This window comes from Delphinus delphis, chromosome 13, assembly GCF_949987515.2.
Source record: "Delphinus delphis chromosome 13, mDelDel1.2, whole genome shotgun sequence".
In the NCBI taxonomy this organism is placed as follows: Eukaryota; Metazoa; Chordata; class Mammalia; order Artiodactyla; family Delphinidae; genus Delphinus; species Delphinus delphis.
This window is the reverse complement of record NC_082695.1, coordinates 56,071,823-56,216,001: the sequence shown is the minus strand read 5'-3', so window position 1 is coordinate 56,216,001 and position 144,179 is coordinate 56,071,823.

Sequence of the window (144,179 nt, the reverse complement as noted above, 5' to 3'; positions counted from 1 at the left end):
AAAATAAACCCCTCCCTAGAAATAGGGATGTAGCGAGCTCCTTTAATGTCACTCCAGGTGCCCCCAAGTCTTCGCACCCAAACTCCAGTGAAAACATCATTTCAACCATCCTGCAGTTTTAGGAATATATGCATAAGAAGAACAAAAGGTGGCAGTTGGTGAGGCTTTATGGTACATAAGAAGCATCCTGTGGGATGAGCTGGGGCAATAGTAATTTTGAAGTTAGGTGCCCTGGCCATATTTTCTCTTTGTTGGTTTTCAAGCCCTTCTACCACTGTTAGGCTCCTTTGGTTAGGATTTGTGTGAGCAGGCAAATTTGACAGGTGTTCATCATCTGGGTTCCAGAAAGAGAGCACATGAAAGGGTTTGCTATAATGACAAGAAATTACAGAGCAGCAATATTCAGTGTAATGCAGCACAAAATCCTCTCCGTGAGAGCTGAAACTGTGTCTCAAGCCAAGCAGTGTCAGTCTGTGCAGAGCGGTCACTGGTTACTTTAGTGATAACGTTGCTAGGATATGAAACTCCAAACGTACTGTTAGTGTGAAAATGAGATTTCATATTGGGTGGGGGGGAAGAAAAAGAAAAAAAAAAAGAAGAAAGAAAGAAAAGAAAAGTCAGGAAGACAGTCAGTCCCTAGTGCTTTTCCAGGGCATTGGAGGCACTGAGATGACATCACCAGCAGCCTATCAGAGCTCTCCAGCTTTGTTCAGGTTCCGAAGCCATGTCATCATCGCCGATGTAGCCCAGAAATGAAAATAGAACCATCTCTAAATATACAACAAGGAGAGTCCAGCACTGCTTTTAAAAGGACGAGAGAACCAAGAAAAACTCCTTAAATCAGCGTCTTCCTTTCATGAAGTACACATAAATCTAGAATTTGGCTCCTGGAGCCACTAACTTTGGTATTGAATATAGTCTGCTTAAGACTTTACAAACTGGCAGTCAGAGTTAATTAATACACAACTGAGACCACCGCCCAGTCACTCCAGCTTGCTCCTGGATGTGGGACACAGGCAGACTGGCTCTTCCCTAAAAGGCAGGAGTGGGGTCATAGCTGCAGTGTCAAGGGGACAGTCTGCCTGGTTGGGGACCGACATGGGGATATAGGACTCCCCAGCAAGGTGCGTTAGTGGCTGTCATTGTCAATACGTTTCACTTAGCTAAAAGCACGGTTTACAGTTGTTGAAGTTTGATTGATCTGTTGATAAACACTAATGTTTTCCAGTTGACAATTTCTCCATGTTAATTTCTTTAATGCTGGCAGACCTGCCTGGCAAGGCCCTATAAATAGCATCAGTGTCATCATCCTTTTTAAGTTATTAATGAGCCATGGTGTTTCAAGGGGCTGGGGTCTGGGGACAGGTTGTGCTTGACTGCAGTTTCTGACATTGATACCTTAGCATTTGCAACTTGCTTGAGATGAGGACATGTTTCGTAAAAAAAATTACAGCCCTGACCAAATGCATCCATAATAAAAGAGAGTTGTTTATAATTAGTGACTAATTAAACTTTGGAGAGAGGAATAAACTGCCAAGGCCATACATGCAGCATGTCCTTGATTTGGGAGCATTAGTACTGTCCCCACCTCTGCTTTCTTTTCTACTTCTCCCTACACATACCCTGTTATCACTGAGATGAATGAATGCCTGACTCTGGAAATCAGCTTTGGCCCAGACTGTTCTGTCTGCCAACTGGTGACAGGGGGCCAAAGCAGACTTCTCCAATTAGCAGAGTTCCCCATCAGGCAGCTGGACACACTGTGTTTATGTTTGTGGACAGCACACTGCAGCAGCAGAGCCTCTGGCTGAGGTCTCCTGGACTGAGAAATATGATTCTAAAAGCAAGACAGACAAATAGACAAGGTAGCATGATATCGTTTGAGGACATTTTCTCAATTCAGCTCTTCTTACTCCTTTGAGGTGATTCAAATGAACACCAAAGGTATTACACAATAATGATGATAGATCTCTACCATGGTAGATTTGCATCATGGCGGCAGGACCACTGGGTAGTTGGATTGCTTCCTAATGGACATCAATATGAATGGGACATGTGACCAAGCTGGGCTGGTTATTATAACAACTCAAGTATTTCTCTAGTCTTAAGTTCTTGCATTATACAGAAATGACCCTAAAATCCTTTGCTGGGCCAGGATTTTCTATTTAAATGCTTGTCTCCAAATCTTCCTTGTAATTATTCAATTATTTCCTTCACTTTGAAAAACTAATTTATAATTACATTTTTCTATTTTATTCAGAGTTCATTTTGGATTACTAACTCATTAGTAAATACATTACTATTCTGGTTTCAAAAGCTTCTCTATGTGTTTTCAAAATATTGGGTTGGCCAAAAAGTTCTTTCTGGTGTTTCTGTAAGATGTTATGGAAAACTCTGAATGAATTTTCTGGCCAAACCAATAATTTAATGAATTTGTTTCCACCCAACATACTACATTCAGAAGATCCTTCTTAGGTATCCTAATATCAAGAAATGCAGGGGCTGATACTCTGGTGTCTCAATTTCAATATATGTGACCTGACAGCCTGGGAGCATGGAAATATAGAGAAGAATGTACCCATTTTGTCCACTAAGGAGATTTAGCTCAACTGAACAAAAATGGCAACAATCTTTCAGTTTCTCTGCTGAGTCTACGTACTTCTCACTCCTTAGCAAGAGAACTCAGCAAAAATAACTTAGAAACAAAGGCAAAGCTGAGAAAATAATTTTTGTAATAATCTAATTATCTGCCATCTAAAGAATATTATGGAAAATTTGGGTTGGTAATTTTCTGTAAACCAACAACTTCCAGTATAAAATTATTAGCTATAAACTGGCACCAAAGAAACAAATATCTGAGTTCACCAATTTTAATTATATCTAGAAGCACTGTAATTTTTTTTTTTTTTTTTTTTTGTGGTATGTGGACCTCTTACGGCTGTGGCCTCTCCCGTTGCGGAGCACAGGCTCTGGACGCACAGACTCAGCGGCCATGGCTCACGGGCCCAGCCGCTCTGTGGCATGTGGGATCCTCCCGGACCGGGGCACGAATCCGTGTCCCCTGCATCAGCAAGTGGACTCTCAACCACTGCACCACCAGGGAAGTCCGAAGCACTGTAATATTTTTGAAAATAAAGGTTACTAATCTGTTTGCAGTAATAATAAGAAATGGTTTCATAATACTGAGATTTGCTTTTTTATATATAGGGAGATAATTTGAGATATTTAAGGAATAAATTTAAATTATTAAAAATTAGTAGATCTAAAGTTCATATAACAGGAGGCTTAAGTTGAGGTATGATTATTAAACAATAGTAGTTAGAAGGAGAAGAATTAGAGAAGAAACAATTCTGCTCATTTTTTCTTGAGTGGATTCTGAGGTGGATGTCAAGGTAACTCCACAATAAGAATTGCCAGAAGATTTGAGTGGTGTCAGCCTTACTGGGGCAACTCTATGTCCCCACCAGAAAACTAATGTGAAGAGAATATACGACCCCCTCACCTTGTTTAAAAGAAAAATAAAAATATTCTCAGATAGTCGCTGTCCATTCCTTAAGCGTCACTACCAGAAAATTGTCCAAAGCAATCATTGGGAGCTGAAAGGCAATGGTGTGGTGGTGACAGAAGAAACTGTAGAAAAATAAAGAGGAGCGAAGTGGTTATACTCTCTTGATCCAAAAAAACTCTAACGACGTGGTTGCTATATAGGAATTCCATAAAATCACAGAAAAGGTGAGAAAAGAAATGGTATGTTGCCATAATTCAGAATAACAAAGAGCAATGAGGATATTAGACAAAGCATGTGACTGAAAATCCTGTTGACTTGCAAAAGTCAAATTTTCTGGACTTTCTTGTTGCTCATCTTCAAAATATGAAGTGTATGTAGATGATCTCTATTAGGATTGATGGCTTTGATATTGTATTATTTTGTGTTTAAGTGTGTGTGTGTGTCTGTGTATACATCTGTGTGTATATGTATATTTAATTTTGTATATAACCACCTAAATTATACCATATGTATACATACATACACAAATATGTAATATATGCATATATATTCATGTGTGCACATATGTATAAAGAAATGCACAGCAAATCTGGTAGAAAATTCACTCTCTGAAATCAAAGTACAGCTAATCAGTCATAGCAATCATCTTCCTATTTCTCTCTTACTTTCTTTCTTTCTTTCTTTCTTTCTTTCTTTCTTTCTTTCTTTCTTTCTTTCTTTCTTTTTTCATCTTCCTCTGTAGAGCAATAGTTTTAATATGTCTTATGGCAATCTCCAAAGGAAGTCAGTATTTTTACATTACAGAATACATTTCTCCACTCCCAAATTCTTTTCAGATTTGATTAAACTGTCTTTTCTCAGATGTAGAACAATTTAAAACAATTGAAACAAGTAAGGAAAAACCAGTTTAAGGGTGCTTTATTTCATCATCTCAGGTTTTGTGACTCAAAGTAACATTATAGGTGAAGCAGGATTTATGTGGGGTTTTGGGGGGAAGGGAGGAGGTGTACTGTCAGTAGTAATCTCTCTTGGCCCTGCTCTAAGGCTCCCTTATGCTCAACAGGACCTCAGATAGTGTTGTTGGGAGGTCCAGCGTTTTCCTTTCTCCTCACTGAAGCACTCCCCAGCAACTTTAAGTCAACAGTAATCATATTCCTGGTACTGTAGAAAGAAACCTCAATTATATTTTTTTCCCTAATAGTTCAATTTTAGGATAAGAAGGGACAAGTTACAAAGAAGGAAATATCATTAGGGATTTAAACTTTGTTAAACACACATTTTGGCTGTAGGCTTTGGTCATTACTTTTTCAGACTATTATCTACGCCAGATTTTTGGAAAGGAATGTCATACATATGTGTGACATAACAAACATGTGTGTTGACTGATGCCCACACTGTCTGCTGTCACAGTGTCCTCCTCTCACCGAGCATGATAGCCTCCCACTTGCTACATTTCTGGGAAAGCTGGACAATGGACTCCAACATAGGCTTCCGGGTCCATGAATGCAGGCATGAGCCCTGTCCCCTCCTTGCAGTGGGTGTACCATTCACAGATCCCTCCTCACCTGGTAAAGACAGTGCATTATCATCTCCACCCGTCCTCGCCTAAAACTCCTCTCACAGGTAAACATTTCCCTTCAGATATTACCTATTCTCTGTACCATCAACTTTTAAGTTGACAATGACTAATTGTAGCTTTGATGCAAAGAATGAACCAATGGTTGCATCATCTTCAAACAGATTCTAGGTCTAGAAACTAGGTCTAGAAACTAATTCAAACAGAAATAGGTCTTAGCAGAGGGCTTAGAATAGTTGTTCAACATATATACATACATACATATATATATTCATATATATGGGACTTCATATATATATTCATATATATATATATATATATATATATAGAGAGAGAGAGAGAGAGAGAGAGAGAGGGAGAGAGAGAGAGGGAGAGTTAATTGTAGAGAGTGAATACTTTCCAATGAAAAACTGAAAGGGAGGGAAAGAGAATTTCAGTTTAAATTTTATTGTTCAGAAATTTAGTAAATCTCATTTAATCCAGGTTTTAGAGTATTTGCTATTTAATTTCAATCCAAATTAATTTTTCTGTATTATCATCATTATAAATAAATACTTGTTAAGTATTTATCAGATAAGTGTTTTGGAAGCTATAAATTTTGACAAGACGCTGTGTTTACAGTTCTGGTGGTATTCTATTACGTAGTGAAGAGAAAGTCTCCAGATATGTTACCTAAATCTAGTAAAAGATTCATGGTGAATTTAGAACAATTAGCTAATTCCAATTGCTTGTTTTAGCTATAAAGTCCTCCACACAGACTTTAGAGGTGTTCTAACAAATATGCTGACGGGATGTCAGTGTAATGAAATTTGTATTAAAACCTTATAAAGAAGGGTTTCCCTGGTGGCGCAGTGGTTGAGAGTCTGCCTGCTGATGCAGGGGACACGGGTTCGTGCCCTGGTCTGGGAAGATCCCACATGCTGCAGAGCGGCTAGGCCTGTGAGCCATGGCCGCTGAGCCTGTGCATCCGGAGCCTGTGCTCCACAGCAGGAGAGGCCACAACAGTGAGAGGCGTACCGCTAAAAAAAAAAAAAAACCTTATAAGGAGATGGATGGGCACTACCACTTGGTCTTATTATGTGTATAGAAGGACACATAATAGAAGAGAAAGGTCTTCTGATTTCTCATCTAGTAATTTTTTTTTATGTGACTGTGGTGCATTACCTCACACGGATGTCAGTTGTGAAACTCCACAAAATCTAACAATGTGGACTTTGTGTATTGTGTGAAATGGATGGCTAGTAGACACTGTTGTGTGTTATTGCCTTTTCCATCCTATGAGTGGCATATATTTAAAGAAATACTGCCAGTGCCTCAGGATAAACACAGCCTTAAAACTTTCCACTCCAAGATATAAACTGCATGTTCCCTCAAGCTAAGGCCTTCCTGGAATACTCCATGTTTTGTTGATGTCCCTCTTCTCTGAGCTCGCAAAGTTCTTAAAGTCTTAAAGTCAGTGAGTCTCACCTCACTGAGCATGCTTCTTATACCATCTTTTACTATTAACTGTTTCATATTATTGGCCTTGTTCAATGTGATTGTTAGTACCTCTTGTGTAAGAACTTTTCTTCCTCTTTTTCCTACCCATCACCAAGAAAATCCTAGGAATGTAATTTACACAAATAATCCATTGAACTACTGGTTAATTGATAAAAATACACAAATTTACACATTATATCTTAAATTTGGGGTATGCTTCTGGCTTGGGTGGGAGTTTGGTAGGAGAATGATATAATGAAGGGTCAGGAGGCAGGAATTAAAATATTACCTCAAATGTTGGTCAGCTGTCAGGTGGTCTATTCCCAAAGAATACAAAATTGTTATTTAAAAAAATGACTTTGCCTTCCCAGGGAAAATTTTGAGAACATGAACATAGTTAGAAAAATAATATTAAGATAAGAAAATTGCTATTGAAGAAAATTAAGGATTTCAACCCAAGATACTAGGTTCAGTGTTTACCTCCAAAAAAACCTGTGTGTCCAACTCTTCCATCTTAAGTGGGATAGCATCTTTATCCTTAACCAGACCCATAAATGAGTGTTTGTTGTTCTGCTTTAGAAGCATAATGTTATACATGATAGGTTATGCAAGCATGAGGAGCCAATGGTGGGAGGAACATTAACAAGGAACTCAAGGGAAGAGAGTTGAATTAAGGAAGTGCTTATAGAAGTCCAGCTGGGGTTAAGGGGACAAACAAGGCAGGTTAAAGCATGCGGGGACTAACAATTGCTGGAAGCTGATACCATTTCTAGGCTTGGAGAATCACAGGGAGGAAACAGTGTTACTGGAACCATGGAGAATGAGTCACCCGGAACGGACTGCAGTCATGGAGTGAGGCAGCCACTGCCAGTGATATAGTTTCAAGGAAGGAAGAGAGAAGGAATCTGTCCCTCTTCCTGCTTTTTGTTTTCCTATTTGTGTCTCCCATTAACTTAAATAGAAACCAGTTCTGATCACATTTAATTAGCCAAAGTAAGTCACATGACCAAGCTTGATGTAAATAGGGCAGGAAAGCATAATCCTAACCCAGGGCTGGACAATTAATATTAGTGAATGATAACATAATCCACCAAGCTCACTGAGTCCAAAGTTGCTGGGATTGGAAGCAAGTTCATGAGTTATCTGGCTAGTGGGGGTAATGATACAATGTATTGTTTGTTTGTTTAAGGGCAGTATCATGGCCTATAGGAAAGCATCTTGACCTTGCAAAGTGCTGTGTCCCAGATGGCTCTCCGACCTTCCTAAGCATATAGGTGGCTAAGAGGTAGCTTGCTTGTTTCCCCTCCTCCTGTAATGCCTTTTCCCTATTTGACCTTCAACATCCATCTTCTGACCTTCTTTCCGTTGTTTTTGGCCCAGAAGGCTGACTTCTATGACTTGCTTTGTCTTGCTCCCTTCTGTTTGGATTAAACCAATGGGAAGCACTAGGAGAAAATCAGAGGGCAAGATCAGAAAGAGAATTGGAGCTATTTTTTTCCAAGCTTTCTTTCCCCCTTTGACTTCTGGCAGTGGCTGAATTCTTCCCAAAGTGATGGAAAGCCCTTTCTGTGTAATGTCTGTGCCATATGCACCTTCTACCACTTCTAATAACTATATACATCCTGATGGTAGTGTTTCTGGTTAATCCAAATTGGTGAAGTTTATAGATGACTGCTGCAAACTTGCCTATAGAAACTTGTTTTCCTGCAGAAGTTAGAAAAGTGATTTTATGTTTTTAGGGAAGTATATTTCCATATTCACAAAATGCATAGGATTTTTTTTTTATCATCTACTGTCTATTGATATATTAAACTTTTATTCCGTGAACATTCATATCTATATGTGATGGGACACCCAGGGGTAGAACTTTGGCTCTTCTTCCTTTGAAAAACCACATACATGCTTACACCACCCAATAAATAAAATCTCACTCTGCCTTCCACTGATCATAGCAGTATACAAGTAGTCTTGTTCTATTAGTCAGTCAGGAAAATCAATGCATATGATTCAGGACATCTTGCTCTTAGGTAGATTCATCATATTTCTTTATTTTGGTATATCTAACCTTTTAATTTTGTTTATTACCTAAGTGAAAGACTAAATATTCTCTTTATTTTAATCTTATAATATCAAATACTTTATTTCTTGCAAAATATTTGTTATGAGGTATGTTTGCTTTAAAGTCTCCTTAAAAAAGCAGTCATCACCTTAGGGATTTTGAAGAAAACTTATGAGTCTTTTTATTTTTTAATTTAATTTATTAAATACAGCAGGTTCTAATTAGTTATCTATTTTACACATATTAGTGTATATATGTCAATCCCAATCTCCCAATTCATCCCACCCCCATCTTCCCCACCCCCACTTTCCCCCCTTGGTGTCCATATGTTTGTCCTCTACATCTGCATCTCTATTTCTGCCTTGCAAACCAGTTAATCTGTACCATTTTTCGAGATTCCACATATATGCATTAATATAAGATATTTGTTTTTCTCTTTCTGACTTACTTCACTCTGTATGACAGTCTCTAAGTCCATCCACGTCTCTAAAAATGACCCAGTTTCGTTCCTTTGATGGTTGAGTAATATTCATTGTATACATGAACCACATCTTCTTTATCCATATATCTGTCAGTGGTCATTTAGGTTGCTTCCATGAGCTGGCTATTTTCAATAGTGTTGTAATGAACATTGAGGTGCATGTGACTTTTTGAATTATGGTTTTCTCCGGGTATATGCCCAGTAGTGAGATTGCTGGGTCATATGGTAACTCTATTTCTAGGTTTTTAAGGGAGCTCCATACTGTTCTCCATAGTGGCTCTATCAATATACATTCCCACCAACAGTGCAAGAGGGCTCCCTTTTCTCCACACCCTCTGCAGCATTTGTTATTTGTAGATTTTCTGATGATGCACATTTTAACCGGTGTGAAGTGATACCGCATGGTAGTTTTGATTTGCATTTCTCTAATAATTAGTGATGTCGAGCAGCTTTTCATGTGCTTCTTGGCCAACTGTATGCCTTCTTTGGAGAAATGTGTATTTAGATCTTCTGCCCATTTTTGGATTGTGTTGTTTTAATATTGAGCTGCATGAGCTGTTTTATATATTTTGACAATTAATCGTTTGTCAATTGATTCATTTGCAAGTATTTTCTCCCATTGTGAGAGTTGTCTTTTCATCTTGTTTATAGTTTGTTTTTGTTTTTGCTGTGCAAAAGCTTTTAAGTTTCATTAGGTCCCATTTGTTTATTTTGTTTTTATTACCATTACTCTAAGAGGTAGGTCAAAAAAGATCTTGCTGTGATTTTTGTCAAAGAGTCTTCTTCCTATGTTTTCCTCTAAGAGCTTTACAGTGTCTGGACTTACATTTAGGTCTTTTAACCAATTTGAGTTTATTTTTGTGTATGGTATTAGGGAGTGTTCTAATTTCATTCTTTTACATGTAGCTGTCCAGTTTTCCCAGAACCACTTATTGAAGATACTGTCTTTTCTCCATTGTATATCCTTGCCTCCTTTGTCATAGATTAGTTGACCATAGGTGCGTGCATTTATCTCGGGGCTCGCTCTCCTCTTCCATTGATCTATATTTATGTTTTTAGGCAAGTACCATATGGTCTTTATTACTGTAGCTTTGTAGTATAGTCTGAGGTCAGGGAGTCTGCTTCCTCCAGCTCTGTTTTTTTTCCCTCAAGATTACTTTGGCTATGCGGGATCTTTTGTGTCTCCATACAAAGTTTAAGATTTTTGGTTCTAGTTCTGTAAGAAAATGCCATTGGTAATTTGATAGAGGTTGAACTGAATCTGTAGATTGTTTTTGGTAGTAGAGTCATTTTCACAATATTGATTCTTCCAATACAAGAACATGGTATATCTCTCCATCTGTTTGTGTCTTCTTTGAATTCTTTCATCAGTGTCTTATAGTTTTCTGCATACAGGTCTTTTGTCTCCCTAGGTAGGTTTATTCCTAGGTATTTTATTCTTTTTGTTGCAATGGTAAATCAGAGTGTTTCCTTAATTTCTCTTTCAGATTTTTCATCACTAGTGTATAGGCATGCAAGAGATTTCTGTGCATGAATTTTGTATCCTGCAGCTTTTCCAAATTAATTGATTAGCTCTAGTAGTTTTCTGGTTGCATCTTTAGGATTTTCTATGTATAGTATCATGTCATCTGCAAACAGTGACAGTTTTATTTCTTCTTTTCCAATTTGGATTCCTTTTATTTCTTTTCCTTCTCTGATTGCTGTGGTTAGGACTTCCAAAACTATGTTGAATAATACTGGTGAGAGTAGACATCCTTGTCTTGTTCCTGATCTGAGAGGAAATGCTTTCAGTTTTTCACCATTGAGAATGATGTTGGCTGTGGGTTTGTCATATATGGCCTTTGTCATGTTGAGGTAGGTTCCCTCTACTCCCACTTTCTGGAGAGATTTTATCATAAATCAGCGTTGAATTTTGTCAAAGGTTTTTTCTGCAACTATTGAGTTGATCATATAGTTTTTATTCTTCAGTTTGTTAACATGGTGTATCACATTGATTGATTTGCATATATTGAAGAATCCTTGCATCCTTGGGATAAATCCCACTTGATCATGGTGTGTGATCCTTTTAATGTCTTGTTGATTTGTTTTTGCTAGTATTTTGTTGAGGATTTTTGCAACTATATTCATCAGTGGTATTGGTCTGTAATTTTCTTTTTTTGTAGTATCTCTGTCTGGTTTTGGTATCAGGGTGATGGTGGCCTCAAAGAATGAGTTTGAGAGTGCTCCTTCCTCTGCAATTTTTTGGAAGAGTTTGACAAGGATGGGTGTTAGCTCTTCTCTTAATGTTTGATGGAATTCACCTGTTAAGCCATCTGGTCCTGGACTTTTGTTTATTGGAAGATTTTTAATCACAGTTTCAATTTCATTACTTGTGATTGATCTGTTCATATTTTCTATTTCTTCCTGGTTCAGTCTTGGAAGGTTATACCTTTCTAAGAATTTGTCCATTTCTTCCAGGTTGTCCATTTTTTGCCATAGATTTGCTTGTAGTTGTCTCTTATGGTGCTTTGTATTTCTGCGGTGTCCACTGTAACTTCTTTTTCACTTGTAATTTTATTGATTTGAGTCCTCTCCCTCTTTTTCTTGATGAGTCTGGCTAAAGACTTATCAATTTTGTTTATCTTTTAAAGAACAACCTTTTAGTTTTATTTATCTTTGCTATGGTTTTCTTTGTTTCTATTTCATTTATTTCTGCTCTGATCTTTATGATCTCTTTCCTTCTACTAACTTTCGGTTTTCTTTGTTTTTCTTTCTCTAGTTCCTTTAGGTGTAATGTTAGATTGTTTATTTGAGATTTTTCTTGTTTCTTGAGGTATTATTGTATTGCTATAAACTTCCCTCTTACAACTGCTGTTCTGCATCCCATAGGTTTTGGATCATCCTGTTTTTGTTGTCATTTGTCTCTAGTATTTTTTTAATTTACTCTTTGATTTCTTCAGTGATCTCTTTGTTAAATAGTAATGTATTGTTTAGCCTCATGTGTTTGTGTTTTTTTACATTTTTTCCCCTGTAATTGGCTTCTAATCTCATAGCATTTTGGTCGGAAAGCATGTTTGATATGATTTCAATTTTTTTAAATTTTCGGAGGCTTGATTTGTGACCCAAGATGTGATCTATCCTGGGAATGTCCCCTGTTCACTTGAGAGGAAAGTGTAAACTGCTGTTTTTGGATGGAATGTCCTATAAATATCAATTAAATCTATCTGGTCTACTGTGTCATTTAAAGCTTCTGTTTCCTTATTAATTTTCTGTCTGGATGATCTGTCCATTAGTGTAACTGAGTTGTTAAATTCTCCCACTATTACTGTGTTACTGTCTATTTCCTCTTTTATAGCTGTTAGCATTTGCCTTATATATTGAGGTGCTCCTATGTTGGGTGCATATATATTTATAATTGTTATATCTTCTTCTTGGATTGATCCCTTGATCATTATGTAGCGTCCTTCCTTGTCTCTTATAATATTCTTTATTTTAAAGTCTATTTTATCTGATATGAGCATTGCTGCTCCAGGTTTCTTTTGATTTCCATTTTCATAGAATATCATTTTCCATCCCCTCACTTCCAGTTGGTATGTCCCTAGGTCTGAAGTGTGTCTCTTGTGGACAGCCTATATATGGGACTTGTTTTTGTATCCATTCAGTGAGCTTGTGTCTTTTGGTTGGAGCATTTAATCTGTTCACCTTTAAGGTAATTATTGATATGTATGCCCCTATTACCATTTTCTTAATTGTTTTGTGTTTGTTTTTGTAGGTGCTTTTCTTCTCTTGTGTTTCCCACTTAAAGAAGTTCCTTTAGCATTTGTTGTAGAGCTGGTTTGGTGGTGCTGAATTCTCTTAGCTTTTGCTTGTCTGTAAATGTTTTAATTTTTCCATCGAATCTGAATGAGATCCTTGTCAGCTAGAGTAATCTTGGTTGAAGGTTCTTCTCTTTTATCACTTTAAATATATCGTGTCACTCCCTTCTGGCTTGTAGAGTTTCTGCTGAGAAATCACATGTTAACCTTATGGGAGTTCCCTTGTCTGTTATTGGTCATTTTTTCCTTGTTGGTGTTAATAATTTTTCTTGGTCTTTGATTTTTGCCAATTTGATTACTCTGTGTCTCAGCATGTTTCTCCTTGGGTTTATCCTGTATGGGATTCTTTGCACTTCCTGGACTTGGGTGGCTCTTTCTTTTCCCATGTTAGGGAAGTTTTCGACTATAATCTCTTCAAATATTTTCTCCAGTCCTTTCTCTCTCTCTTCTCCTTCTGGTACCCCTATAATGCAAATTTTGGTGCATTTAATGTTGTCCCAGAGCCCTCTTAACTTGTCTTCATTTCTTTTCATTTTTTTATTCTGTTCTGTGGCTGTGAATTACACCATTTTGTCTTCCAGGTCACTTATCCATTCTTCTGCCTCAGTTATTCCGCTATTGATTCCTTCTAGAGTATTTTTCTTTGCAATTATTGTTTTGTTCATCTCTGTTTGTTAATTATTCTAGGTGTTTATTCTTTACATCTTCTAGGTCTTTGTTAATCATTTCTTGCATCTTCTTGATCTTTGCCCTCATTCTTTTTGCAAGGTCCTGGATCATCTTCACTATCATTATTCTGAATCCTTTTTCTGGATGGTTGCCTGTCTCCACTTCATTTAATTGTTTTTCTGGGGTTTTATCTCGTTCCTTAATCTGTACATAGCCCTCTGCCTTTTCATTTTTTCTATCTTTCTGTGAATGTGGTTTACCTTCCACATGCTGCAGGATTGTAGTTCTTCTTGCTTCTGTTGTCTGCCTTCTGGTGGATGAGTCTATCTATCTAAGAGACTAGTGCAAGCTTCCTGATGGGAGGGACTGGTGGTGGGTAGAACTGGATGTTGTTCTGGTGGCAGACCTCAGTAAAACTTTAGTCTGCTTGTCTGCTGATGGGTGGGGCTGAGTTCCCTCCCTGTTTATTTTTTTGGCCTGAGGTGATCCAGCACTGGAGGCTACAGTCTCTTTTTTGGGGCTAATGGCAAACTTCAGGAGGGCTCATGCCAAGGAGTACTTCCCAGAACTTCTGCTGCCAGTGTCTTGTCCCCACAGTGAACCACAGCTACCTCCCCACCTCTGCAGGAGACCCTCCAACAGTAGCAGGTAGGTCTGGTTCAGTCTTCTATGGGGTCACTGCTTTTTCCCCCAGGTGCTGATGCACACACTACTTTGTGTGTGCCCTCCACAAGTGGAGTCTCTGTTTCTCCCTGTCCTTTCAAAGCCCTGCAATCAAATCCCACTAGCCTTCAAAGGCTGATTCTCTGGAAATTCCTCCTCTTGTTGCCAGACCCCCAGGTTGGGAAACCTGACATGGGGCTCAGAACCTTCACTCCAGTGGGTGGACTTCTGTGGTATAATTATTCTCCAGTTTGTGAGTCACCCACCCAGTGGTTATGGGATTTGATTTTATTGTGATTGTACCCCTCCTACCATCTCATTGCAGCGTCTCCTTTGTCTTCGAATGTGGGGTATCTTTTTGTGAGTTCCAGTGTCTTCCTGTAGATGATTGTCCAGCAGTTAGTTGTGATTCCACTGCTCTTGCACAAGGGAGTGAGTACATGTCCTTCTATTCTGACATCTTGAACAAATCTGATGAATCTTTTTAGAGTTTGGAAAAGTCAAACCTATTTCTCTTATGACTTACCACCAGAATTAAGTTAATTTTATATGAAACAAATATTATTTAAGGGAATAGGACTATAATAGTTTCTCAGGAAGGAGGTAGATTGAATCAGGTATTTGATAAGGAAAAGCAAAATAATATAAGAGCTGTAGGAGGAGCTAGGACCTGCTGGCCACCATGCTACTTTGTTGACATGGTCCTAATTAGAAATCTCTGATGTCTCGGTAGTATTATTTACCTACAGAGGAGAACCCTCAAAATTCCTAAAGACACTCATCTTTGTGAAAGAAGAAGACAGATTTGAGCAGCATTTCTAAATCTTTTATAAGCAAGTCTGAAGCCTCTAAACATGTATTGCTTTCTCCCTCGATGTCCTCTGCACTTGCCTACCAGAATTCTTCCCTTCTGCCTCCCCACCTTTAACAATTCTCACCACTTTTCAAGACCTAGTCATGTACTACCCTTTCCAATTCACCTCTATCTTGATTAATCTCTCCTCTAAACTGTAAGACTTACTGCTTTAAGGACTCTCTGGCTAATTAATCATATACTACTTGCATTGCTCATACTGTTTCCTTGTATTATTATTTAACTTTTCATGTCTACATATTATCTTTCCACCTAGAAAGGTGTTCAGAAAGTAATTTTATAAGGCCAATTCAATTTAGTGCACTGAAGTCTATACAATTCTTATGTTGGTAATATACTATTTGGTTCAGTAAATGTGACAGCATCACCTGTAAATAGAATTGCTTGTAACTCTTTGTGATTGGGAGTATCTTTGGCCTTGTAATTTGATTTTTAAATGTGGAAAATGTTTCTGATTTTCCCTATTTACTGAGATTGATGGAGAAAAAGAGAATGATTTTTATCTAACAAAGAATTTCAAAATTATGAGTGGAGATTTAGCAATATTACATAAATTAGGAGATCCAGCCAGGACCCAGTATTTTGAAGAAAGCTGGGGTCAAGAAGGGATGAGGCCTAAATAATGTGCAATGCTCAATGTGAATTTCTAGGGGTTTATAGATCAACCATGGTACTTTAAAGGGATTTGTTTGCCAGTCTTTCTGTGCAGAACCATTTAGGGAGCAGAACAAGTTATAGACTTGGAAAGAGCTAAGGTTTCTGGTTCAAAGACATTTATCAAATGGCATCTAGTTATAAAGGCTATATAGCATGTAGGAATTAGTATGAAGAGTAAAACAGTGAGAAAATACACTGCAATGCAGAGAGGTATGAGGCAGTTTGGGACAAGTCCCAGGAATATGATTTCTGATTGACAGGTAAGCCCTAATGGAAGAATTATTACAGAAAAAACACACAAATAAATCAAGGTTCTTGAATTATTTAATCATTAACAAATATTTTCCCTGCATAGGACACATATGAATAAATTGGTAAATAATTTAGAAGAAGTACAATAATGTGCTTTAATATTTATAATGATTATTCACCCTATGATAAGATCTGTTCCTTAAGCACACATTATAAATGTGCTTTGCTTCAGCCCTTAATGGTTGCTGTAAGCCTTCATTCTCACATCAGGGCCACACACTGGGCATCACATAAAAGGAGCACTCTCTCTTGCTGTTAACAGCCTTAGTTCTGAACAGTTGGTCTTGACCCATTTTTTTGTGCTGCATTGCAGCCTGCCTTTGATCATCTCAGCCCTCACTGCTCATTCTCTTCTTTCTAGCATCACCTTGCCTCACCCTTTATTCTTGATGTGTTTCACTAACATTCCCAGTTCTCGCCCGAGTGACGCTAACTCCACTGCCATGAGTAAATGCTCCTCCTTTTATGATCAGGTCCTGGAACCCCTGGATCAGTGTTGTTCCCTTCAGTCTCCTCTAGCCTCTCCTTCTCCCTTCAGGTAGCACACCCTCTTGGTTCATCTAAGCTTCAAAATAGACACTAGAAATATTGTTAAATAGCATGCATCTCTTCATTTACCTGTGATGAAGGACATGCCCTATTTTTACTTGTATCTACCACAGTACATATCAAAAAGTTGAACACATGTTAAGAGCCTGAGACATGTTTTGTAACTTATTCTTAGATGAAACAAACCTCAGGAACACAGGGGCAAATGGAGTTGAGCAATGGAAAGTGAGTGAAAATGTAAACTTCTGATTTTGCAGTTTTGCATCACTGTAGGCTGTTTCTTAGTTGTTAGTAAGCTGGATTTTAGATGTGAGAATGAATCAATGACAGTAGACAATGAAGTGGAGAAGCTGTAGTAAATTACCCAAAGTCCAACATGTTCTGAGGTAGGCTGGGACGGTGGTCTTGCTCTGACCTTGAGTATCTCTCCTCCCCTCACCTGCAGTGATGGAGTCACATTCAGGCATCACAGCCTGTTTGCTCAGCTCAGCTCTTGCCTCACTGAACCAACCTACTTACTGAGCCAATACAGAAGAGACCCTGTTAGTTCCTTAGTACTAGTTGGTTGTTCTAAGCATAGTTTTTTTCAGCAGCTAGGTTAGATGGGAAATTATCAGTTACTCTACAATTGTATTTTTTTTTTCTCAAACTGAGATACGATTTCAACTCTTATAACATTCTTCATAGTCAACCTCTTCAACATTGCTTCATATTTAAGCCAGTAAGGGGAAGAGAGAAAGTCACAAAACTTCTTTATGACATGGAAATTTGGGCAGGGTAAAGTTAAAGACCCAGACATATTGACATGAATACTAAGCTGTCAAGAGCAGCATTAAAGCTTGACACCTGTAGAGATTTTGGGTATACTCAGGTAACTGGTGTGATCTTAATCCACAAAAACAGCAGTATGAAAATAGTACATTTTTTTTCCCCTGAAATTCAACCTGTGAGAATTCCAAGCCACCATTTTGTCATGCTGATACGAATTTAACCTCAGTCGTTCTGGGAGCTTTTTCCCCTATGAACCCATTACATGTTACACATTACACAGATAACTTCTGATATTTGGCTATCTGTCCACTCAAGTTCTTACCTCAGTCCCAATGTCACATTAAATCAGGAAAGGACATCTAGAAATAAGTAACTTAAGGTGAAGAAGAATATGTTGCCAGATGTATTGCAGTCATTTTGGCAACACTGTATTCAAATATATCCTAGCTTAGTATATATGACCTTATCATGCCCTACCTTTTCCAAAAGGTGTAAAGACTTTAAGAAAATACTTATAGTCAGAAATAGAACTATTGACACTTTCTAAATCCTGTGATTTTGTTTTCTTTGTTAAACAGGGTAAAATAGTCATTAATCAAGAAACTCCAGCCATTGAAGGTGTGGTTATAAATCAACATAATATCTGTGTTTATATGTAGTTCAAGTATTTGCTAAAATTGAGTTTAGGACACCCATATCGTTGGAAGTAATTTTGACTCTTCTGAGAAGTACACACATTGGCCATTTTTTACATAGTTTCTTTTCTCTAAAAGAAGAGAATAGAGTGATAACTCTGAGGAGATAATTCACCATGTCTAAAGATTTTGGAATTCCTTAGATATCTTAGAACTGAGCCATAGTATGGGGTCAATAAATATTTAAGAAATAAATTGAGGTCAAAAACATTGTTTGGGGGCTTCGCTGGTGGCGCAGTGGTTGAGAGTCCGCCTGCTGATGCAGGGGACACGGGTTCGTGCCCCGGTCCAGAAAGATCCCACATGCCGCGGAGAGGCTGGGCCCGTGAGCCATGGCCACTGAGCCTGCACGTCCGGAGCCTGTGCCCCGCAACGGGAGAGGCCACAACAGTGAGAGGCCCATGTGCCGCAAAAAAAAAAAAAAAAAATTGTTTGTATGGAATGTGTTTCGGTCAGTTTTATTATTTTATCACAACTCATATTCAGCTTGCATATATTTACCCTAATTCAAATAAATCCAATGAGAACACATTTGTAACCCAATGGTATTATTTCACCATAGATATTTTACTTTATCTTCTTCCTTAAGTGTAAACTTGCCCATATTTTAAATGACTCCATATCTTCAGGTGTAGAAAAATGCATGTTAGGGGGAAAATGGCTGCAAATCCCACAAACCATAAATCGCCTAGATGGGTCCTAGAGTCTCTGCCAGGGTCTGATGGGGAGAGGTAAATAGGGCTGGAGGATGCAAATAGGAATAGTGCTTGATTTGAAGTTAGCTGACCTGTAACTCTCATAGATTAATGCAAGTACTCATCCTCCCAGATACTGTCTTTTCTCTAAAACACATCATTCTTACCCACAGGATTTGATAAAGGTAGCTCTGCATCATAGTTTTACATAACAGCAGAGAGTGACTGGAGAACTTAGAATGCTCAGACTGGGGGTCTGGGGAGCCCTCAGCCTGTTGATCCCCTAAGAGAACTGTATATATTTGACCACTGGACCCAGAACAGTACACTCTACTGTAATGTTCTCCTGTGTCCTCGGTGTTCTTGATATTGTTAAAGTCAGTCTTTCATGAGATCTAAAGCTCTCAGACTTAGAAGCAGTTTGAGGTCTTAAGAACTAGAGGTAAAATGAGGACTGGATATGAATAAGGATGAGTACACCTCCAATCTAAGTTTAACAGGATGCATTTTGCAAACTTTGTTTCTACATCCATGTTTTGTAGTCTAAAGCTGTGTTCCACATTCACTGATCCTCATAGGAGAAGTTCACGTTTTTAAAAGCCTTGTGGAAGAGCATTCCTGAGAACTAGGATATGCCCCTCTAAGAGGAAAGAGAGATAACACTATATTAGCATAATGCATCCACTCCCTCCCCCATCCTAGACCCTTGGAAAATCAGTGCTAACCTAGAGGGAAGCCAAGTAAAGGATGAACATCAGAAGTGTGAGAAAAGGGCAATTTTGTACTGCGTTAGCCCAGGTGGATAGGAGCAGAATGAGAACTGTAGTCTAGGGGAAAATCAGAAATGAAGTTTTCTTTTCCTAAAACAGGAAGGGAAGACAATTACTGTGGACCTGGTTGTCAGGCTTGCTTTGAGATACTAATTTACAATGAGCCTCACTCCTCACCCTGAAGGGTTGGTGGGGAAACAGGATTGTTGCTAGAGGGGAAATCAGGGCCCTGTTTCCTTAATCCTCCCTAGGGCCACTGCCTGTGGAACTTTTTAATTCTGGATTTGCTTTAGGCATTCCACCCTACCAGTACACAGCCTGGGGCACAGTTCTACTGATAAGCTTTGGGCAGTGGACTGGAGTGGGATGAAGATTCCCCATAGGAAGGAGGGGAGCCAGCAAATACGAACTTCTCTGCCTAGGCCACTATAGAAACTCATTTTAAGAGACCTGGATGCGCATTCTCTGATACAACAGCTTAAATTCACTAAGAAATAAGGGTAGAGTTTGGAAGAAATTCTTCCCAATCTACTTCTCTCTTTGTTAACTCCCCCACCCATCTATGCAATCAATGGTTGGCTTTGGCAGTACCTTTCCAGATTCAGTTTGGAGGTTCCTAATCTTCTAGGAGGACATAGACTCTTTTGAGAATATGTTTAAAGCTGTGAATTCTTGTGGGTGGGGAAGCAAAAGATAAGAGACAGAATTAAAAGTACAGAAAATTTTGTATTCAATTTTAATGCATTAATAATATCTTTGAAACCTATTCTTCAAAATCATAAAGAATCTTGAATGTGAGGTTATGACCCTGCTCTAGACGTACACAAGCCAACTGATAGTGCATAACTGTTTAAAATAGACTCAATCAACATGCAGTGATTATGGAGCAGAATAGTCTAATGGTTAAGTGTATAGAGCCAGCCTGCAAAGAAAGTGCTTTACAAAGTTTTGCGGTCACACTTTATTGCACACTGATAAGTGTGTAGCATCTTTGTGCCTGTAATCTGCCCATCTTTGTGAGACCTGTGAAAAACGACAAAAGATTATTCTGCTACATGGTTTCTGACCTCAAAGAATTTGCAGGTAAAGTGAAGGAGGCAATACCAATGGACAAATTAGACATATAGTATAATAAAACAGTAAGTGACTAAGTACTGAAGATAGCACAAAACATATGTGCAGAGAAAGGACACCTCGACTAAGCAGGGAAGACTGAGACTTCAACAGTGCCCTAGGGGTAAATAGGATTTTAAGAGAAGAGACAAGAACATGAAAATCAGAGGGAAAAAATGTGAAAAAATTCTAAGCTGGGAATAAAGCAGCCTGCAGAATAATCCTAACTAAATTAATTAGTAGGCATTGTAGGACAGTGGCAAATAACTTGACAAAGGAGATATATTTCTGAGAAATTCTTATTGTTTGGTTGAACAGATTGTATAGAACCCGGAAAGTTAGCCTGAGAATCTTGAACTGTATCTAAAGGATACGGGATAACTATTTCAGGTTTCCTAAAAAGACCAGCCTACAGTTTAATCTACTATAGAGCTCATTACCAGTGAACGATCACAAATCTAGGCCAAGGGAAATTAAAAAAAAAAAAGAAACCTACCAATCAGGAATGAAACCATGTATCATTTAAGTCAGGAGCCATAGATACTTGGAAAGTTCAAACAAGGGTATTCAACATATTTCTTGTGCTTAAAATGATTAATTGGTAATGATATTAATAAGTAAGGTTGTCACTCTAAAAGCAGAACTCCCACTGGTATGGAAGCTACATCCTGTGGCCTCACAATTGGGATGAAAATTGAACTCAGTAATAGCAGAGGAAAGGAGAAATTAAATGTTATAAGCCTGAGAGAAATGAGAGGGCATAGGCAATGAGAGTTGAAGAGCAAAAGGAAATTTAATAAGGGTAATGTAATAAACTCTCTTGTCTGGCAGACACTGAAGGAGATGACTCTCCCACCCAAAGGAGAAAGGATGACAGGAGTGTCTAGAGAGGCTGATTATTCAAGGGAAGTTCAGAATATATCCTGGATGAGCTAGCTACAGTGACAAAAGTTAGTGATGACTCTTACTGATACAACTCGCCCAGCATCCACTCCACCTGCACTGCATCTGTGCCTCTTGTTACATATTTTTAATATCAACTCTGATGAGCAGCCTGGTCCTTACCTTTGTTCCACCAACATCACTGCTCAATAAAATAATTACCTTAGCTCTTTGCACATGTTTATCACTGTATACTTTGGGGAAAAACATTTTTATTCAATGCTTTTGCTCTTTAAAATAACTCTTAAGTTGTTAAATGAGGAATTATTATCTACATTATAGAGATGTGGAAATTGAAGTGTCAATACAATATAGTAAGTGGGTTTTCCAAGGTTAATTGTGATGCTGGAACTTGAGTCTCCTCGTTCAGAGTTCTGCTTTCACATCTCTCTGTTTTCACTAAGAGTAGCAAGGGGAGCAATAAGTATTCTTTTCCCTCATGTTCTCAATACAGGTCAGAGAGCAGAGCTCTGTGCTGCTGGCGATGTAGAATAAAGTGCTGTCGTCATAAAATCTGATTCTGGTATACAGCTTTACAGAGAGACATTTTGCATAACAAAGTCATTCTTGTATCCCAGGGGGAATGGTCTACATAATAGCATTTTGTTGGTCTTGTCACAACAAATAATCTACAATTAATACCACCATATAATAAATGCTTTCTATCTTGACTGTTCATAAAACAAGTTGTCTCTAAAGCAAATTTGTTGGTTTATTGCTCAATTATTGTTTAATTATTGCTTTTTTAAAAAGCAACCAATGGAGGAGTGTATTTTGTTAGAACTGTAGGTGAGAAGGCGAAATCTCCAGCTCTGTACTGGCCCAGCTCTTCCAAATTTAGCTTCTGTTCTCAAGCATTACACTACTCAACTCTTCTAATCTTTCCCAGATTCCACCTATCACCATTCAACTGTCACTCTACCAGAAAAATAAAATGCTATACAAACCCTAGTTATAACAAACAAATGATCTTGGAGGTGGGAAGGACATGTGGAGTTAACTATGTCAAATGACATCTTTTCATTTCTGAGGTCACTTGAGAACATGAGTACTCCATAAATGTTTGATGGATTTTGTTTTGCTTTATTAGCTCTAGCTCATGCCAAGTGTGAATATGGTTTACAGATTTTAAAAAAGTCATTATGTGACTAAATAATTTGAACGTTTTGCATTATTTGCTGTATAATGAAGTATAATCGGTATCTCTTTGCATGGTATTCAGATTTGGAAAATATTTACTCAGAATTTGAAAATAGGCAGTTAATCCTAACCTTTTGCATACTTAGGAAATTTTTGAGAACAATGCATATTAATTTTCCTTTTTAATCACCTTTCTCCAAAGTGCTCCACTTCTTTGATCTTCGTCTGTTTTGTGTAACTATATATAATATGTAAATGTATGTATATATGTGTGTGTATATATACATATACACACACATATCTGCATATGTACATATTCATACATATATATTTTTGGGGGGAGGGTGGATAATGTATTTGGATTGAAATAATGACCAAAAAAAAACTGGATGAGGGAAGGGCAGATTATAAAATGCAGTCACCTTTCATTCGGTGGGAAGTTTCTAAATTGGTCTTGATCGGGCTGCAAAAGCAGCACTGTCAAAGCCTCCACGTGGACTTGGAAATCCCAAACTCAAAATTAGAACAATCATGATACTGAAGGCTACGCTCACCAAAAACACCCAACCTGTGCCAAACCCTGAGCTAAATGACTGGTATGTATTACCTTATTAACTCTTCTTAACATTCCTATGCAGTCGGTGCTATTATATCACTGTGTAGATTTAAATGAAATACAGGCTGAAAGAGGTCAATTGCATTGTATAAGAGTATATGACTAGAACTTAATTAACTTGGGAGTAAATGCACATTTCTTCTCTAGCCTCTGTTTTTAAACACAGAAAAACTTAAGGGAAAACTTAGTAGAGATGGGTTAAGAACAATCAAGCTACTGCATGATGGAGGGGGTTTTCCAAGATACTACACTCTTTTTCTGAATGAAATTTTAGACTGTTTCTCAATCTTTTTTCATTATCTACCTACCCCTCCATGGATCCTTTTTAGGAAAAATTTTCCTAATTGTCTTCCCATGAAATGTTCATTCCACAATATACTATATTTCTGAGTATGTTTTGTACTTATTTCTGCACTTTATACAAAAGAAGAGTAAATTTTTTTTTTCATTCCCAAGAACCAATTTACATCTCTGTTGAGAATGCAAGCTTTAGAGTAAGTAATCTAGGTGGTGATAGAAAATAATCTTATAATTTATATGTATACAGCCCAGAGTAATACAAATATTTAATCTTTACATTTTTCATTCTCCTTTTAACTGTAACTGAATATTTTTCTGGTATTTATAAAAAGTAAACAAAATTTAACCAATATACAGACTTTAGCTTAATTAATTTTAAACATATTTAATTGACAGTTTGTTACTTTGTTTCATTATAAGCATGTTAAATAAAATACTCATTAGTACTAAATTGACTTAAGTAGATGTTACTGTTCAACTCTGACAGTTACCTGAAGTGAAGGCATACTCTTTTTATTAGCAGAATTTCAAGTATTAGCAGAAAAGAAAAAAGGAAAAATAAGTCTTAAGCGTAAAACAATCATGACTAGCTTAGCAAAGTTTACGTGCAAAAATAAATCACTTGCATGCGTTCAACTTTTGCAATATGAAAGCATAAACTATTTAATAATGGCTTACCTGAAATTCATACATTTTCTTTTCATGTGTTTATTGCTATTGCTTTGCTGGTTTTGGCCCCTAAAAGTTTACATTATGTCTCTTTTTATTACTTTCTTAAATTTATTCCTCAATTGCATTATCTTCACTTCCCTAATACTCTTAAAATCCTCAGAAATCATTATTATTTTCTATTCTCAGAATTTAAAATATATTTTTTTACATCTTTTAGGTATAACTTCATTGTTTATTTGATCCCTTACTCTCTTGATCCCATGACAAGCATGTGATCTGAAGTTGCTATTTATTCATCTATGTACATATTGTGTACCCACAGCCTGGCAAATGCATGAGTCAGGCATGGCCCCTGAATGTAGGGAATGGATAGTAGACTTGGGGAATCCCAATTGCTGACACTCTTTGATGACTTAATATCTATTTAACCTCTCTCCACCTCAGTCTCCTATTATGATAAATATTTCTACTTCTACTACTGTCATTAATAATAATGGTTAATAATAATAATAGCAGCTAACATTTATGAGATATTTGCTACCTACCAGGTGCTGTATTCATTGAATCAACCCAGGAATTCCTGAGATGAATACTATGATTATCTGCATTTTACAGATGGGACCAAAGCAAAGAAAATATAATCCTCTTGAAAGGGATGGAAGAGCTAGGAGATAACAGGGTGAGATTTGAACACAGTCTTGAGTCAAGAGCCCAGTGAATACATGGAGTGTAAGGGCAATAGGACAGGACCACAGGACCACAGGGAGGTCACACAGTGGCTACTTTTTAAAGTCTTTTTTTATTCCTTCTACTTTCCTAACATTTCTCATGTTATTAACACAAAGTTGATTGGTCATTAACCAAACCAAAAATTGGGAGGGGAAAAAAGAGAGAGAAATAACCACTAAGACAGCAGAAATTCACAGAGACAAAAAAACTATTGTAAAGAGAAGAACCCACTAAAAGGGATACAAAATAAGGAAGCAACTCCTGTATTTCTATGGATAAAAATTTAGAAGGATATTTATTTTGGGCAGATATTAAAAGTCTTGGTGGATTTCGTTACTTATAAGCATGTATGTTCCTCATCATATCTAACTCATCACTGAAAAATTAAACTAATAATTTGAATAACCCCAAAGTCTAAAGTTCTCCCTTACTGGCTTCCAAAATTTTATATAAATAGATCTGTGACCTTTTTCTGAATGAACTTGATTCTACTACTTGATTTGATATCAGGAAGACTCCATGGTCTCTGTCTTCTCAGTACCCCTGGTCTAAAATATATTACCTTGATATAAGAGTATCATAAACGGGCATAAAGCATCTTCTCTGTGCCTATAAAAGGAGCTCAACATTAGTAAATTAATAAAGTAGATTTGTTGAGTGGCTACCATATTCCCTGCTTTATGCAGAATGAAATATCAAGACTTTTTTGGGGGATCCTGTAAAGCATTCTTTTCCTTTGGAGGAATCCTGCTCTCCTTTTGGCAAAGTTTACTTTTTGCATATGGCGTGTCTCCAAAGGTGTAGGCTGTACCCTTTGTACTAACCTGGGACAAAGCCAGAACACAACACATTTGGGTCTGTGTAAACTTCTTTGCTCTTGCTTCTTCACTGAGGAGGGAGAGCCTCACTGGAATGAGCTACTCTAATTCCCAGCCCTTCAAACTAACCATAGACGATAACCACTCACAACAGATATTGACTTTCCAAGCATAAGGATTCATTTTATGTGCAAAACATTTCATAGCGTTCCAGTCACAGCTCACTGGTTGTTATTCCAGAAAGCATCTGTCTGAACCACTTGCAGGCTCAGCGGCCATGGCTCATGGGCCCAGCCGCTCCGCGGCATGTGGGATCTTCCTGGACCGGGGCACGAACACACGTCCCCTGCATCGGCAGGCGGACTCCCAACCACTGCGCCACCAGGGAAGCCCATAATCGGGGTTTCTTAAACAAACCACATTATGTGTCTCTTCCTGGGTTTTGCAAATTTCTTAAAAAAGAAATACAAGATTTGAAATGCTTGTGTATCATTATCAACAATATCAACAAATATATAAGACAGTAAGACCTATGCTAGGGACCTATTTTCTTCTGAGATTGATAGAGATTTCACGGAGGGACATAAGTTTCTCAAAAGGTGTTCTTTTGAATACCTAGAAAATGATCTTTGGTTAAATAAGTTTGGGAAATGATATACACTTCATATCTCTCTTAGAAATTTACAAACAAGCCAGCATATAAAATGTTTCAAAGAATACTGTAGTAAGAATTTTCTCAGCTAATTTTAATTCTTCTTCTTCCTTTTTTTTTTTTTTTTTTTTTCCTTTCTTGTGACATGTAATACCACCTAAGAGAATTAGTGTTTCATAGAACACTGGGACATGAGGACATCATGGGAACAAGTGGGGTTGGGGGTTATGAGACCAGCTCATGCTCTAAAATCAGCTCTGGGACCTCAGGCTCAATTTTACCTCTTAGACTTTGCTTACTTATCTGCCAAATTCAGGTAAAAGTATTTACCATGTCAGATAAGATATGGAATTTTCAGAAAGAGCAATTATTAAATAGCTGTGAAAGCACAGCACATTAAAGTTTAACAGCAATGTATACATGTGAATTACTTTTATAGCTCCTGATCCTGGCTTCAGCATAATTCTAAATATATCACTGAAGTTTCTCTCCTGTTGTTTGTAACCTTCATCTTCACAACAAAACATTTACAAAAACAACGGTTTACAGCTGGTTAGGTCCTGTAGACTGTATTTAAGTAAGTTAGCCAGGATATTTTCTGCTTTTGCAAAATTTAGACTGCTCTTGATGTAAATAAATCCAGAAGTATAAATACATTTCATTTAAACATGATACAAGATTTACCCCCAGGTGGTGGTGATTGAGTACAAAGTCATTACTTTATGATGCTGATCTTGGTAATAGGATTTACTCCCTTTAATTATGTAACCATCTTACATATGACTTTTACAGTATTCACTTCTGATAGTTAGAGGAAGAGAACATGTTTTTGGCAAATCAAGATTTGTGACATAACAGGCATCTATATTGAATCAATTGACACATAAAAGAAAAATAGTAACACATTCCCTTGTTTTCTTAAGATATTTCCCTTAAACATGTGTAATGATTCATGTTACCTGATAGATTGGGGTTGTAAGGCCTGAATGCCAAATTACCATGCTTGTTATTGGGTAAGTTATCAACTGGTTGACAGAATTGCTTGATTATAGTCAAATACCTTGGATTCCCACAAGTCAATCAACTCACAGAGTTAATAACAAACAATTTTAGTTAGCCGATCTTTCCTTCAATCAAACAACAACAGTAATAAATCTAGTTTTAGCTACAAAGTGTAAACATTTGCTAGACAATGTGTTAATACAAATAATAAACACCTAAATTATTGTGTGTATTTTTGTATGTTCTATTTTCTCACTAATCATGAACAATCCTCAAATACTACTTAATCTGACTAATTAAATTACCTTCCTTAGAATCTGTAAAATTTCTATGGTTCCCCTGTGATTTTACGATACCCAGGCCATTGGAGAGCCCAATTTAGAAACCTCATTTTTTTCAGATTAAAAAAACAACAACAATGTCTCTAAAAGTAACTAAGGTACCTCTTGGAGTCTAGGTCTTTTAAAACAGAGCTGGTTAGAGAACTTTTTGGTCCTGAGCAATCTTTCTTTTGGAGGACCCGCCACTCATCTTACCAAACATCCACAACAAACACCACATTTATTCCAGTCCAGATATAGCTGATGAGTGGAAGTTATATGCTATGTTTTATAGATGTCGTGAAATATTTATAATTCAAATTTTTGTACTTCCTTTTTTTGAATTTTGGATCTATATTTATCGTTTTAGTTCTCAAGTGTCATTTTTATAGGTCCTTAGAAATTTCATGGGTTTTAGACATTGTACCTAGAGAACCTGAAACATAAGATCAATTGTTTTAGCCACATACTCACATTTTCCATGTCACCACAGCCATCCTTCTCTCTGCCCTGCTCTCCTACCCTCAGCCAATATGTCTAGCAAAATCCAACTGTTTTTAGGGCCAAACTCAAGCCCCATTCTTAAAGCCATTCTTATTGATTTCTTCCATCTCTGTACTTCACATCTGAGGACATGCCACTGAATTTTAATCTAGTATCACAACTTTCCATAGTTGTTTTCTAGGTGGTACTCTTATTTCTTCCATTAGCCTATCAATGAAATTTTCATTTCATTTTCTCTTTCTTCCTGCATAGATGGACACATGCTCCAGCATATGGTGAACAGAAGCTTAGGGTGCTGTTTTGGACTGAAACATCTCTTGTGATGTGTACTAGAAGAGCAGTGAGTGCAGTGTATGTCCCAGGAATGTGCGGGGTCATGCTGGTCACCACTGTCCCTAGAGTGCCCTCCTTCCTGCCACACAATCGGGACAACTGATCATAGAAATGCTGCATAAGGCTCCATGTCTTGCTTAGTTTTCCATATTTTTCCCTCCTCTAATCTAGTGGGTGTAGGAACTAGGACACAACAGTTCACTGATTACAATTGTTTCTCATCTGACTGGAATCACAACAGCTCTGTTGGTAAAAACTTAGCCTCCTCTTTCCAGCTTCCAGTGGCCCAAAGTTGGCCTGGAGATGTTTTGCTACCATGCAGGTTAGAGAACATGTACCTGCCAAAGGCCTCACACACCCTCTGCAGCATTTTAGGAGGGCTGGTGATAATGCCATGACTAGGCAGCACAGCCCCCATTTTATTCTTCCTAGAGCATTCTGTTTTGACCGCTGCCAAACTATTAGAAAGCAAAAGAGTTAGGTTTATTCTGAAGCTAGCAATCTCTGGGTTTTGCAATGTGCCATCTCTGGGATTCCCCCAGGAGTTGGAATGAAATTGGATGATATTTCCAGATAACAATTCCTGACTTCCAGCCTATGTGTATCTTTCAGCATCATACTTTCTCATACCCCGTACCACACACACATGCATACATGTGTGTATGTACCCATACACATCACATATTTACACCATACACCAAAAACATGCATACATGCCACATACATCATACAAACACATGCTATGTAGACTACACAAGCCAACACATGAGAAGAACATGCACTCATCACATATATACACACGCACGCGCGCACACACACACACACACACACACACACACACACACAGAATAACACAGCTTCTGCTTCAGTATCAGATCAGGAATACCAAGGATGTTGCTGTGAGGGCTGCAGAGAGTAAGCAATGTGCAGGGGTTTAACCTGAATGTTGGACATATAAAAAACAGCCCCAAATCCCATTTCTTTGCATTGGTATATCACTTTAGAGCTTGTAAAGTCATGTATACTATATCATGTAAAGCTTGAACACTACTCTGTAAGAGATCATCTCCAATTAATAGACAAAAAAAAAAAGAAAATTCAGGCATGGTTAGTGACTTGTCCCAGCTCTAGATGAAATGAATTAGATAACCAGATTTCCAAATTACATCTCCTGCACCTATTTCAGTGCTATTCCCAGTACTTGTCATTTTGCCTTTAGTAATAATACGAAGTTGGCAAATACAGAGCATTTGTGCTCCCAGTCTGCCCTGACTTTGCTGTCTTCCTCTACCTTCCACAGGGACCATTTTCTCAGGGCGCTCTCAAGATCTCTCACTCTGAAGGCCAGGGAAAGTGGTTAAACTCATCATGTGGAAGGACAAGGAAATGACAAACAGTAGTGCGTTTCTAGTCCCAAGAGTTCCAACCACATGGACTCTTATGTGGTTTCCGTAAAACGCTGAAAGACAGTAAGCTTTCACCAATGCTCTTCTTCGCCTCCATCACTTCCTATGTTTCCTGTGCATGTTTACTACTCTGCTTTTTGGGCTCAGCTCAAATTTCACTTCCTCAAATGAGCTTTCCTTCACCCCACAACCCAAGTTAGATATGCTAGTTACTCCCCTTATAGCACTGTAGGGATTTTCTTCTTAGTTTTAAGGACGCTTCAGCATTCTGTGTTTACGTGTTTTCTAGAGGTCTGGTCCCACTGGTATGCATACTCACCTGGTTATGGACCACACCTGGTTTTGGTGGTTATTGTTACATCATCTTCTAGAACAATGTCAGGTAAATTGTAAGATTTCAATGAAGATTTTTGAATGAATTAGTGGATCAATAAAAGAGTGCCTGTTCTTCACTGGCTCAAGCTCCTTTCTCTATTTTCCATTAACATGTGCTTGTCAGGCACTGCTCCTAGGAGAGGTATTTTTTTCATGGGTTTCAGCAAATTTAATGATGTCTGGCCCAAGCCTTCATGTAAAACATCTAAATCACTTTTATGGGTTAAACATGTCTATAAATGGCAGTTGAAATTCCAGGTGGACAGTATATCAGGGATTTTAGGAGGGGGAAAGATTATATATATTGGGTGACTCAAGAGAGACTATGAAGAAGAGAGCAGAAGATGTCCCAATAATTGAGCTCCTTCCTCCACCATACAACCATTTTCTTGGACAGACTGTCTCTCTACAAGCTTAATTGTGTGATTCTGATAGGATTTAAACCTCATGGCTCTTGCATTCACTTTTGCCCTATGATCCATGCCCAGCCATTCATGGTGTCCTATTCAGTTATCAGCCTAGGTTTTTTTTTTTTTTTTTTTTTTTTTTGGTCTGCAGGCATCTCACTGTTGTGGCCTTTCCCATTGTGGAGCACAGGCTCTGAACGCACAGGATCAGCGGCAATGGCTCATGGGCCTAGCCGCTCCACGGCATGTGAGACCTTCCCGGACCGGGGCATGAACCCATGTCCCCTGCATTGGCCGACAGACTCTCAACCACTGCACCACCAGGGAAGCCCTTCAGTTATCAGGCTAGGCTTTTTATGGATATTTTCAAAATTTAGAACTGGAAGATCAGAGACCTTACCTTGAGGGTAAGGTGGTGAAGTCTGAGCTATCTGCTGTACTGGACCCTATTATTTCCTATAATAAGAGATAATTAACTAGGTAGGTATAAGATGGGTGAGGGGGTGGATCAGAGAGAGTGAAAGAATGATAATGGGAGATGACCTTCAAGATGGCAGAGGAGTAGGACATGGAGATCACCCTTCTCCCCACAAATACATCAAAAATACATCTACATGTGGAAAGACTCCTACAGAACACCTACTGAACACTGGCAGAAAACCTCAGACTTCCCAAAAGGCAGGAAACTCCCTGGGTACTTGGGTAGGGTAAAAGAAAAAAGAAAAAACAGAGACAAAAAAATAGGGACAAGACCTGCACATCAGGGAGGGAGCTGTGAAAGAGGAAAAGTTTCCACACACTAGGAAGCCCCTTCACTGGCAGAGACAGTGCGTGGGTTGGGGGGAAGCTTCGGAGCCATGGAAGAGAGCACAGCAACAGGGGTGCAGAGGGCAGAGTGGAGAGATTCCCTCACAGAGGATCTATGCCAACCAGCACTCAGCAGCCTGAGAGGCTTGTCTGCTAACCCACCAGGGTGGGTAGGGACTGGGAGTCGACGCTTGGGCTTCAGAGGTCAGATCCCAAGGACAGGACTGGTGTTGGCTCTGTGAACAGAGCCTGAAAGCATCTAGTGCACCACAGCTAAACAGGAGGAAGTCTGGGAAAGGGTCTGGACCTGCCTAAGAGTCAAAGGACCATTGTTTTGGGGTGTGCGAGGAGAGGAGATTCAGAACACCACCTAAATGAGCTCCAGAGATGGATGCAAGCCATGGCTATCAGTGCAGACACCAGAGATGGACATGAAACATTAATGCTGCTTCTGCAGCCACCCAGAAGCCTATGTGGAAGCACAGGTCACTATCCACACCTCCCCTCCTGGAGCTTGTGCAGGTTTCCAATGCCAGGGTCCTGTGATCCAGAAACAACTTCCCTGGGAGAACACAAAGCATGCCTCAGGCTGTTGCAAGGTCATGCCGGCCTCTGCCACCACAGGAACACCCTGCATTCCATACCACTCCCTCCCCACATCCTGAGTGAACAAGAGTCCCCTAATCAGCTGCTCCTTTAACCTCCTCATGTCTGGGTGAAGAACAGATACCAGAGGGCAACCTACACTCAGAAGCAGGGACAAATCCAGAGCTGAAACACAGGAGCTGTGCAAACAAAGAAGAGAAAGGGAAATTTCTACCAGCAGCCTCAGGAGCAGCGGATTAAATCTCCACAATCAACTTGATGTACCCTATATATGAGGAATAACTGAATAGACAGTGAATTATCCCAAAATTGGAGTGGTGAATGTTGGGAGCAACTGTAGGCTTAGGGTTTTCTGTATGCGACCAAACAGATCCTGATTTTTATGTTTATCTCAGTTTAGTTTTAAGTGCTTACTATCGTTGGTGAATTTGTTTATTGGTTTGGTTGCTCTCTTCTTTCTTTTTATGTTTTTATTACATTTTAATTTTTTTTATTTTAATAAATTAAAAAAATAATTTTAATAACTTTATTTTATTTATTTTTCTTTCTTCTTCTTTTTTCTCCCTTTTCTTCTGAGCTGTGTGGCTGACAGGGTCTTGGTGCTCTGTCTGGGTCACAGGCCTGAGCATCTGAGGTGGGAGTGCTAAGTTCAAAAATTGACCCACCAGATACCTCCCAGCCCCATATAATATCAATTGGTGAGAGCTCTCGCAGAGATCTCAGCCCCAACACTAAGACCTAGCTCTACTCAATGACCAGTGCTCCAGTGCTGGACACCCCATGCCAAACAACAAGCAAGACTGGAATACAACCCCATCCATTAGCAGAGAGGCTGTGTACAATCATAATAGGTACACAGACACCCCAAAACACACCAATGGATGCAGTCCTGCCCAACAGAAAAAATTATATCCAGTCTCATCCACCACAAAACAAGCACCAATTCCCTCCACCAGGAAGCCTACACAACCCACTGAACCAACTTTACCACAGGGGGCAGACACCAAAACAACAGGAACTATGAACATCACCCTGTAAAAAGGAGACCCCAAACACAGAAAGTTAAGCAAAATGAGAAGACAGAGAAATATACAACAGATGAAGAAGCAAGGTAAAAACCCATCAGACAAAACAAATGAGGAGGAAAAAGGCAGTCTACCTGAAAAAAAATTCAGAGTAATGATAGTAAAGATGATTGAATATCTTGGAAATAGAATGAAGAAAATACAAGAAACAATTAACAAGGACCTAGAAGAACTAAAAAGCAAACAAACAATGATGAACAACACAATAAATGAAATTTAAAATTCTCTAGAAGGGATCAATAGCAGAATAATTGAGGCAGAAGAATGGATAAGTGACCTGGAAGGTAAAATAGTGGAAATAACTACTGCAGATCAGAATAAACAAAAAAGAATGAAAAGAATTGAGGATAGTCTCAAAGACTTCTCGGACAACATTAAACGCACCAACATTCAAATTATAAGGGTCTCAGAAGAAGAAGAGAAAAAGAAAGGGACTGAGAAAATATTTGAAGAGATTATAGTTGAAAACTTCCCTAATATGGGAAAGGAAATAGTTAATCAAGTCCAGGAAGTACAGAGAGTCCCATACAGGATAAATCCAAGGAGAAACATGCCAAGACACATATTAATCAAACTATCAAAAATTAAATACAAAGAAAACATATTAAAAGCAGCAAGGGAAAAGCAATAAAAACATACAAGAGAATCCCCATAGGTTAACAGCTGACTTTTCAGCAGAAACTCTGCAACCAGAAAGGAGTGGCAGGACATATTTAAAGTGATGAAAGGGAAAAACCTACAGCGAAGATTACTCTACCCAGCAAGGATCTCATTCAGAGTCAATGGAGAAATTAAAAACTTTACAGACAAGCAAAAGCTAAGAGAATTCAGCACCACCAAAAGAGCTTTACAAAAAATGCTAAAAAACTTCTCTAGGCAGGAAACACAATAAAAGGAAAGACCTAAAAAAAATAAACTCAAAACAATTAAGAAAATTGTAATAGGAACATACATATTGATAACTACCTTAAATGTAAATAGGTTAAATGCTCCAACCAAAAGACACAGACTGGCTGAATGGATAAAAAAAATGAGACTGGTATATATGCTGTCTAAAAGAGACCCACTTCAGACCTAGGGACACATACAGACTGAAAGTGAGGGGAGGGAAAAAAATATTCCATGCGAATGGAGATCAAAAGAAAGCTGGAGTAGCAATACTTAGGTAAAATAGATTTTAAAATAAAAACTATTACAAAGGACAAAGAAGGACACTAGATAATGATCAAGGAATCAATAAAAGAAGAAGATATAGCAATTGTAAATATTTTTGCATCCAACATAGGAGCAACTCAATACATAGGCAAATGCTAACAGCCATAAAAGGGGAAATCAAAAATAACACAATAATAGTAGGGGACATTAACACCCCACTTTCACCAATGGACAGATCATCCAAAATGAAAATAAATAGGGAGACACAAGCTTTAAATGATATATTAAACAAGATGGACTTAATTGATATTTATAGGACATTCCATCCAAAAACAACAGAATACACTTTCTTCTCAAATGCTCATGGAATATTCTTCAGGATAGATCGTATCTTGGGTCACAAATCAAGTCTTGGTAAATCTAAGAAAATTTAAATCATATCATGTATCTTTTCCAACCACAAGGCTATGAGACTAGATTTCAATTACAGGAAAAAAAAATTATGTAAAAAATACAACCACATGGAGGCTAATCCACACACTACTAAATAACCAAGAGATCACTGAAGAAATCAAAGAGGAAATCAAAAAACACCTAGAAACAAATGAGAAGGAAAACACCACAACCCAAAACCTGTGGGATGCAGCAAAGCAGTTCTAAGAAGGAAGTTTATAGCAATACAACCCTACCTCAAGAGACAAAAAAAATCTCGAATAAACAACCTAACCTTACACCTAAAACAATTAGAGAAAGAAGAACCAAAAAACCCAGGTTAGCAGAAGAAAGAAATCATAAATATCAGATCAGAAATAAATGAAAAAGAAATGAAGGAAACGAAAGCAAACATCAATAAAACTAAAAGCTGGTTCTTTGAGAAGATAAACATGATTGAAAAACCACTAGCCAGACTCATGAAGAAAAAAAGGGAGAAGACTCAAATCAACAGAAATAGAAATGAAAAAGGAGAGTAACTACTGACTCTTCAGAAATACAAAGGATCATGAGAGATTACTACAAGCAACTATATGACAGTAAAATGGACAACCTGGAAGAAATGGACAAATTCTTAGAAAAGCACCACCTTCTGAGACTGAACCAGGAAGAAATGGAAAATATTAACAGACCAATCACAAGCACTGAAGTTGAAATTGTGATTAAAAATCTTCCAACAAACAAAAGCTCAGGACCAGATGGAATCATAGTCGCATTCTATCAAACATTTAGAGAAGAGTTAACACCTATCCTTCTCAAACTCTCCCAAAATTTAACGGAGGGAAGAACACTCCCAAATTCATTCTACGAGGCCACCATCACCTTGATACCAAAACCAGGCAACAATGTCACAAAAACGGAAAACTACAGGTCAATATCTCTGATGAACATACATGCAAAAATCCTCAACAAAATACTAGCAAACAGAATCCAACAGCATATTAAAAGGATCATACACTGTGATCAAGTGGGGCTAATCCCAAGGATACAAGGATTCTTCAATATATGCAAATCAATCAGTGTAATGCACCATATCAACAAATTGAAGTATAAAAACCATATTTTCATCTCAATAAATGCAGAACAATCTTTTGACAAAGTACCTCAACATAATAAAGGCCATATATGACAAAGCCACAGTAAACATTGTTCTCAATGGTGAAAAACTGAAACCATTTCCACTATGATCAGGAACATGATAACACTAACCATTCTCAACACTATTATTCAACATTGTTTTAGAAGTTTTAATTACAGCAATTAGAGACAAAAAAGAAATAAAAGGAATCCAAATTGGAAAAGGAGTAAAACTGTCACTGTTTGCAGATAACATGATACTATACATAGAAAATACTAAAATCCTACCAGAAAACTACTAATCAATGAATTTGGTTAGTAGCAGGATACAAAATGAATGCACAGAAATCTCTTGCATTCTTATACAGTAATGATGAAAAATCTGAAAGAGAAATTAAGTAAACACTCTCATTTACCATTGCAAGAAAAATAATAAAATACCTAGGAATAAATCTACCTAAGTAGACAAAAGACTTGTATACAGAAAACTATAAGACACTGATGAAAGAAATTAAAGGTGATACAAACAGTTGGAGTGATATACCATGTTCTTGGATTGGAAGAATCAACATTGTGAAAGTGACTCTAGTACCAAGGTAATCTACAGATTCAATGCAATCCTTATCAAACTACCAATGGCATTTTTCATAGAACTAGAACAAAAAAATTCCCAATATGTATGGAAACACAAAAGACCCTGAAAAACCAGAACAATATTGGGAAAGAAATACAGAGTTGGAGGTATCAGGCTCCCTGACTTCAGACTATACTACAAAACTACAGTAATCAAGACAGTATGGTACTGGGACAAAAACAGAAATATAGATCAATGGAACAGGATAGAAAGCCCAGAGAGAAACCCATGCACATATGTTCACCTTATCTTTGAAAAAGATATATACAGTGGCAAGAATATACAGTGGAGAAAAGACAGCCTCTTCAATAAGTGGTGCTGGGAAAATTGGACAGCCACATGTAAAAGAATGAAATTAGAACACTTCCTAACACCATACACAAATATGAACTTCAAAATGGATTAAAGACCTAAATGTAAGGCCAGACACTATGAAACTCTTAGAGGAAAACATAGGACGAACACTCTATGACATAAATCATAGCAAGATCCATTTTGACCCACCACCCAGAGAAATGGAAATAAAAACAAAAATAAACAAATGGGACCTAATGAAACTTAAAAACTTTTGCATAGAAAAGGAAACCATAAACAAGACAAAAAGACAACCCTCAGAATGGAAGAAAATATTTTCCAATGAAGCAACTGATAAAGGAATAATCTACAAAATATACAAGCAGCTCATGCTGCTCAATATCAAAAAATAAGCAAAAACAAACAATAAAAAAATGGGCAGAAGACCTAAACAGACATTTCTCCAAAGAGATATACAGACTGCCAACAAACACATGAAAGGATGCTCAGCATTGGTAATCATTAAAGAAATGCAAATCAAAACAACAATGAGGTTTAACCTCACACTGGTCAGGATGGCCATCATCAAAAAATCTACAAACAATAAATGATGGAGAGGGTGTGAAGAAAAGGGAACCCTCCTACACTGTTGGTAGGAATGAAAATTGATACAGCCACTATGGAGAACAGTATGGAGGTTCCTTAAAAAAACTAAAAATAGAACTCCAATATGACCCAGCAATCCCACTACTGGGCATATACCCAAAGAAAACCATAACTCAAAAAAAGTCATATACCACAATGTTCATTGCAGCACTATTTATAATAACCAGGACATGGAAGCAACCTAAGTTTCCATTGACAAATGAATGGATATAGAAGATGTGGCTCATATATATAATGGAATATTACTCTGCCTTAAAAGAAACAAAATTGAGTTATTTGTAGTCAGGTGCATGGACCTGGAGTCTGTCATACAGAGTGAAGTAAGTCAGAAAGAGAGAAACAAACACCATGTGCTAACACACACACACACACACATATATATATATATATATATATATATATATATATATATATATATATATATATATATATATATATATATATATATGGAATCTATAAACAAAAGGGTTCTGAAGAACCTATGAGCCAGACAGGACGTAGCAATGGACTTAAGGACAGAGGGAGAGGAAGGGTAAGCTGGGACAAAGTGGGAGAGTGGTATAGACATATATACCAAATGTAAAATAGATAGGTAGTGAGAAGCAGCCACATAGCACAGGGAGATTAGCTCAGTGCTTTGTGACCACCTAAAGGGGTGGAATAGGAAGGGTGGGAGGGAGACACAAGAGAGAGGGGATATGGGGATATATTTATATGTATAGCTGATTCACTTTTTTATACAGCAGAAACTAACACAACAATGTAAAGCAATTATGCTCCATTAAAGATGTTAAAAAAAAAAAAAAAGAATGATCATGAGAGTGACAGGATGTGATGGTACCATATGAGTTGGTGGACCCAGTGAGCCAGAGACTAATTCAAACTCTCCTTGTAGTTATGGACAGACATAACTAAATGTCCTTTGTTGTTTGTTTGCCTTCATTGAAGCTAGTTTCAGTAGTGTTTCTATTACTTATATCTGAGTAATAAAGCTGTTGAGGTATTTATCAATTGGATAATTAGATGATAGTCCTATAGGCAGGATAAAAGAAGCAAAGGCACTGAAGTAAAAAAATACAAAACAAAACAAACAAAAAACATGGAGTGTGTACAGGAAATAGAATCAAGATCAAGATCACAGTCCCCAAGGAGTACCAAGGAGTAGTTCCACTTCTCTGATCATCTAATTGTAATTATTATCCTCCAGGTCTGTGTCTTTCACTTGTGTCTCACTAGCACTTGGAAAAATGTCTTGAGTGTCTGAAGAACTTACTATATGACTGCTGAATGGATGGATTCTGGAAATAAGTAATGTAATAATTAGTAAATATTGCTTTATAAAGCAATTTTCACATTCTGGTTTCTGAGAGCTAGGATGGAAAAAGTAACAACAACAAAAATACAAGCCTTTATAATTAAACAGATATGAATTTATAGACTGCCCCCTTAATTCACTGGTTTTATGAACTCATACAGTTTCATTTGCCTCTTCTATAAAGTGAGCACAAAAAAAAAATCTAGACTCAAAGGGTTGAGTCTAGTGTTGGTTTTATGAGATAATCTATATAAAAATGCTTCTAGAAATGTCTAGTTCAAAGTAAGTATTCAAGAAAAGTCAGTTGAAGTTCTAGAATTCTTGAGGAGTGATCTTCACAATCCATTTGGAAAAATAGGAATCCTCCTTATCAGATCTCTGTTAGATGGTTACCATGCCTCTGCTTAAATATATTCAGTACTGGGTAGACCCCTGCTTCCTGTTTCATGCTTGGACCACCAGAGGTGCCTTGTCCTATCTTCATTAAAATGACTTTTGGTCCTTTTAACTTTTACTCATTGCTTCTACTTCAACTGTAAAGCTACATGGCTATCAGTCAGGATAACTGGAATGAACATTTCTGAGGATAGTTTTAGGGTTCAATTTTTCCTAACGTCAAAAGATTAAAAATATGTTAAATATTTTATTTCAATTTGGATGCAGAGTATAAGTTTTTGAAATGTTTCTGTCGTACATCAGAAGGAAAAAATACCATATATATTTTCATTTAGTTCCGTCAATCCTCTGCAAATTGGTATTTTTTTTTGAAGTTTTATTCATAATTTGGATTTATAGACTGAGATTAAGCAAATTTTCTGAAAAAAATTCAAAATTCCTACAATGACCTATGAAAGAGCTGCGGGATCCGAAACCTCTGTTCTCTCTCTCTCACCGCACTCTGCCTTGCTCCAGCCCCACTGGCCTCTTTCTGCTTCTCTTCTTAAATCTCAGCTTTCCAGTTAATGTTCTCTTGACAATCCTTTAATATGTAAACTGTAGCCTTATCTCTTTCTTCCTGTTCATTATTTCCATCTGTATATCATTGAATGGTTCAATTCCACATGCTATATAGATCCTTCAGTAAGTTTATTGTTAACAATCTGTTTCCCTTTGCTAGAATATCAACTCTTCAGGGGTGGAACTCTTGATCTTTTTTGTTCACCAATGTATCCCAAGAATCTAAGATAGTGCCTGCTTATAGGAGGTTCTTAATAAGTGCTCATTGAGTGAATGACTGAATGCACACATGAAAGGAGAAAGAAGAAAGAGATACTCAATGCTCTACCCCAGGAGCAGTTCATGCCCCTCTGTTAAGGGATGATCTCTCTGTCCATGCGGGAAGGCCACAGAACCACCAAAAGAGAGAACAGAATGGAATACTTCAGAAAACGTTCTGGAGGCTCGAGCAGTAGGAGAATCAGGATTGGACTTGTTAGGCAGGAGGAAAGGAATGGTCAGCAGGAAGGAATGCTTTTTTTCAAGGTTTTCCCCATGAAAGTGTCAACAATGCCTCCACTCCCAAAACTGGTCACTCCAGGTTAAAACCACCAACCACAGGAATCAACGTGGGTACATCCTTTGCTGCTTTGGAACTGACACATTTAGATAAGAACTTTGTCTGGATTGATATCTTTAGATATGTCCAAGGAAAATAACTAGATGATATTTGTTGAAAAGACAAATGATACCAGACTTTGCAGTCTGACTACTCCACTTACTTGTCCAAAATTCTTCAGTGCTATATAGCATTTACTTTGGTCTCATGTGTGCTACTCAGGTTGCTCTAATAAGAGTTTACTCTGGAAGTTGCTGAGGACTATTTTATTCTTCTCTTTTCTCCACTAGATATCCTAGCATTTTGTTGAGGGTATAGAAGCATCTTCAAGGATAGAGCTGGCCAGTTAACAATAATTGATATTTTGTAAAAGAAAGATTGATTTATCATATTTATTACATAGTGTTTATTTGGAAAGTCACCTAATATATGAACACTTTACAGAAATAAATATTGCTAGGGCACAATTGGGCAAAAAAGCCCAATGAGCATTCCACAAAGGGAGCAAGATTATGCATCTTACCCTCCTCTGTATAAAGGAGGCACATGGCGTAGGGTGGGGATCCCCAGCCTGTAAACCAAACCTGCCTTCCTGTTCTCTGACAGCAGCCAATCTCTGCTGGGCAGTAAGGACAATCCACAGCTGCTCTTTCTGTGTTCTTTATTGCTCTGTTCTTCACATTAAAAGAAAAAAAATAACCTAACCATTTAAGCGTTTTGTACCTTGTGGTTGGTACTGAGTGAAACTTAGAAGGGCTATGGCAGCAGTCAGATTAATTGACCTGTGTTGACCAAAAAGTATTTTAAAAGAATATCTGCCACTCTTTTCAGTTTTATCCTCAACCAACGTTGAAGCTTCAAACCATCCACTTAAAAAAAACTGCTGGGTACCTTAAAAAAAAAAAACATAAATGCAGGAGGTGAATATATCACTTACCATTTCCCATGACTAATTATACAGAAATCTCTAGTAATGTCATTCATATTTGTTTAAGAGCCATGTGCTGTTTCAGGCTTCCCAGTTCAGAGGCTGACTGAGTGGGAAAGTGCCCTTGTTCTCTGCTGCTTCTTTTCTCAGGTTGTCTCTCTTCTTCTTTTTAAATTTCATTTCCTCTTTTATGTATTATGACTTTTTACCACATGGTCCTCATTTTTTTCCCTAAAATACTTGTGTGTGTGTGTGTGTGTGTGCACGTGTGTGTGTGTGTGTGTGTGTGTGTGTGTGTGTGTGTGTGCATGTCTGGATCCTGCAATAACTGAGCAATTTCAGTTTAATAGAATTTCAAACTTGCCTTTGGAGATAGGAGCAGTTTTCCTGGGCAAAGAGGAAGAAATATAGCCTTAAGGAAGCAGTGAGATAGTGCCAGTGAGGAATAAGATGGCTCAATTTACAAATTTTCTTTTATATATATATCTCCAAAATTTGTCCCCAAATTTGTTTTCATAAATGCCACATAACCTCATCATTGACAAAACAAAAACAAAACAGAGAAAAATTTCCCAAAATAACAAACAAAGAGATTGGAATATTTCTCAGGTTGGAGTTTCATTTTATTCATATGAAGCATTAATATGGATTTTCAACAAAGAGAAATGGGCTGATGTTAATCCATTTTTACAACCGTCTTTATAAGGGTTTCAGTTTAACAGCTGTTTAAAGAAACCAGTGTTTTGATGCAAGAACAAAGGTAAGATTGCTGTGGGGAAGAGAAAAAGCGGAAATGTAAAGATCCATTATAAAGGCCCTCATAAAAAATAAGCTGCAGTGTTTAGAGATATTATAATGTATGTTTGGCCCCAGCACATAGCAGGCATTTAGTGAATATTTGTTGATTAAATTGAAGGAAGAGAAGAGGAAAGAAAGGAATAAAGGAAGGAAGGGAGGAGGGAGGGAGGAAAGAAGGAAGGAAGGAAAGAAAGAAGGAAGGAAGGAGGAAGGCAGGAAGGAAGGCAGGAGGAAGGAAGGGAAGGAAGGAGGGAGGGAGGGGGAAGGAGGGAGGAAAGAAGGAAGGAAGAAAAGGAAAAGGAGGAAGGAAGGGAGAGGAAGAGAGAGGAAGGGAGGGAAAAACCCTGTTTTCAGTTCCTGTGAGCTGTTTCCTATGTGAAGTAAAGTACTATGTTGCTTCTGGGAAAAATAACCTTCAAGAATAGTTTTTCAGTAAGAGAATCCTGAAACTCCAGACTGCTGTAATCTTCCAGAGTCCTTTATCATGTCTCAAACACCTCAGCATTTGACCCACTAGTTGTAAAATTAGGCCCCCAAGCTGGAGACTAAGCAAGGGGTCAGAGGTGAGGTTCAGTATGTTACAGAAGGATCTGGAATAAGATCTGTACACATTTCTTTCCCATTGGAGGACTCCCATGGTCCTGTGGGCAAGGAAGAGTACATTGGAAGAACACTGACCTTGGAGTTCACTGAGTTTGAATTCAAAATTTGTTAGTGGCATACTTCCACATCCTTGGCCTCATTTCCATGTTCTCTGAGAGTAACTTTGCTGTCTTCTCCCATACATATCACTCTGTGTTCTCCAAGGAATGTGTGTGTCACTTATCTGTCTGGTGGACACAAGCCTTGTCTGGGTGCACTCACCTCAGGGAGTTCTTTGTTATTCTCAGGTCCACTTGCCCTCGGAGGGTGTTCCCTGTTCTGCTCTCAAACATAAGCTGGGAAGAGGGGCTTTGGGCGTCCACCTGTGCCAGCCACTGGGTGGGTCAAACCAACATCCCATTAGTAGAGTCCATTTTGACTTCAAATCCAAAAGATACTCTCTAATCTCACTTTTATGGTCTTCACTGTAATTTATTGCTAAGGCCTTGGGTAAATTACTCATTTCTTCTAAAAAAAAAAAAGGATTTTAAACGATAAAAAGTTATGAAGAAAAAATGACAATGGTTTTAAAATGCCTAATTCAATGTCTAATACATCATATATCCTTTATAAGTGGCAGCTGAACCTTCTTTGTAGTTCCAACCATGACTCTTTTGTAGTAAGTATCCGATAAATATGCATGAATTCACTACTGTCAAGTATGGAGCCCAAGAATAAATCAGGTAGAAAAGCAAGATTTTTAAAACTGTCCTTCTAATCTTAAATACTTTTCCATATAACTTACTCCCCACTAACCCCACAAACCTGAAGCAATACAGGAAAAGCAAAGTGTTAATTAGGCAGTTTTTGGTGAAGTTGATTAATGAAGAAAGATATTACTCATTAATTACAGACAGAAACCCCTCATTTGAACTCAATAACAGTTTTAATTAAAATTCTTAGTCTCCCAAAGTATGGCTCCTTTAACCTGGTTTAATTATTTTCTAGGTCTTGCCTATGACCTTGCATTAATTTGCATGGTGCTAAACATGATTCTCTATTTGTCTGGCTATGTGTTATTATAGGAGAATTTCACATTTTAGCTAAAATCAATATTAGCCAAAGATGCCAGCTGATTAATTGGGTTTAGAGATGTATCACACATGCACTTAAAATGCAAATAAACGGTGGGGTTTAATGGAGAATATTTTATAATAAGGAAGATTTCATCTTGTTCATAATTTTCATTAAATGTGAATTTGTTAACTATATACCACTTAATTATTCATTATCAGAAGGTAGTCTTCTTTTAAGAATGTTGCAGCCTGTGTTATTTCAATATAGTATACAAATCAAATATCATTTCTACATCAAAATTTAAAGTGAGCAGACCTCAATTTAAAATTTAAAATGAATTACAAACATATAAGCAATGTTTACTTGCTTAAACTTACTCTAGGAATTTAAATTCCTAGAATTGGAATTTACAAACATATAAGCAATGTTTACTTGCCTAAACTTACTCTAGGAATTTACTCTACAGATACATAAATATATGTACAAGAAGGTTTCACACAGAATTATTTGTAATAAAGAAACCTGAAAATTACCTGAATGTCTATCAGTAGTATGCATCTCTACAACAAGGCAAACATATACATACATTCATGAAACCATGTTCATGGTTCACTGAGCAGCATTGCAAACGTGTTGCAGAGCTGAGAAAAGAGACGATACTTGCTATAAGGATGTAATCTATTTACCCATGGATGCAGGACTTAAGGAACGTGATTCAGTAGCACAGGGAAGGAGTGGGCACAGTCTGCCTTGGTGCAGTTTGCCCCTTGCTCTGGGTTCCCTACAAGGAAAGCCATTCTGATGATGATGCGGAAGCTGAATTTTTGCTTTGTCACTGATTTTGTATACCCTAGTTTCTGTTCTTATTCCAGAAGAACTTAGATTCATAATCTATATCTACTGTTTAGGGTAATGTTTACAACATTGGTCTAAGGTCAGCACTATCAAGACCACCTCCTCATCAAAGAAACCAAAATAGGACTGGGGCCCAGATGCTCTCATTCAATATTCCTGCTTCTAACTCTCTGGGGTCCCAGAAGACCTGTCTTTCTTAAAATTATTTTAAAAATAAAAATGAAGAGAGAAAGACATAAGCAAATGATAAATCAGTATTGACAGTATAAACTCGTTAGTCTTATGTTCATCACAGAAAGAGTAGAACAACATATACAAAAGCACCAGCAAAGTTAGACTTCGGAATGTGATTTCATACTAAATTATGTTTTCTTTCTTTATTTTTCTGTATATTCCAAATGTTTTTTTTTTAAATTATAGTAAGTCCTGTACAGAAGAATTAGTTCCATTCTGAGAGCACATTTCTAAGTCCAATTTGTTCGTAAGTCCAACAAAGTTAGCCTAGGTACCCAACTAACACAATCAGCTGTATAGTACTGTACTGTAATAGGTTTATAACACTTTTCACACAAATAATACATAAAACTCAAACACAAAAACTAAAGAAAACATTTTTAATCTTTCAGTGCAGTACTTTGAAAAGTACAGTAGTATAGTACAACAGCTGGCATACAGGGGCTAGTACTGAATGAACAGGTAAGAAGAGTTATTGACTGGAGGAGAGAGAAGAGGTGGGAAATGGTAGAGCTGAAGGATCATCAGCAATAGGAGATGGAGGGAAAGCTGCAATTTCACTCATGCCAGAAGTTGATGGAACGCATGTTCAAATCCTTGAAAGTTCACAACTTGAAGGTTCGTATGCAGGGGACTTACTGTACATATATATATCTTATTAGTGGAATCCTGTATTAGTTAAAGCTAACACACTTGGCCAGAGTCAATCTAGTCCTTAACAAGTTATCATGCAATAGAGCCAAAAATATTAAAACCACTGCTTTCTGTGAAAAAAGTAAAAAAAAAAAAAAGCAATTAATGTCATTCACCTAATTAGTATAATAGCTACCTAATTGTTTTAAAGATAAGGCAGCTGAAATTGAGCAAAGAAGTTGAATATTACCAGTATGTCTCTTTCCATCTCACTTGCTCTTGTAAACATATCTACTCATACAATCTATGTACACCCACAGTAGAGCAAAGAAAACATATATAGTAAATGAATATCAAAATAAAAATTAGTTAATTTAAAATTAGACTTTTTCTACCTGTGAAATGGCATAGTACATTTCAGACTTTTTTAATATTTTTAAGACAAAATCCTGTCACAATGAAGACATGATTTAATTCCCTATAATCTATCTGAACACATATTAAAGGAAACATTCTCAAAAACAATGCAATGAATGCTTTCAGATATCATCTGCCCTCTGAACCAGCATAACACATTTTAGGTAAAAGTAAATGAGAGGTGGTTTAAAATATCCTAAAGAAGACAAAACAGTGGGCAATTTCATAGCACATCTGCCCCACTCACTGCCCATGCTTTACAATTATTCTAAAATATGGAGTTTTCATGTGAGATATATTAGAAGAAAACAAAAACTTCCATTAGCATTGCTTAAAAATTTGTAAACTAAACTATTTAGAACTATTACATTATACATTAATAAAATTATGAATTAAACATAAGTTTAGCTTTATTACTTTATGCACAGATGAAACAGGTGTCGCTTTTAAAAAAAAAAATTAGAATTCCTTGGAATATGAACATTTGGTTCTTGGTCATCTTAAAAAAGAAAATTAAAAAAAGCTATGAATCTGTTTTGCTCTGTCATATTCTTCCATGCTTTACCTGTAGCTCAGTCTTCTCCAAGCATGTCATAGGTCCTATCACAAATGCCTTGTTAAAGAATGCAATGTCTTCAGAGAGAACTCAACTGGTTTCTTATAATCATTACTTTTTTTTCTATGTCTTTTTATACTATCTTTTAATAATCTCCCTTAGACATCCAGGTATTTCAAAACTATCAGTGAGCAGAATGAAAAATACTAAGCTCTGGAAAAAAATTATTTAATGGAATATTTTCCCATTTCTACTTTCACCATCCTTATTAATTATCTGTGATTCCCCCACTACCACCACCAATTACTAATCTTGATTATTTACAGATTCTTTTGTTTCTCTATGATGTAATCCACTTGGTCTTGGAACTTTGAAATTATTTAAACAAGCATCCATGACTCTCTTCCAAAGTTTCTGAGGTTTCAATTTCCTCTTAATCAAGTCTATCCTACCCTTTTTTTAATTAAAAAATAAATAAATAAACATCTTTATTGGAATATAATTGCTTTATCATGGTGTGTTAGTTTCTGCTTTATGACAAAGTGAATCACCTATACATATACATATGTCTCCATATCTCCTCCCTCTTGCATCTCCCTCCCACCCTCCTTATCCCACCCCTCTAGGTGGTCACAAAGCACCGAGCTGATCTTCCTGTGCTATGTGTGAAGATCATTCTTTCTGTTGCCAATAATAGAAGCAAAATAGAGGTTATTTGCTTCTGCCTTCTCTGTGCAAAATGTCTCATAGTGCCAGCTCATCCAAAGGCTATAAAAACTCATAGTCATGCATTAAAAATATCCAAGTCTTAATCCTAAACTTGTGATTTAATTAATCAGTCATTAATAATCTCTATTATCAATAACTACAATATATTTGCAAACTTGTGAATTGGAACCAAAATAAGAATCAGGAAAACTCAGATCTCATAGGGCAGTGGTCCCAAACATTTTTGGCACAAGGGACGGGTTTCGTGGAAAACAATTTTTCCATGGACAGGGCAGGGTGGTGGTTCAGGCAGTAATGCAAGTGATAGGGAGCAATGAGGAGCAATGGGGAGTGGCAGAGGAAGCTTCACTTGCTTGGTTGCTGCTCACTTCCTGTTCTGTGGCCCAGTTCCTAACAGACTGTGGACTGGTACTAGTTTGCAGCCCAGGGGCTGGGGACCCCTGTTATAGGGTACTATTGAAAACCTTTATAGAACAAGTATAGAATCAAGGTAGCTCAGAGGTCAATTCAGTGAAGTAGGAGCAGACAGATTTTAATTCTTACCCTTTTCGTGCTGAAAACAAATCATATCATCCAGCGAGCCTGGGATTCTTCATCCATAAATCAATGTAGTGAACACTGTACTTTACCTAACACTGTTCTCAATTCTCTTCTCCTTTGCTTATCTTTACCAGAGAGAGTTTAATATTTGCTTTCCTGGCTTCCTCTTAATTTAGTAGTCGTTCCATGTCACTGTGCTGACCAATAGAACCTAAGTGAAACTCTAATGGAGAGGTTCTTGGGTAAATGTTAGGTTTCCTGAGAAAAAGAAGCAGATGCCATGCTTTCCCCTCCTTTTTCCTGTCTTTAATGATGACTCCATGTCTGTATTGAAGTAGCCATATTGTGATAACATGTGAGTCAAAGTGTATGGGCAAAAAAGTCACTAGCTTAGGATAGGGGAATGGAAAGGTTACATGTACCTGGGTCCCTGATGACACTTCTTTACTATGGGACCAATGTCAATGGCCATCTACTTCCAGACTCCTTGGATAAGAAAAATAAATGCTTTGGGGACTGAGCTTTTGTCAGTTAGCTATTCCGTTGCTTACAACCAAATATGTTCTTCAATCACTGTTTCTCAGATTGGACTATTCACAGAGTAGTTGTACAAAAGACAATTTTCTGGGTCTCTACTTCATTGTAGCAGTTTGTCATGAGAGCCAGCATCTGTGTTTTTAACAAATAATCCAGGTGATCCTTAGGTCGGTGCCTCTCAAACTTACATGATAGAATATATTTAGTAACCGAAACATTGTCAATTATCTAGAAACTTGGCTCTTATTCTACACTTAATGTTTGTCAATTAAGCCATAAGATTACCAGTAAAAATAAAGAGCAAAGGATTTTTCACAGGTGCTTCTCATTACCTTCCCTCTTCTGATGCCTGGGTCCCCGCCACCTTGACTCACTCTCTCCCACCACCATCCATCACCTTTCCCATTTTTTTCCCTGCAGTCTTTCCTCTTGCCTGCTGGAATTCTCTCATGTGTCATTTTCTCACTTTACAATTCTCCTTCAATCCTTCTGTTCCTCTTTATTCTATGATTGACTCTCCCTGAGAAGCCATTTGCAATCCCCTATTATGAAGAATTCCCTATAAAAATAAATTATACTGTGCTGTGTTTAGGAGATAAACTTGATGGGGTAAACAGCTGTACACAGCAGCTCTGTGCAAACAAGTTTAAAGCAAAATCCAGCCAACTGCTCAGCATGAACCTTCTGAGAGCTAAGATCAGCTGTTGTACTATCCAATCATTGTCCTACAGAAAGCCAGGCTTGCTGGGACAGAAATGAAAGAACAGTATCACCAGGTGATCCAAGCAGGGGTAGCAAGTGAAATGTATACTGTCCAAAAAAAGATGCTACATTGATAATCTTTCACATTGACACATTTCATCAGGAGCAAACCAAAATGACTTTAGGAATATTTTGTTTAAAAAGGACATTGATATCAGCTATGCTGAGGCATTTTGATACATACATATCTTCCCTTTTAGTATAAAACACGAGAGGTTGATGATAGAGAGTAAAATCACTTCCATACTGGGAGATCATAGGCATATACATTTCTGATAAAACATCTTCAAATTCAAGTTGGAGATTTCTGAGGTTTCACTTTCTTCCTGTAAAGGTTTCTGTTTGTTTGTTTTGTTTTGAAGATGAATATTAACCTATATTTGATGAAAAAATCACAAATAGCTAAGATTGGTTTGGACCTTAATTGTTTTCTAGTCCCACCTTTTCAATGATTTTTTCAGCACTTCTAAATGTTCAAACCCCATCTGCCATTTACTCAGTAACCTCTAGGGAAAGAAAAACCCTGTCTCCAAATGCAGCCCATCTGATAAGAGTATCTTTGACAGTTTTCCTTGTGTGGAGCTAAAATCAACCTTTTTAAAAAGTCCATCAGGCTTCCTGTGGTCAAACATAATAAGAGAATCTTTGTCAGTTGTTTGAAGGAAACTAATCTTCACACCGTATTACACTCAGTCTTCCTTTTTCCAAGTGAATCTTTGCCAATTCCTTTACTTGAATATCCCGTCATGAGTTCAATTCCTTCCAGCATCCATCATTTGAACAAGTTCCAGCTTATCCCTCCTAAAATTTAGGGCTCAGAATTATGTGAAATATGCAAGTTGAAGTCTGACAAGTAAAGAATAAAATGAGATAATTATTATCCTTTATTTGATGTTGTATGGCTAGTATCCCAACATTTACTGTTTTATGATTTTGGAGATGTTTTATTATATTGCTGACATATTTATAGTTTTAAATATTCTTAATAAATACTTAATAAATATTATCAATATCTCATATTAATCCACCATATCCCTAACTATACCTAGATTCTTGTAGCTGGATATTGGCTCAAAGTTTTAGGTGTTAATATTAGACCTGTTAAATTTTGCATCATTATATTTAGCTCATATATTCAGGTTCCTATGGATCCCGATTCTGCCCTCCAATATACTTTCTATACTTCCATATTCAAGCCATCAAAAAATTGCAGAATCATTGCTTTCTATCAATTCTTACAATAAATTTTCAGCCTTTTATTAAACTAGGTTATCACCATAGAAATACATATCAAAATTCACTTTATCCTCCCCTTGCCTCATCCCATGCACCCCACACAAGGACTTCCCAAAGTTACTTTGTAAAGATGTAATTTAACCACATCTCTCTGGCCTTCATTGGTAAAGAGATACCTACATTTTGATGCCTTACTGATTGTACATTTTGTAACACCAGGAGCTTGCCTGTGTTTTTACTTCTGTATTCTCAGTACCCCCAAATAGCCTCTGGCAGATAATGGGTGCTCAATAAATACATGCTGAAAGAAGTAATAAATCAGAGTTTTGACTTTACCAAAAAACTTCAAGTTAACCTTACTCAAAATATATAACATTTACATATTGCTCACTTTTTCTATATAGCAGAAAAAGAAGCAAGAGTGTCCAATTATCCAGTTATGATGATGAATGTACAGAGTCAAATAAAACGGCTCAGTTAAAAATGATGTTAGTGCTTTCAGCATCATTATGTGTTCTGGTTAATATATGTGAATAATGTTTTACAACTTTCAAAATTCCTTCCCATTAATCAACTCATTTGAATCTAACATTAACATGATAAAATAGCCAGAGTGATATTATAATCTTGATTTTTCAGATGAAAAACAAACAAAAATGTCAAGCAATAATTGGAAAAGTTAAATTATTTGCCAAGAGTATCCCATTGTCTAGATCAGCATTTTGTATATTTTCACTTATTCCAAGAAAATCCAGACATCTCCATCTTAAATGTGATTAAGGTGTTAAACTATCTATGTGACTTGGGCAAGTCAACATTATTCACTGAGCTTCAATTTAATTATTTATAAAAACTGATATTAAAAGGCCATCCTTACCAAATTTCTTAAGATTATGAGCTCACTTATCATATAAGAAAATTAATGTGATATCTCTTGGACAAATTTTTAAAAAAAACTGTAGAATCACATAATTTCAGAGGTAGAAGAAACCTTACCAATTCATATATAAAGCTTCTTATTATTCATAAAAGGGAACTGAAGTCCAGAATTGTTGAGTTGGCAAGGGACACTGAGTCACTCTGGGGAGAAAATGCGACAAAACTCTGGACACTGAATTCTTGGGAATGGGCTTCTCCCACCACATCATCTTGATTTTTACTCAATCAGATGTCTAACATCACATTAACATGAAAGACACATTCCTTTTACTTTGAGGATAGATATTCCTTATAATAATATTTTAATGTAATAAACATAAATAAATATTACATGAGAACGGTGGATTCCAGATTATCACAATGTTGGTAGCCTTAGTTCATATTTGCTCTATAGAACAAGTTCAATAGTCTCTAAATTAAGAACCACTGATTATTTCTGTATAGATGGAGGGAATTTGGAGACACCAAAAAGTAAACATCAAATAAAATTAAGCTACTCCCATACTGAAGAATTAAAATTGTAACAAGATGGCATTAATACACATGTTAGAAAGAAAGGGATCTAAACACAAAAAACTCAGTTTGAAATGTCACATACTGAGGGGGATATATCATCTAGCTGGGTTAAATCTAATTCTTAAATACACTAATTGGCTAATTTAATAAGTTAGATATGACCTCCTCCACTTTCCAGACAAGAATCCCTCTCTTGCCTCAATATTCAGCCCAACTCCTAAAACATAAATTCCAAATCTTTGTTTTCCATCAGTTTTCTCTTCTCGTGAGCATGAGGGCTTAATTTTTCTTAGGAGTTTGCTAAAACACAAAGTAGCAATTATTCACTTAGGGGACTTGTTATTCTCAACAAAAATATTTTATAATATATATATGCTAGCAGAGATGGGATGTGCTTGCGGTGGCTTCAGACTGTTATTACTCTAGTTTTAGTGTTCTTTTATTGCCATTTGCTGAAAGCCACCAATAATTCCAGTATTTGGCCCTTGGAATGTAGCAAAGAAAGGAAATTCAGAGGCTTCTGGTCCAATGAGGCATTGCTCACCCCCAAACCACAGCATCTGAGTCGACTATATGGTTTCCACAGGAATAGAAGTGTCTCACAAATGTGTGAGGCAGATGATTATCCAATAGATAGAGGTGGGGGGTGGTGAGGTCAACGTTAATTGCAGAAGTTCTCACATCTAAGATTGTCCTCAAAAAGTTTGGAATTAAAGTAGTTAAGATGAAAAAAGAATAAAGGGGAATTTGGGAAAGAACAGAACACTGTTTTATTCTACTTCTGAGTTGCTTCCTTAGTGTCATTTTAGATGATTTTCCTGATTACAAGAACAGGATAGATGTGCCATTTTGGGTATTTAGTAGGGTAAAGTCCAAGGTGTTGTGTATGTAAGAGTGTGTCTAAAGAATTCCATGGAAAAATTTATATCTGTAGACTTCAGTGGTGCCCCAAAGCCTCTAAGAATGAACAGCTGTGACTTTGATAAAACATGATGTGGATGGACTTGGGAGATAAGAGAAACTCACTGTAAGCCAAGTTGTCCTTAAAAAATAAAAACAAACAGATACAAACAAAAACCCAAACCTACAAGTGATGAAGGCGTGATGGACCAGACTTAGCAACAGACAGGACTTGGGTATGGGAGGGGCTTTGGATCTCAATGAACTTAGAAGCTGTATTTGAACCCTCTCTGATCCAGATGCCAGTCACTCAAATATTTAGGGAAAGAAAAAAATGAGCAGTAAAACTGACAAAAAGATTCAGTAAAGGTGAAGCTTGTAACAAAGCAATATATGAGAAAGGCAAAGTGTTTTCTCATCAGAGGGAAAGAGAGGTGAGTGTGACATATGCAGAACAAGTGGCAGTGGAACTTTAGGGGATAGTAATAGAGAGAACTGATGGCCCCAAAGACTATGGGCACTAAGAAGAGGTGAGAGTCACCATGTGGGCAACCCTGGAGGAGCAGGTGATATAGTAAGACAATTTTTGACCAGGGGGCAAAAACTGAATGATTATCTTAAGGTAAGAAAGCAATAATGATGGTAGGAGAGAAAACTGATATATTTGGTCATGTTGGAGGATTGAACCCAGTCCCACCATGTGGACACTCCTGTAAGAAAATCAGTGGTTCACACACTAAAGTTAAAGTTACCTCACAGTCTTGGCAGCCTAGAGAGAGGAAATAGCAGCTGCAGCAGAGGGGGTAGCAGAACCACTGCAGGGAAATATCATGCCCTGCCCTGCCTGCCCAATCTGTTACTCTGGAACCTCTGAGAAGGTATTAAAAAGAGGAAAATATTGAGCTCCGGAATTTGCTGGCTAGCAATATTGATTCCAGTTATTGATGGGTCAGTTACTAAGGTGGATTTATCTATGATCCATAGGCACATTCTTTTTCAGATATGCACATTTACTTCCCCAAAGTTAGCTTGTCAGTAGTGTTTGCTTGATGTAGTTGATTTCATAAATCTTTTCTTGTATTTTTATTTTGGAAAAGATGCAATTTAAAATTCTAAGAAAACCAACTTAATTATATAATTTTGTCATCTGTTCTTCTTACTAATGTGTCAAAACACTTTCAAGAATGGCTATCGTCAAGTAGAGGCCCAGCTGGTTTCCAGGAAATGGATGCATTGAGAGACTTCTGGCATTGAGTCATGTATAATGTTGGAAAAATGTAGAAGTTTATTCCTTTGGGAAGGGTGCCTGAAGGGAAACACTTGCAGTTACTTCCTTTCTCTGTTGAGTAGAATGCCCAGAAATTAAAATAGCTCAGAGACTTTTTCATACTGCCTTTGTCAAATAGATAAAGATAGGTACTTCTTGTATGACCAGGCTTTGACTAGTGGGCAGTGAGAGAGGTGTACCCATGAGAAGAACACTGCTTAGTTTTGTTTGCATTTCAGTTGGAGGGGACCAATACCTCGAGCCAGCTTTTTACCATAAGAGTGACTGTGGGAAGATGCTCAAACTTCACAAATGGAAGTAAGGCTAAATATTAAGGCATCTTAGACAAATGAGCTACAATTTTTGTTTCTCACAACTGTACATTTCCCATCTGATAAAATACTCATTAATATAATATATCACTTATTATATTAGAGCTGCAAAATTTATCTTGTAATGTGAACTAATCACACACATAGCTTTGTTTAGGAGTCAAAGTCCTGTCCAACACACACACACAGACACAGGCACAAACACACACAAGACAAATTGAAGTCTTTCAGGAAGGGAGCATGTCTTCTAGCTCTTTGGATGCTTTAATTCACTTATGTATTTAATTATTTAACAGATAATTTTTGAATGCCTATTATATGTTAAACACTATATTTAGGTCCTTGGTATAGAAAATAAATGGATATCAGCCCTCACAGAGCTTGAAATTTATGGAGAGAGTAGACAAGTAAATAAGCAAGAGATGGATATGTACTTCAATGAGGAAACCATGAGATGCTAAGAAAGTGCACAGCAGAGACATTGAACTTGGTTGCAGGCACTCAGAGAAGACTTCCTGAGGGTGATGAAATGGGGAACTAAAGTATAGAAATTATTCAAATGAGGATTTTGGGGAGAAATATTCCAGAAAGAGGAAACGCCTTGTGTGATTGCTCAGCAACAAGTGAGAGTATGGTCTATGACAGGATCTTAGAGAAATGCATTGTGGCTGGAGTGTAGAGAGCAGGTAGGGAAAGGAGGAGGGAAAGATGAGAAAAGACAGAAAAGTCAAGGGAAGGGTAATCTCAGTTATGAAGGTCCTTATAGGAGAGGTTAAGGATCCTGGACTTTATCTTAGACATTGTGCCATCTGCCTGTACCACTTTCTTACAATTCATGAGAACTTGAACAAGTTACTTAACCATTCTTGCCTACTTCCTCAACTCTACGATGGATCAAGTGATCTAAATGATTTTGTCTTCACATGACTGCTCTCAGGGCCTCTGACATCAACACACCAAGGCTTTGTGTATCATACTACAGCTCTTTAACTTATAATTAAATTAAATTATACATTTTTTCAATATCCCTAATATGTAAAATATGGGTCTACTTGTATTTTTACTTTTGTCCAAAGCATGATGATTAGAATATTTAGTTTAGAGAGGAAAGTCTTAGGGGAAATATAACTTTTTCAACTATGTGAAATCCTGTCATTTTAAGATATAATGAGAATTTACTGCCCCAGAGGGCATAGTAGGATATATAGATCAAATTTACAAGTAGATTTCATCTCACTGAAGTTTTGAATAATTTGTAATATTCTTAAGTGCAATAGGCTACTTCAAAGATAATGAACTTCCCATCATGGGAAGTGTCTAAATAGAGGCTAGATGACCATCTGGCAAATATGTAATAGGGAGATAGGAATTTGGAATAGATGACCCTCATGGTAGACAGATAGTGGAGTTACTGTCTTGACTAAGTATTTCTCAGAGAAATTGATTTTACCCACAACTTCAGCTGAGTGGTCAAAAGGCCACATTATTGCCTCTGTTTCCCATGACCACCACCTAAAGTCAAAGTTAGGTCACAGATAATTGAATACAGGTACCTAAACAGTACCAATCAGATTGCACTTTAAGAAAGCAAGTTAATAGATTATCTGAATTATCATGGGATGGTCCATTCTCAAACAAAATTCCCTATGACGTTAGAACTACGTAGAAACATGGTACTAAAGCCAGGTAAGGTTCGAGGAAGACAGAGAAACCATATATAAACTGGGGACTTCCCTGGTGGTGCAGTGGTTAAGAATCCACCTGCCAATGCAGGGACACGGGTTTGATCCCTATTCCAGGAAGATACCACAGAACAACTAAACCCATGTTCCACAACTACATAGCCTGGGCTCTAGAGCCCACGAGCCACAACTACTGAGCCTGTGTGCCACAATTACTGAAGCCCACACACACCTAGAGCCCGTGCTCCACAACAAGAGAAGGCACTGCAATGAGAAGCCCGAGCACCGCAACGAAGAGTAGCCCCCAATTGATGCAACTAGAGAAAGCCCGCGTGCAGCAACGAAGACCCAACACAGCCAAAAATAAAATAAATAAATTTAAAAAAAAATTTAAAAAGCATACATAAATTGAAAAAAAAGGACTCCAGAGGTAAACAGGGAATGACACAACCATGCAATGGAATTCCAAGCAGCCCCATGAGAGACTAGGAGAAGTTTTAGTTCCTGATATCCTGAATTTTTATCACATTCAATTCATTTTTAAGATCTGGCCTATTATAGAAGAAAGCTTAATTTAGAAGTTAGTGCAAAAACTAAAGAGGCAGAGGTCATAATACTCATAAACTGTTTGTTCCTTTTATATCTTCTATTCCTTACCCTTAAACCTGAAAAATAAGGGAGGATGAGGAGGGAAGGAAAAAGAAAGAAAGGGAAAGACATATGGGCATTATCCTTTGCACTGGAAAGAAATGGAGACTACTCTACTTGCAGGAAGTATTTGGACCACTGGAAGGTCCTTTTGAGGTGGATCGTAGACTTTCCAATGAGATCTGTCCTACTTGGGTTGGCCTAACCACTGCTTTTATCCTCTCCTTTGGGTCTAGTTTTGCCATGGACATTAACATTCAGACCACAGTCCCGTCATCTCAGTGCTCATGAGGACTTCCTTCCTGCCCTGTTAGCACATTGGTTTTCAATAATGACACATAGTTCTTGTTTATTTCTACAGATAGTTCTTCTGGTGTACAAATCACATAATATAATAAAATAATAACTAAAAAATGTTCTTAAACAAAATTTTTCTCTGGTTAGGGGCATGGGAAGTGGTCAGCAAATATCAAAGTAACTGCAAAGGAATTTTTCTTGCTCAAATACTCCTATACTTGATTTTTCTACTTTCATTGCTTATGTGGTCAACTTATATTTAATTTCGTATTTTTGCATGTCCATGAGATTAAGTCCTAGGTCCTCTAAAATATATATATATATATATTTTTAAAAGCTTGGGTTGGTATATGAAAGTTTCATTCTTTACCAAAATATTTCCATAATTGAACGATTTCAACATTCAGAAATTTCAACCTAGAAACTTTTGGTGTTGGAAAAGTAATTTGATGTTTAAATATTACTGAACAACAATAATAATATCTTACATTCACATGGCATTTTAAACTTTATACAATAAATTCCTAGCAACTACTGTCTTACTATTGATAATCACAATTAGAGGCTACCTTTATAAATAAAGTCCTATGATTTTGGACTATAAGCAATCATAGAGGATTAAAAGCCTAGAAGTTCAAGCCCATTATTTAGAGTTGAGAAAGCTGTGATATCAAAATGTGACCATACACATTATAAGTAAAATGTTGATATGGTAAATACTGAATTTTTGTTAAAATTTTTCAACAAAATATAGATTCAATGATTTTTATTTTAGCCCACATTGCATTTTAATTAAATCATGATGAGTGGATGTTGTTTCAGTGATTTGAGTTACTGGATAAGGCTGGTTCACTTGGTTGGGGGACCTTTTAGAGGCAATGTCCATGAAAACACTGGACCTGCTTCTAAAACCATCCAACATCTCTAGTAATGACATTCCTTGTCTGAGCTTCCCTGGTTCTGCCATAGTAGTCTCCTTCCTTTGATTCTACACAAGTACAATGTTTATTAACCTCTCCACTCTCCATCTTGATAAATCTTTTAGAGTTTGAGACTTTGTGCCATGACTTAATATTACAGAGATTCCATAAAGTATGCAAAGTGGTAGTAATGGAGGAGGTATAGGTAGGGAGGCCCACCATTGCTACCAATATTATCACTCTCTTGTTGTGCTCAAATGATACCTGACTTACATTCAAAACGTAAATTCCATCTCTGTTCAATGGTTTACAGCTAGGAGTGGCTTAAAATTGATCTTCAAATAAGTTAAGAATTGCCTGAAATAAATATTCCATCTTTCCTCTGAACTGGAGAGTGGTCACACTGAAACATGAGATACTCTAGTCAGACACATAGTACAAGATCTATCACATGTTTTTTTTCTTTTTTTTTTAATATCTTTATTGGAGTATAATTGCTTTACAATGGTGAGTTAGTTTCTGCTTTACAACAAAATAACTCAGTTATATATATACATATGTTCCCATATCTCTTCCCTCTTGCATCTCCCTCCCTCCCACCCTCCCTATCCCACCCCTCCAGACAGTCACAAAGCACCGAGCTGATCTCCCTGTGCTATGCGGCTGCTTCCCACTAGCTATCTACCTTACGTTTGGTAGTGTATATATGTCCATGCCTCACTCTTGCTTTGTCACAACTTACGCTTCCACCTCCCCATATCCTCAAGTCCATTCTCTACTAGGTCTGTGTCTTTATTCCTGTCTTACCCCTAGGTTCTTCATGACATTTTTAGTTTTCTTAAATTCCATATATATGTGTTAGCATACGGTATTTGTCTCTCTCTTTCTGACTTACTTCGCTCTGTATGACAGACTCTAGGTCTATCCACCTCATTACAAACAGCTCAATTTCGTTTCTTTTTATGACTGAGTAATATTCCATTGTATATATGTGCCACACCTTCTTTATTCATTCATCCGTTGATGGACACTTAGGTTGCTTCCATGTCCTGGCTATTGTAAATAGAGCTGCAATGAACATTTTGGTACATGACTCTTTTTGAATTATGGTTTTCTCAGGGTATATGCCCAGTAGTGGGATTGCTGGGTCATATGGTAGTTCTATTTGTAGTTTTTTAAGGAACCTCCATACTGTTCTCCACAGTGGCTGTACCAATTCACATTCCCAACAGCAGTACAAGAGGGTTCCATTTTCTCCACACCCTCTCCAGCATTTATTGTTTCTAGATTTTTTGATGATGGCCATTCTGACTGGTGTGAGATGATATCTCATTGTAGTTTTGATTTGCATTTCTCTAATCATTAGTGATGTTGAGCATTCTTTCATGTGTTTGTTGGCAGTCTGTATATCTTCTTTAGAGAAATATCTATTTAGGGCTTCTGCCCATTTTTGGATTGGGTTGTTTGTTTTCTTTGTTATTGAGCTGCATGAGCTGCTTATAAATTTTGGAGATTAATCCTTTGTCAGTTGCTTCATTTGCAAATATCTTCTACCATTCTGAGGGTTGTCTTTTGGTCTTGTTTATGGTTTCCTCTGCTGTGCAAAAGCTTTGAAGTTTCATTAGGTCCCATTTGTTTATTTTTGTTTTTATTTCCATTTCTCTAGTAGGTGGGTCAAAAAGGATCTTGCTGTGATTTATGTCATAGAGTGTCCTGCCTATGTTTTCCTCTAAGAGTTTGATAGTTTCTGGCCTTACATTTAGATCTTTAATCCATTTTGAACTTATTTTTGTGTATGGTGTTAGGGAGTGATCTAATCTCATACTTTTACATGTACCTGTCCTGTTTTCCCAGCACCACTTTGAAGAGGCTGTCCTTTCTCCACTGTACATTCCTGCCTCCTTTATCAAAGATAAAGTGACCCCATGTGCGTGGGTTTATCTCTGGGCTTTCTATCCTGTTCCATTGATCTATATTTCTGTTTTAGTGCCAGTACCATACTGTCTTGATTACTGTGGCTTTGTAGTATAGTTTGAAGTCAGGGAGCCCGATTCCTCCAGATCTGTTTTTCGTTCTCAAGATTGCTTTGGCTATTCGGGGTCTTTTGTGTTTCCATACAAATTGTGAATTTTTTTTTTCTAGTTCTGTGAAAAAAGCCAATGATAGTTTGATAGGGATTACATTGAATCTGTAGATTGCTTTGGGTAGTAGAGTCATTTTCACAATATTGGTTCTTCCAATCCAAGAACATGTTATATCTCTCCATCTATTTGTATCATCTTTAATTTCTTTCATCAGTGTCTTATAATTTTCTGCATACAGGTTCTTTGTCTCCTTAGGTAGGTTTATTCCTAGATATTTTATTCCTTTTGTTGCAATGGTAAATGGGAGTGTTTTCTTGTTTTCACTTTCAGATTTTTCATCATTAGTGTATAGGAATGCCAGAGATTTCTGTGCATTAATTTTGTATCCTGCTACTTTACCAAATTCATTTATTAGCTCTAGTAGTTTTCGGGTAGCATCTTTAGGATTCTCTATGTAGAGTATCATGTCATCTGCAAACAGTGACAGCTTTACTTCTTCTTTTCCAATTTGTATTCCTTTTATTTCCTTTTCTTCTCTGATTGCTGTGGCTAAAACTTCCAAAACTATGTTGAATAAGAGTGGTGAGAGTGGGTAACCTTGTTTTGTTCCTCATCTTTGTGGAAATGCTTTCAGTTTTTCACCATTGAGGACAATGTTGGCTGTGGCTTTGTCATATATGGTCTTTATTATGTTGAAGAAAGTTCCCTCTATGCCTACTGTCTGCAAGGTTTTTATCATAACTGGGTGTTGAATTTTGTTGAAAGCTTTCTCTGCATCTATTGAGATGATCATATGGTTTTTCTCCTTCAATTTTTTAATATGGTGTATCATGTTGATTGACTTGCATATATTGAAGAATCCTTGCATTCCTCGAATAAACCCAACTTGATCATGGTGTATGATCCGTTTAATGTGCTGTTGGAATCTGTTTGCTAGTATTTTGTTGAGGATTTTTGCATCTACGTTCATCAGTGATATTGCCCTGTAGTTTTCTTTCTATGTATCACATGTATTTTTATTTTTTTCTTCTTCACCAATCTTGCAAATTGTTCTATAATCCTTTTTAGCTTAGGTTCAAATTTTCCGACTGATGTCAATGTGTCCCAACCTAATTTGTTTTTTGTACAACTTAAAAATCTCTGAAAAGAGAGAAAAGTAAGTTAGAAAGGAAGGAGTGTAGGATAGAAATGTAGCCCTCGGGAAGGACAAAAGTTTGAGAGAGAGGTATAAGCTGAGGTATAACGACAATAGTATTTCCCAGCATCATGAAAGATCTAAGGGCAAGTTAATAGAAGGACTGTGGAGAGAAACACGAGTGTGAAGTCAGTCAGGAAGAAGGAACACTGGTTTTTACATTCATATTATTCATTTAATAGATCTTAGCATCTTTGATGGGTTGGCTGTTAGGAAGTTTTATTGATTGTTCCTCTTTTGTATCCCCGTGTTTGAATGTTAATCTGATATATTTCCAGTGTCTTGCATTTCAAGATTTAATTGGGTTACCAAAAGTCTACTCAAAATGAGAAAAGCAAACACAGTATAAAGTACAATACTTATATTTTAGGTAAATTCATTTTGCTTTCTTGCAGTGTGCTAACTTAAACCACAAAGAATTATTTCAGAGCATTATATTTATAATTTATTTGACTATTTTTAAAACTCTATTTTAGAGTTCCTCTAAGGCAATGCAATCCTAGAATTATTTAGATTTTCCTTTACATTCCTTCTTCAATTTAGATGACTGCTAATTAGGTATTTTTCTCTTCTGCGCCCCAGAACATTACTGTCTAAATTGTATATGAAAATATACATGAATATATAAAAGCTAAGAGTTTTTGATTAATATTCATAGATTTTTATATGAGAAATGCAATTTTGATATTTAAGTAAGTATTTCAGTTTAGAAAATTTATTTTTGTAATAGTTGATTTAGATTTTCCATTGTTGTTACAGGTGACTTGGAGTTCAGGCAAGGGAAAACACTGTGCAAATGCCAGGTGGAGGGATAGAAAGAGAAGCTTAACCTTTATTTGATTGCCTCATGTAAATATGTAGACTTATTCTACCTCTGATCAGTTTCACTGACCAAGATGAACTGGTAGATCAGTGAAAAGAAAGATCATAAGCACCATTTCGCCCAAAGATACCTACATAACTAAAGGAGACAAAATATTCCTCCCAATTTTCCCTTCTAGTCTGTCTGGCTTTTGGGAGAGTCAACAAGTGAAACCGTGTCTTCCTGAAACCAAGTTCCTCTGTTGAATGTATGATTAACCTCTCTATCCAAAATGTCATTCTCTTTCTTGTCCAATACCTTTTCTCCTCAAGACTGAGGAGTATCAAAGAAAATGGGGAATTGAAATGGAGCTGGACGCTGTGGGGCCATCTCAGTACTGTTCTACCATCTCAGAAACCTATCCATGTCCCCAGTTTCTTGTTTGTAGGGAAAAAGTCTCAGCCTCCTAGACCTTCCCTGAGTTTCAATGGGCAGATTCAAAAAGTTGCTAATCAGGAAAGTGAGGGAATTCAGAAACAAACAAAAAAAAAACAAACAGTTGTGCAGTGAAGAAGCAGAGTTCCTCCTCAAGGGATATACATGACAATATATCTTTCAGTTTTTCTACAAGAACCCCAACTGCCAGGTAGAGAGGGTGACTTCAGGCTGAGCACACAATTTCTGGAACACCACCCTATTACCTCACCACTAAACAATCAGAAGAAAGTCACAGACCATATAGCCTTCACCTCCAATTTTGCCTATAAAAGCTCTTCCCCCAAAACCATTGCTTGGTCTTTGTTATAAATAGTTCTCTGCTCCAAACTCCAATGTTTTGGTTTGTTTGGCCTCACTGTGGGTCAGGCACATGAACTTGGGTTCAACAACACCAGTTTAACTCATGTAACCCAGGTTAACTCCCTGTAATCTATCTCCATATTTTAATACTTACATTGCCTTGATTGATGGTACAGTGCTCTCTCATACCATAACACAGATCATACTAATTCCTCTTTTGTAGTTTCTATTTAGTAGAATTGGAAAGCAGCTGGTCTGCAGACTCTGCAAAGTTACCTTTTGTGTTCTTGAGGATCATTATAGAGCCATTACATTAAACTCACATAAATTTGACATTGTTGAGAATGACACAGATAACATTTTTGCATTAAAATAAAAGCATCATTCAAACTATATACATATTTGGAAAGGATAAGTAAGAATTAGTAATAGAGTAGTAACATGAGAGGATGAAGTAGTATGGAAAATAAACCATTTTTCTTTGTACAACATCCTATTTGCTCACAAAAATTTCATAATTATGTATTGGAAATATTACTAATGAATGTCCTTTCTTGTTACTCACTACATACCCACTTGTAGCAAATTTCCATTCAGGGGAAATGAATTGTCTGGAGAAGTTAAGCAACTTATTAAAAAGTATGCTCTATATAGATTGCAAAATTCATTTGCCCTTTGCCCACTCTTTAAGTTTTCTTGAGTCATTATCTTGTAAAGATGCTCATATTACATATAGATGATCTCTCTAGCTTCAAATATCACAAGAGAGAGCAAAATAAAAATTTAAGAACTTAGCTTTGTGCTCAGAGAACCTGGATTCAAATCCCAGCTCTGTCACTTACCAGCTGTGTGACCTTGGGCAAGTTACTTAACCTTTCTGAGCTGGAGTTCTATATGTGAAATTGTAATAAAGATAGCATTTACCTTTTTGATTAAATGATCACTAGTCCATAAAGTGTTTAGATCAGAGCCTGGATTATTTGTAATCACTCAATAAACATTGACTATAAAAATTGTTGTTATTATTATGTTAAAAAAATGCCTTTGTTGAATGTAAGAATGAATGTGACCTCTAAAAATCTTCATTATGAAATTGTAGGGGAGAAACAAAATAATTTTCACTCTTACCTTCTAAGTTCTTTGCTAGAAATCCTGTAACAGAAGACAGATTAACAAGAGAAAAACAGAAGGTTATTAACATGTATACCTCATGTCTACATAGGCGATATTCAGGAAAAAAATGAGTAACTCTCAGAGATGGCTTAGAATGTAGGCTTAAATACATTCTTCAACTAAAGGCAAAATAGAGAAAAGTAGTGGTAAGCCAGTTACGGGGTGTGTGTGGGGGTGTTAGTAAAAGTACTGTAAATAAAAATAAGGTTTGTTATGCAGATTTTGTCAGTGTCTTCTCCATTGTTAAGTTTCTTGTAATTTAGTATCCTTTTCTTCTTGGTACAGAGGGGGAGACACCCCTACAAATGGAGATTTAGAAATAAATAAGATTTAATAATCTTATTAAAGGTTAAGATTAAATAATCATTAATAAATGGAGAAATATAAATAAATGTAAATTTCCCTTATAAAAGAGTTATATTTGGGGGTGACTTATTCTGCCACTCTACAAAATGATGGAATTGAGGAAATGGTATATAACCCAAAGACCTGCTTTTTAGTTAAACAGCCATAACCTGGGGGTTAGGATTATAATATATTATCAAAATGTAAATATATTTCTGGATCTTCAAACTGAATACTGGGTAAATTGTTATTTTCTTTACCCATCTTGAGGTGATGGAAATTTGTCTTTTGTTTTTTCTTCTGGCCACTTTTGACTTATTTTGCCTAATTTTCTAGCCAAGGAGAGTTTTGACCTAATTCCTAGAGTTACAGTATGGAAGGGTCTTGTAGGCTGAAAATTGATCTTGACAACCTGCCTGGATGATTACTGTAAATCAAAAAAATCAACTAATTTTTAACTTATCAACCCTCCAAATACTAGGTGGCTGAGCCTTATCACACACACGCACACAAAAGAAGAAGAATTAAAGAGAAAAACCTTGATTAGTTAGCACTTGGGTGCCTAAAAATGTAAATTAATTTGATGTACTTTCCCCTTTTGTTAGTTAAACAAATTGGATATGCTTAAAAAGAGCAAAGTACACAAGACTAAAATATAACATATGAATGATGACAAGAGAGACTTAAAGTCAATGTTTTCCATACTTGTAGCACAAAACAGTGTTACCCATATATGTTCAGCCATGGCACGAAATACCTTCCCTTTAATGTGAACTTATTGGATACTCTAGAAAGATGTCTTCAAATTTTCAAGGTGGAAATAATCTCAGAGATCACCTGAAATGTTCTTTATTTTATGCAGGAGGAAATTGTGCCTTTAAAAAGAATGCTATGGTTAATTTGGGAGAATCCAGGTCTCAACAATCCAGCTCACTTTTCAGAGTCCCTTCCTGTTAAGTAAGCAATTTATACACACTTTCTTCCCTGTTTGAGTTTTGCAAGCGGGGCACTCCTTAACTTTTTGTCAGCTTTATTAAGCTGGGCTAACTTCCTAGGGCTAAACATACAACCATTTTTCATTTCTTGGCAATCTGTTCTATTAAATTTGCATATTCAAATATGCAGCATTTATGTCTGATCTCTAAAAGAAAACTCACTAAATTCCTAGTAGGATTATTCACTGTCTTTCTCTTTGGCTAGGGACAAAGAATTTGAGTAACAACTGAGAGAGAAAGCAGAAGTTAGGTAGTGCTCTCATAAATGAAATTAGCAAGTTTCTACAATTTAAAGGTTCTATTTGTAATTCAAAAAACATTTTTCCTTCCTCCTTGCTTAGCTTCAGGCATGAATAAAAGTGTTGGGAGGGAGGAATGTTTGCTTTTCTTCCCCTTAATGGGTAAGAGATAACTAAATGCTGAATTTACAAAATACTTTGCTGGTTTGGATATTATGCATAAGCACAAGATGAATATCATGGCTTGGATCTTAACTGAGTACTATCTGCAAAGTCACTTTGCTATATATATGAAAAATCTACATTGTTTAACTTGACAATCTTCTCAAATGATATCCACAAGTATTTAGCATTAAAAAGCTTAGTTTAGAATTTGAATTTCTAATGTTGAGTTTCCAATTAAAGGTTCTACACTCCAAAACAGACTTGAAAAGGAAAAACAAAAAGAACAAGCATAACTGAAGAGAAACAGTAACATTGGCTCCCACTTGGTTAAGTTGCTTCCAGGCAACCTAAGGGGTCCTCACTCTGTGTGAATTCCAATTGCCTTACATTCTACCATGCTCTGGGGTGGAACATCCTAAAGAAAATATTGATGTTATGTTATCCAAGCTGAAAGAGAAAAAATGCACTCATACCCATACATATTAAACTAAACAAAATCCCAACATGAATTTTAAGAGGGAAGAAATCAGTCAGCTTCTCACACAAATTCACTGTTAATCATCAACTTTTGTTCTCTCATCTTCCTCTCTTTCTTCCTGCACCCCATGTTAGGAATAAAACCACTGTGCTTGTTCAGAGTTGTGTGTAAAAAATGCAAAGTTTGAACATTTTCTTTGTGTTCTACTTTTTTTTCCTTCTCTATGGATTTTCTTCTTTTTGTGGACATACTTCCTTCCTAGAATTTGCCTTACAAAGAGGATCTTGCATTAAGTTTATTCTTCATTTCTCTGTAGAGAAAAAAAGTTTCCTGCCTTTCCAATCTGCAAAGATCAAGTCACTAGCCACTGCAGGTGCAGACCTGTAGTATACACTGAAAGGAATTCTGGATAAGGCACTCTGTGCTTTGGGAAAACAGGAAAAACAAACCCTTAGATAGTGAGATATATTTCAGGAGAAATTTCTATGAACCCAAATTCTTACATCTTCCCATACTTAGGAAAGTACTAAAATGATTAACTACTATCTGACTAGCAGTGACCTTTTATGGAGAAGCATACTTGACTGCATGGATCCCCTAGCCCAAATCGCATATGTACTAGCCTCTCCCCATACGTCTTTGGAGCAGTCCTTGATAGCTATCAGAGACGCTGTCTCCCAGTCTGTAGTACTCAGTATGACACCGAATAAAACTCAACTCATAGCTCTTACATTGTGCTTTTCTTTTCCCCTCCAGTCAATGTCTCTAAGAATAATGATATTACTTTTAGGAGTTTAGTTATCATCACCAAATTTCTTATTTAGAATAATTCAAGAAACTCTGTAGCTAATTGCAATGGAAATGAAAAGCATTCTATGATTAGTCAGTCTATGGAATGAATTGTTTCTAAATTCAAAGACAATTGAAAAATGATAGATGATAGCAGACAATACAACAGAGAAAAGATCACATAGGAACCTTATGTTGTATTCCTTTATCCATGTTAAAGGGCAATTTCCAAAAAAGAAAGGAAAATCATGACTCTCAAAGAAATATAAAATGAATGTGAGTCAAAGATTTTATTTAACTCATTAATTAATGAGTGTACTAGTAAGGTGTTAAAACTAGATCAAAGGAACACCTGAAGAACAAATATATATATATATATATATATATATATATATATATATATATGTAATCAAGAATATTCAAAGACCAAAGAAAGTTTGGTCTTGGTTCAAAGACCAGACCTTAATCAGTCTCCTCTAACTCCTCTTCACAATTACGGTTCAATATTGGGCTTCTGTGTCTGTAGTTGTTAGACATCTGTCACCCAATTTTAGCAAGAATCCTGCTGAGTAAGTTTAGAGAAGCTTCCTCACCCTTGATATCTGATCACTCTCCATATCATATTAAGTTTATCATCCCCTACCCCTGGCATCTGATCACCCTAGCTGGCTTTCAACAAGAATTCTGACAAGTAGTTTTAGCCAGAATCCCCCTTACCCCTGATGCTTTTTCTTAGTATTTTTCATCCAGTGACAGTCTCCCCGACCATGCACTTGTCTATGTTGTATTAGGAATTTAACCTAGTTTTATACTGAGTTCTCTATTCAACTATTGCAATAATTTCTGAATAAAATCTGGTTTTTACCACTTAAAGTACTGTTCAGCTCCAGTTTTCTTTAACAGAAGTGAAAATCAATTGTATCTCTATTGGACAAATTCACATTTTTCAGGACAAAATTGATTTGTGTTGACATCAGTTCTGTACAGTTTGCAGAATTGTAAAATTTGTCAAAGATGATGAAAACAGTAGGCCCCCCTTATAGAAACAGATAACCCTGAAAGGTCTACTAGACTATGCTCTACATTCCATTAAAATGATTTCCAGTAATCATTATGCCCATTTCAAAAACTTTCCCAATTTTTCCTTACCTCAGATCCTAGAATATCTGCCATAGTGAAAGCTAGGTAGTCATCTCTCCTCTTCATTTCTGTTCAGTAGCTGTTTCCTTCAAAAGGCTACACTTGTTTCCTTTAGCTCATTGGTCACTCTTTCTAAATTCATTTGAGAGACTCTCCCTGAAACAAGGTTTATTGAAATGAATTATACACTTTTTAAAGGTGGAAGCACATGCTGGTAACCATTTAAGGTTCAGTTTTCTCAGAATACTCTCAGGGTTCTTATATATTTTTGAAACATTGCACTTAGCAAAAGAGAAATCATAAAATTTCAATTATTGATAGAAAATAATTACTACCTATGGTAGGCAGAATAATACCTATCAACTAGCCCCTAGATTTTGTAAATATGTTAAGTACATGGAAATTAAGGTCACTGATGGAATTAAGTTTGCTAATCAACTGACCTTAAGAAAGGAGATTATCCTGGATTATCCCAGTAGGCTTGAAGTAATCCAAGCATTCTTAAAAGTGGTGATGAGGGGAGGAAGAGATGAATTAGAGTGACATATGACTATGGAGAAATGGTCAGAGAGATGTAAGTTGCTGCTTAAAATGGAGGAGGAATCCAGGAGCTAATGAATGTGGGTGGTTTCTTCCCTAGAATCTTGAGAAAGGAATGTAGTCTTGTCAACAACTTTTTTTTTTTTTGCGGTAAGTGGGCCTCTCACTGTTGTGGCCTCTCCCGTTGCGGAGCACAGGCTCCGGAGGCGCAGGATTAGCGGCCATGGCTCACAGGCCCAGCCACTCCGTGGCATGTGGGATCTTCCCAGATCGGGGCACAAACCTGTGTCCCCTGCATCGACAGGTGGACTCTCAACCACTGCGCCACCAGGGAAGCCCTGTCAACAACTTTTGATTTTAACTCAGTGATATCATGTAGATCTTATAAATCTAAACAACAGATTTATAAGATAATATGTTTATGTTGTTTAAGCTTTTAATTTTGTGGTAATGTGTTATAGCAGTAACAGGAAACTAATGCACTATCCCATAGTTAGATAATAAGGCAATGGTAGATGGTGGTGATGCACTCTCAGAATAGTTGCTCTAGTCTAGAAAATCAGTTATGATCTGTGTCCTCCAATTTACATATAAGGTATGAGAGTGAGAATCCAATAACACTTGGATGAGCAGATAGGTGTATTATAATGTAATTTTTGGAAAAGTAAACTCTTATCTCTCAGGGAAATAGAAAATAAACACATGTTAAATCTGTTCTTTAAATCATTATTTAATGTGATAACAAAGAACATGTTAGAACTTGCTGGAAGAACACCTGAGAATATTGGATATTTAGAGGTACATTAGCAAATAAATGTTAGTATAATATTGATGAGTTAGATATAAATTGGTTAGTGTCCAACAAGCCATACATCACTGAAATCCTCTCTTCTACCAAAATGAAATGATTGCATCTTGACTGGACAAAATTCTCCAAGTTAACAAGTCACTTCACTAAATCTGGAACCTTCAGTCAAATATTATAAACAATGAGATAAACTCTATATATTCTCCCCAAGATGTCAATGGGAGGAATTTGCATCTGTATAACAAAATATGCCACCCAAGTTTTTCATTTCCAACTTTTAGATACATTTTCTGAAAGGGGCAGTAAAAGCATTTTGTCAGTTGGAAAAATACAATATTGAATAGCTATTTTGAAGTCAAGAATTGCTAAATAGCAAAATAAACAAACAAATAAATAAATATATTTTAAGTAAGTGCATAGCAGAAAGAAGGAAAAAGACTATCCTGTAAGTAGAAAGAAAAAGACAACTATGAAAATATTTCACTCCCTTAAATAATATTTTATAATGTATTTATTTTGTGTTTTTAAAGAAATGAAAGAAAACTGGACTATATAGAAAATGAAATAATTAAGAGGAAAAAAAGAATCTAGGAAAATTAAAAATACACTGGCCACCCTCCTTCAATTTTAACACATAGAAATATTGAAGAAATATTTTGAATAGTTATAAAATATACATAGTAAAGCTTGAAAGAAATGGAAACAGCAATGCCCCAGAAACAAAGAGATATTCCATAGTTGTGAGTGTAAATTGAAGATAAACTGACCACAGTGGGACCAGGATAAAACACCATCTTTAGGAGCTAGGGTTTATATGCCTCCATGGCAATAATAGTAAATGACACAGACGTACTACAAGGAAAGAACCTTTTTTAAATGAATACAGAAGCTGCAAAAACACTCCCTATGTAAATGGGAAACTTACAATTTCTGCAAACCAGCCCATGGTCATAGTTAGAATAAAGATATGTGGACTATGCCATAGATAAAAGACAAATCAGTGACTGAAGATTAGAATTTCATGTCAGGAATATATTAGTCTTGAAGATGGAATGATGGTTGGTGAGGCAGAGACATAAACTGTTGACTTTAATAAATTAACATGAAATCCAGATTGGACCTGGTGAAACTCATAGATACCAGAAAGATGAAAATGTGAGTTGGTCCTACAGGAATACAGAAATGCTTCCATAATGTAGTGCAATCCCGGTCTATGGCCAATGCTAATCCTTGATGGAAATAAGAATATAGACAAAAGAAAGAAAGAAAGAACTTGTTAGACAGTGCAATTCCATGAGTGGCACAATGCCATTAAACATGTTTATTAACTAGATTAATTCCTGTGTTACTAGAGACAATATCAAACTCATAGGAATTTTAACACTTAAGAAATGTATCCATACAAATTTAAACAGATGTGTAAAAAATGATTACATAGGAATCTTGGAAATGTGAAAATATTATCGATAAGTTAAAAAATATATATTATATAGGGTAAGTTGTAAGAGTATTAAACAGCAAACCTGGCCCTGCAGAGGCTAGAATTGGTGAATTAGAAGATGGAAGACAAGGAACATGACCAAGATGGCAGAGTAGAAGGACCCTGAGCTCACTTCCTCTCATGAGCACACCAAAATTATAACTATCTGCAGAACAATCATTGATGAAAAAGATTGAAACATACCAGAAAATATCTACAACTAAAGACATTAAGAAGGAACCACAATGAGATGGGTGGGGGGGGGGGACTCACAATATAATCAATTCCCATACCCTTGGGTGAGCAAACCAAAAACTTGAGAATAATTATACTGCAGAGATTCTCTCATAAGAGTGAGAGTTCTAAACCCCACGTCAGCCTCCACAGTCCAGGGGTCCTGCACTGGGAAGACAAGTTCCCAGAGTATTTGTCTTTGAAGGCCAGTGAGGCTTAACCTCAGGAAGCCCACAAGACTGGGGGAAACAGAGATTTCATGCTTAAAGGGCACACACAGAATCTCATGCACTGGAACCCAGGGCAAAAGCAGTAATTTGATAGTAGCCTGGTCCAGACCTACTTGCTGGTCTTGAGAGTATCCCAGGGAGGTGAGTGTGTGGTTGTGGCTCACCCTGAGAACATGGACACTGGTGTCAACAATATTTGGGAAAATTCTACTTGTGTGAACACAGCTGCTGGTGTCTGCCATCTTGGCTCATTAGCATCAAGACCTAGCCACACCCAAAACCCTGTAGGTGCCAGTGCTGGGATGTCTTAGGTCAAAAAACTAACCAGGCAAAGACAGACCCACCCACCAGCAGACAGGCTGCCTAAAGACTTCCTGAGCCCATAGCTACTTCTACATGTACCCCTAGTCATGGTGCTCCCCACCAGAGGGCCAAGACCCAGTTCCACACACCAGTGGGCAGACCCTGGCCCATCCCTCCAGGAAACCTGCAGTAGCCTCTAGACCAGCCTTCTCCACCAGGGGGTAGACATCAGATGCAATAAAAGTGTGATCCCACAGCCTGCAGACTCAGCCCACTTACAGCAGGCCAGATCCTACTCTGGGTCAGCTGGGCTCTGGCTCTGTCCACTAGCAGTCCAATGCAGGCATTGCAACATGCTAGATCCCATATCCTACTGTGTCAGGAACTCCTGCTCCACCCCTTCCCCCACCACACACACACCAACGATTTGAAACGAGTTCTGCGATCTCTGAAACCTGCAGCCAGGCTCCAGTAACCAGTTCTCCCTACCAGTAGTCCAGCACTAACTCCAGAACTTGGCATCACCTGCCAGTGGATAGGCAACAGTTCTGGAGTCTTTAGGACCCTGACTCTACCCAACAGTGAGCCAGCACTACCCTGGGGCTCCCTAGGGTTCTGCAGCCAGCTGCCTCATAACCCAACCCCACTAAATAGTATCCAACAGCATCTGCACAAGGCAAGGCCTGACAACCAACAAGGCTAGGGGCCAACCAAGCCTTCAGACTGCCTACATAATCAGCCTGCCACAACAGAAGGATCCACACAGCTCTCTTATGGAGAAGCCCTAGAATATATAGCTTGGGTGATGATGAGGGGGAGGGCACTGTTGGGATACATAGAACATCTCCTACAGAAGGCCTTTTCTCCAAGGATGAGAAATGTAACTAAACTACCACATAAATAAAAAAGCAAATAGCAACTTAGACAAAATGAGGTGGCTGAGGAACATGTTTCAGATGAAGGAATGATATAAAACCCCAGCAGATAACTCAATTTCAATGGACCTAGAGTCTGTCATACAGAATGAAGTAAGTCAGAAAGAGAAAAACAAATACCATATGCTAACACATATATATGGAGTCTAAAAAAAAGTGGTACTGATGAACCTAGTTGCAGGGCAGAAATAAAGAGGTAGACATAGAAAATGGACTTGTGGACATGGGGTGGGAGGGTGAAGCTGGGGCAAAGTGAGAGTAGCATCAATATGTATACACTACTGAATGTAAATTAGTTGGCTGGTGGGAAGCAGCAGCATAGCACAGGGAGATTGGCTCAGTGCTTTGTGATGACCTTAGAGGGGTGGGATAGGGAGGATGGGAGGGAGGCTCAAGAGGGAGGGGATATGGGGACATGTGTATGTATATGGTGATTCATTTTGCTGTGCAACAGAAACTAACACAGTATTGTGAAGCAATTATACTCCAATAAAGATCTATTTTAAAAAAATTAAAAGAAAACCTGGCAGAACTAAGTGAACTGGAGATAGGCAATCTACCCAAGAAAGTGTTCAGGGTAATGACTGCAAAGATAATCAAAGAACTGGGAAGGAGAATAGATGCACAGAGTGAGAATTTAGAAGTTTTTAACAAAGAGAAAAGGTAAAGAACAACCAAACAGAGATGAAGAATACAATAACTGAAATGCAAATACACTAGCAGGAATCAATAGTAAAGTAAATTATACACAAGAAGAGACCAGTGAGTTGGAAGATAGAGTAGTGGAAATCACTCCTACTAACAGAAAAAAAAGAAAAAAATACCTAAAAAGAAAGGAAGACAGTTTAAGGGACCCTTTGGACAACATCAAGCACACTAATATTTGCATATAGGGGTCTCAGAGGGAGAAGAATGAGAGAGAAAGGGCCTGAGAATATATTTGAATACTAAATAGCTGAAAAATTCCCTAACCTGGGGAAAGAAACAGTCACCCAAGTCCAGGAAGCACAGAGAGTCCCATAGAGGATTAACCCAAAGAGGAACACACCAACACACATTGTAATCAAAATTACAAAAATTAAAGATGAAGAGAAAATATTAAAAACAGCAAGAAAAAAAGAACAAATAATGTACATGCGAACTCCCATGAGGCTATCGGCTGATTTTTCAGCAGAAACTCTGCAGGACAAAAGAGAGTGGCATGATATACTTAAAGTGATGAAAGGGAGAAACCTACAACCAACAATATTCTACCCAGCAAGGCTCTCTTTCATCTTTGAAGGAGAAATCAAAAGCTTTACAGACAAGCAAAAGCTGAAAGAGTTCATCACTGTCAAACAAATATTACAACAAATATTATAGAAATTCCTCTAGGCAAAAGAGTAAAGGATACAACTAGAAATAAGAAAAATATGAAATGAAAAATCACAGGAGTAAAGGTAAACATAAATGTAGAAATCATCCACACACAAACCAATAAGGAGGTTAAAAGACAAAAGTAGTAAAATCCTCTATATCCATGATAAGAAGTTAAGGGATACACAAAATAGTTAAATGTAAAATATGATATCAAAAACAGTAATTGTGAGGCAAGGAGAGTATAAATGGACAGTTTCTAAAATGCATTTGAAATTAAGAGATCAGCAACTTAATCACACACACACACACACACACACACACACACACATATATATATATATAGTTGTACAAAAACCTCACAGTAATTGCAAATCAAAAATCTATAACAGATATATACAAAAAAGGAAAGAAAAAGGAAACCAACATAACACTAAATATAGTCATCAAATCACAAAAGAAGAGCACAAAAGTAGAAAGGGCAAAAAAAGACCTACCAAAACAAATCCAAAACAACAAAATGTCAGTAAGAACATACATACTGATAATTACCTTAAATGTAAATGGACTAAATGATCCAACCAAAAGACATAGAGTGGATGAATGGCTACAAAAAAAAATGTGTACATATGATGCCTACAAGGGACACACATCAGGTCTAGAGACACAAAAAGACTGAAAATGAGGAGATGAATAAAGGTATTCTATGCAAATGGAAATCTAAAGTAAGCCAGAGAAGCAATACTTATATTAGACAAAATACACCTTAAAAAAAAGACCGTTGCAAGAGACGAAGAAGGACACTACATACTGATCAAGGGATCAATCCAAGAAGATAAAACAGTTGTAAAGTATGCACCCAACAGAGGAGCACCTTAATATATAAGGCAAGTATTAACAGACATAAAAGGAGAAATCAATAATTACAGAATAATAGTAGGGAACTTTAACACCCTACTTACATCAATGGGCAGATCATTCAGAGAGAAAATCAAATAAGAAAACACAGGCCTTAAATAACACATCAGACCAAATGGACTTAATTGATATTTATAGAGCATTCTGTCCAAAAGCAGCAGAATACACTTCTTTTCAAATGCACATGAAGCATTACTCAGGATATATTACATGCTAGGCCATAAAACGAACCTCAATAAATTTAAGAAAATTGCAATCATATCAAGCATCTTTTCTGACCACAATGCCATGAGACTAAAAATTAACTACAAGAAAAAAAAAAAAAAGAAAACTGCAAAAAAACCCACAAACACATGGAGGTTAAATAATACACTACTAAACAACCAATAGATCACTGTAGAAATCAAACAGGACATTTTAAAAAAATGCCTAAAGACAAATAAAAATGAAAACACAGTGATCCAAAACCTATGGGACTCTACTAGAGCTAATCAATGTCTTTGGTAAAGTTGCAGAATACAAAGTTAATATACAGAAATCTATTGAATTTCTATACATTAACAATGAATTATCAGAAAAAGAAATTAAGGGATCAGTCCCCTTTACCATCACATTAAAAATAAATTAAATACCTAGGAATAAACTTACTTAAGGAGGCAAAAAACCTATACTCCAAAAACTATAAGACACTGAAGAAAGAAATTGAAGATTACACAAACAGATGGAAAGATATACTGTGTTCTTGGATAGGAAGAATTAATGTTGTTAAAGTGACCATACTACTCTAAGCAATCTACAGATTCAATGCAAGTTCTAACCAAATACCAATGGCATTTTTCACAGCACTAGAGAAAATAACTTTAAAATTTGTATGGGAAGAGAGAGGATCCAAATAGCCAAAACAATCTTGAGAAAGAAGTACAGAGCCAGAGGAATCACACTTCCTGATTTCAGACTATACTACAAAGCTACATTAACCCAAACATTATTCCGCTGGCACAAAAACAGGCACATAGATCAATGAAAGAGGATAGAGAACCCAGAAATAAACCCAGGAACTCATGGTCAATTAATCTATTACAAAGGAGGCAAGAATAAACAATGGATAAAGGACAGTCTCTTCAATAAGTGGTGCCAGGAAAACTGGACAGCTACATGTAAAAGAATGAAATTAAAACATTCTCTAACACCATATACAAAAATAAACTCAAAATGGATTAAAGACCTAAATATAAGATCAGATACTATAAAACTCCTAGAGGAAAACGTAGACCAAACACTCTTCAACATATATCAAAGCAGTATTTTTTTGGATCCATTTCCTAGAGTAAAAGGGGGGGGGGACAAAAAAAAAAGCAAAAATAAACAAATGGTATCTAATTAAACAAAATTTTTGCACAGTAAAGTAAACCATCAACAAAACAAAATCACAACCTACTTAATGGGGAAAAAAAATTGCAAATAATACGAGTGATAAGAGGTTACTATCCAACATATATAAATAGCTCATACAACTCAACATCAAAAAAAACAAACAACCGATTTAAAAAAATGGGCAGAAGAATTGGACAGACAATTTTCCAATGAGGAAATGCAGATGGCCAACAGTCACATGAAAAAGTGTTCAACATTGCTAATCATCAGGGAAATGCCAATCAAAACCACAGTGAGATATCATCCCACACTTGTCAAAATGGCTATAATCAGAAAGAACACAAATAACAAAAGTTGGCAAGGAGGTAGAGAAAAGGAAATCCTATATTGTTGGTGGAGAAGTAAATTGTTACAGTTACTATTGAAAAATCTCAGAGTAGAACTACCATATGACCTAGCAATTCTACTCCTGGATATATCCAAAAACAACAACAACAACCAGACAAACAAACAAAAAAAAAAACCTACTGATTTTAAAAGATACATGCACCCCAATGTTCATAGCAGCATTACTTATAATTGCTAAGATATGGAAGCAAACCCAGTGTCCATCAACAGATGAATGAAATGAATGGATAAAGAAAAAGAAGATGTGGTGTATATACCAAAATGGAATATTACTCAGCCATAAAAAAGAATGAAATTTTGTCATTTGCAGCAACATAGATAGACTTGGAAAGTATTATCCTAAGTGAAATAAGTCAGAGAAAGAAAACTACTATATGATATCACTTATATGTGAAATCTATATAATACAACAAACAAGTGAACATAATAAAAAGGAAGCCAACTCATAGAGAACAAACTACTTGTTACAAGTGGGGAGGTTGTGGAGGAGCAATGCAGTGGTGGTGGACTAGGAGACACAAACTATTGGTTGTAAGATAGCCTCAAGGAATATAGCCAATATTTTGTTATAACTGTAAATGGGAAGTAATCTTCAAAAATTTTATAAAAATTAAAAAGAAAAAAGATGGAAGAGAGAAAAACTATTCCAAAGGGCAGCACAATGAAATTAAGGAAAGAAGACTGAAAAAAAATAGATATTAGAAGACATAGAGGATAGATTGAGAAATTCTAACATAATTCTAATAGGAGATCCAGAAGGAAAACTTAGATTAAGAAAAAGGCAATAATTGAAGAAATACTGGTGATAATGTTTTGGAAATGAGGAAAGACAAATCCCCAAATTGAAAAGTATCATTGGGTGATGACTAAAATTTAAAAAATAAAATGTATACCTAGAAACACAAGAGTGTAAATGTAGGATACTGAGAATGAAGAGAAAATCACCAGAACTACCATAATGAAATACTATCCATATAGGAGCAAGAATATTGAAAGTAGATTTTTATTAGCAACAGCAGAAGAGTTAAGAGTAAGAGAAGGGAGAAGATAAGTAAGAGATGAAATATATTAATTCTTCTTGTGATTTTAGCCACAAGCTGGAAATAAAATAATAGACAGCTTTACCATGAGAATTAATATGATTGGTGGGAAAATGGCAAGTTTCTTTGTTTGGAAAGAAAATAAACACATCAACTAATTTTAGATTTGTTACCCATACACATGCATAATCATATAAAGAAGCATACTAAAATATTAAGGGTAACCAGTAAAATAATAGTAAAGAATTGGTAGCATTCAACCTGTCCTACTTTGCAGAACAAAGTACATTTGATTACTCCAAGAGAAAGCAAGAAAGAAGAAAATTTAAGAGAAAACATGGCACATCTAAAACAAAAAATAATCAAAATAACTACAAACAGATTATATTCATGAAGTTAAACTTACTACAGTAGATTAGAAAAGCTATTTTTTAAGTCACATTTTTAAAAAGACATATTTTTTATAAAGGACACATATAAAACAAAATAACACTATATGCTTAAAATAATCATATACTTCTTGGATAAAATGTGAATATCAGTTAAAATTGAATTTCATCTGATATTATTAAAAGGGAGAAGAGGAGCATTTCATACTAAGAAAATATCACAAAGTGAGTATATTAGCCATAATCTAATATGAACCTGAATACATAGTTTCAAATCTAGGAAGGAAAAAAAAAATTAAAAATAGTATGTTGGAGGATAAAAATGAATTTATATTCATATTGAGGCATTTTAACCAGGAAATATTAGTGGAATAAGATGTAAATCAGGTAAGGAAACAAGACCTGAAAATGCAATTTATAATTTTAATTTAATATAATCCAATAATGGGAATGTACATCTTGTAATCATTCAAGAATATTTACCAAAATAGACCAATGCAACAAATAGCTAGCAAGAACCAACTTTATACATGTTTTGTTCTCTGACCACAGTGCAATACTCAGACATAGCCAATCAAAACATTCCATATATTTATATTAAGGAGTTAACTAAAGAATCATATTAAGAGGAAATAATGAGTTCAGTAGGAAATTATGAAGCATTTAAACATTAAATCACCATAATAGCAAAAACTGTGGAATAAAACTTGACCAGTGTTAGGTAAAAGTTTTCTTGTCTTAAATGTATTAATTAGAAGAGATGAGTGACTGAAGATAAATGAATTGAAGCTATAAAGTTTATAAGGATGATTGTGTCAAGCTCTATAAACACCAGATATATTTTGTTGTATAATCAATGAAAAGGTTGGATAAATCAAATGTTGTTGTATAATCAAATGTTAGATCATTTGATGAGTTAGCATCTGTGTAACAATATTTAAGGCTCTGAGAATCTCAACAGTATAAACACTATGAACAAAGCGTATAGTTCACTTTTAAGACAGATGCCAAGAGGACCCAAGTCAAATCAAGAGAAAAGATTCCATTCCCGATCTAAAAAGCCCATAGGACCAGATAGAAAATAGTGACAATTAAGTTATATAATTGTCTGAATACTTTGTTTTCTGCATCTTTTAGTAATATTAAAGATACTAGGGGCAGAGTCAAGATAGCGCTGTGTGAAGACACTGAGTTAGTGTCTCCCCACAGCTAGGGCACCTGCTGGGCACTGGTGGGTGACCCTGATGCTCAAGGAGATGGGAGGAACCCCCAAGTGAACTGGTAGGACATGGGGGGACAGAGGGGGGGATGAGAAGTGGAGGGCAGACAGGATTGGCTTCCCTGAGTCCCAGGAGATCAGGAGAGGTAGGTGGGAGGGGCCCTCCTGGGAGTAGTGGGAGAGGAGTGGAGGTCAATTGCCCTGTCCTCTCAGGCACTGGGGAGCCTGCTAAGCTCCCAGGCCAGTCCCCTGCCCTCCAAGACCCCCCCTTCCCCTGGGTACATTGGTCCTGGGGACATAGGAAGGAGGCTAAGGGGAGTTCAGGAGAAGCAGGCAGGAGGGGCCTGCCAGAAGGGAGGAGCAGGAGAGGAGAGGAGGGTGTTTGCCCCACCCCCTCGGGCCCTGGGAGTTCCCCTGCCCTCCATGACCCCTCCCTCCCTCCCAGATGTATTGGTCCTGCAAGCATAGGGAGGAGGCTGAGGGGAGAACAGGAGAGGCAGTTGGAAGGGGCCCTCTGGGACGGAGGAACAGAGAGGAAAGGAGGTTCTTTGCCCCACCCACTAGAGCCCAGGAAGCCTGCTGGGTTCCCAGGTGAGGTTTCCCTACCCACTGAAACCAGGGGTGGGGGGCACTCCTGGACCCCTTCTGTTCTTTGAGCCTAAGGTCCATCCCCCATGGGCCCCAAGACCTTTTCCAGCCCTGTGGGTCTTAAGCATAGGTCTGACCACTGCCCAAACCTCACCCTTGCTTAGGCCCTGCCCTCCACAGCCAAGGCCTTCCCTCCCCCCCATTTTTTGTTTATTTTTCTTTCTTACTATATATATATATATTTTTTTTTCTCTTTTCCCTCCTCCTCTTTTCTACTATTTTCATACTGTTGTATCTTCTGGCTGTTGATTCATATATATTTTTATTTTTATATTCTTTCTAACATATCAGTTAGTTTCCTAGTATAATTTTATTTTTCAGTTTGTTATTGTTCTCTCTTTTATTTATTTTTATTTATTTATTTTTTGCAAACTCACGTGTCTTGCAGGACCTTTGTTCACGAGCTGGGGGTTGGGCCAAATCTTCTGCAGTAGGAGCTCTGTGTTAGAACCACTGGAATAACAGAGAACCTCAGACTCCAGGCAATATTCAACGGAGTGAGGTCACAGAAGTCCTCATATCAGCACCAAGACCCAGCTCTACCCAACAGCCTAAAACATCCAGTGTTGGAAACCTCAGGCCAAACAACCAGTAAGAGGGGAACACGATCCCACTCATTAAAAAAAAAAAAGAGAAATGAGACAGCAAAAAAATATGTAATGGATGAAGGAGCAAAGTAAAAACCTACAAGACCAAATAAATGATGAGGAAATAGGCAATCTACCTGAAAAAGAATTCAGAGTAATGATAGTAAAGATAACCCAGTATCTTGGAAATAGAATGGAAATACAGATTGAGAAAATACAAGAAATGTTTAGCAAAGATCTAGAAGAACTAAACAAAAAACATAGATGAACAACATAATAACTGAAATGAAAAATACACTAGAAGGAATCAATAACAGAGGCAAAAGAACGAATAAGTGAGCTGGAAGACAAAATGGTGGAAATAACTGCAGAGGAGCAAAATAAAGAAAAAAAATGAAAATAATTAAAGACAATCTCAGAGATCTCTGGGACAACACTAAACGCACCAACATTCGAACTATAGGGGTTCCAGAAGAAGAAGAGAGAAAAAAAAAAAGGGTCTGAGAAAATATTTTAAGAAATTACAGTCAAAAATTTCTCTAACATGGGAAAGTAAATCATCACCCAAGTCCAGGAAGCACAGAGAGTCTCATACAGGATAAACCCTAGGATAAACACAGCAAGACACATATTATTCAAACAAACAAAAATTAAATGCAAAGAAAAAATATGAAAAGCAGCAAGGGAAAACCAACAAATAACATACAAGGGAATCCCCCATAAAGTTAACAGCTGATCTTTCAGCAGAAACTCTGCAAGCCAGAAGGGAGTGGAAGGATATATTTAAAGTGAAGAAAGCGAGAAAACTACAACCAAGATTACTCTACACAGCAAGGATCTCATTCAGATTCAATGGAGAAATTAAAACCTTTACAGACAAAAAAAAAAGCTAAGAGAATTCAGCACCACCAAATCAGCTTTACAACAAATGCTAAAGAAACTTCTCTAGGCAGGAAACACAAGAGAAGGAAAAGACCTACAAAAACAAACCCAAAACAATTAACAAAATGATAATAGGAACATACAAATTGATAATTACCTTCAATGTGAATGGATTAATGTGCCAACCAAAACACACAAGCTCGCTGAATAGATACAAAAGCAAGACCCATATATATGCTGTCTAGAAGAGACCCACTTCAGACATAGGGACACATACAGACTGAAGGTGAAGGGATGGAAAAAAGATATTCCATGCAAATGGAAATCAAAAGAAAACTGGAGTAACAATACTTGTATAAGATAAAATAGACTTTAACATAAAGACTGTTATAATAGATAAGGAGGGGCACTACATAATGATCAAAAGATCAATCCAAGAAGAAGATAGATATGACAGTTATAAATGTTTATGCACCTAACATAGGATCACCACAACACATAAGGCAAATGCTAATAACCACACAAGGAGAAAACAACAGTAACACAATAATAGTAGGGGACTTTAACACACCACTTAGACCAATGGACAGATCATCCAAAGAGAAAATAAATAAGGAAACACAAACTTTAAATGACACAATAGACCAAATAGATTTAATTGATATTTATAGAACATTCCACCCAAAAGTGGCAGAATACACTTTCTTCTCAAGTGCACAAGGATCATTCTCCAGGATAGATCACATCTTGGGTCACAAATCAAGCCTCAGAAAATTTAAGAAAATTGGAATCATATCAAGCATATTTTCTGACCTCAGCACTATGAGATTGGAAATCAATTACAGGTAAAACATTACAAAAAACACAAATACATGGAGGCTAAACAGTGCACTATTAAATAATCAAGAGATCACTGAAGAAATCAAAGAAGAAATAAAAGAATACATAGAAACAAATGACAATGAAAACATGGCCACCCAAAATCTATGGGACACAGCAAAAGCAGTTCTATCAGGGAAGTTTATAGCAATTCAATTTCACATCAAGGAACAAGAAAAATCTCAAGTAAACAATCTAACCCTACACTTAAGACAACTAGAAAAAGAAGAACAAAGAAAACCCAAAGGCAGTAGAAGGAAATAAATCATAAAAATCAGAGCACAAATAAATGAAATAGAAATGAAGAAAACAATAGCAAAGATCAATAAAAGTAAAAGCTGCTTCTTTCAGAAGATAAACAAAATTGATAAACCCTTATCCAGACTCTTCAAGAAAATGAGGGAGAGGATGCAAATCAATAAAATTAGAAATGAAAAATAAATCACAACTGACACCACAGAAATACAAAGGATTATAAGAGACTACTACAAACAACTGTATGCCAATGAAATGGACAATGACGAAGAAATGGAAAAATTCTTGGAAATATACAATTTCTCAAGACTGAACCAGGAAGAATTAGAAACTATGAATGGACCTATCAGAAGTAATGAAATTGAAACAGTAATTAAAACTCTTCCAACAAATAAAAGTCCAGGACCAGATGGCTTAACAGGTGAATTCTATCAAACATTTCGAGAAGAGCTAACACCGATACTTCTCAAATTCTTCCAAAATAATTCAGAGGGAGGAACACTCCCAAACTCATTCTATGAAGCCACCATACCCTGATACTAAAATCATGAAAAGATATCACAAAAAAGAGAAAATTACGGATCAATATTACTGATGATCATAGATGCAAAAATCCTGAATAAAATACTAGCAAACAGAATCCAACAATATATTAAAAGGATCATACACCATGACCAAGTGGGATTTATCCCAGATATGCAAGAATTACTCAATATATTCAATTCAATCAATGTGATACACCACATTAACAAATTAAGGAATAAAAATAATATGATCATCTCAATAGATGCAAAAAAAGCTTTTGCCAAAATTCAACACTGATTTAGGACAAAAACTCTCCAGAAAAAGGGCATATAGAGAACCTACCTCAACATAAAAAAGGCCATATATGACAAACCCACAGCAAGCATCATATTCAATGATGAAAAACTGAAAACACTTCCACTAAGATCAGGAGCAAGACAAGGATGTCCACTCTCACCACTATTATTCAACATAGAATTGGAAGTCCTAGCCGCACCAATCAGAGAAGAAAAAGAAATAAAAGGAATCCAAATTGGAAAAGAAGAAGTAAAAATGTCACTGTTTGCAGAAGACAAGATGCTATACATAGAGAATCCTAAAGATGCCACCAGAAAACTACTAGAGCTAATCAATGAATTTGGTAAGGTTCCAGGATACAAAATTCACTCACAGAAATCTCTGGCATTTCTATACACCAACAAATAAAAATGAGAAAGAGAAATTAAGGAAACAATCCCATTTACCATTGCAACAGAAAGAATTAAACACCTCTGAATAAACCTGCCTAAAGAGGCGGAAGATTTGTACTCAGAAAACTATAAAACACTGTTGAAAGAAATCAAAGAAGACACAAAAAGATGGAGAGATATACCATATTCTTAGATTGGAAAAATCAATATTGTGAATATGACTATACTATCCAAAGTAATCTACAGATTCAATGCAATCCCTATCAAACTACCAATGGCATTCTTCACAGAATTAGAACAAAACATTTTACAATTCGTATGGAAACACAAAAGACCCCGAATAGCAAAAGCAATCTTGAGAAAGAAAAACAGAGTTGGAGGAATCAGTCTCCCTGACTTCAGACTATATTATAAAACCACAGTAATCAAGACAGTATGGTACTGGCACAAGAACAGAAATATAGATCAATGGAACAGGATAGAAAGTCCAGAGATAAATCCACACACATATGGTCACCTTATCTTTGTAAAGGAGGCAAGAATGTACAGTGGAGAAAAGACAGCCTCTTCAATACGTGGTGCTGGGAAAACTGGACAGCTACATGTAAAAGAATCAAATTAGGACACTCCCTAACACCATACACAAAAATAAACTCCAAATGGATTAAAGACCTAAATGTAAGACCAGACACTATAAAACTCTTAGAGGAAAACACAAGAAAAACACTCTTTGACATAAACCACAGCAAGATCTTTTTTGACCCACCCCCTAGAGTAATGAAAATAGAAACAAAAATAAACAAATGGGGCCTAATTAAACTTAAAAGCTTTTGTACAGCAAAGGAAATCATAAACAAAACAAAAAGAGAACCCTCAGAATGGGAGAAAATATTTGCAAACGAAGCAACTTGCAAAGGATTAATCTCCAAAATGTACAAACTGCTCATGGAACTCAATATCAAAAATGCAAACAATCCAATTAAAAAATGGGCAGAAGACCTAAATAGACATTTCACCAAGGAAGACATACAGATGACCAAGAGGGACATGAAAAGATGCTCAACATCACTAATTTTTAGAGAAATGCAAATCAAAACTACAATGAGGTTTCAAATCATGCGGGTCAGAATGACTATTATCAGAATTCTAGAAACAGTAAATGCTGGAAAGGGTGTGGTGAAAAGGGAACCCTCCTGCACTGTTGGTGGGAATGTAAATTGATACAACCACTATGGAAAACAGTATTGCAGTTCCTTAGAAAACTAAAAATAGAACTACCCTATGACCCAGCAATCCCACTACTGGGCATATACCCTGAGAAAACCATAATTCAAAAAGAGACATGTACCACAATGTTCATTGCAGCACTATTTACAATAGCCAGGACATGGAACCAACCTAAATGTCCTTCGACAGATGAAAGGATAAAGAAGTTGTGGCACATTTATACAATGGAATATTACTCAGCCATAAAAAGAAATGAAATTGAGTTATTTGTAGAGATGTGGATGGACGTAGAGACTGTCATACAGAGTGAAATAAGTCAGAAAGAGAAAAACAAATACAGTATTCTAATGTGTATATATGGAATCAAAAAATAAAAAAGGTACTGATGAACCTATTTCCAGGGCAGCAATAAATATGTAGACATAGAGAAGGGACTTGAGGACATGGGGTGGGAGGGGGAAGCTGGGGCAAAATGAGAGTAGCATAGACATATATACACTACTGAATTTAAAGTAGCTGGTGGGAAGCAGCAGCATAGCACTGGGAGATCAGCTCGATGCTTTGCAATGACCTAAAGGGGTGGGATAGGGGAGATGAGAGGGAGACGCAAGAGGGAGGGGATATGTGGGTTTACGTATGTATATAGCTGATTCACTTTGTTATATAGCTGAAACTAACACAGTATTGTGAAGCAATTATACTCCAATAAAGATTTACTAAAAAAAAAAAGATACTAGAGAGCCTGCAGGACTGTAAGTTCACCACTTTTTTTTCTTATGGCCATAGATATTCTCCTTCCAGAGTATACTGTTTTATCTAAGAGAATAGTTTGCAATACTACCTTTCTGATTTTTTTTAACATGTTATTTCAAAAAAAAAAATAGAGATTCTCAGGAATTGGCAAGTAAACGTGCAGGGAGATCCTGTGCATCTTTTACTCAGCCTCACCCAATGTTAATATCTCATCACTATAGCAAAATATCAAAACCAAGAAATTGACATTGGTGCAATTCACAATTCTTATTCATATTTCAATATTTATACATGCACTCACCTCATTTGTGTTTGTGTGTGTATGTGTGTGTAGCCACCACTTCCCTTCTGCTCCTAACTCTTCCTCTTTGTCTGTAACCAGTAATCCATAATTATGCTATTTCATTAATATTATTCAAATGGAATCATGTATTATGTACACTTTTGAGATTTGTTTTTTCATTCAGCATAATTTCCTTGTGGTTCATCCAAGTGTTTGCTTGTATCAATAGTTTATTTTTGCTGCTGAGTAGTATTCCACAGTATGAATATACTACAGCTTCTTTAGAAACCCTTTTATTTTTCAATGAGCATCAGTCCTCAAAGTAATTTTCATTTGGAGGGCAACACTTTACGTCCAAAACCATTAAACATAAAAAGTATTGTGAGGTTAAGACAAATTATTTGTCTGTAATTTTGTGTGTAGCCCTTGACTAGCTATTATCTATAAAGTTCAAAAATTGTACCATTTTCCATTTTATGTTTTTTTTAAAGTGTGTTACCTTTAGAGCTTTGTATTCCAGAATATTCAATTTTATTTTGCTTGAATACAACAGATTTCAGATTGGTGGCTTTCTTCACAGTTGATCAGCTAAATCTGCTTTTTTTCTTTGTTTTTGTTTTTTTTTTTTTCTTTTCTGCGGTACGCGGGCCTCTTACTGTTGTGTCCTCTCCCGTTGCGGAGCACAGGCTCCAGACGCGCAGGCTCAGCAGCCATGGCTCATAGGTCTAGCCGCTCCGTGGCATGTGGGATCTTTCCGGACCAGGGCACGAACCTGTGTCCCCTGCATCGGCAGGCGGACTCTCAACCACTGCACCACCAGAGAAGCCCTAAATCTGCTTTATTTAATGACCAATTTAATTTAGTAATATAATTGATGTGTTAACATCAATATATTAAGAGTTAATCTGATCAAGAACGTAAATGGAGTCATGGACAAAAATCAAGTTATCCATTTTTTAATACTAGGTTTGTAGGACCACAAAAATGGACAATTCAATTAGATTTATTTTACCAGATAGGTTTTAGAGCAGGGAACAGCAAACTTTTTCTGTAAAGGCCAGATAGTAAATATTATAGCCAGAAAGCATCCATAGACAATATGTAAACAAATGTGCACATCTGGATTTGGCCCACAGGAGGTAGTTTGCTGACCCTTATTTTAGGGTCATTGTAATATGTAGTGCTAACTACAATGGGGAGTGAAAAGTTATCCAATATGTTGCTCATATATTCTGAGAAGTTACTACAATGCAAAAATGTTTATGGAGTGAATAGGCATTGACTCTGATATTGGAAATAATCTGTAAAATCTTATATCTTGTCACCATATTTACAAGTTTTTCCTCTGGCCTTATGAATTTATAATTTAGTTTGGATATGAAGATATAACTCAATTAAATAAAACTGAAAGATCAAATGAATGATGTAGGTAAGTTTCATAGATATTCAAGACGGGGGAGGTCATCTGAAGTGAATGGATCAAGAGAGGATTAAATGGGAACTGGAACATGAAGGACAGACAGCATCTGGACTGGAAGAAGAGAGATAACAGATATTCTAGAGAGACTCCTGGCATGTCTGAGTAAATCTTTTCATACAGTACCCTGCACAAAGTTAAGTAAAGAAAATTGTATACTTTTGCTGCTCTTGTTATTATGAATAAAATGGTTATGGAAGAGAAGCTTCTAAGGAACTAGAGTTGAGTGTATCACAAGGTTGATGCTACTCAAACAAAATATGAAAACATGAATTTGATTCTCACTTTTGATTCTCAAACAATATGCTGTTTATATGTGGTCATGGCTCAAATGGGGACTGAGTTTCTAGAATTTATACCATCTTTTTTAGCTGTAAGATCCTAAGAATATAACAGTGTAACTTTCTCTGATCTAGTATTTAAACCTCATTTTTTAAGGTTTCTTGAATTTATTCTCAGAGTGCTATCAAAATATATGAACATAAAAATCACATTCTTTTAATTCATCTACTCATATTTTATGCTTTACTGTTTATCTTCATAAAGAAAGATGAACAATAAATATTCAGCAAGAAACCTATACAAAGAGAAGAGGGAAGTTCTGCATTCTAGATAGGGAACAATTACCATAAGTTTTTATTGATGTTTTGCTAACCTTGTTTACCTTTTCCAGCAGAAAAAAAACAACAAAAACAAAAAGACAAGCCCAAAACAATGGCTTACTGCCTAAGTGAAGAAGCATAGTCTAGAGACACAGGGGAATGCTGCCATGAGTAACAGATGGACTTTTTTCCTTTGCTTAATTGCCCTTAAATTGTAGTGCTTTTTAAGGGCTTGAAAAAAATAGATCTTTTCTCTTGTGCCAAGTATTCAGAACCAATGTATTAGTCACTATATTCAGAACTATTCTTCTGTATCTGAGAGAAGAGCAGTCAGGAGGATGAAATTCTCCAATATCTGTTGTGGTTCTTTCAGTTTCACCCTAGATATAAACATAGAAAGGCTCAATATTTTGTTTGTAGTTCTTCATCTGTCTCAACACAGTGTTCTTCTCAATATATATCCTTATTCTCACCCCTTCTCCTGTTCCTTTTCTTCCTCTTTCTTCTTATTTATACCACCACCACTACCACAATGATCATCTTTAACAGTCATTGATACCTGCAGTTTTAGGAACCTAGAGATGAAAAATGCCATAAGACTTGGCTTTTAAATTCCTTTAAGGATTATACACCATGGTGGGAGAGAGATCTTATACAAAAGATAGATCTATTGCAAAACAAGGTTACTAAACTAAGTCAAATGAATATTAAAATCAATACATCAGAAGACAAATGGCTCACTGAATGCTCTAGGTGTTGGGGTGATTTTATTCTCTCTTTCTCTTATCTCTGTGCCATCCCTTGACCTACAGCATCATTTCTTCTCATGCTGTCAGTCTGAATCTCCTCTAAGAATAATTTTTCTTACTTCCGTCTTCCTTCCTGTCTCTGTTAGGTATTCCTCTTACGTGCTTTTACAACACAATAAGCAGAAACCCATCAATATACTTATTTCTTAATGCTTATATATTTCTTACCAAATAAATAGTAATATTCTTGAAGAAAGAAATGACATCTTTCTATTCTCAGTACAGTGCCTCACACTAGAAACTACTTAATAAAGAGTTATTGAGTGAATTAATGCTTTTGGATGAAGGAGAACTCTCTTTAAATGGTGGCTTCATAAAGAAGATCAATAAATATTTAACAAGGAACTTATACATAGAGAATGTATGCATTCTAGATAGGAAACAATGACTACATATTAGAGAAAATAATATATAGTAGTGATTAAGAACTTGTATTCTGAAATTACTTAGACTTTGGTTTGTATTTCAGGTGACACTAGGTATATGTAGCCCTTTTATAAATTTCTCAAATTTATGTTTTTAAGTAATCTGTATACTGAGAATAATAATATCAACCTCACAGATATTTGTGAGGATTACATTTAAATATGCTTTAAAAGTGTTTAATAAAGCATATAGTGAAAAAATCATGGCCTTAATAACTAAATAAAAACTTAAGCCACATGATATGTCATTGTCATGGTCACATCCACATTTGGTTGACTGAATTTTCCTATCCCTTATATTACCACTGCAGTTTACAACATAGAAGGGGCCTTTTTAAGACTACTTTAAGAATTACAACTGATTATTATCATTTCTAAAATATCTAGACCCCCAAACCATGAAGCTCCATTTAAAATACAGATTTCAAGAGTACACACACCAGACCTATTGCTCCAAGTGGCCCCAGGACAATAGCATTCCATTTTACAGTGATTAGAAAACAAAGCATGAATATCTTATAGTTAAATTTCTGCGAGTTTCAAAGAGCAAAGCCAAATGATGAGAGATTTGGCAGGTGTCTGGTCTAAAGCAGAAGGATAAAGAGAAAAGGGCCAAAATGGACTGTGATCATGCCAACCGGTTCCTTCGATGTTAGGAGGGGCATAGTAATGTCTGCCAGGTCACATGAGATGTTGTTCATTCCCTGCATGTGAAAAAATGAGAACTTTAGGCCTCTAAATAGCTGTGGTCTCCCAGCTTGGAGTCAAAGATGGTGCTGGATGAAAATTCAGTTGTGCTCCAGGTCTGAAGGAAAGGTTTCAGTCCCTCACATGCACAGTAAACTGGTGTGTCTTCCTTTGCTTTTGAAAAGAGTTCTAAAATATGGAATAAACATTTCCAAAATGCATCTGTCCACCCTCAAAATTACCTAAAATATAAAATAAATATCACTAGGAAGTCAGGAAGCAAAGAATTTAGAGAACAAAATGACTCCCAAATTGGTGAAAAGATGACAAGAAACAAATGCAAAGCAGTCTGTTCTCAGTGAAACCAAACTGCAACATCCTATTTTGCCTTGGTACAAGAATCAACAGTGGAACATAGGACATATTCAGTGCACACAGAACAATGTCGTGCATTTTTTATTTTTTTAATTTAATTGTATTTTTTTATACAGCAGGTTATTATTAGTTATCCATTTTATACATATTAGTGTATATATGTCAATCAACAATGCTATATTAATGTGTGCTTCAGAGACCAGTGCTGTAGAAGCTCAGATCAGGGAATGATGAATAAGGGTTCTGAGCAGCATTCATAGAACAAGACACTGAGGAATGGGGAAGATGGGGTAGAGAGAACAAGAACTCTATAAACACAGGAGAACTGGAGAGAAAGCACACAGAAAGGAACAAATATAATATTTGTTTCCAGGATTGACTGAAAGCTGGAGAAAGCTACTGGAAGCCTTAGGAATTCTGATTGGTGTGCCTGGATACGTGCCTGGTATTTCTGTTCCCTGAGGTTGCACCTACTTTTTATAGTGGCCAAGGATTCCCTTTGGAAATCACAACTGTTTTCTCCCTAGTTTGTTCTTTGGGATTGGCTTTCTTAATGGATTCTTTGACCCCCATTTTCTCTTTCTTCCATTAATAGGGTGCAGTGGGAAATCTGGAGTATGGAACATGAGATCCTTGGCTTGAGTACTGACTGCCACTGTATGCTGATTTCTCTGAACTTCACTTTCTTCATCTATAAACTTAAAATGAATGTAACAATAATACATCAAAATATGTGTCTACTAGATTGAACTCTGCTATTTAAAACTTAAAAGGACTTAAGTGTGTTAAATTTCTCCATATTTAAGTTTTATTATCTACAATTTGGAAATGATAATATTGCCCAGTTTATCTCCAAAATTAGTTATGATGATTACATGAGATGATATAAATACAAGTACTTTGAAAACTATAACATATTATATAAACATTGTGGAATTGCATTGTGTCTTCATAGTTTCAGTTGTTTTGCTTCTTAAAAGATTGGCTCTCCCCATTACCCATTCCTTTCTTATCCACATGTCAAACCCCAGCTTAATAAACACCCCTTCCTTGAAGTGTTCCAGGGTAGCTCAGAACCCAGTGCTGTCTCTTAGATGGGTAATTACATACTGTACCTTATCTGTCATCTTTTGTTAAATGTTTTATAACATTCCTCTATTCCTTAGAAAAGCTGGTCTTTCTCTCCTTACACTCACCTGGGCATGGCACACACTGGCCCCTTTCTCTAGTAACCAAGTGATCTGGGCATCAGCCAAGGGAATTCCCTAAACCTGAAAGGAGGTTTTCTGGGGGGTCAGGGAGGAGAACTTCAGTCATTAGGAGACAGTCCTCCTGGTAGCATACAGTCATGCTTCCCAGCTCCTCCTTTGCTCAGCTAGAGTAGTCCATAGTGACTCGAGATGGAGTCTGTAGAGATTCAGATTATTTTAAAAACCCACCTCTTTTATACTTTATTATTTTAGGCTGACACAATTTATTATATAGAAATACATTTATAAACTATATATGTCACTATATTAATGTATTATTATATTATCAAACATTCACTGTTGAAGTAGGAAAGCTGATATTTTCCCCACATATATAGCTGATTCACTTTGTTATACAGCAGAAACTAACACAACATTATAAAGCAATTATACTCCAATAAAGATGTTAAAAAGATAAACAACAACACATTAAGTTAGTATTTTATGCTTTTTATATTCTATCTTTTTCTATTGATACCTTGATGTTAGTAAAATTTCACCTCAGTTTGCAAATATTCTCATATTGTGTTTTTTTCTAGTAACAGACTTCATGTCACACTTGCTTGCTACTGATGGGAGTGACTTACAGGGTGTACCCAGACCACACGATGGGTGAGAGGAAATGGTCATTTTGACTTGCAGAGTTGCATTCAGATGGAAAAATAAAACTGGATGTGTACGAATACTTTCCTAAGGGATGTTCAGTTTAGGGGAAAAAAACTCATGTCGTTCAGCAATCAGATACTTGACCTTTGACTCTTTCTCAAGTTACTATCTAGAGGACTCATGATAAATTACTTGGAGACTTGGCAGCAGTGGTAAAGTTTGAGTGTCCAGCAAGTCCAATTATTGACTAGCTGACCCTGAACATCACCCTGACTACAATTAACATACACTGTATCTCATTTGCATTGTATTAATTTCTGTTAAATAAATCAATTCCTTCTTTTTTTTAAAAGACCAAAAATTAGTCTACACAAATTGGAAAGTTAATTCCACAGACCCAGACCAGGAATCGTGCCCCAGATTCATGAGCTGACATAGGAGCCTGTTGTCCTCTGGGACTGTGTCTGTTAGAGTTAAGTTAAGCACACAAATTAACAGCCAAGTTACTCCTGAGCAATGCACCTATATTGTGCACTCAAGGTAGAGTGACCAGGAGTTGCGGTATACTAGGGGCAGTCCTGTTGTACAGTTGCTCTCCTGGAATAATTATTAACAGTGGCTCCTTTCACTATCATAAGTGTCCTAGTTTAGGAAATAAATTATGTGGTCACCCCTGTTCTAGATGCCCAATCTGAAAATCAAAAATTGAAAAGGAAACTCTGTACATGCCCAGACAGAAATGTCTTTATGTGAGTTTCTTAAAATGTGCCCATACATTATCAGCCTATACAAAAGTTCAGACTTTACTCATTCCTTTTGGGGACCAATGACATTTGGTATCAGTAGCTAATAGTAACTCTTATTGTTCAGAACAAGTAAGAAGACTGAGAAATATAAGTAACTTATTTTCAAATGGTTCTGTAAATATGGGGGAGAGAGAGCAAGAGAGTGCATGCAAATGTTGCAAGATGTTAACATTTGTGGGTTCAAGTAATGGCTATATAAGTATTCATTATGTTGGTCTTTCCAATTTTTTGTAGAATTGGAAGTCTTCAAAATTAAAACTGAGTAAATGTAGGGGAAGTAGCCTTGGGACTAAAATGGCATACCAGGTACCAGGGCATCCTTAAGTGGTTGACAAATGAGACACTACCTCTGGATTATACTCAGGGAAACATGTATGATAACATTGGTATGTATTAATAGCAGGGACTGCACACCCTGCCTCTTGTTGATCCCTCACAATTCTGATTGTAGAATTGTGATAATGTATTCTGAAATGACAATAGAATGGATTTCCAATGAAATTTTGGCAAATTCAACAACAGGTGTGTGACCAGTTCTGTTAACATTGCATTGTTTAATTATTTTTTTACCTTCCTAAATTGTGACTCCCAACTTCCCTAATTTCTATGATTATTTTCTTTTTCTTATCAAACATTAAAACTTAAAGCTACCACAACTAAACTATGGGAGAGGGGTTCTCCTCATAATACTGTATCATAAGCTGTTATCATTCTAATGAAACAGGTCAATGAATTAGCTATATTCAACCCAAAGAACTTAAATTGATATTGAAGAGAGTTGTACGTGAGGAATTGAGGTGATGGGTTTGAATATAAATTGAAATTTACTAACACTGTGAAAGGAATAATGATGGCAGTCTTCCAAAATACTTGTTCAAAGCAGGTTTGATATTAATGGATGTATAAATTTATGTACACTTTACAGTTAACATTTTACAAATTGTACTTTGAAGTAATTATCAGTTCAACTCCATACCCTAGCGAATAACATTTAATAACAATAATAATGCTTTGTGCTTTTGCCAAAGATCACAATAAGTTATCAAGCAATTCATTATCCTGCAACATCCTGGCTACATGAAAATACCTCCATAACTTGATTTTGCAAATGGAGAAACTGAGATCCAAAGTGTAATGAGGAATATTCTCAAAAGTCTTTAAAATTCCAAGGACAAACAACTGATATCTGATGACAGGTGTCCCTCCCTTGCAGCAAGTATAAAATTTAGAGTAAGATAAATTGGAGGTAATTATTCCTTATACTAATTATTTTACAGTTTTCCCTTGAACAACATGAGTTTGAATTGCCATGGGTCCATTTATATGTGGATTTTTTTCAACAAATATGTACTAAGTACTATAGGATCTGTGGTTGGTTGAATCCATACATGCAGAACCACATAAACAAAAGGCCAACTGTAACATTATACATGGTTTTTCAACTGCATGGAGGGTCAGCATTCCTAACCCATGCATTTTTCAAGGGTCAACTTTAATATATTTTAATCCAAATATTCTGAAACATTAGAAATGAATATTGATTGAACCCCTCTTTGAGGTAAAGCCAGTTTTACCTGCATACAGAGCAATTGCTTACATTAGCTCTGAATGACTGCAATACATCTCCCATAGCTTTTTTGAGAACCTCACTAGGTTTAAGGTTTTCTAGTTTAACTGGACCTATACCAATTATGGAGATCAAAGAAAGGATTGAAGACCTCAATGATTTATACTATATAAAACACTGAATATACATATCTTCTTTCTCTTTTTCTGTCTCGATCTCTTTATCTCATGCTCTTTTTCTTATATGTGTAGTAATTTTACTCTGGTCCTTATAATTTTCCTACTTTTGAAGTGTAGATTTTATCCATGATGACCACAGGAGCTAAATATTCACTTTTCTCCTCTCTCCTCAGTGTGTGTGTATGTGTGTGTGTGTTATAGTTATATGGCGGTAAAATTGAAATGCATTAAATTGCACATATTTAAAGTATACAGTTTGATAAATTGACATACCTCTGTGAAACCATCAACAACATCAAGATAACAAACATCCATCACTTCCAAGAGTGTACTTGTGACCCTTTGTAATCCCTCCCTATTGCCCTTCATTGGTCCCCCACTCCCAGGCAACAATTGATCTGCCTTCTATCACTATAGTTTTCATTTTCTAGAATTTCATATAAATAGAATCATGCAATATGTACTTTTGATGTTGTTCAGTTTCTTTCACTTAGCAGCAGTATTTTGAGATTCACCAGTATCTTTAGATATACCAATACTTCATTCCTTTTATTTCTGAATAGTATTTCAGTGTGTGTATGTGTGTGTATATATATATATATATATATATATATATATATATATATATATATATATATCACAATTTGGTTATTTATTTCAAAGAACAGAAGATCCTAATATTACTGAAGTCTGTTTTAAAATAAAGATTATTTTATGAATCATGATTTTAGTTTCATATCTAATAACTTTGCCTACACAAATTCACAAAGATTTTTCTATGTGTCTTCTAAAATTTTATAGTTTTAGCTTTTACATTTAGATTATTATGAGTATTTTTTTTTAACATGGAGCAAATTGTGGCTTAAAAGTTTATATTTTTATGTATAGGTATCCAATTTACTCAGCACTATTGTTTTAAACACTTCCAATTCTCCAATGAATTGTCTTCACATCTTTTTTTTTTTTTTTTTTTTTTTTTTTTCCAGTACGCGGGGCTCTCACTATTGTGGCCTCTCCTGTTGTGGAGCACAAGCTCTGACGTGCAGGCTCAGCAGCCATGGCACATGGGTCCAGCCACTCCATGGCATGTGGGATCTTCCCAGACCGGGGCACGAATCCATGTCCCCTGAATATGCAGGTGGACTCTCAACAACTGCACCACCAGGGAAGCCCCTTCACATCTGTTTTTTAATATCTCTCTCTATGTATCTGTCTATCTACCTCTCTATGGTTTATTGACTCTTTTCCAATAGAGAAAAACAGTCTTTTCAATAAGTGGTGCTGGGAAAACTGGACAGCTATATGTAAAAGAATGAAACTAGAACATTTCCTCACACTGTATACAAAAATAAATTCAAAATGGATTAAAGATCTAAATGTAAGACCTGAAACCATAAAACCCCTAGAATAAAACAGGCAGAACACACTTTGACATAAATCATAGTACTAATTTGTTTGGATCTGACTCCTAAGGCAAAATAAATAAAATCAAAAAAAAAAAAGGACCTAATTAAACTTAAAAGCTTTTGAACAACAAAGGAAACCATCTACAAAACAAAAAGACACCCTACTTATTGGGAGAAAATATTTGGAAATTAGACGACTGATAAGGGTTTATATCCAAAACATATAAACAACTCATACAACTCAATATCAGAAAAACAAGCAACCCAATTAAAAATTAGGCAGAAGACTTGAACAGACATTTTTCCAAAAAAGACATACAAATGGATAACAGGTAATTGAAAAGATGCTCAACATTGCTAATTATTAGAAATATGTAAGTCAAAACAACAATGAGATATCACTTCACACCTGTTAGAATGGCTATCATTAAAAAGTCCACAAGTAACAAATGTTAGTGAGGATATGGAGAAAGAGAATCCTTGTATACTGTTGATGGGAATGTAACTTGATGCAGCCACTATGGAAAAAAGTATGGAGATTCTTCAAAAAAACTAAGACTAGAACTACCATATGATCCAGCAAATCCACTACTGGTATATATCCAAAAATAAAAATAAAAACACTAATTTTTAAAAGATGCATGCACCCCAATATTCATAGCAGCATTATTTAAAATAACAAACATTTGGAACCAAACCAAGTGTCCATCAACAGATGAATGGGTAAAGAAGATATGGTATATATATACTATATACAATGGAATATTACTCAGAATGAAATTGTACTCTTTGCAACAATGTGGATGGACCTAGAGAGTATTAGGCTTGGTGAAATATCAGACATAACATGACAAATATTGTATGGTGTCACTTAAATGTGGAATCTAAAAAAATAAACAAACAAATATATATAAGAAAAAAGAAACAGGCTCACAGATACAGAAAACATCCTAGTAGAAACCGGTGGGGAAAGGAAAGGCTGGAGGGGAAAGGAAGGAGTATGAGATTAAGAGGTACAAACTACCATGTATAAAATAGATAAGCAACAAGAATATATTGTACAGAGCACGGAAATATAGTCATTATTTTGTAATAAATTTAAATTGGCTATCATCTACAAAAATATTGAATGATTATGCTGTGTACCTTAAACTAATACAATATTAGAAATCAACTATACTTCAATCAAAAAAAAAAAAAAAGAAGAAGAAGAAGAAGAACAGGTATCCTGGCCTTGGCCTTGTTTAAGATCTAAGTGGAAAGAATTTTCTTCCACCAATAAATTGAGTTTTAATTCTAGGTTTTTTAAAGGTCTGTTTTATTAGGTTGAGGATGTTCCATTTTTTTCCTAATTTGTTGAAAGATTTTATCATATATGGGTGTTTGATTTTGTCAGGTTTTGTGCCTATGTGTGTCTATGAAGATGGTCATATGGATTTTGTCCTTTATTCTACTAATACAGTATATTATGTTAATTGATTTTTAGATGTTAAACCACTGTGCATTCTGAGATAAGTCTAACTCATGCTGTATATTTCTTTTCATATATTGCAGGATTTGGTTTACTAATATTTTGTTGAGAGTATTTAAATTCTAAATTTGTTATTTTATTTTATTTTTTGATGTCTTTTTCTGGATTATATTTTAGGATAATGCAAGTTTCATAGATGAGATGGTAACTGTTTCCTTTTCCTCTAATTTCAGAGTTTGTTAAAAATCTATTGGTGAAGCCATATGAGCCTGAGTTTTTTATGATGGGGAAATTTTACTTAGTATTTCACTTTTTGTTGTTGCTATAGTTCTATTAAGAATATCTAATTCTTCTTGAGACAATTTTAGTAATTTTGCAACTTTCTTTCTATGTTTTTCACTTTAAAAATCTCTTTTACACCTTCCTTTATGTTAAAAAGTTGTAAAATGTACTGTTTTAATTCTTTATTTTTTTTGAAATTTTGAGTTATTTTCTTAGTGGTCCCTTTGGGAATACAGTATAGATGTACATTTTGTCTACATTACTTCCATGAAGCCATTCATAATTTTCCTTTAAAATACATATTATTCTGAAGGTTTTGAGAGTGATGTCCCCTCTTTCTTTTCTAACTTTGGTAATTTTTATCTTCTCTTATTTTCTTGTTTAATCTAGCTTAATGTTTATCAACTTTGTTCATTGTTTTTAAGAATAAAATTTTGGTTTTGTTTTGTTTATTTTCTCTATTGATTTTATTATTTTTCATCCAATTTTTACAATTTTCCTATTATTTCCTTCTTCTGCTTAGTTTTGTTTTAATATGTTCTCCATTTTCTAATTTCTCAAGGTGGACATTTAAGCTTTTGATCTGAGACTTTTCCTTTTTTCAGATATAGGGATTTAAAAATATTTTTTTTTAAAACATGCTATAGCTGCATCTTATAAATGTAGACATTATTTGATTCATTGGTTATTTAAGAGGATATTGATTAATTTCTAAACATTTTTGAATTTCCTGAGTTTTCTTCTGTTATTGACTTACAATTTGATTCCATTGCAGTTAGAGGATATATCTTCCATTGTTTCAATCCCTTTAAATTTACTGAGATTGTTTTCCAGCATAAAATATAGCCTATCCTAGAAACTGTTCCATGTTCACTTGAGAATGTGTATTCTTCCTTTGTTAGGCAGACTGTTCTATTGATATGTAAGCCTTGGTTTATAGTGTTATTTAAATAATCTTTATGCATGCTAATTTTCTGTGTACTATTCCTACTCATTATTGAGAGTGGAATATTTAAATTTCAAACTATTATTTTTGAATTGTCTAATTTCACTTTGAATTTTGCGAATTTTTGCTTCACAAAATTTGGGTCAATATAGTTGAGTATATAAACGTTTATAACTGTTATATATTCCTGATGAATTGATACATTTTATCTTAATAAAATATATAGATTTCTTCCCAGTAATATCTCTTGAATTAAATATGTAATATTTATATAAGTAATAAGTAATATCTCTTGAATTAAATATGTCTTGAATTAAAGTCTATTTTGTATAATATTAATATAGCCACTCCAATTCTCATAGGGTTACTGATTTCAAGTTTTTCTTTTTTTACATCCTTTTATTTTTTATTTATTTGTTCCTATGAATTTAAGGTGTGTCTCTTATACACAATACTTAGTTAGGTCTTGTTTTTATTCAATCTGATGAGCTCGTTTGTTTGTTGTATTTAGTCCATTCACTTTTCATACAAATATTGCTATGGTTGAATTTATGCCTGTTATTAACTTCTTGCTTTCTATTGTTCTTATGTTTAAAAATATTACTGTGATTCTATTTTACTACCATGTTATGTGTTAAATAAATATATTTCTAGAATACCATTTTATTTTATTAAAACATTTTTTTAACATTTTATTGGAGAATAATTGATTTAAAAGGGTGTGTTAGTTTCTGCAGTATAACAAAGTGAATCAGCTATACATATACATATATTCCCATATCCCTTCCCTCTTGCATCTCCCTCCCACCCTCCCTATCCCACCCCTCTGGGGGGGGGGTCACAAAACACCAAGCTGATCTCCCTGTGATATGCGGCTGCTTTCCACTAGTTCTCTATTTTACATTTGGTAGGGTATATATGTCCATGTCACTCTCTTACTTCAACCCAGCTTACCCTTCCCCCTCCCTGTGTCCCCAGGCCCATTCTCTATGTCTGCATCTTTATTCCTGTCCTGCCCCTAGGTTCTTCAGAACCATATTTATTTGTTTTGCTTTGTTTTGTTTTTTTGTTCCAGATGTATGTGTTAACATACAGTATTTGTTTTTCTCTTTCTGACTTAATTCAACTCTGTATGACAGTCTCTAGTTCCAGCCATCTCACTACAGGTAACTTAGTTTTGTTTCTTTTTATGGCTGAGTAACATTCCATTGTGTCTATGTGCTTTATCTTCTTTACCAATTCATCTGTCATAGGACACTTAGGGTGCTTCCAGGTCCTGGCTACTGTAAATAGGGCTGCAATGAACATTGTGGTACATGACTCTTTGAATTATGGTTTTCTCACAGTATATGCCCAGGAATGGGATTGCTGGGTCATATGGTAGTTCTATCTTTAGCTTTTTGAGGAACATCCATATTGTTCTCCATAGAGGCTGCATCAATTTACATTCCTACCAGCACTGCAAGAGGGTTCACTTTTCTCCACACCCTCTCCAGCGTTTCTTGTTTGTAGACTTCTTGATGATGGCCATTCTGACTGGTGTAAGGTGATATCTCATTGTAGTTTTGATTTACATTTCTCTAATAATTAGTGATCTTGAGCATCCTTTCATGTGTTTGTTGGCAATCTTTGTATCTTCTTTGAAGAAATATCTATTTAGGTCTTCTGCCCATTTTTGGATTCGGTTGTTTGTTTTTTGATATTGAGCTGCGTGAGCTGCTTGTAAATTTTGGAGATTAATCCTTTGTCAGTTGCTTCATTTGCAAATATCTTCTACCATTCTGAGGGTTGTCATTTGGTCTTGTTTATGATTTCCTTTGCCGTGCAAAAGTTTTCAAGTTCCATTAAGTCCCATTTGTTTATTTTTGTTTTTATTTCCATTTCTCTAGTAGGTGGGTCAAAAAGGATCTTGCTGTGATTTATGTCATGGAGTGTTCTGCCTATTTTTCCTCTAAGAGTTTGATAGTTTCTGGCTTTACATTTAGGTCTTTAATCCATTTTGAGCTGATTTTTGTGTATGGTGTTAGGGAGTGATCTAATCTCATACTTTTACATATACCTGTGCAGTTTTCCCAGCACCATTTATTGAAGACACTGTCCTTTCTTCACTTTATATTCCTGCCTCCTTTATCAAAGATAAGATGACCATATGTGCATGGGTTTATCTCTGGGCTTTCTATCCTGTTCCATTGATCTATCTTATGTTTTTGTGCCAGTATCATACTGTGTTCATTACTGTAGCTTTGTTGTATAGTCTGAAGTCAGGGAACATGATTCCTCCAGCTCTGTTTCTCTTTCTCAAGATTGCTTTGGCTATGCGAGTTCTTTTGTGTTTCCATACAAATTGGGAACTTTTTTGTTCTAGTTCTGTGAAAAATGCCAGTGGTAGTTTCATAGGGATTGCATTGAATCTGTGGATTGCTTTGGGTAGTAGAGTTTTTTTCACAATGTTGATTCTTCCACTCCAAGAACATGGTATATCTCTCCATCTATTTGTGTCATCTTTAATTTCTTTCATCAGTGTCATAATTTTCTGCATACAGTTCTTTGGTCTCCTTAGGTAGGTTTATTCCTGGATATTTTATTCTTTTTGTTGCAGTGGTAAATGGGAGTGTTTTCTTGATTTCACTTTCAGATTTTTCATCATTAGTGTATAGGAATGCCAGAGATTTCTGTGCATTAATTTTGTATCCTGCTACTTTACTAAATTCATTGATTAGCTCTAGTAGTTTTCTGGTAGCATCTTTAGGATTCTCTATGTATAGTATCATGTCCTCTGAAAACAGTGACAGCTTTACTTCTTCTTTTCTGATTTGGATTCCTTTTATTTCTTTTTCTTCTCTGATTGCTGTGGCTAAAACTTCCAAAACTATGTTGAATAAGAGTGGTGAGAGTGGGCAACTTTGTCTTGTTCCTGATCTTAGTGGAAATGCTTTCAGTTTTTCACCATTGAGGATGATGTTGGCTGTGGGCTTGTCATATACGGCCTTTATTATGTTGAGGGAAGTTCCCTCTATGCCTACTTTCTAGAGGGTTTTTATCATAAATGGGTGTTGAATTTTGTCGAAAGCTTTCTCTGCATCTGTTGAGATGATCATATGGTTTTTCTCCTTCAATTTGTTAATGTGGTTTATCACATTGATTGATTTGTGTATATTGAAGAATCCTTGCATTCCTGGGATAAATCCCACTTGATCATGGTGTATGATCCTTTTAATGTGCTGTTGGATTCTGTTTGTTAGTGTTTTGTTGAGAATTTTTGCATCTATGTTCATCCGTGATATTGGCCTGTAGTTTTCTTTCTTTGTGGCATTTTTGCCTGGTTTTGTGTCAGGGTGACAGTGGCCTCATAGAATGAGTTTGGGAGTCTTCCTCCCTCTGCTATATTTTGGAAGAGTTTGAGAATGATTGCTTTTAACTCTTCTCTAAATGTTTGATAGAATTCCCCTGTGAATCCATCTGGTCCTGGACTTTTGTTTGGTGGAAGATTTTTAATCACACTTTCAATTTCAGTGCTTGTGATTGATCTGTTTATATATATTTTTTCTTCTTGGTTCTGTCTTGGAAGATTGTGCTTTTCTAAGAATTTTGCAATTTCTTCCAGGTTGTCCATTTTATTGGCATATTGTTGCTTGTAGTAATCTCTCATGATCCTTTGTATTTCTGCAGTGTCAGTTGTTAATTCTCCTTTTTTCATTTCTAATTCTATTGATTTGAGTATTCTCCCTTCTTTTGTTGATGAGTCTGGCTAATGGTTTATCAATTTTGTTTATCTTCTGAAGTAAACAGTTTTTAGTTTTATTGATGTTTACTATTGTTTCCTTCATTTCTTTTTCATTTATTTCTGATGTGATATTTATGATTTTTTTCCTTCTGCTAACTTTGGGGATTTTTTGCTCTTCTTTCTCTAATTGCTTTAGGTGTAAGATTAGGTTGTTTATTTGAGAAGCTTCTTGTTTCTTGTGGTAGTATTTTATTGCTATAAACTTCCCTCTTAGAACTGCTTTTGCTGTATCCTATAGGTTTTGGGTCATCATGTTTTCATTGTCAATTGTTTCTAGGGTTTTTTTGGTTGTTTTTCTTTTGTTTGCTTGTTTGTTTGTTTGTTTGTTTTTGCAGTACGTGGGCCTCTCACTGCTGTCGCCTCTCCCATTGTGGAGCACAGGCTCCGGACTCACAGGCTCAGCGGCCATGGTCCAGAGGCCGAGCTGTTCCGCAGCATGTGGGATCCTCCTGGACCGGGGCTCGAACCCGTGTTCCCTGCATCGGCAGGCAGACTCTCAACCACTGCGTCACTATGGAAGCCTTGTTTCTAGGTGTTTTTAAATTCCCTCTTTGATTTCTTAAGTGATCCCTTAGTTATTTAGTAGTGTATTATTAGCCTCTATGCGTTTGTATTTTTTACATTTTTTTTCCTGTAATTGATATCTACTCTCATAGCCTTGTGGTTGGAAAAGACACTTGATAAGATTTCAATTTTCATAAATTTATCAACACTTAATTTGTGACCCAAGATATGATCTATCCTGGAGAATGATCCATGAGCACTTGAGAAGAAAGTGTAATCTGTTGATTTTGGATGGAATGTCATATAAATATCAATTAAGTCATTCTTTTTAAGGTATCTTTAAAGCTTCTGTTTCCTTATATATTTTCATTTTGGATGATATGTCCATGGTGAAAGTAAGGTGTTAAAATCCCCTACTATGAATGTGTTACTGTCGATTTTCCCTTTTATGGCTGTTAGTATTTGCCTTATGTACTGAGGTGCTCCTATGTTGGGTGCATAAATATTTACAATTGTTATATCTTCTTGGATTTATCCCTTGATCATTATGTAGTGTCCTTTTTCTCTTCTAATAGTCTTTATTTTTAAGTCTATTTTGTCCAATGTGAGAATTCCTACTCCAGCTTTTTTTGGTTTCCATTTGCATGAAATATCTTTTTCCATCCCCTTGCTTTCAGTCTGTATGTGACTCTAGGTCTGAAGTGGGTCTCTTGTAGACAGCATATATATGGGTCTTATTTTTGTATCCATTCAGCCAATCTGTGTCTTTTGGTGGGAGCATTCAGTCCATTTACATTTAAGGTAATTATTGATATGTATGTTCCTATTCCCATTTTCTTAATTGTTTTGGGTTCGTTATTGTAGGTATTTTCCTTCTCTTGTGTTTGTTCCCTAGAGAAGTTCCTTTATCAGTTGTTGTAGAGCTGGTTTGATGGTGCTGAACTCTCTCAGCTTTTGCTTGTCTGTAAAGCTTTTAATTTCTCCATCAAATCTGAATGAGATCCTTGCTGGGTAGAGTAATCTTGGTTGCAGGTTTTTCTCCTTCATCATTTTAAATATGTCTTGCCAGTCTCTTCTTGTTTGCAGAGTTTCTGCTGAAGATCAGCTGTTAACCTTATGGGGATTCCGTTGTGTGTTATCTGTTGTTTTTCCCTTGCTGCTTTTAATATGTTTTCTTTGTATTTAATTTTTGACAGTTTGATTAGTATGTGTCTTGGCATATTTCTCCTTGGATTTATCCTGTATGGGACTCTCTGTACTTCCTGGACTTGATTACCTATTTACTTCCCCATATTAGGGAAGTTTTCAACTCTAATGTCTTCAAATATTTTCTCAGTCCCTTTCTTTTTCTTTTCTTCTGGAACCCCTATAATTCGAATGTTGGTGAGTTTAACTTATTCATTCTTCTACCTCAGTTATTCTGCTATTGAGCACATCTAGAGTATTTTTCATTTCATTTATTGTGTGGTTCATTGTTGTTTGTTTCATCTTTAGTTATTCTGGGTCCCTGTTAAATGATTCTTGCATTTTGTCTATTCTATTTCCAAGATTTTGGATCATCTTTACTATCATTATTCTGAATCCTTTTTCAGGTAAACTGCCTATTTCCTCTTCATTTGTTAGGTCTGGTGCATTTTTATCTTGCTCCTTTATCTGCTGTGTGTTTTTCTGTCTTCTCATTTTGCTTATCTTACTGTGTTTGTGGTCTCCTTTTTGCAGGCTGCAGGTTCATAGTTCCCGTTGTTTTTGGTGTCTGTCCCCAGTGGCTAAGGTTGGTTCAGTGGGGTGTGTAGGCTTCCTGGTAGAGGGGACTAGTGTCTGTGTTCTAGTGGATGAGGCTGGATCTTGTCCTTTTGTTGGGCAGGTCCACATCGGGTGGTGTGTTTTGGGGTGTCTGTGGCCTTATTATGATTTTAGGCAGCCTCTCTACAAATTGGTTGGTTTGTGTTCCTGTCTTGCTAGTTGTTTATCATAGGATGTCCAGCACTGTAGCTTGCTGGTCATTGAGTGAAGGTGGGTGCTGGTGTTGAGATGGATATCTCTGGGAGATTTTCGCCATTTGATATTATGTGGAGCTGGAAGGTCTCTTGTGGACTAATGTCCTGAAGTTGGCTCTCCCATCTCAGAGACACAGCACTGACTCCTGTCTGCAGCATCAAGAGTCTTTCATCCACATGGCTCAGAGTAAAAGGGAGAAAAAGTAGAAAGAAAGAATTAGTAGAAGTAGAAAGAAAGGAAGGAAGGAAGGAAGGAAGGAAGGAAGAAAGAAAGAAAGAAAGAAAGAACGATAGGAGTGAGGGAGGGAGGGAGTAATGAAGGAAGGAAGGAGGGAAGGAAGGAAAAAAGAAAGAAAGAAGATAAAGTAAAATAAAATAAAGTAAGATAAAGTATAATAAAGTTATTAAAATTAAAAAAATAATAATTGTTAAGAGAAAACAAAAACAAACGGACGGATAGAACCCTAGGACAAATGGTGGAAGCAAAGCTGTACAGACAAACTCTCACAGAGAAGCATACACATACACACTCACAAAGAGAGGAAAAGGGGAAAAAATCATAAACCTTGCTCTCAAAGTCTACCTCATCAATTTGGGATGATTCGTCATCTAAAGGAGGGGAGGAAGGAAAGAAAGAATGAATATAAAGTAAAATAAAATAAAGTTATGAAAATAAAAAGTAATTATTAAGAAAAAAATTAACAACAACAAAAAGAAAAAAAAAGAAAAAAAGGACGGATAGAACCCTCAGACAAATGGTGGAAGCAAAGCTGTACAGACAAAATCTCACACAGAAGCATACACATACACACTCACAAAAATAGGAAAAGGGGAAAAAATCATAGATATTGTTCTCAAAGTACACCTCCTAAATTTGGGATGAACCGTGGTCTATCTACTTGATTGTGGAGCTTTAATCCGCTGCTTCTGAGGCTGCTGGGAGAGATTTCACTTTCTCTTCTTTGTTCTCACAGCTCCCAGGTCTCAGCTTTGGATTTGGCCCCGCCTCTGCATGTAGGTCGCCGGAGGGCGTCTCTTCTTCGCTCAGACAGGACGGGGTTAAAGGAGCCGCTGAATAGGGGGCTCTGGCTCACTGAGGCCAGAGGGAGGGAGGGGCGCGGAGTGCAGGGCAAGCCTGCAGCGGCAGAGGCTGGCGTGATGTTGCACCAGCCTGAGGCATGCCGTGTGTTCTCCTGGGGGATTTGTCCCTGGATCCCAGGACCCTGGCAGTGGCTGCTGCACAGGCTCCCCGGAAGGGGAGTGTGGATAGTGACCTGTACTCGCACACAGGTTTCTTGGTGGCGGCAGCAGCAGCCTTAGCGTATCATGCCTGTCTCTGGGGTCCGGGCTTTTAGCCGCGGCTTGCGCCCGTCTCTGGAGCTCCTTTAAGCAGCGTTCTTAATCCCCTCTCTTCACGCACCAGGAAACAAAGAGGCAAGAAAAAGTCTTTTCTTTCGTCAGGTCCAGACATTTCCCCGGACTCCCTCCCAGCCAGCCGTGTCGCACTAACCCCCTGCAGGCTGCCAAACCCAGTCCTCTCCTTGCGCTCCGCCCAAAGCCCAAGCCTCAGCTCCCAGCCCCGCCCGCCCCGGCCGGGGAGCAGACAAGCCTCTTGGGCTGGTGAGTGCCGGTTGGCACCGATCCTCTGTGCGGGAGTCTCTCCGCTTTGCTCCCCGCACCCCTGTTGCTGTGCTGTCCTCCGCAGTTCCGAAGCTTTCCCCCTCCACCACCCACAGTCTCTGCCCGCGAAGGGGCTTCCTAGTGTGTGGAAACCTTTCTGCCTTCACAGCTCCCTCCCACTGGTGCAGGTCCTGTCCCTATCCTTTTGTCTCTATTTATTCTTTTTTCTTTTGCCCTACCCAGGTACGTGGGGGTTTTCTTGCCTTTTGTGAGGTCTGAGGTCTTCTGCCAGCATTCAGTATGTGTTCTGTAGGAGTTGTTCTACGTGTAGATGTATTTCTGGTGTATCTGTGGGCAGGAAGGTGATCTCTCCGTCTTACTCTTCCGCCATCTTCCCCTGTAGAGCTGGTTGTGTTGTGCTGAATTCTCTTAGTTTTGCTTGTCTGTAAAAGGTTTTAATTTCTCCGTTGAATCTGCATGAGATCCTTGCTGTGTAGAGTAATCCTGATTGTATATTTTTCCCTTTCATCACTTTAAATATGTCCTGCCACTCCCTTCTGGCTTGCACAATTTCTGTTGAAATATCAGCTGTTAACCTTATTGGGATTCCCTTGTATGTTAATTGTTGCTTTTCCCTTGCTGCTTTTAATATCTTTTCTTTTTATTTAATTTTTGGTAGCTTGATTAATATGTGTCTTGGCCTGTTTCTTTTTGGATTTATCCTGTATGGGACTGTCTGCTCTTCTTTGACTTGACAGACTATTCCTTTCCCATATTAAGGAAGTTTTCAAGTATAATCTTTTCAAATATTTTCTCACTTTCTTTTTCTCTTCTTCTTCTGGGACCCCTATAATTCGAATGTTGGTGTGTTTAATGTTGTTGCAGAAGTCTCTGAGTCTGTCCTCAATTCTTTTCATTTTTTTTCTTTATTCTGCTCGGCAGTAGTTGTTTCCACTATTTTATCTTCCAAGTCACTTATCCATTCTTCTGCTTCAATTATTTGGCTATTGTTTCCTTCTAGATAATTTTTAATTTCATTTATTGTGTTGTTCATTATTGTTTGTTTACTCTTTAGTCTTCTATGTCCTGGTTAAACATTTCTTTTATTTTCTCCATTTTATTTCCAAGATTTTGGATCATCTTTACTATCATTATTCTGAATTCTTTTTCAGGTAGACTTCCTATTTCCTCTTCATTTGTTTGGTGTGGTGGGTTTTTACTTTTCTCCTTCATCTGCTGTGTATTTCTCTGTTTTCTCATTTTGCTTAACTTAGTATGTTTTGGGTCTCCTTTTTACAGGCTGTAGGTTCATAGTCCCATTGTTTTTCGTGTCTTCCCCTATTGGGTAAAGTTGGTTCAGTGTGTTGTGTAGTCTTCCTTGTAGAGGGGACTGGTGCCTGTGTTCTGGTGGATGAGGCTGGATCTTGTCTTTCTGGTGGGCTGGACCACATCTGGTGGTGTGTTTTGGTGTGTCTGTGAACTTATTATGATTTTAGGAAGCCTCTCTGATGGATGGGGTTGTGTTCCTGTCTTTCTAGTTGTTTGGCAAAGGGTGTACAACACTGTAGCTTGCTGGTTGTTGAGTGAAGCTGGGTCTTAGCATTGAGATCGAGATCTCTGGGAGAGCTTTTGCCATTTTATATTATGTGAGGCTGGGAGGTCTCTGGTGGACCAATGTCCTGAACTCGGCTCTCCCACCTCAGAAGCTCAGACCTGACATCTGGCCAGAGCACCAAGACCCTGTCAGCCACACGGGAGAAATAGAAAGAAAGGAAAAATAAATAAGTAGAATTAAATAAAATAAAATTTTTAAAATAGAAAAAAATTTAAAAAAAGAAAGAAAGAAAGAAAGAAGAGAGCAACCAAACCAAAAAACAAATTCACCAATGATGACAAGTGCTAAAAACTATATTAAAAAAAAAGATAGACAATTCTAACCCTAAGACAAATGGCAAAAACAAAGATATACAGATAAAATCACACAAAATACACACTCACAAAAAGAAAAAAGGAATGTGTATATATATATATATATATATATATATATATATATATATATATATATATATATGAGGAAGGAAGAGAGCAACCAAATCAATAAACAAATCTTCCAATGATAATAATCTCTAAATACTAAACTAAAATAAACATAAAACCAGAAACAAATTAGATGCAGTAAGCAAACTCCAAGTCCACAGTTGCTCCCAAAGTCCACCACCTCAATTTTGGGATGATTTGTTATCTATTCAGGTATTCCAGAGGTACAGGGTACATCAGGTTGATTGTGGAGATTTCATCCACTTCTCCCGAGGCTGCTAGGAGAAATTTCCCTTTCTCTTCTTTTTTCACATAGCTCCCAGTGTTCAGCTTTGTATTTGGCCCCACCTCTGTGTGTAGGTCACCTGAGGGCGTCTCCTTCCGGCCCAGACAGGACGTGGTTAATGGAGCAGCTGATTAGGGGGCTCTGGTTCACTCAGGCAGGAGGGAGGGAGCGGTGTGGAATACAGAGCAAGCGTGCAGAGACAGAAGCCAGCATGACGTTGCACCAGCCTGAGGTATGCCGTGTGTTCTCCCAGGGAAGTTGTCCCTGGATCACAGGACCCTGGCAGTGGTGGGCTGCACAGGGTCCCAGGAGAGGAGATGTGGATAGTGACCCTTGCTTGCACACAGGCTTCTTGGTGGCTGCAGCAGCAGCCTTAGCATCTCATGCCCATCTCTGGTGTCCACACTGCTAGCTACAGCTCGCGCCTGTCTCTGGAGCTCGTTTAGGCGGGGCTCTGAATCCCCTCTCCTCACACACCCTGAAACATGGTCTCTTGCTTCTTAGACAGTTCCAGACTTTTTTCCCGGACTCCCTCCTGGCTAGGTGTGGTGCACAACTCCCTTCAAGCTATGTTCATGCAGCCAACCCCAAGCCTCAGCTCCCAGCCCCTACCAGCCCTGGCAGGTGAGCAGACAATCCTCTCAGGCTGGTGATTGCTGGTCAGCACTGATACTCCATACGGGAATCTCTCGCTTTGCCCTCTGAACCCCTGTGACTGTGCTCTCCTCAATGGCTCCAAAGCTTCCTCCCTGCCCACTATCCCGTCACTGCCAGTGAAAGGCTTCCTAATGTGTGGAAACTTTTCCTCCTTCACAGCTCCTTCCCAGAGGAGCAGGTCCTGTCCCTATTCTTTTGTCTCTGTTTTTCCTTTTTTTCTTTTGCCCTACCCAGGTACGTGGGGAGTTTCTTGCCTTTTGGGAAGTCTAAGGTCTTCTGCCAGCGTGCCGTAGGTGTTCTGTAGGAGTTGTTCCACATGTAGATGTAGTTTTGATAGTAGTTTGAAGGTGATCTCCACGTCTTACTCCTCCACCATCTTGAAGGCACCCAGAGGCTTCTAGAATGCCATTTTAATCCCTTTGTTGATTGTGTTATTATTACTTCAAGTTATTTTCTTAGTGGCACCTGTAAGATTGCAATAGTCATCTCAACTGATCACAATCTACTTTAGAGCAGTACACATGCTCTCACCTGTGTGATTCCAGATAAGATGATTTTCCCCCTTTGGTGTCTTTTAAGAATTTATTTTTCTTACCTTTGATTTCTGAAGTTTCAGTATGATATTCCTAGGTGTTGTTTTGCTTATTTTATTTTATTTTATTTTATTTATATTTCTCTTGCTCAGTCTTCTTTGAGCTTCTCAGGTCTATGGTTGATGCCCAGCATTAATTTGGGGAAATAGACTTAATTGCTTCAAACACTGCTTCTTTTCCTTTTTCTTTTTTCTCCTTCTTGTGTTGCTGCTTTGTGTACATTACATCCTCTGTAGTTGCCCCACAGTTCTTGAATATTCTACTCTCTTATTTCAATTTTTTTCCTTTGCTTACCAGTTTTGGAGGTTTCTATTGTCATATCCTAAGCCCAGTGATTCTTGTCTCGGCCATACCCAGTCCACTAATGACGGCATTCTTCATTTCTATTACAATGTTTTTGCTTTCTGGTATTTCTTTTAGATTCTTTCTTAGATTTTTTTTTCTCTCTGCTTAACATTATCCACATGTTCTTGGTCTAGTTTTCCCAGTAAAGCTCTTAGCCTATTAATCATAGTTTTAAAAACTTCCTGGTCTTATAATTCCAACACTCCTGACATATCTGACTGGCTCTGAGGCTTGATTGGCCTTTTCAAATTGTGATTTTGCCTTTTAATATATCTTGTAATTTTTGTTGAAAGGTAGTTGTCATATGCTGAGTGAAAGGAACTACAATAAAAATTCCTTTAGTAATGTAGTGGTAAAGTGTGGAGGGAGGTGAAGTGTTCTATAGTCCTGGGATTAGATCTCAGTCTTTTGATGAACCTTTGCTTCTTGCTTGTGAACTTTACTAGTACTTTTCAGTGCCCCCCACCCCATATTAGGTGGAACAGGATGTCTAGAGGGAACTGGAGTTGGATATTTCCCTTCTCTCAGGTAAGTTAGGCTCTGATAAAACCCCAATAAATTATGTTCTGGCAAAATTGTTTCTCCTGAGGGAAGTCCAGCTTAGGAAAAAGCAGAATGCTCTGGTATATTTCAAAATGTTTCCTTTTGCCCTCTTCCTGCCAGAAGCCTGAGGGTTGTTTTTTTTTTGTTTTTTTTTTCCCCAATCTCTTATGTCAGAATCTGGTAGAGCTTGTTGAGGCATAACTCACAAAATATAGGGCCTCCAGGACTGTGTTGCCATGGTGCTTTTACCTCTCAGATTGTCCACACTGAGACTCCAGCCATTCCTCAGTTACAGGCCTGAATCCTGAGGAAGTTTCTGCTCCTGTGTTTCTGCTCTGGTAAATTCTGATTTTTCTGTCTGCCTGTTTATCTCTCCAATTTTAGGGGAAATGATTTGCCCAGTGACCTCATGTCACTGACAGATCTAAGTAGAGTTGCTATTATTTTAGTAAAAAACTTTGACAAGTTTTTACTCCTTAGGTCATAATGGTCACTTCTAAGCCCTTTATATGCCAGATTGGAACCTGGAAGTCTTTGCTGTTTTTTAATTATTATTATTTTACTTCTGGTCCCTTTGTTTGCATTTGGTGTTTTGTTATTTCTAGGAACCATATAGTTTACCCTCTCTTTCACTAACATTCATCATTCCTCCCAACAGGAGTTGTTCTCTGGGGTGAAAGAAAAACTGGGTTATTTTAATGCATACTGAACAAAATCCTGTGAGACTGAAGCAAATTAATCTATAATTATACAACACATTTCTTATGTTCTGAAGTTCCTAATTTTCCTATTTTGAATTAAGGGATTGAATTATTTATTCATTCAACAATAAATTATTGAGAACCTGATATATATGATGTTCTATGATGGATGCTTTGGATAACTTTTTTAAACATCCCTGCCCAAATACAGTATCTGTCACTGAATAAATGCAAAATTAAGTCTGAGTACTTAATTGAAATATGAAAAAATATTTTGATTGAATATGAGGAAGTAAAAATAATACTTTTAAAAAAATAATAGCATATACATCATGGGCATGTCTGGAAATATACACATTTTATTTTTTATTGTTCACTTTGCTACTTGTTAAGAATTCATATAATCACTGATGTATTAAGATAAATAAAAACCTGGCATTATATAACATTTTATTTTAAATATGGTTTAGTCAAAATGAATTCTGACAAGCTTTAATAACAGAATATTCTTAAATCAATTTGATTAGATTATTTTCTAACATATACCAACTCCATCCTAAATCACCATTTAAAACTTTCATCTGCAGTTTGATTTTCACACTCCAAATGCCCGCCGGGCATATCTACTTTTCCAAATTCATCCTGTTTAAAAGCAAGAAAGTTGCCACCATGCTTAAACCCTCTTTTGCTTCTAACTTGGCTGTTTGTTAATGGCACTGACATAACTCAATCACTCAGCATCAAAACCTTAGATTCATCATGGACTTGTACCCACTCTCCATGTCCCAATTCTAAGAAATAATATTTATTACTTCGGTCTTAGTTTTAAGTAATAGAAACTTTAGAGGGGGGAATGTAGGAATCTGGGGAGGAAAAGAGAGCACAGTCTCTAGTCACTGGTGCATTGCCAGCTAGATGATCTTGAAAAAAAAAAAAGAACAAAGATTATTTCATTGCCTAGAGCAGCACTGTCCAATAGAAATATATTGTGAGTCACAAACATAAGCCACATGTGTAATTTTAAATTCTCTAGTAGCTTCATTAAAAAGAAAAATTAAAAAGAAACAAGTAAAATTAACTTTAATATATATTTTATTTAACCCAATATATCAGAAATAGTATTTCTACATGTAGTCAGTGTATAATTATTAATGAGATATTTTAAATTATTTTCTTCTCACTAAGTCTTTGAAACATAGCAAGTATTTTATACTTACAGCATGTCTCAGTGTCCTTTAGTCATACTTCAAGTGCCCTAAAGTCAGAGCTGGTTAGTGATAACTCTATAAAATAGGCCTAGAGTGTATCTCACCATCCTGAAATGTAGTAGTCTAAAACATGGGGTTTATGAGAGCAGGTCCTGAAAAGGAACATCAGAGAATGTAAAAACAATGAGTTGTTCTGGAGTTAACAGTTAGATTTAGTCTCAGAAGATGTGGAATCAGCCCAGGTTCATGAGCAGGTAAGACATGAAAGATAGTTGTTAAACCAAAGTGGAAAATCTACGTTTCTTCCCCTTAGAGACACATCCCAATTCCTTCAAAATATTGCATCATACTTCTCACTCTGGAGTCTAGACTCCTTTGACTATGTATATCTGTGTGTGTGTGTGTGTGTGTGTGTGTGAGAGAGAGAGAGAGAGAGAGAGAGAGACAGGAGAGAGAAAAAAACATTGCATGTGTATGGGTAAATGTATGTTTATAGTAGTTTTAAAGAAAAAATAGTATTGTTTTTTAATTTGCTTTTGTCACTTGGCCATACATCTTGGAAAACTTTTCATATTGCTACATAGAAGTCTATCTTAACATTTTTAATGGTAACTTTAACTAATATATAATTTCTGCCATTCTGTTAATCAATACCCTGTCAATATATGTTTAAGTTATTTTGAGGGTTCCCACAGCTAAGTAAATTGTGGCCATGTATATTCTTGTCTACATTGTAAATATGTCTTACAGAATGTATTCTTAAAAGCTAAGCTGCTGATTGAAAGACTATGGGCATTTCACTTTTTGTTACATTGACAAATTGCTTTCCAAAATAAACATGTTTATACCCCACCTACATGGCGGCATCTGTCAATTTCCTCGCATTTTACTTGTAGCATGGGATACCAATCTTCAAACACTTTTGCCAATCTAGTGGGCAAAAATAGTATTATCTTATGGTTTTGATTTAATTTAAAAATTTTTTGTACTATTTCTTAAGATGAATAAGTCTTTTTATATTTGTATTGGAAATTAATACTGTTTTACTGAAAATTGTTTAGTTTTATATTTGATTGCTTTTTCACGTACTTCAAAAGCATTTCATAGATATTGATACTTTGTGTATTATAAATGTTACAAACATTTTACCCTAGATTGTCATTTGTCTTTTATTTTTGCTTATGATATATCTTTTATAGATTTCCATATTTAAACCTTTATTCTATTGAGAACTTGCTTTGAAATATGTAGGGACCTAACTTTAATTATTTTTTCTAATGTACAACCAATTTTCCTGGTACCATTTAATTTATTTTGTGTTGTTCTTTTAATGATCTATTATATAATCTTAGACATGCAATATTTTGATTCCTAAGTGAGTTTTATGTATTTCCTAGATGTTGTATCTTTCCATGGTCTCCACAGCTCACACTTAAATTGTACTTGGCTCATAGAATATAATAAATATTTTCTCACTGACAGAATAAGCAAGGTGATTAAATTCTGAATATTAATAATAATAATGCCTCACATTTACATAGTCCTTTGTCATATACAAAGCATTAACACATATATATTTAATTCTCATAACAACCCTGTGAGTTAAATGGGGCAGGTATTATATTCTCCAATTTACGATTGTAAAAACCAAGGCTGAGGAAATGAAGGGATTTGTTCAAGTCACACTGATACTGTAGGATAAGTAATGATCCAGAAAACAATTCCACATTCAGTGCTTTTATTCCCTTCCCCAATCAAACCTGCTCAGAAATCATTCACATTTAGTCATTTGTTTTTTCAACAATCACTGACTGACGCCTAGAGCAGAGACTCAGTAGCCTCTCCAGCATCCATCTTTCCCCTCACTTCTAAAAGAATTTTCATTATATTCAGGTATCTAGCTTTCTCAGGACATAGCTCAGAGGAAGAGTGGAGCCTGTTAGGATCATCCATCATGATAATCCCATTCCTTCCATGTTCAGAACCAGTATATGATATTTTTCGGTCAGTGTGTTGTATAGGGAAGTGTACTTGGGTTAAGGGGCTTCTGAGTTCCTCTCTTTACTCCTAAGAAAGAGACACAAGATTTGAAAGTCCTTCATCTCTTCCCAGAACAGACCACTGCTGGTTGTAACACCTGGAGCTGCTAATGCCATCTTGCTGCTGAGCTGAAGAGAAACTGACCACTGGACAGAGCAGAGCAAGAGAATCTTGGGAGGGACACTGGATCCTGTTCCAGCTCTGAAATTCTCATGACGTGGAACACATTTCCTAATGGTCATGTCATTCTGGATCAGGGCTTTCTATGAATTGCAGGTGAAAGTGTCCTAACTGATACAAAGGCCCAATGAGCATACAGAATGGAGAGACTTGTGATGCAGAGATCACTAATGCAATATATTTTCAGAGTCTACTTTTCATATGGAGCTGTTGAAGATCCCATTTACCATTTCTGGTGCTGCCACCCAAACCTCTGAAACTTGAGGATATTTGAGTCTTTTTACATCTTTAATGGGGATCTGTACAATATTCAAACCTGAGAAACACTGTTTTATAGTATATGTCTTCTTGAGGAAATTTATGTTTAACAAAAACCAAAGCCTTCATCTTTAAGGATGGAGACACACCATCTACTAATAGCTGAGAGGGCTTTCCAACCTTGAGACTCACCATGCTACAACAAGGTGGAAGAGTCTGAGCGTCAGAGCGGCTCAAGTTGAAACCGCAGCTCTCACATACTTGCTGTGTGATCTTGGTCTAGTTCCATATTGTCTCTTAAACTCAATTTTCTCAACTTAAAAACAATAACAGTGTCATGCAAGTGCTGCAATGGGATTGGATAAGATAACATATGTAAAAGGTCTGACAGAGCCTGACTCATGGAAAACACCTAAAAAAATGAAATTTCTCTCCATTTTCCCCTTTTCTTAAAATTTTACCTGGAAGGCTAAGTAGTCTGCTCTGTAATTGGCCTCTGCTTTCTCCATTATTGTCACCAGATAGCATTTTTCTGAGGTCCCTTGGGGCAAGGATCAATGCATGAAGTGCAAATATTTCTGAGGTGGCGATTTGTAACAGGCACCCAGACTGCCGAGACTGCACATTCTTGGGGTCACACCTCTTGGTTGCCTATGGCCCCACTAACTGCTTGGCCTTGCTCCAGGGTAATGAGGTTCTTTCCTCAATACTTTTCCCAGGTAAGGCATGCCCGGTGTCCTCACTGCTGTTGCATGTCACTTGCCTGCTGTCCTCTTGCCCCTCAGAACTGCCTCCTATTATTACCCTCCTGCAACCCTTTCCCCTGATAATTGTCAGTGAATGCCCTCCATCGGCCTTCTCCCCCTGGCTAATTGCCTTCTATTTCCCCTCCGCATTGGTCACATGCCTGGTCTGCCCTCCTGTCACCCTTCTTACCTGCTAACCTCTGCTTGATTTGCTGCCTGGACTAGGCAGCAAGAGCCTTTCTGCCCTTCAGACTGCCTGCTGCCTGCTGATTTCCTGCACTGCTCGCCCCACCTGCTGTGTGCCTGGGGTCACCTTCCTGCTGCCTGCTCCACCTGTCCCAGGGCTGTTTGATTTCGCCCCCTGAAATGCACAGATGGGATCTCTCCAGCTTCCCTGTGATTGTCTAATGGGGAAGTGGGATGCAAATGACTGTGTAGAATAAATGGAAAGGAAGAAAAACAACAACAACAAAGCAAAATGAAACAGAAAAAGGCAAACACCCAGATAGTTATTAAGAATACAGAGTATTTTAGCTAAAAAAAGCTATGTCTATCTCTGAATCCAGTACGCAGACACAGGATGGAAAGTGGGAAAACGTAATTGGGAATTGGTTAAAATAGCCTCTCCACTGTGTGGGAAGCAGCCAAATGTTGCAGGTAAGTGCCCAGAGGGTAACGGTTCCTCTTCCATGTCTAACCCTGAAAATAAGAATCAAGCTTTAGGATACAGAGGTCTGTTCATGGAAAGTGATTGAATTTCATTGCATGGCATAATTTAACTGAACACTGGGGACCCTTAAAACTATTGCTGAGTATTTGCAACCTGTATCTGGAATATAGATTTCCATGTCTATTTTAGATCCTCTATTGGCACTGTGAGCAGGAATCTCTTTTCAGAGTGATGTTTTCCTTTGATTTTATCCTATTGTTTGCTTAAACTGGCACTAAACACTCACAAATTGGGCACAGTTTAGAATTAATAGAATATTTTATTGAGAACTTTAGTCTCAAAGACAGAGTTCCATTTACAGCAGAGAAACTTCTCTTAGGCCGAAAATTAATTATATTATCCAGAACACAGAGATTTTTTATACTTGAGAGAGAAGGTGCCGCAGAGACCAGATGGTGGGTCCTCAAACTAGGCTAAGAACACAAAGAACTTGTGAGGAAGGGTAGGTGTGAAAGCTGGCTTTGGACGTTGTGTCTGAAATGTGTTTTTCTTTAAGACTAATGACTAGTTCTTCATTTGTAGCCTTCTCAAGCAGGAGAGATTTGAAGATGCATATATCCACATCCTTAGAGGTTACACTATCTGTTACTCTCTGTTTGTTCAAAAAGTTTTACTTTGAAATAAAATCAATTTGTTACCTCTAACCAAAAAACTTGTTACCTTTCTCATTAAACTGACAACCAGACCAACCTGATTATTATCACATTATTTAATTGTTAAAGTGATTTCCCTTCCTTAAAAGCAGTTATTCGTTGGTAGCAATCTTAATAATGACAACTGTCTTCAAGCTGCCTCCTCAGTTACTTCATTTGTAAAATGCAGTAAAGGGCAGAGAAAACCAGACATTCTCTTGAGATTCTACTGAGCTTGAAGATACTGGAATAGTTTTGTATTCTAAAGCTCATGAGACAAAATTATTGAGGTATTTCTGAAATATGCCCATAGTTCCCATTGATAATGATTAGATACTGACCCCTACATTTGACGGATTTCCTAGTTTTCATAGTCCTAAAATGTGAAGAAACAAGGCTGCAGCAGATCCAGCTAGTTTCTCTGGGAGATGGACATGCATAAAATTAAATCTCCAAGGATACAAGGAGAGATGTTGAATATGTCAATACAAATCATAGAAAGTCAGGTGAAGGAAACATCAGTGATATCTAATCCTGTTTCTTTATGGTGTAGTGACAGTAATCAAAGTCTCAAGAATGCAAGTGACTTGCCTGATGTTGATACCAGAATAGAACTAGAGCCTTTGGTCTCTAGTTTTGGTCCATATTCTCAACATAATTTCTTTATGTAGGATTTTCAGATAACCCCTTTCTACTTGACTCTTGGTATTTGGGCTGGTGACAGTAATAATTATTGAAATAAATCAAACGGTCTTGCTGATTTGGCAGATGTGAAAGGAAAAAAAACATTTTATAATTTTACTCCCTGGCTTAATTGAATAAATGCGAGATCAGGTCACAGTCCATATCATATGAGAAATATGTATGCTGACGCCTTCAACTTGACACAAGAGTCATTTACCATCTATCTCCCATCTCACAGTAATTAAGCACATTGCTTCCATTGCTCAGCACTATTTCAATTTTCCACAACAGGTATTTTTAATTGTCTGTATCCTTAAACGAAAGGAGAAATAAGAAAATAATGGAGCCAATAACTTGTTCCAGTGAATGACTCTTGAGAGAGAGAGAGAGAGAGAAAGCGATACTTAATTGTCACAGTTTTCAATTAAAATTAGATTTAAATAATTTTAACAATGCTTTTAGAGGTTCCTAGTCGTATGTACTGTGTAAAACCTTGCTATGACCATTCATTCCTGGAACACTGTTGTGCAGAACATGGTGCTGTCGCTCACCAAAAGATAATCAGAAATAAATAAACAGTTCATTAGGTAAAGCTAAGTTTATTAGACTTGCTGCAGTAAGGGAAAACACCAACTAAATAGTGTCTCAAAGTGGAAAAAATAGGGAGAGGTAATTATAGGGTGACTGGGTGATTGTGACAGTGGTCTTGTGAGATGAGCTGGCCAAAATTGGGCAGAGATTATGACATAATAGTTTTGGATTGGTGAGCTCAGCAAGGTGAGTGTCTCCAAGTAAGCCTGGATGAGAAGCTGTTTTTGTTATTTTGAAGCTTTATCTTCTAGGAGTAAGTACAGTTAATCCTCATTTTTCAGAGATCCAGTATTTGTGAATTTGCCTACTAGCTAAAACTTTATTTATAATCCCCAAATCAATACTTCTTGTGCTTTCACCATCATTTGTGAATATGTACAGAATGACAACAAATTTGACTTGCTCAATGCACATGTTCAAAGTGTAGATTAAATGAGGTGACACTCTGCCTTCTGTTTCATCTCTCGTCATGTAAGCAAGTGTCTTTTTTTGTGTTCTATTTAATGCCACATTTTGATCAGGTTACAAAAATGTAATGACCAGAGATTATATTCCCCCTAGGAACAGTGGTTCAGTATTCCCTAAATCAGTGCTTTCAGAGAATTTATTGAACATAACTGCTGCAAATAATGAGAATCAACTTGATTTTTTGCTAAGTGTTTTTTTAATGTCTTGTTCCAGTATTGTTTAATGCAGGAATAGTAAATGATGTTCTCAGTTCTCAGTGACTTTTTAGCTATGTCATGAGGCAGTAGTTTCTTTAGCTTTCAAGTGCTTGTTCAGGGCATGGGGTGTCATGGACCTTTGGTTTGTTAATTTCCTAAAGTGAGTAGCCATATTTAAGGCTTCTGGTAAGGTGATTTCAGTGGAATGGGGCTCAGAATATGTGTCCAATTGTCTCTCAGGTGTTGGGCTTTGTGATTAACACTGCATTGAGCACAACCAAAGATGTGCTCTACCACACAGACACCTGTTTCAGGATCTGCTTTCAGGGACGACCAAACCAGCTGCTAGGTGACTACTAACAACAGAACCACTTTCTGCAAATTGGAACTCTACCTTTATTTTGAATTCTTTTTATGACAAAAGTTCAATTATATTTGAAATCATTTCACATTTTCATAAGAAAACACTACATTTGTCAATGGTAAAAATAACCCTTTTATAATATGTAAGTATAATTTCAACTTGAAAATTTCTCTGGCTACAAAAATACAATTTAATATTTTTATCACTAGTGCAAAGTTTCACATTGTATGTATCTATGACTAATTTGAAGAGATTATCATTAAAAAACAATTACATTAATCACAAATATATAACCTAATATAAAAAGTTACGTGCACACTCAAGCTTCTCATTAAAGTGAAAACATTTTATATGGGAGTTTTATACAGATGCAATATTTAATATCTTTCCTGATACTTTATATTTAATTATTTTATTTTAGTGGATATGTTATTTCTACCCCTTAAGACCAAACCCCTTACCCCATCCAAACTTGTATTCTGTCAGGTGTGTTGCCTGCTGATGACTCTTAGCTGAGTCCCTCCTTAAAAATTGTCCTTCTCCAAAGGGAGTTGCCTCGGCCAAGGTTATATCCTCTTCCCAGAGAGCGTTTAACTCCAATAACTAGTTGATGTGAGGGTACAAAAGCCTAGCCCCCCTTGCCACAATTTGGAAAATTCTGAGGGACTACTCCACCTCTGAAGCTCTCTACAGGTAGGATTGGCCAAGGCCTCTGCTAGACCACATCAGAGTTTAAATTCTCCTCCTGCCCAATTCTGCTTCTCTAACTCCCTTGCATATATTGATCCTGAGAACATGCCCCAATAAACCTTCACCTCAAAGTCTGCTTCCCAGTGAACTCAACCTATGACTCTTACCATAATTATATACTGCAAAGCAAAAGTAGTGAACTATTTTACTAAGTCTCATATAGCCCTAATTCACCCAAGCTTACCACAATGTGCTTTTCAGATTTTATCATTTTGTATAGGTGCTATTTCATACAAAGATTAAGGAAGCATTGCTCTAAGGGAAAGTAACACAAAGAAACCTTATCCATTTTTATAATTCAGTAGTCTCTGACTTCCAAATGTGTATATATATATATATATATATATATATATATATATATATATATATATCCCAATTTTCTCTTACAATATCCAGTCTAAATTTGTATATCAAATTGCCCTTTTGATATCTTCCTGTACATTTGTCATAGAGTTACTAAACTTAATATGTTAACTGAAACTCCTGATTCTCTCAGAACTTGAACCCCCACCAACTACCCAGCCTACCATTCTTTTTCACAAGAGTAAAAGGCTCTGCCACCAGCCAGTTGCTAGAGACAGGAATCTAGACCTAATCTCTATTTCATCCCTTTCACTTATATTCTCACTCCCTGACCCATCAGCAAGCTCTGTATATAGAAAAATGAAAAGTTTCTATTCTTTTATTTTTTCACTAGGTCACCACAGCTCTAGGTATAGGACAATTATAGCAACTTCCTGAATGGTCTCCTTTCTTCTACTCATCCCCTTCTAACTTATTTTTCATATGGCAGAAATAGTGATTTTTAAATGCTAATTAGATTAGGCAGATCTTATGCTTAATATTGTTTAATATGGTAAATATTTGCCTTAGGGTTGGTCGGTGGGTTGGTGGCCTAGAGCTCGGTTCTCGTCTCACATGTTCGGTGGTGAGAGGGACACGGGAAAGGCCCGCACACCTGAGCTGCCCGGAGAGGATCCCCAAACCCAGCTTGCAGGATCTCAGTTCCCCAACAAGGGACTGAACCTGTGCCACATCAGTGAGAGCCCGAAATTCTAACTACTAGGCCACCAGGGCACTCCTGAAAGAGAATTTTAAATAAACCTGATGACAGAACGGGGGGGAAGATGGCAGAAAAGTAAGACGCGGAGATCACCTTCCTCCCCAGAGATACATCAGAAATACATCTACACGTGAAACAACTCCTACAGAACACCTACTGAATGCTGGCAGAAGACCTCAGACCTCCAAAAAGGCAAGAAAGTCCCCACATACCTGGGTAGGGCAAAAGAAAAAATAAAGCGAGACAAAAGAATAGGGATGGGACCTGCACCAGTGGAAGGGAGCTGTGAAGAAGGAAAGGTTTCCACACACTAGGAAGCCCCTTTGCGGGCAGAGACTGCAGGTAGCAGTGGGGGGAAGCTTTGGAGCCGTGGAGGAGAGCACAGCAACAGGGGTGCGGAGGGAAAAGCGGAGAGGTTCCTGCACAGAGGATCGGTGCCGACTGGCACTCACCAGCCTGAGAGGCTTGTCTGCTCATCTGCTGGGGCGGGCAGGGCTGGCAGCTGAGGCTCAGGCTTCGGTAGGAGCACACGGAAAACACTGGAGTCGTGAACACAGCCTGAAGGGGTTAGTGCACCACAGCTGGCTGGGAGGGAGTCCGGGAAAAGTCTGGACTTGCCAAAGAGGCAAGAGACCTTTTCTTCCCTCTCTGTTTCCTGGTGTGCAAGGAGAGGGGATTAAGGCCGCTGCATAAAGGAGCTCCAGAGACGGGTGAGAGCCACGGCTAACAGCGCGGACCCCAGAGATGGGCATGAGATGTTAATGCTGCTGCTGCCACCACCAAGAAGCCTGTGTGTGATCACAGGTCACTCTCCACACCTCCCTTCCAGGGAGCCTGTGCAGCCCGCCACTGCCAGGGTCCCAGGATCCAGGGACAACTTCCCAGGAAGAATGCACGGTGTGCCTCAGGCTGGTGCAACATCACGCTGGTCTCTGCTGCCACAGGCTCGCCCCGCATCGTGCCCCTCCCTCTCCCCAGCCTGAGTGAGACAGAGCCTCCGGATCAGCGGCTCCTTTAACCCCGTACTGTCTGAGTGAAGAACAGACGCCCTCCAGGGACGTACACACAGAGGTGGGCCAAATCCAAAGCTGAGCCCCAGGAGCTGTGCGAACAAAGAAGAGAAAGTGAAATCTCTCCCAGCAGCCTTAGGAGCAGCAGATTAAAGCTCCACAATCAACTTGATGTACCCTGCATCTGTGGAATACATGAATAGACAACGAATTATCCCAAATTGAGGAGGTGGACTTTGAGAGCAAGATTTATGATTTTTTCCCCTTTTCCTCTTTTTGTGACTGTGTATGTGTATACTTCTGTGTGAGATTTTGTCTGTATAGCTTTGCTTCCACCATTTGTCCTAGGATTCAATCTGTCCATTTTTTTTTTATTTTTAATTTTTTATTAACAATTATTTTTTATTTTAATAACTTTATTTTATTTTATCCTTATTCTTTCTTCCTTTCTTTCTACTTTTTCTCCTTTTTATTCTGAGCCATGTGGATGAAAGGCTCTTGGTGCTCCAGCCAGGAGTCAGTGCTGTGCCTCTGAGGTGGGAGAGCCAACTTCAGGACACTGGTTCACAAGAGGCCTTGCAGCTCTACATAATATAAAATGTTGCAAATCTCCCAGACATCTCCATCTCAACACAAACAACCAGCTTCACTCAATGACCAGCAAGATACAGTGCTGGACACCCTATGCCAAACAATTAGCAAGACAAGAACACAACCACACCCATTAGCAGAGAGGCTCCCTAAAATCATAATAAATCCACAGACACCCCAAAACACACCACCAGACGTGGACCTGCCCACCAGAAAGACAAGATCCAGCCTCATCCACAAGAAAACAGGCACTAGTCCCCTCCACCAAGAAGCCTACACACCCCACTGAACCAAATTTAGCCACTGGGGAGACACACCAAAAACAACGGGAACTATGAACATGCAGCCTGCAAAAAGCAGACCCCAAACACAGTAAGATAAGCAAAATGAGAAGACAGAAAAACACACAGCAGATGAAGGAGCAAGATAAAAACCCACCAGACCTAAAAAATGAAGAGGAAATAGGCAGTTTACCTGAAAAAGGATTCAGAATAATGATAGTAAAGATGATCCAAACTCTTGGAAATAGAATAGAGACAATGCAAGAAACATCTAACAGGGACCTAGAAGAAATAAAGATGAAACAAGCAATGATGAACAACACAATAAATGAAATTAAAAATACTCTAGAAGGGATCAATAGCAGAGTAACTGAGGCAGAAGAATGGATAAGTGACCTGGAAGATAAAGTAGTGGAAATAACTACTGCAGAGCAGAATAAAAAAAAAAAAAGAAAGAAAGAAAAGAAAAGAACTGAGGACAGTCTCAGAGACCTCTGGGACAACATTAAATGCACCAACATTTGAATTATAGGGGTTCCAGAAGAAGAAGAGAGAAAGAAAAGGAACTGAGAAAATATTTGAAGAGATTATAGTTGAAAACTTCCTTAATGTGGGAAAGGAAATAGTTAATCAAGTCCAGGAAGCACAGAGAGTCCCATACAGGATAAATCCAAGGAGAAACATGCCAAGACACATATTAATTAAACAGTCAAAAATTAAATACAAAGAAAACATATTAAAAGCAGCAAGGGAAAAATAACAAATAACACACAAGGGGATCCCCATAAGGTATCAGGAGATCTTTCAGCAGAAACTCTGCAAGCCAGAAGGGAGTGGCAAGACATATTTAAAGTGATGAAGGAGAAAAACCTGCAACTAAGATTATTCTACCCAACAAGGATCTCATTCAGATTTGACGGATAAATTAAAAGCTTTACAGACAAGCAAAAGCTGAGAGAGTTCAGAATCACCAAGCCAGCTTTACAACAAATGCTAAAGAATCTTCTCTAGGCAAGAAAGACAAGAGAAGGAAAAGACCTGTAATAAAAAAACCCAAAACAATTAAGCAAACGGGAATAGGAACATACATATTGATAATCACCTTAAATGTAAATGGGTTAAGTGCTCCCAGCAAAAGACAAAAGACTGAATGGATACAAAAACAAGACCCATATATATGCTGTCTACAAGCGACCCACTTCAGACCTAGAGACATATACAGACTGAAAGTGAGGGGATGGAAAATGATATTCCATGCAAATGGAAACCAAAAGAAAGCTGGAGTAGCAATTCTCATATGAGACAAAATAGACTTCAAAATAAAGACTATTAGAAGAGACAAAGAAGGACACTACATAATGATTAAGGGATCAATCCAAGAAGAAAATATAACAATTGTAAATATTTATGCACCCAACACAGGAACGCCTCAATACATAAGGCAAATACTGACAGCCATAAAAAGGGAAATCGACAGTAACACATTCATAGTGGTGGACTTTAACATGCCACTTCCACCAATGGACAGATCATCCAAAATGAAAATAAATATGGAAACACAAGCTTTAAATGATACATTAAGCAAGACGGACTTAATTGATATTTATAGGACATTCCATCCAAAAACAACAGAATATATATTTTTCTCAAGTTCTCGTGGAACATTCTCCAGGATAGATGATATCCTGGGTCACAAATCAAGCCTTGCTAAATTTAAGAAAATTGAAATTGTACAAAGTATCTTTTCTGACCACAATGCTATGAGACTAGATATCAATTACAGGAAAAAATCTGTAAAATATACAAACACATGGAGGCTAAAAAGTACACTATTTAATAACGAAGTGATCACTGAAGAAAACAAAGAGAAAAAAAATAAATAACCTAGAAACAAATGACAATGGAGACACGACGACCCAAAACCTATGGGATGCAGCAAAAGCAGTTCTAAGAGGGAAGTTTATAGCAATGCAATCCTACATTAAGAAGCAGGAAACATCTCGAATAAACATCCTAACCTTGCACCTAAAGCAATTGAAGAAAGAAGAATAAAAATACCCCAAAGTTAGCAGAAGAAAAGAAATCATAAAAGTCATATCAGAAATAAATGAAAAAGAAATGAAGAAAATGATAGTAAAGATCAATAAAACTAAAAGCTGGTTCTTTGAGAAGATAAATAAAATTGATAAACCATTAGCCAGATTCATCAAGAAAAAAAGGGAGGAGACTCAAATCAATAGAATTAGAAAAGAAAAAGGAGAAGTAACAACTGACACTGCAGAATTACAAAAGATCATGAGAGATTACTACAAGCAACTCTATGTCAATAAAATGGACAATCTGGAAGAAATGGACAAATTCTTAGAAATGCACAACCTGCCAAGAGTGAATCAGGAATAAATAGAAAATATGAACAGACCAATCACAAGCACTGAAATTGAAACTGTGATTAAAAATCTTCCAATAAACAAAAGCTCAGGACCAGATGGTTTCACAGGTGAATTCTATCAAACATTTAGAGAAGAGCTAACACCTATCCTTCTCAAGCTCTTCCAAAATATACCAGAGGGAGGAACACTCCCAATCTCATTCTACGAGGCCACCAAAACCAGACAAGGCTGTCACAAAGAAAGAAAACTACAGGGCAATATCACAGATGAACATAGATGCAAAAATTCTCAACAAAATACTAGCAAACAGAATCCAACAGCACATTAAACAGATCATACACCATGATCAAGTGGGGTTTATTCCAGGAATGCAAGGATTCTTCAATATACTCAAATCAATCAGTGTGATAAACCATATTAACAAATTGAAGGAGAAAAAGCATATGGTCATCTCAATAGATGCAGAGAAAGCGCTCGACAAAATTTAACAACCATTTATTATAAAAACCCTCTAGAAATTAGGCATAGAGGGAACTTTCCTCAAAATAATAAAGGCCATATATGACAAACCTACGGCCAACATCGTCCTCAATGGTGAAAAACTGAAAGCATTTCCACTAAGATCAGGAAAAAGACAAGGGTGTCCACTCTCACCACTCTTATTCAACATAGTTTTGGAAGTTTTAGCCACAGCAATCAGAGAAGAATAGGAAATAAAAGGAATCCAAATTGGAAAAGAGGAAGTAAAGCTGTCACTGTTTGCAGATGACATGATACTATACATAGACAATCCTAAAGATGCTACCAGAAAGGTACTAGAGCTAATCAATGAATTTGGTAAAGTAGCAGAATACAAAATTAATGCACAGAGATCTCTGGCATTCCTAAACATTATGAAGAAAAATATGAAAGTGAAATCAAGAAAACACTCCCATTTACCATTGCAACAAAAAGAATAAAATATTAGGCATAAACCTACCTAAGGAGATAAAAGACCTGTATGCAGAAAATTATAAGACGCTGATGAAAGAAATTAAAGATAATACAAATATACGGAGAGATATACCATGTTCTTGGATTGGCATAATCAACATTGTGAAAATGACTCTACTACCTAAAGCAATCTACAGATTCAATGCAATCCCTATCAAACTACCACTGTCATTTTTCACAGAAACAGAACAAAAAATTTCACAATTTGTATGGAAACACAAAAGACCCCGAGTAACCAAAGCAATGTTGAGAACAAAAAACAGAGCTGGAAGAATCAGGCTCCCTGACTTCAGACTATACTACAAAGCTACAGTAATCAAGACAGTATGGTACTGGCACAAAAACAGAAATATAGATCAACGGAACAGGATAGAAAGCCCAGAGATAAACCCACGCACATATGGTCACCTTACCTTTGATAAAGCAGGCAGGAATGTACAGTAGATAAAGGACAGCCTCTTCAATAAGTGGTGCTAGGAAAACTGGACAGGTACATGTAGAAGTATGAGATTAGATCACTACCTAACATCACACACAAAAATGAGCTCAAAATTGATCAAAGACCTAAATGTAATGCCAGAAACTATCAAACTCTTAGAGGAAAACATAGGCAGGACACTCTATGACATAAATCACAGCAAGATCCTTTTTGACCCACCTCCTAGAGAAATGGAAATAAAAACAAAAATAAACAAATGGGACCTAATGAAACTTCAAAGCTTTTGCAGAGCAAAGGAAACAAAAACAAGACCAAAAGAGAACCCTTATATTGGGAGAAAATATTTTCAAATGAAGCAACTGACAAAGGATTAATCTTCAATATTTACAAGCAGCTCATGCAGCTCAATATCAAAAAAAACAAACAACCCAATCCAAAAATGGGCAGAGGTCCTAAATAGACATTTCTCCAAAGAAGATATACAGAGTGCTAACAAACACATATAAGAATACTCAACAACATTAATCATGAGAGAAATTCAAATCAAAACTACAATGAGATATCATCTCACACCAGTCAGAATGGCCATCATCAAAAAATCTAGAAACAATAAATTCTGCAGAGGGTGTGTAGAAAAGGGAACACTCTTGTACTGCTGTTGGGAATGTGAATTGGTACAGCCACTATGGAGAATAGTATGGAGGTTCCTTAAAAAAAAACTACAATTAGAACTCCATATGACCCAGCAATCCCACTATTGGGCATGTACCCTTAGAAAACCATAATTCAAAAAGAGTCATGTATCAAAATGTTCATTGCAGCTCTATTTACAATAGCCAGGAGATGGAAACAACCTAAGTGTCCATCATCGGAGAAATGGATAAAGAAGATGTGGAACATATATACTGGTAATGGAATATTACTCAGCCATAAAAAGAAGCAAAATTGAGTTATTTGTAGTGAGATGGATGGACCTAGCGTCTGTCATACGGAGTGAAGTAAGTCAGAAAGAGAAAGACAAATACCGTATGCTAACACATATATATGGAATCTAAGAAAAAAAAATGTCATGAAGAACCTAGGGATAAGACGGGAATAAAGACACAAGCCTACTTGAGAAAGTACTTGTGGATATAGGGAGGGGGAAGTGTAAGCTGTGACAAAGTGAGAGAGTGGCATGGACTTATTTACACTACCAAACGTAAAATAGATAGCTAGTGGGAAGCAGCCGCATAGCACAGGGAGATCAGCTTGGTGCTTTGTGACCACATAGAGGGGTGGGATAGGGAGGGTTGGAGGGAGGGAGATGCAAGAGGGAAGAGGTGTGGGAACATATGTATATGTATAACTGATTCACTTTGTTATAAAGCAGAAACTAACACACCATTGTAAAGCAATTGTACTCCAATAAAGATGAAAAGAAAATATTTGCCTTAGGTCAAACCCCTCACAATGACCTATAATGCCCTGCACATCTGGTACCTGCCTGCCTTTCCCACTCAGCTCCTACCATTCTGCACTTCCCTTCCTCTGTCCACTGGTCTTTTCTTGGTCCCATGAACAAGCCAAGCTTCTTTCCTGCCACTAAAGCCTTTGCACATGTTTTTCTTTCTGCTTGATGGTGCCCAGCACATTCACACTTAGTTTATTATTTACTTTTTTATAATCCATGCTTAATTGAGCATAAATGTCTTTCATTATATGGTTTTCCTCAATCAGCATCTCTAGAAGTATTACTTATTATTTGTTATCTATTTCAGTCAAATTTGTTGTTACCTTTATACACTTCCTCACAGTTTGAAAGATCTCTTTTGTTCATTTGTTTATTGTCTCTCTGCCCTATTACAATGCTCCATGAGGGAGGAGCTTTATCTGATTTATATACTATCATATCCCTAGTGCCCAGCACAAGTCTTGACACAGAGTTGGCATTTGCTAAGTATATTTTGGGTTAATGAATGATTAATGAAGTGAATTATGCAACTCATGGCTATGTGAGATACTTATTGTCTAGACCCTTACTTAACTGGTCTGACTTATAAACTAATCAGGACAAAACACTCTCAAACATTGAAAATAAAATTTATCATATAAAGTCACACTAATTTGATAGCTTCTTTTAGTGAGAGACACAAAACTCTTAGAGAAAAGTATGTTTCAAAATATAGAATTTAATAACACTTCTGAGGAATCAACTGGACATGATGTTTTCTCATAATTTAAATCTTGTTTGGGATTTGAATTTCAGAGAAGAAATTCAGTAAATAGCAGACATCAAGCAAGCAAGAAAAATATAACATAATATTAAGTGGAAATGGACTGATGAAGTTCAGCTATAATTTCAACTCAACTGTGTCTTTTGACTATGATCAGCAAATCAGCTATTTAAGTACGGCCATTAGTTGATCAACATTACCTATGAATTACTACTGCCTGCAAGTCATTGAGTAAGTAACTGGAGATATCAACGTTAAATACAAAAGCTCCAACTCTCTAGGAACTCAAACTTAAATACATGAGAAACTCATAGTCACCCTGAGACCTCATCAAGAAAATTTAGAAGATTCTGCATTGGATCCACAAAGTATGTTCAATCTAATATTGTCTTAATACATGTCAGACACTATATCCAAGGGGTCTCATCCTCACTTGGACCTGATTTAGATGATGAGCCCTGAACTATGAGTAGATACTGTAATGGGATAAGACCCTTGGATGCTTTACAAGAGTATCAGTGTGTATCAGTGATCCTCTTTACAGGAGTATCAATGATCCATATGGGGGAATGGATCATTGGAGGCCATAGGATGCACAGTAGCAGATAGATGTTAGGGTAGCCACTCATGACTTTTGGCTCCTGGTGTTCAAGCCCTTGTATGATTTCTTCCTCTTAGTGTGGGTAGGACCTGTGAATTTCTTCTAACAAATAGAATGTGGCAAAGGTAATAGGATGTACATGATTACATGTGTGTGATTACATAGTTATGTACATAAAATTATAGTGCCCATCTTGCTGGAGTCTCTCTCTCTCACTCTCCCTGACTCGATGAAGCAAGCACCTATGTTGGTGGCTCACATGGCAAAAAATTGAGGGCACTGTCTAAGGATTGAGAGTTGCCTCTGGTTGACAGTCAGCAAGAAACTGAAGCCCTCACTCCTACAACAAGAAAATCTAAAAACGATATGGAAAAGCAATTGCAGAGAGTGGAAGTTTAGTGGTAAAGTAAAAAACAAGTATATTATTATCATAGTCCAGGGAGAGATAGATTCACTTTCAACTAAGGAGCATGGGGGAAGAGAGGAGATAGAGACACGTCAGAGGTAGACTGTTAGGATTAAATGACTGGAATAGTGGCTATGGGAAGGATGGAGATTTTGATCATTATTTAGCAAGTTTTTAAAATTACAAAATGGCATGGATGTAATTTAGTTTCCTGAATCTAATAAGTGCCTCCTTAGGCTTCAGTTCAGAGAGTTTGAGAAAGAGGTCAGGATTTTCTCTTTCCTTCTCTTCTTACCACTTTAGTGTAGGTAACAGGAAGGAAGAAGAAGCATAGGTGATCCTGAAGATAAAGCAAGTGTTGGCATATAGGTATTATTGGAAAGAATAGTGATAAAAAATGAAATTTCAGGTACAGACTGCGGAATATCTTTTCCTTTGTGATGAAAACCTAATGCTTTTGACAAATTTAGATGTAAAGAGTTTAATAACTTTGGAGAAATAAAAGCATTCATATATTTTTCATTGGAATGTAAAATGGTGAGGCCTCTTTGGAAAACATTTTAGAATTTCCTCAAAAAATTAATAATATAGTTTCCACATGACCCAGGAATTCTAGGTATATATCCAATGAAATAAAATTGTATGTTCAGACAATAACTTTTCACAATTTTTTGTACCCCCACTATAATGAAATATAATGAAAACATTATGCTAAGTGAAAAAAGCTAGACTCAACAGATCACATATTATATAATTCCATTGATATGAGATGTCCAGAAAAGCCAAATCCACAGGGACAGAAAGTAGATTAATGGATATAGAGGCTAGGGACAAAGAAGAATAGGGAGTGACTGATAATGGGTATGGGTTTTTTTGGGTGGGGATGGTGAAAATGTTTGAAAATTAATGGTGATGGCTGCATAACTCTGTAAATATATTAGAAATCACTTAAAAGTGTGAAATTTATAATATGTAAATTATATTTTAATAAAGCTGTTACATACATGACAAAAAAGGAGATATATTAAAAAATCACCCTTTTGATGAGCTCCATTTCCTCTAAAAATGTATATCAAAACTGCAGTGGTAAAAATTCTAAGAATTTTCAGGTATTCTTGTCAACATATGTTCATTAAAAGAAAACATAATATTTCCTCTACTGGCTAAATCTCAGTAGGTGAGAACTGAGTTTTGTAGGACTTACTCTTTTCTTATGTCCAGACTCTTTGGAATGTTGCTGCTCCTTGTGATACATATATGAAGACAATCTCTGGTTATGTTTCTCATGTCTTTAAGATAGGGTTGTCTGTGTTTCAAATGTTTCCCATGTCCTTAGAGTGATCTGTACTTAGTAATCTTATACTCACACACATTTGAGGTGGATTTGACCCAGGAAGCACAGTGTTTTAAAATAGCAAACAAAGGTTTCATTAGCCTCTGAGAATAAATTTCACTCTCTTTTATATGAGTTAGCCTTATGTACTTAATCTGTAAAGTGGTATTTAGGAGAGTTCTCTAATTTAGTATTGAGTCACTGACTCTTCCCCATTTTGACATTGGTATGTTAGAAACTAACCAACCAACCAACCAACCATCAAACGGTTCAGAAATATTTAGAAAGTAAAACCACATTTCTTATCAGGGCTCTCAGATTTGGTCGAAAATGTCTAACAGGATCACTTTAGTTTACACTGCTTTTTAGATTTTTTGTCAAGATGGAATAGTGGTAGGAGGACTAGGTTATGTGGAAGGGTAAACATTCACTGTCCAAGAGAGGAGAGAAAAAAATAAATCAACATTTTCTGAACACTAAGTGAGAACTTAAACGGTTTATTTTCTAAAAATACTCTCTTCAGCATTCTACTCTTGTGCTCTTTTAATATGGCCATTAAAGTAAGTGTGCCCCTTGTTTAGTCACCCAGAGAACAACCTTCACATGGCATTCTCTGGGTACAGAACAGTGTCATAATGAATCTCCTCCTTCCCATTAAGGTCTTTTAATAAATGTATAAAACATTTTACTTCTTACTAATGTCATTCATTAAATTAAAAAAGAGAATGTATATATTTCTAATAAAACTAGTGGGATCCAAAATTCACTAAAAAAACCCCACTCTTGATAATATATATGCTACACATTTATATCAGTGTACCCTAATCATAACAAAGTAGAAATAGTTTCATTTGATAACATCAAGACAGATTGTGCAAAGAGGGAAAAAAAAAAAGAAAAACTGTTTTGGAAATTAATTCTGAAGAACACAAATTCCCTCCTCTACATCTTCTCTAGTAAGCAGAGACTTTGGTAAAAATTCCACTGGAAGTTAATTTTCAAATCACCGCTTCACCAAGTTAAGTACACCAGTGTATGTATTCCTGCACAGGAAGGTGCACTGATACATCATAAGTTTGTGAGAGTTTATCCCCTATTTTTTATTGTTTTTGGCTCAAATCTGCTGTCAACTGTCACCTTGTCTTTTCCAAAAGAGGTGAGATAAGGAGCCTTAAACCATCTCTGTAAGCCAGGATACTGCTAGCCCTAGATTTTAGGATTCTCTGGTCCTCTTGGATTAGAATTATTACAATTATAATTATGTGTGTAATATTTACATTCTCAACTACAGGATAAGTTCCAAGAAGACAGTGACAAGTCTGGTTTGCTCAGCATAACATAAAGCACATTGTGATTCCCAATACATATGTGCAGATTGACTGACTTGGATAAATGACATGGAAGTTACACTGATAACTTCTTGTCCACTTACACAATATCCCCAAATTCACATCTGGTTTGCACTCCCATCACTCCAGGATGGGCTCATTCACCTTGCCAAAAAGTGAGGAGTGATATCAGACAGTGGGATATGACCTCTAAATCCTAAAGATGGGTGGTGACATACACCCCTTATATGGGCAGAATCCTTATTCCTACTCTATGAGATTTAGACTGTATCCTCCTCAGAACTCCTTTTACATTTTCTATATTTTTCTTTTCTATGATTTTTTTTTTACCTCAACTGATTTGGGATTGTCTTATATATTTGCATGACATCAGAGCTCAACCAACAGTTCATAAAGAGGCAGCAAAAGTGAATTTGACAATTCTAGTTGTGTATCTGTGGCTTCTGAGAGTGACTATGCCCTAACTCCAATTTTGTTATATGAACAAAGTTCTGGTAAAGAATCATCAATGTTCTCTGGGAATTTGGCTTCATTATTTGGTCTATTGTAGACAGGTCTTATCAATACCAGCTTGATATGTACCCAAAATAGTACAATGAGGCAATTTTTATAGACTTATTTTCTGTTTTTAAAGAGTGTTTGGATTTAACAGCAGTATAACTTTCAGAACAGTTTTTTCTTCCTCACTGTTTAAAAATTTTATCCTTAGAATTGAAAATCCTGCTGCATTTCAAACCTTCTTATAGTTGCATTGATTAGTCTTCTAGGAAGCGCAGCTGTGGCAATAATCCCGTCTCTGCATCTTTGCAAGCAGGAGGGAAGGCAGGAGATAAGAGTTGCCACAGGGAGTCTATATTTAATCTACAACTGGCTTATCCCAGTGTTTCATTGCTCCCTGAGGGACTCAACACATGCACTATTGTTAGAAAAAAATGATAGAGAAGGAAAGAAAGAAAAGTTCACCCAAGATTGGTCTTCAACTAATTAATTCATTTCAGAATTGGCACAGGAGAAGTTTTTGCTTTGCTGGTAATGCAGACTCTGAGAAGACTAGTAATTTTTTTTTTTCTTCCGTACGCGGGCCTCTCACTGTCGTGGCATCTCCCATTGTGGAGCACAGGCTCTGGACGCGCAAGCTCAGCGGCCATGGCTCACGGGCCCAGCCGCTCCACGGCATGTGGGATCTTCCCGGACCGGTGCACGAACCCATGTCCCCTGCATCGGCAGGCAGACTCTCAACCACTGCGCCACCAGGGAAGCCCACGACTAGTACTTCTTGATACCAACACAGCTCACCTTTTTGGCTTTTCCCTGTGGCTGCTATTGGGGGATGGCTGAGCTTTTTCTTGGCAGCTACTGTCAAGGCTGCTGGGAGGCATCTGTAAATGGTAACTTCAGTAGCTCTATCAAGGAAACTGCACCGATCTACACTGCAGAGTTTTATGGGCATTCACACAGTGGAATAAAATGGGTATCTGAGACAATTATAAAATCAATTACAAAATAAATAAATACCTAAATAAAATGCAAGACAAAGTAAATAAACTTTCAGCGTCAAAGGGAGAAGTAGAAGACAGCTATTCTTCTTTAACACAGCTTTTCTCGTCATTCCATTTCTTACAAGTCTACAGTGATTATCAACCTTTTTGATATCAAATCCAAAATGTGCTTGACTTTGCCAGTGCTCTATCATCTGGCATATTCTAAAATGAAACCTCAGTCCAATATCACTGTCATGAAATCACACCCATTTGTACCTACCTGAGAAACTCTGTGTCTGAGAATCTCCTAGAATGGCCTTCCTCTTGTTGTGTGTCTATCATAATTTCTTAAGAATGAACTCAAATGCATTTCTTCCTTAAAACTTACATTGACGTATTACCCTTTCCTTCTATGAACATTTTTAGCACACATATGTTATTATTTTTATTATTGTTCCACAGAATTGGAATGTAGTGGGTGGGAGGTTGGGAACCATTTGGGAAAAAATAATTAAGGTCAGTTAAGGCTGTACAATTAAGGTGTTTGTCCTGATTCACTGGGTGATATCTACACTGGTTATGCACAGAAAAGAATTAAATGAGAAGATATCAGTTCTTTCCTTTTATGAAACAGTCACCAACAATTATAATCTATCTATTTTTTTTAGGCTATGCTTATATTTTATTTCTCTAGAACAAAAAGTAAGACATCTTAAAATCACTGAATAAAACTTTCATAGGAACTAAAACTCATTACCATCTCTTATTCCTAGAAGAGGCTGCAGGGAACAGAGGCAATAGAGCTCTTCTTTGGAGCCAGCAGAAGCTAAACAAAATAAGCCGTTGATATCTGTAGGTATAGAATTCACAAAACACAGGAAAGGACCAAGATCATAGGTCCTGTCATTAAAGTCATGAACTTCTCTATTGATTATGCTGTAGAGCAGATGATGCACCTGAAAAGATAGGGGGTAGTTACTGGATAAAGTAAATATGAAAAGACTGGTAGTATAGAGGGATGAGAGAGTAGGATGCCTTCCCTCTTAGGAAAGTGCAAAAGATCATGAAAGCTCCACACATGACACTCCCCAGCTACACTTAAGTTCAGCATTGGGACAATTGTCTGGATTTTACACTCTTAAGGGTATGGAATTGGGATATTTACCTGCAGAAGACACCATAGGTGAAACATTGGTGAAAATGAGACTCTGCCTTTCTTCTCTGTGTATAAGGAGGTCCTATCTCAGGGTAACAAGGAGAGAGTATCTCCAGCTTTCTGAATACTAAACTAAAAACATCAATATATTTGGTCAAGCCTATTTATTTGGTCAACCCAATGATATTTAAGGAAACTCTGCTTCCTTAAAAAAAGATTGTATGTTGTATAACTTAGACCAGATATTCCCCCACCAAATTCATTATGAGAAGGTTTTGATAGTTTTAAGAATGGACAGAATTTTCTCATGTTTCAATTTTTCTCTCATAAACCACAAATATTTGATGTCTGTCATAACTTGTTTTTCTAGCAAAAAAAGCAGGCAACCAACCAAAACAAACAAAGAAACAAAACAAGAATAAGAAGCAAACATTGAAAATAGCAGATCATACTTAGATTGAGGTACTTTAATGAAAACAATGTAATATGATTAGTTTCTGCTTTGTGGTTTATAAGATGAAATAGTACTCACCAAAAAGAGTATCATAGACTTTGCCAGATGATCAAACTTGGAAATTAATTTCCAGAATTTTCATTAAGTATGTGTAATTTAGATGTTCCTATTAGCTAAGCATTATTTAGAAGCTCTGGCCATAATAGTTTGTGAATGTGCTTGCATGTAGATATAATCTAAGCCAAAATCCATTTCTTCTCCCTAAACACTATACTGCCAAAGATCTTTAGTATCATAATCACCATTATTAATCAAAATGAAGATTTCTTTGTCCACATACTGTATAAATCATACAGAGCAGCTCTTCTTGCTCTAAGCTGAATGTCCTCGAACTTCTGTCTCACTTTTCTTGTGGTAAGACTCACTTGAATGGTGTTTCCTAGTGTCTTTCAAACTTCTGTCTCACTTTTTTTCTGGTAAGACTCACTTGAATGGTGTTTTCTAGTGTCTTTCAGGTGCCTCATCTGCAGTTAGTTAGTTAGTTTGGTTTGGTTTGGTTAAAAATAATCGGCATTGTGTAAAGATAATACTCATCAAAAATCCTGTATTTTTGGATAAAGAAAATATAGAACCAAATAAAAAGCAAGAGAGTATGCTTGCAGGTGTGGGTGATGGTGTTGGGTGTTTCTATTATCACCTTTGCACAGATAAAATTGCACTTGCCTGGTTGGCTCCTCCATTACTGAACTACTCTTCCCTTTGCTTTCCATAGGCCTACTTTTCTTCTCATCTAACACCACTTTCTACAATACAAGCTTACTTCATTATATTGAGCTTCACTTTATTGTGCTTCTCAGATATTGTAGTTTTTACTAATTGAATATTTGTGGCAACCCTGAGTTAAGCAAGTCTATGGGAGCTATATTTCTAACTGCATTTGCTCACTTATTGTCTCTGTGTCACATTTTGGTAATTCTCACAATATATCAAATTTTCTGTTATTATTATATTTGTTAAGATGATCTGTGATCAGTAACCTTTGATGTTACTACTGCAAAAATATTGACTTGTTGAAGTCTCAGATAATCATTAGCATTTTTTAACAATAAAATTAAGAAATGTATATTGCTTTTTATATGTAACACTATTGAACAATTAATAGACTACAGCATAGTGTTAACATAACTTTTATATGCACTGAGAAACCAAACACTTTGTGGGACTCGCTTTATTGAAATATTCACTTTATCATGATGATCTGAAACCAAACCCACAATATCTGCAAGGTATACCTGTATTTTCTGACAATGGGACTAGATTAAGATCTACCTGGTATTCACTGATATTCTCTACTTTTCTTTTGTAGCAATCAACATACTTAGGATTATTTAATTATTTAAGAAAGGAGTAAAATAATCAATGTATGGTTATTCACAGCCTTCTCATCTGCTTTCACACACAAAAGCAAATTCAATTTTTGCTTGCTCATCAGCTTTTATACATGTATTCTGCTGATTGTAGAATTTGATGAAATGGAGAATTGGGGACATAGGTGAAACAAGCTTGACTTCTATTGCAGAGGGAAGACTTACTCTAGAGAAAGGAAATAAAATTTATTGCCATCCAGAACAAAGGAGGCATATTTCAAGATGGGCTATTGGGTTGGAGATAGTTTGGGGGTCACAGATGGGCAGTTTGGAAGGAGAAGGAAGAGATTTTAGAGTGTCTGCCATATATGGGAATTACTGAGAATGAGACAGGTGGCTTAGTTTCTTTGAGTCTTAATTTACTTACTTATTGAATGTCTTTCTTTTCTAATCAAGTATGAAGTTACATTAATGGAGAAACAATGATCACACTCCTCCACACTATACTATCAGCACTTTATCAAGTTCTGAGTTATTAGAGCTGCTTGACAACCATTCTTGATTGATATTTAACTCTCTGTATGTATGTTTCTAAGTTACTTAATAATCTATAACCATGAGCTTCAGTATATATTATTAGGACACAGATAAATTATGGAAAGGGTTCTGACTCCTTGAAGTGAAGTTATACACATAACCTACTAGATTTTGATTTAGGTTAAACTGGTTGAGTGACATTATTTTCAAAATAATGAGTTAAGTGAATTTGTGCTGAAGTTGTCAAAGAAGTATTCTCAGAAAGGATAAGTGTTAAATGTAGAAAGACCACAAGAAATAGAACAGGAAGGAAAAAATTTTTCATTCTTTAAGTAAGAGAAGGCATTTTATGTATAATTTCAAGTGTTTGTATTTCTTTCAGTTCAACATTTCCTTATTGTCATAGGTTAAATCAAACAATTATTTTGTCAAGTCATGGAACACAGGAATTAATTAACAGGACTTTAAGTGTATGGCAGATTTGTGTTTAATTTGATTTTGTTCAAAATAAATAATCTCTTTAGGCCACATTTTCCTTTTGTGGAAAAGAGTATACAACAAGGTTTGGCAACCTTTTTCAATAAAGGACCAGATAGTAAATAAGCTATTTATTTATTTATTTATTTATTTAATGTTTTTTCAAACTCTTTTTACTGTAATGAAATGGAAGAAATATATTTTGCAGTATAGCTTAGCACATGCACAGACATACAAACAAAAAAAAAAATAAATAAATTTGTCCCTATTATGAATGAAGTGCTCAGTTTTATTCTTTACTTTCTATTTTATTCTCTTACAGTCAATTACATGTTTTTCTTTTTTTAAAAAAACATCTTTATTGGAGTATATTTGTTTTAAAATATTGTATTAGTTTCTGCTGTATAACAAAGTGAATCAGCTATATGTATGTGTGTGTGTATATATATATATATATATATATATATATATATATATATATATATATATATATATCTATCTCCATATCCCCTCCCTCTCGTGCCTCCCTTCCACTTTCCATATACCACCCCTCTGGTTACTGCAAAGCACAAAGCTGATCTCCCTGTGCTATGTGGCTGCTTCCCACTAGCTACCTACTTTTTTCTGGTAGTGTATATATGTCAATGCTAATCACTCAATTTGTCCCAGCTTACCCTTCTCCCTCTTCAAGTGTCCTCAAGTCCATACTCTACATCTGCATCTTTATTCCTGTCCTGCCCCTAGGTTCATCAGAACTTTGTTTCCTTTTTTTTTTTTAGATTCCATATATATGTGTTAGCATAAGTTATTTGTTTTTCTCTTTCTGACATTTCACTCTATATGACAGACTCTATGTCCATCCACCTCATTACAAATAATTCAATTTTGTTTCTTTTTATGGCTGTGTAATATTCCACTGTATATATGTACCACATCTTCTTTATCCATTCATCTGTCTATGGACACTTAGGTTGCTTCCATGTCCTGGCTACTGTAAATAGTGCTGCAATGAACATTGAGGTACATGTCTCTTTTTGAATTATGGTTTTCTCAGGGTATATGCTCAGTAGTTTGCTGGGTCATATGATAGTTCTATTTTTAGTTTTTTAAGGAACTTCCATACTGTTTTCTCCGTAGTGGCTGTATACATTTACATTCCCACCAACAGTGTCAGAGGATTCCCTTCTCTCCACAACCTCTCCAGCATTTATTGTTTCTAGATTTTTTGATGATGGCCACTTTGACTGGTGTGCAGTGATACTACATTGTGGCTTTGATTTGTATTTCTCTAATTATTAGTGATGTTGAGCATCTTTTCATGTGTTTGTTGGCAATCTGTATGTCTTCTTTGGGAAAAGTCTATTTAGATCTGCCCATTTTTGGATTGAGATGTTTGTTTTTTGATATTGAGCTGCATGAACTGTTGTATATTTTGGAGGTTAATCCTTTGTCAGTTGCTTTATTTGCAAATATTTTCTCACATTCTGAGGGTTGTCTTTTCATCTTGTTTAAGATTTCCTTTGCTGTGCAAAAGCTTTTAAGTTTCGTTAGGTCCCATTTTTTAATTTTAATTTTTATTTCCATTATCCTAGGAGGTGGGTCAAAAAGGATCTTTCTGTGATTTATGTCATAGAGTGCTCTGTCTGTGTTTTCCTCTAAGAGTTTTATAGTGTCCTGCCTTACACTTAGGTCTTTAATCCATTAGGGGTTCATATTTGTGTATGGTGTTAGGATATGTTCTACTTTCATTCTCTTACATGTGGTTGTGCAGTTTTCCCAGCACCACTTATTGAAGAGGCTGTCTTTTCTCCATTGTATATTCTGGCCTACTTTATCAAAGATATGATGACCACATATGCATGGGTTTATCTCTGGGATTTCTATCCTGTTCCATTGATCTATATTTCTGTTTTTGTGCCAGTACCATACTGTCTTGATTACTGTAACTTTGTAGTATAGTCTGAAGTCAGGGAGCCTGATTCCTCCAGCTCCATTTTTCATTCTCAAGATTGCTTTGGCTGTTTGGGGTCTTTTGTGTTTCCATACAAATTGTAAAATTTTTTGTTCTAGTTCTGTGAAAAATGCCATTGGTATATTGATAGGGATTGCACTGAAAGTGTAGATTGCTTTCAGTAGTATAGGAATTTTCATGATGTTGATTCTTCTAATCCAAGAACATGGTATATCACTCCATCTGTTTGTATCATCTTTAATTTATTTCATCAGTGTCTAAGAGTTTTCTCATATAGTTCTTTTGTCTCCTTCAATAGATTTATTCCTAGGAATTTTATTATTTTTTTTTACAGTGGTAAATGGGAGTATTTCCTAAATTTATCTTTCAGATTTGTTGTTGTTAGTGTATAGGAATGCAAGAAATTCCTGTGCATTAATTTTGTGTCCTTCTACTTTACCAAATTCATTGTTTATATCTAGTAGCCTTGTGGTAGCATCTTTAGGATTCTCTATGTATAGTATCATGTCATCTGCAAACAGTGACACTTTTATTTCTTATTTTCCAATTTGGATTCCTTTTATTTCTTTATTTTCTCTGATTTCCATGGCTAAGACTTCCAGAACTATATTGAAAAATAGTGGTGAGAGTGAGGAACCATAACTAATTCCTGATCTTAGAGGAAATGATTTCAGTTTTTCACAATTGAGAACTATGTTGGCTGTGGGTTTCCCATATATGGCCTATATCAAGTTGAGTAAGATTCTTCTATGCCTACTTTCTTGAGAGTTTTTTGTCATAAATGGGTGTTGATTTATGTCAAAAGTTTTATTTGCATCTGCTGAGATTATCATATGGTTTTCATCCTTCAATTTGTTTATATGGTGTAACACATTGATTAATTTTAGAATAATGAAGACTCCTTGCATTCCTGGGATAAACCCCACTTGATCATGGTGTATGATCCTTTTAATGTGCTATTGGATTCTGTTAGCTAGTATTTTGTTGAGGATTTTTGCATCTATGTTCATCAGTGATATTGGTTTGGAGTTTTCTTTTTTTTTTTGTAACCTCTTTGTCTGGTTTTGGTGTCAGGGTGATGGTCCCTTCATAGAATGAGTTTGGGAGTGTTCCTCCCTCAGCTATATTTTGGAAGAGTTTGAGAAGGATAGCTGTTAGTTCATCTCTAAATATTTGATAGAATTCGCCTGTGAAGCCATCTGGTCATGGGCTTTTGTTTGTTGGAATATTTTTAATCAGAGTTTCAATGTCAGTCCTTGTGATTAGTATTTTCATATTTTCTATTTCTTCCTGATTCAGTCTTGGAAGGTTGTGCTTTTCTAAGAATTTGTCCATTTCTTCCAGGTTGTCCATTTTATTGGCATAGAGTTGATTGTGCTAATGTCTAATGATCATTTTTATTACTTCAATGTCATTTGTTATTTCTCCTTTTACATTTTAATTTTGAGTCTTCTCCCTTTTTTTCTTGATGTGTCTGGTTAATGGTTTACTAATTTTGTTTATCGTCTTGAAGAACCAGCTTTTATTTTTATTGATCTTGCTACTGTTTCCTTCATTTCTTTTTCATTTATTTCTGATCTGATATTTATGATTTCTTTCCTTCTGCTAACTTTGTTTTTTTTTTTTTTTTTTTAGTTCTTGTTTCTCTAATTGTGTTAGGGGTAAGTTTAGGTTGTGTATTTGAAATTTTTCTTGTTTCTTGAGGCAGGATTTTATTGCTATAAACTTCCTTCTTAAAACTGCTTTTGTTGAATCCCATAGGTTTGGGGTCATTGTGTTTTCACTGTCATTTATTTTCAGGTATTTTTTGAATTCCTGTTTGATTTCTTCAGTGATCTCTTGGTTATTTAGTAGCATATAGTTACCCTCCATGTGTTTGTATTTTTTACACATTTTTCCTATAATTGATATCTAGTCTCATAGTGTTGTGGTGGAAAAGATTCTTGGTATGATTTCAAATATCTTAAATTTACCAAGGCTTGATTTGTGACCCAAGATATGATCTCCCCTGGAGAATGTTCCATGAGCACTTGAGACGAAAGTTTATTCTGTTGTTTTTGGAAGGAATGTCCTATAACATCAATTAAGTCCATCTTGTTTAATATGTCATTTAAAGCTTGCGTTTCCTTATTTATCATCATTTCAGATGATATGTGCATTGGTGAAAATGGGGTGTTAAAGTCCCCTACTATGTTTGTGTTACTGTCGATTTTCCACTTTTTGACTGTTAGTATTTGCCTTATGTATTGAGGTGTTTGTATGTTGGGTGCATAAATATTTACAATTTTTATATCTTCTTCATGGATTGATCCCTTGATCATTATGTAGTGTCCTTCTTAGTCTCTTGTAATAGTCTTTATTTTAAAGTCTATTTTGTCTGATATAATAATTGCTACTTCAGCTTTCTTTTGATTTGCATTTGCATGGAATATCTTTTTCTATCCCCTCACTTTCAGTCTGTATGTGTCTCTAGGTCTGAAGTGGGTCTCTTGTAGACAGCATACATATAGTTCTTGTTCTGTTACCCATTCTCCCTGTCTATGTCTTTTGGTTGTATCATTTATTCCATTTACATTAAGGTAATTATTGATATGTATGTTCCTATTACCATATTCTTAATTGTTTTGGGTTTGTTATTGTAGGTCATTTCCTTCTCTTGTGTATCCTTCCTAGGGAAGATCCTTTAGCACTTGTTGTAATGGTGGTTTGGTGGTGCTGAATTCTCTTAGCTTTTGCTTGTCTGTAAATGTTTTAATTTCTCCAGTGAATCTGAATGACATCCTTGCTGGGTAATCTTGGTTGTAGGTTTTTCCCTTTCATCACTTAAAATATGTCCTTCCTCTCATTTCTGGTTTGCAGAATTTCTGCTGAAAAATCAGCTGTTAACCTTAGGGGTATTATCTTGCATGTTAATTGTTGCTTTTCCCTTGCTGCTTTTAATATTTTTTTCTTTGTATTTATATTATTTCATTTTTTAACATAATTTTTTACCATCTTTATTGGAGTATAATTGCTTTACAATGGTATGTTACCTTCTGCTGTGTAACAAAGTGAATCAGTTATGCATACACATATATCCCCATACCTCCTCCCTCTTGCATCTCCCTCTCTCCCACCTTCCCCATCCCACACCTCTAGGTGGA